This window comes from Eublepharis macularius, chromosome 9, assembly GCF_028583425.1.
Source record: "Eublepharis macularius isolate TG4126 chromosome 9, MPM_Emac_v1.0, whole genome shotgun sequence".
NCBI lineage: Eukaryota > Metazoa > Chordata > Lepidosauria > Squamata > Eublepharidae > Eublepharis > Eublepharis macularius.
Window position 1 is genome coordinate 48,851,085 of NC_072798.1, and position 120,455 is coordinate 48,971,539.

Consider the following 120,455-nt stretch of genomic DNA (forward strand, 5'->3'; position numbering starts at 1 on the left):
CATACCTGGCTGGTAGTGGGGAAAAGATGGGGAAATGGAAGACTTACTTGCTGCCAGATGCACTAGCATCACTTCCCTTGCACCCGGAAATGAAACCAGGATTTTGCTGAGTGTAGCCTTACTATTTAAGCAAAAACAATAGAGTTTATTGAGACTGGTTGCAGCAAGGCTAGTGACGTGATGTCATTGCTTCCATAAGTGAAGTCAATGTGTTGCTGGTGACATCATTTTGTCACTGGTGAGTACACCCAGCAGCCAGTGAATTCTGTCCCCTTGTCCCTGCCATTGCCAAGGGTGGAACTGGCTACCCCAACCCCCAGCTTCCCATCCGGCAAGACTTGCAGGCCTTGCAATCCTTTCCCCTTCCATCAAGTCCCATCTTTGGGGCTGTATTCTGGCCCCTGCCTGTTGCCTATTCTAGGCAGGGCTGACAGTCACCAGTCACCAGTCAGGTCTAACAGCAGAGTGCTGCCTGTCTTGCCAGACCAGCACACATCCCTGACGTCGCTGAAGCTGGCCCTGGTGGGAATGAGAGCTGAGTGGTGTGGGGAGTCATCTGAGGAGATGCTGCGGTAAGCTGCAGCCCCCCTTGAGATGGTGAGTCCTGGTGTGTATGTGGACTCTTGGAGCTGAGGGAGGCCCTAACCTCCAGAGTTGGGAGGGGGGAGTCTGGAGCTAGAAAAATTTCTGGCTTCCAGACAATTTTTCCCCTTGTCTTTCAGCAGAACTCTTGCTTAGGTCCCCGTGTGCCAAGCTCTTACTAAAGAACTATATTTATAGTCTACCTTATAGTCATAGTGTGTTAACTGATAACAGCCCATATGAAAAGGTATCTAATAAACACAGGATAGGTCAATACAATCAATATTTGGAGACATCAAATGAGCAATGTATTAGGACTAGCATATTGGGAATAATACATAGTTTGGGTATAATGAAGAAAAAGTGTATTTCATTAGTAGAAAATAATGAAACAAAAACAGGGGCAGACTGGGAGGCAAAGATGACCCTGGAAATGTCCCTTCCCCTAGTGGAGGGGGGAAGGGAGGAAGAAAAGAGCCTGTTGGCTGCTAAAGTGGCTTGTTCTCTTGCCTGGTGGTGGTTAATGAGTCCACTCCTTGCCTATATGAAGCTGCTCCATGCAGGGTTGAGGGGGCAGTGAAAGGACACCTGAGATCCCAGTGGAAGCTACTCCAGGCTGAGGCAGTTCTGAACATCCACCCTTTCTTCCCACGCTGAATAGGATCCAGAGCAGATGAGTTATCCAAAATGACTTGGTCTACTACTGGTTACTCAATCACCTTGTTCAGGAAAGGCAGATTAGAGACTGGACAATAATTAGCTACATTTTTTTTTGTAGAGATGGTGTTACCAGAACTGCTCTTTATTATAATGGGGAATTAGCTGTAGCAGTCTGTAACTATTAATATTAAGCGAGGATCATAACCTATGTATACGGAGGTCCCGATCCCAGACACTCTAGTGAAAAAGAGGCAGACAAGGAGTAAGGTCCAAACACGTGTATTGAGTGTAGCGTAAGCCTAGCTTGCACAATCATACAGAGAACATACAAGGTCTAAGAAATATAGCGTAGGAAATACAGAGACGTTCGCATTAGCTGGTTCCCAACGATGATAGGGGGAATACTCACTTATCCTGGAGCGAAGCAGAGACACGGCAGCGAGGGTGGCCCAATGCCAGCACTGGGACCACAGACGGACAGCAAGGAGGTCTGGATAGGGAATGGCCGAGGCACCGAGTGGTCTGAGAGACCAGCTTAAATACCCCAAAACGTACCCTGGGGCTGGTGCTGTACTTGGTGGTTCTCACAGATTAAAACAAAGGGTCTAATGGGCTACTGAATGGCTTGGATGGGCCACTTTGGTAATCAGATTGTGATAAGTGACACCTCAGGAAGAGGGGACAAAAGAGGGAGGGGGAAATCCAAGTGGGCTGAAAGGATGTTCCAGCGGACAGGGCTTGTCCTGATGTCATCAGCTTTGGAATGCGGAGGTTTCTTTGAGATGCATTCTTTAAGTGCTTGGGATGGTCGGCACTTAGTTCCTTCTCCGGGGCGGCTCCTAAGATATGCAGAGCGGGGCGAGGGGCTCTCGCTGCGGACGTGGTGTGCCCGCTTCGCCGAAATGGCTTCTCAAAGCAGTCTTCTTCCCAGGGTCTTCTGGGTGCCTGAGAACATGGATGCCGGCGGGGCATAGCTGAGGCTGGTTTGCAGGCTGCCCGGTAGCGAGGGCAAGCTCGGCGACCGGCCCGCGGGAGGCTCCAGGCGGGAACTGACCAGGGAGCGCCTAGCCAGGCTCGCTGGAGGTTTCCCCGGCAGGCGCCCGGCTGCTAGCAGCGGCTTGGGCCCATATGAGGCAGGCTTCCATGGAGGCAGCGGGAACAACACTTTAAAACACAGTCCAAGGCAGGGGACAGGCACGGTCCGTGGCAGATGGCAGTGCAGGCACGGGGCACACTAGTAACACAGTCCAAACACACACTGGGAAGTCCAGATACAGGTCAGGGCAGGGCTGCCCAGAAAAAGAGTCCTTTTGTGCAGTTACCCAAACATGGAGTCAGTAACTACACAGTCTATAGCAGCAGCAAGGCAATTGACATGCAGGCAGGAAACTGACACGTGTATCAGAGCACACACGTGCAAAGCAGTCTTTGGTGTAGCGGTAAAACAGCAACGCAGGAGACTCTAACACAGTTCATAGCAGGCTTCAAAGCAGGGGAGGGGGCCTACTTGGCAACAATTCCCCCCCTCGGAGACCCCGTGACGTCAGGCGCGCGGGTCTCCGAACTTGACTTCAAAGGCGAGGTGGTTGGCAATGTCCGGTGGTCGAGCTTCGAGCGAAGAAGGAGTGGGAAGGGAAGGGGGAGGAGGCGTCACTCAAAAATTTAGTTTGGAGAACCACCTAACCGAATAAGTGCAATTTAGATCAGCCAATGGGCTGCAGGTCTCTGGGTTCACACCAGGGGGTGTGCTAAGTGCAATTGTCAGAATAAATAGTAATAATTCATATCAATAGTAATTCATAGTAATAGGCAGCACTGATCAATTCATGCATATAAATAGCAATAATTCATATTTGTGTACATTGATTAATTCATGATTGAAGGTAATTCATACGGAATTCATGATGGGTTAAAAGCACTAAAAACCAGGAGCAATTAATATACATGGATCAATTCATGGATAGTTAAAATCATAAATAGATACATAGGATTAAAAGCAGGGACAATTAAAAGCAATTCATACAGGGTAAAGTGAAATGTGCAAGCATGGCATAATTCATTGAGGGTAGGCTAATTCATAAATGGTTAAAATCATAAATACATATATGTGATTAAAAGCAACAGTTCATGAAGTTGAAAGCAGCAAGGATAAAAGCAAGTGCGTGGAAACAATTCATGAGGGGTAGGCGGCGGAAGGGCTCATGGGGGCAGAAAAATACACTCTGCAATTAAAAACCAAATCAATATGGCTGGATTAAAATCAAATTCATAGACTAGAACTGCCTCGGCGGAGGGAGTCAGGTTAAAAAGGCAATTCAAAAGGTTAAAATCAAATTCATAGGGATAAAGTTCATGGGCGCACTTGCAGTAGATAGAGGGAGGGACTAGTTCGGGGCTAAATTCATGGGAGTAAAATTCATAAAAGCAATGGAAAGAAATTCATAAAACCATAGAGCAACAAAGATCACAGACGGCTCAGTCCGCAGTACAGCTGCTGGACTGGGTTGCATATTTACAAGAACAAGCAAACGTAGTCCATGTGTTCCAAAACACACTTCCACCCCCCCTTGCTGTCTGCGTCAATCCGCAGAGCAGGGTCGGCAGGCGGCGAGAAGGGCTTCAGGCACACAGTTCTAGTCCTCATGGAAGTGGCGCTGCTGGCGGTCATTCGTAGGCAGGCCGTGGGCTGGGAGGCAGAGAAACACGTCCCCCCCTAGTCCACAAGAGGGCCTCGGAGCGGAGTCCGGCAGCAGAGCGTCCATGGGGCCGGTGCAGGATCCGTACACATAATAAAACATGGTCATAGTTCATAACAACATAAGCAACTACACAAGGGTTAAAGGAGGGCGCCAAGAACAACCCTTAAGGCAAGAGGAGGTCTGGATTGTAATGATCCAAACGGTGGGACAGTTGGAGTTGCTGGAGCTGTCGGCGGCTCCAACAGCCCAAATAAAGTAATGAGGCACATAATAAAACTTGAAAGGCCAAAATCACAACGATCGGGTGCAACGCCAAATTGTAAATTCCAGTGGCAGTGGGGCTCCAGCCAAAGAGGGTTTCCCACCACGAATGCTCGCCGGTGGTCTTAATCCGCTGGACAAGATCCAAAATCTCCTTTCCGTTGTGGGACACAACCAAAGCAGTGGTGTCCCCGTCCCTCTGGATGCTCTGGAGGGTGCGGTGGAGCTGCGGGTGGGCCAGGAGCTCGTGGATTAGCTCCAGACCGATGCCAAGGGGAATGGGCTTCACATGTCGATAGAGGGAGGGTGCCACCAGGATCTCTTCTTGGGTCCAGACCGGTACCGTGTAGGTGAAGTCGCAGGCTGCCACCGAAGACAGGTTGCAAAAGCAGCGATTGACTCCCGGGATCACGGGCTTGAGCTGGAACGAGTTCAGGATCACAAAGTCGCAGGCCGTTCGCACGCAGGCGCATCCTTTCCCAATGTAGACCACAGCGGAGCTGTTTTCCCGGACGACCTCAAAAGGGCATTCGTTGAGGGCGTCGACTTGCGGGGCTACACAGGGGTGATGAGGTGCAAAGGCTTGGTCCTGGCAAATGAAGCCGGTCTGGTCTCGATGCTGGCACCCTTGGAGGCTGACGAGCTGCCATCCGGTCGGGGTGAAGCGGGCCCAATGGTCAGGGTGTCTGGCGTAGAGGACTTCGGTGTCGCTGACTTGGAGTCCCAGAGGCACAACTGGATACACGTAGAATGACTCGTGCGCACTGGCCGTTAGTAAAAATAGTTTAAGCTCCTGGGTGGTCGGTGAGAATGAGGAATTTACAAGGGACCACCAGGATTCAAGCTCCAGTTCAATGGGTGACAATTTGGGCGTAATCAATCTTTTAATTTCCAGGGGCAAGTGCCCGTCCGTGGCTTGCCGAATTAGCCCCATGGCCACAGCCTGGTTTAATTGTTGGGCTTGCATACATGCCATGGCTATTGACATGTTGCGTTCCAAAGACTGTGTCCCTTTGAGCAGCAGAGAAAAATCTCTTTCAATTTGACTCTCCCAGTTAACTAAAATGGAGCTGATCTCGTGTTGCCCATTCGAAATGGAATTTAGGGACTGCACCACCGGTTTACCTAAGTCGGAGATGCTAGTCGTGACATGGGCAAACTTGTTAGCGAGAGTCTCAATATTGACCGAATCCATGATTGCTAAGCCTCCGGCTGCAGGAGCAGTCCAGTCTGCAATGCTTCATCTGGCACGCGAGAGAGAGGGGGAGGGATCGATCCACAGTTGTAGCCATGCATTCCAACCCTTGCTACCGGCCTCCAGATAGGGAGCGCACTGCGGCAGCCTCTGGGTTATATTTAGCTCAGCTAAGTCGATGCGGATCTCTTTTAAAGACATTTGCGGGCGGACTAGAACTCTCTCTCGAATGTCAGTTTTCAAAACATGGGAGCCCACTATATGCGTGCCGCCTTGGCTTAATTGCTCATTGCTAACAATCAAAGGGTCAATTTGGATGGTGTGGGTCTCCTGGGTCCGGATCAGCAGGGAATAATTGCCTGGTTCGTGAGTCAAATTCACAAAGAGCAGCCCAAGCCGGTGAAATTTCTCTACTAGGGGCTTGGTTTGGCATTCGGGCGTCTGTTGAACCAGTATCCAATCAGGTGGGCCATGTTTGGCTAGGTCTTCCTCCTTTACAATCCAGGTCAGGTTCTCCCAGTGCTCTATAGCGAAGGAGAGAACTGCGCCTGAAGGGGGCGTGATAGTGACTGATGCAGACTCAGTGGTAGTAGTGCCTAGTAGGATGGTCATTCTAAAGGGGTCTCCTGCCTTCCATACTGCGGCCGACACTAGAATAACTTCACAGTATGGTCCGAAGGCCTCAGTGACAAACGGCGAGGTTTCGAAATTGGCAGGGGTGGTATATTTGTCTACCACCGGGACTGCGGTGGGGGCTGGCCTGATACGGGGAAGAAACATACAAGGAATCGGAGCAAGGGGTGAAACTGTATCAGTAGGCGAGTAACATACTAATTCTTGAGACAGAGTTTTTACTCCCACACATAAAATAACAAGCTCTGGGGGTCGGATCCACTGCTCTTCACAACTGCGGAAGTTTGTGCGATCCGTGGGGGTGGTCATATTGCTCTGCTGCACAACCTTGCAGACCATCATTTCGTTCCCTGCCAGGGTATTGATGCATCTCCAGTGGGGGTAGGGCATTAATTTGGACGGGCGTCCCTCTATTAGAGTGCCTGTCAGCACGAGCAAACACAGAGTAGCCAGGTGCCTCATCTCCTGGCCTTCCTTTCCTTTCTGTAGTGAAAATATCCTGGGGAGACCTGCGGATATAAGTACAGGTTCCCTGAGTTTATTGCAGCAAAAATAAATGAAGTAAAGCGGGGAAAAAGGAGGGCGTATTTCTGCCAGCACTGTCTATTAGGTGGGGTTCGAACGAGAAGTCCCGGAGCACTAAGCGAGCCTTCCAGCTTGTTGCTCTGGGGAACTCCTGTGCGGAGGTTTCTTTCTAAAGCTTGTATATTTCAGGGGGAACGTCTTTACGTCGAGCTAGGGTCGGCTGTGCGTTAGGCGGGATTATGCAAACTCGCCCCAGGGGTCCCTGGGTGCCTAGGCTATGTGGCCTTCAGGTGCCCCTTGCTCGGTGGCGGGCTGTTTTTATTTTGCGGGCTGAGAGCTATCGGTCCGGCTCGGCCTGGCCTTGCCGTTCTAAAAAGAAAAAAACTAGAGAGCGGTTTCCAGCAACTATACGGGTTGCTGCAAAAGGAGACCTTCGTTCTATTTTTCTAAAATAATTTTTAAGTAGGGGTGGTTAGGGTTAAAGGTATGTTTTATGATGGTTTGCTTTTGCTTTGCCTTTTTCCCTCTGCTTTTTTGCAGGACCTCATGTATGTATTTCGGCGGACCATATTTTTTTCCTAGGATCAATTTTTGGAGGGACTCCCTCGGGGGGCCCCAATTTCATGTTAAAAGAAAGAAACACACAAAGCAAAAGCACACGGGTGTGGGGTACTTTCGGGTTGCCCTCACCTGGAAGGCCTGGCAGGGCTTCATTATAACTTCAATATGTCTCCCCCCCTTCTTTTCCCTTGTACGGTACGGGCAAGGGAAAAGATTTCCGTACGTGGGGCGAGCGGCTGCTGGCGGAAAGGGCCGAAGTGGAGCCGAGGGCGCTCGGCGGCGTTTATCGAAAAGCGGCGGAGGCGGCCGAGATCTGCCGGCGCCACTGGGTCTGGGTTGTTCGGGGGTCATCTTGGCGCGGGGGATCCTGGCTATGTAAATGAGGCACGCTGCCCCTTGTGCGTAGCGAACGCACCTCAATAACACATTCCAGAGGTAACATATTTACAGAATACTGGCGGGTCTTTTATCTTTGCACTAAAGCGTACTGGCTGGTGGCGCCGTATAGCAACTCACCGTGACGGATATGAACATTAGTAAAAGAGAGGTGTTGGGCGATCTGGGGGTCCTTTTCCAGGGGAGGCACGGCCCTCAAAGCCAAAGCCGACCATCATGCGAAAGCGTGGGTCTGGCAGGTGAGACCCCGAATCTACGTAGATGCGGGATCTTCACCAGCACGGCGGGTGAAATGTTTTCAAATACAGAGATCACCTTCATTGGTGTGTCTCCAATATTGGAAATGCATTTACTCTTGGGCTAAAGCCTCTCCAAACACTTTCACACACAGCAAATCTCTTTTGCCTGTGCAATTTTTTCCCGAACATGCGGCTTACAATCCAATTAAGAATCACTCTCGGTGGTGGTCCTATTTGGCTTTGGTTGCCGTGTCTTCCCCAAGGGTCCCAACTGTGGGGCCCGCCTAACGAAGTTAAAGAATAGAATTGGAAAAACTTTGGACATTCACACCTATATCTACATATTCTACTGTTTCTTTTATACTAAGGCTACAAAGGTCTGGTCTAAGGGAACACAGGGTATCTCTGGCCCAGGGTGAAGGGATATCTGGCGAATCACTGGGCAGAGGGGGGCTGGGCTGGTGGCGGCTCCCCCAGGGTCATACACAGGAGGGGCAGTTTGCAGCGGCTTCCCTTTCCATTCTTTTAACTGAGAGGCGTGAAAGTATTTTAACCAAGTGCCTCCTGTCTTTCTCTGGATAGCTACCTGATAGATGGCTGGGGAGACTCTTTTCGTGATGGGGACTGGGCCCTGCCATTTGGCTGCTAATGAATGCGCCTTTTGCGAGAACTTCCTGTACAGAACGAGCTGTCCTTCCTCCCACTGCCTGGGATTCCTGACCCATCCTAATTTGCGGTCCATATCCTTCTGAGCGGTGCCCAACTTCTGGGCCACTTGCATGTGGACAGCGTGTATGGATGAGAGCAGATCCTGGACCCAGGCGTCATTAATCACTACGGGCTGCATATCAGAAGGGAGCTGCGTATCTAGCCAGAAGGCTTCCGGGAGCTGCATTCTTCGCCCTGTCATTACCATATGGGGTGTGAGCCCGTGAACTGCGGTAGTGCCTCTGATGGCCATTAGGATTATGGGGAGTTTTTCATCCCAGTCTCTCCCGGAGGAGCGAACCATTTTGCGGAGAGCCTCCTTGAGGGTCCGGTTGGTTCTTTCTATGGCGCCCGAGGCTTGAGGGTGGCCGGCTATGTGGAAGCGCTGCTGGATGCCTAGCGCCTTGCAAAGCTCCTGGGTGACTTCTCCGATGAAGTGTGAGCCTAAATCGGAGTCCATGACCCTCACAATGCCCCATCGCGAAAAGACATTGTTGAACAATAGTTTGGCTGTGGTGGCTGCATTGTTGCGCTTGCACGGAAACGCTTCGACCCATTTGCTAAAGGGGTCTATGACAGTGAGACAGTAGCGATTGCCGCGTGGAGTGGGGGGAAGGGGGCCGATAAAGTCAATCTGTATGCGAGCCCAGGGTCCGTTAATTCTCTGATGCTGGAGGGGAGCTCTAGGTCCGGTGGGGTCTGCATTGACCATAGCGCAGGACAGACAGTTGTCCACCCATTGCGCTACTTCGGTGCGCATGCCAGGCCACCATCCAACCTCTTTTACCCTTTCCAGAGTCAGGTCCTTGCCTCGGTGTCCCTGCTCGTGGACAAACTGAATCAGGTCGGCCCTGACTTCCAGTGGCACTACCCAGTGGCGTTCGCCGGCTGCATCTACTGCCCAAACTATGCCTTCTTCTTCTCTGATCATGAGTCTCCCTGTCTGATCTCTTCCTGCGGCTAGGAGGTCGGCTATTTCTGGGTCAGATAGCTGCAGTTGTGCTAGGTCTAGTGTTCCTGCGGTTCCCTGAGCTTGGCTGCGGGCTTGTGCTCGGGTAGTGACAGGGCGGAGGGGACAATCGGTGGCTGGTTCCGGTAGGGGAGCATTTTCAGTGGCGGCTGCCTTGGCTGCGAGGTCCGCCTGGTCATTCCAATAAGCGGTCTCTGAGTTTGTCTTCTGGTGTCCCTTGACATGGGTAACCTGCGTTGGGCCTGAGCGGGACTGAAGGAGTGCTGCTACTTGCTGCCATAGCTGTAGGTGGGCTACGGGTTTCCCATCACTAGCTCTCCATCCCTGATTCTGCCACACCGGGAGCCAGACCGTGGCGGCTTTGGCCGTCCAATCCGAGTCTGTGTAAATGGCAAGTGGGCTTTCTGGGGGCTCAAACTCAAGCACTGCCAGAAGCGCTTGCACCTCAGCCGCTTGGCTGGAATGGGGGCGGGCTGGACCTTTGAGAGTATGGGCGTCACTCACTCGCACGGCGCCGTAGCCTGTCCGAGGAGAGCCTCCAACGTGAAAGGAGGAGCCGTCACAGAACCAGCATGTGAAGCCGTTCTGTCGGGCTTCCTCTAGCGGGACTCCCCAAGTGACTGGCCAGACAACCTGCGGTGGCGGGTCCAGGGGGCACTCGTGCTCGGTCCCGGTTACCAATAGGCCATAGGGGGCTGGAGGCTCGGTGGTCTCCTTTTTAAATTCCACTCCGCGGTTGACTAGGGCCAGGGTCCACTGCGCTATGCGGGCGTTTGAGACTTGTCCGTCTTGTATTTTTCCCGACAGGATATATTTGAGAGGCGTGTGAGTGGTTTGAACTATTGTACGTGACCCTCCTATGATAAATTCCCAATGGGTCAGACTCCAAACTAGAGCAAGGCAAGTCTTTTCGCATGGGCTGAACTTGGTCTCTACTGAAGTTAGATTGCGAGAGGCATAGGCTACTATTCTAGCGGTTCCCGCTTGCTGCTGGGTGAGCGTGGCTCCTATGCTCTTGTCGGACACGGCTAACTGTATAAAGAACGGCTGGGTAACATCTGGATGGGCTAGGGCCGGGGCTGCGGCCAGACTGCGCTTCAGCTCGGCTAAGGCTGTCTGTTGCTCCGGTCCCCACTCCCAGGGAGTGTTCTTCTTGAGGAGAGCATAAAGGGGGCGAGCCTTGTCTGCAAAGGACTCGATGAAGTCTCGGGAAAAGTTAAAAGTTCCTAGAAGGGCTCTGAGGGAGGGGACATCGGTGGGTGCAGGCAGCTTGGAAATGACCTCCATTCGCTGGGCGTCCGGGGTGCGACCCTCGGGTCCCAGGGTCAGACCCAGGTACTTGACGCTGGTCTGAACCAATTGGGCCTTTTCCCTGCTTGCCTTGAACCCAGTCTCGCGGAGGAGTTCCAGGACTTCCCTGGTGATTTGGCGGGCTAATTCTTCCGTGGGGGCGTGGACCAAAATGTCATCCACGTAGCTCAGTACGTGGGGCCTCGAGGAGGGTTGGAGGCGTTCCCACATCTGGACTACATGGGCATGACAAATACTGGGGCTGGAGTGGAATCCCTGGGGTGTCCGTTTGAATGCGTATTGCTGGCCGCGGAAAGTGAACGCGAACTTGTACCAGCAAGACTCATGCAACCGGATGGAGTGGAAAGCGTTGGCCAGGTCTATGACCGAGTAGAACCGGGACCCAGCGGCAATGGCCGTTAGGATCTCATTGTACTTAGCCACAACCGGGGCAACTGGAGGGGTGGTGGCATTCAGGGCACGGAAGTCGACCGTCATTCTCCAGGTCACTCCATCTGCTTTTAGAACTGGCCACAATGGGGCGTTGCAGATGGACTGCATCGGGAGTATGACGTCCCACTCAAGGAGTCCTTCTATAGTTTTGGCTATCCCTGCCTCAGCTTCCGCTGGGTACTTGTACTGTCGTTGGGGAGGGGGGTCCTTTCCTTCAATCAGGACGCAGGCGCCCTTCACTATTCCACACTCGGCCTTGTCTGTCACCCACACTTCGGGAAAGTCCTGAACCCAGGGGTCTCCTGTGATGGGGGCGAGAGGAAGGGGGGCCTTAAGGGCTGCGCACCGATGGATTGCATTGACGAAGTCTGGGCCTCCTGGGATGCGCCACAGGAGCCCATTTGCTAGGTCAATGGTCAGTCCCTCGGCACGGAAAAATGGCATGCCCAAAAGTCCATCATCTTCTCCCCGGTTTGCGCATGCCGAAATCCTGGTGGCCAGGTTCCCAACGGAGAGGGGGATATCCTGCCAGACCTGGGATTCCTGCATGCCGCCTCCAAAACCGGCGAGCTGCATGGTGGTGGGGGTCTGAGTTCCCTTAGTGACTAAGGTGGGCCGGAGTATATTAAGTGAAGCTCCGGTATCTATGAGGAGAGTGGCAGGCTTCTTCTTTTCCCCGGGAGTCCCGATCCCTGCCTTTACTGTCGGTCTCCCCCATGTGTCCGGCTTTAGTTTGGCAACTATGCCCACGGAGGGAGACTGGGACTCGGGGCAACCCTATTCTGATCCTGCACACTGGTCGGTGGAAGCGGCGCTTCCTCTAAAGGGGTTGTTGGGGCTCGGTCGTTCCCGGACCGCAGCTATCGGGGGACTCGAGAAGGGAGGGTCTGGCGGTAAAGGGGGCGCTGACGGAGGTACTGGGGGCTGTTGCTGGTCTTCCCACTCCATGATCGCTTTCATTAGAACGGACGTGGGCTTTCCATCGAATAGCTCCATGTTCGCTCCAATGTTTTTGAGGCGCATCCATAGTTCCCAACGGAGGGAGTCCCTGGACTGGGGCGTGCTGCCGCGGTCCCGGTAGCCCTCGTGGTCGCCCTGCGATGCTCCCCAAGCGTTAGACTGATCTGGAGGCGGGTAGACCTGATGATTGTACGGGTGTGATGCTCGCGAGTGAGAAGGGGCTAGGGGCGCCTCCTGTAATCGGGGCTCGTGGGGTCCCTGCTGGGAGGAGGAACTGTAACTCGGGGTGGGCGCAAAGGAAACTCCCGGGCGGTAGTCCCTTGGTCCTCTTCCCCGGTTAAAGCTACTGCTCCTTCCCCTCAGGATCCCTCCCCTTGCCTCCGGGTACGGGCTGCGTCCCTGCGGTCGGTATTGAGAGTGGGGGCCATGATTGGCATAGGTGACTGCACTTATCGGCTCGCTCTCCTTTCTACGAGAGGCCGGGGACTTCACATGGCGGATGGCGCCGGTCTCTCGCAACAGGCCAGCAATGCTCCTGATGCGGGATTCCAGCTCTCCCCATGTAATGCTCCCGGGCTCGACTCCTGCTAGGGCTAGGCGAGTGGTGCTGTTGAGTCCATCTATGACTGCCCTCCTGAATTCCAAGTCGTCGAAGTCCGGCATGTCGCTCAAATCTAAATCTACCTCGTCTGCTAGTTCGGCTAGGAGCTGTTTCCTGGCTAAATATGCCTCTGGATCCTCTCCGGGTTTTTGAGACTCTGCAATATACAGGGCCTTTAAACTCTTGGTGGGCCACAGGAAGGCGCACAACTCTTTCATGGCACCATACTGACTGCGAGTGGCTAGTCTCCGGTTAGAAATATATGCGTTGAGGGAGGTGACTATTTCGGGGCTGGCACAATGGCGAGCCAGCTGAGCTACATCGGAGCCACTGGCGGAGGGCTGGGACATGGTCACGTGTGCAAACCATTGTATAGCTGAGTCTCGGTTCAGGGGTCCCATGCGGTCCGCTATGGCTTGGAGCTCATCGGGCCTCCAATTGCGGGTCTCCTTAACTATTCGGTCTGTCTTCCTGCCATCATCGTCTGTGGTGACAATTTCTTTAGTAGCTATTGGATGGAGGGGCTGTGGAGCTTCCTCGGGCTGGGACGAAGGGGGTGACCAACTGTCGGTACTACCTTCGGGGAGGGCCAAGAGGGCTGAGGGGTGCACGGCGGAAATTACGGCCTGTTGCATCCCCAAGTGTCGCTTCAGGGCCTCTAGCTCCCTCTTACAAGCGGAATGGTCCGCGGCTGCGGTTTTAGACTGGTTGTGGTCCGCCATGAACCGGGCGGCATGGGTGAGCTTAGTAATCTCCTGTTGTCCCTCAGTTAATGCGTGCTCAGCCATATCGGCACGAGCGGCGGCCGCTTCAGCCTTGTGCTGGGCGTCCTGGAGGGCGGTAGTTAATCCTTGCTTTTCTAGTATGAAATTGACGCGTTCGGCGCGCCACTCAACTGCCTTTTCCTCATGTTCTTTCTCCTGTTCGGTTAGCTTGGTCCTGAGAGTCTGGATTTCTAGGCGCAAGGCGTCCTGTTCTCGTTTGGACCTATCCTCTAACTCCTCCTGTGCTGTTTGCAACTTGCTAATTAGGGACACACTGTCCTGTAGGGCGGTGAAAAGTGCCCAGGCTCCATATCTGTCCTTTTTGCTAGACCTAGGTTTCTCCTTGTCACAGAAGTCCTGGAAGGCGCTTCTAACTATCTGGAGTGGGTCGGGTCCCTTGAAGGAACCGGCTTCCCAAGGGCAATCTCCCTTCTTCACTAGCCACTTCTCCAGGCGGGGCACGGTGGGGTTTGCCCGGTACATTTTGCTTTCGTTTAAGGCTGATCACGGGGGAGGTTAAAGAGTGGATCAGCGACACCAGGGGTGGGGCGATTAAAGCTGCTCACGGGTTTTAACAACTTCTTCCTCTCTATGTCCCTTTTGGGAGGTTTATCCTTCCCTCAGGTCCTCAAGGGTTTTTACCAGGGGGTTTTAAGGTTCTACTTTTAGGTTCACAAGGGTATTTTCAAGGGTTCTACACTCGGCTCTTCTCCACCGGGGGAGAAGGAAAATTCGTATTCCCGTTTCAAGCTTGCCTACAAGCCACGGGACCAGGAAAAGTTTACTGGCTCAGAGGGTGCTCTCAAGCTCTCTAAGCCCAAGAACCAAAACGCTCAGTGCTTCCAAGCCTCTGCCTAGAAGCCAAAGCTCAGGGGTCTCCCAAGCCTATGTGCTCGGAAAACCAAAGCTCAGGGGTCTCCCAAGCCTATGTGCTCAGAAAACCAAAAAGTGTTCCCAAGCCTCTGCTCGGAAACTGAAGTGCTCCCAAGCCTCTGCTTAGAAGCTGCAATTAAGGGGTCTCCCAAGCCTCTGCTCAGGCAACCAGAAATGCTCCCAAGCCTCTGCTTAGAAGCCAAAATGCTCTCAAGCTCTCTGCCCAAGAACTAAACTCAAAGTGTCCCCAGGCCTCGTGCTCAGAGACAAACGGTTAAACTGTCTCCAAGCCTCGACCAAAAGACTAAATGCGCTCAAGGACTGCCTCTGCAAGTCCCCAAGCGAAAGTGCTCAGGAGTAAAGCTTACTGTACTCCCAAGCGTGGTGCGCTCAAGAGTTCTAACAACTCCCAAGCAGGGTGCGCCCAAGAGTCCCACTGACTCCCAAGCGAGGTGCGCCCACGAGTCTGACTTAAAACTCGCAAGCGGAAAGGCGCCCAAGAGTCTAACTTAAAACTCTTAAGCACAGTGCGGCCGGCTGCCGCGGGGCTTCAGGAACCTGGCTTCAGACTCCCAAAGCTAAACTGACCAAACGGACTAACAATCCCTTCACGTTTCCTCCGGAGCGGGGATTGAAGCCTAAGTGCTGGCAGGAACGGGGTATGGACGGACTTAGGAGAGACAGGGGAGGGTGGAAGAGAGTTCTATATGTGCTGCTTCAGGATGTATATATATGTGTATATATCTAGAGCCTACTTCTGGGATCCCACCCACATAGACGCGTTTAGGCGGCCCGGAAGGTGGCCAGGAACTTCACCAGTTCAGAGGTCCTCACCCACAGTACACCGGTTATAACGGCTGGAGGGCCTCGCGGTGCACCACAAAAGGCAAGTAGTCCAAAGCTGGCTGAAGGAGGAAATGGGGGAAAAGCCAACCCACAAGATAGAAATGCTCACTAGAGCCACACACACTCACACTTTTAATTCCCTGAGCTAAATTGCGCTCTTTACACTGAGGTCTGGAAAATTTTCCTCTAAGTCAGTTCGCTGAAAACACGCGTGTCGACTCACGTGTATTCACACGAACTGGGTTATGCCCGCATTCTCCACCAGTAAACTGTTACCAGAACTGCTCTTTATTATAATGGGGAATTAGCTGTAGCAGTCTGTAACTATTAATATTAAGCGAGGATCATAACCTATGTATACGGAGGTCCCGATCCCAGACACTCTAGTGAAAAAGAGGCAGACAAGGAGTAAGGTCCAAACACGTGTATTGAGTGTAGCGTAAGCCTAGCTTGCACAATCATACAGAGAACATACAAGGTCTAAGAAATATAGCGTAGGAAATACAGAGACGTTCGCATTAGCTGGTTCCCAACGATGATAGGGGGAATACTCACTTATCCTGGAGCGAAGCAGAGACACGGCAGCGAGGGTGGCCCAATGCCAGCACTGGGACCACAGACGGACAGCAAGGAGGTCTGGATAGGGAATGGCCGAGGCACCGAGTGGTCTGAGAGACCAGCTTAAATACCCCAAAACGTACCCTGGGGCTGGTGCTGTACTTGGTGGTTCTCACAGATTAAAACAAAGGGTCTAATGGGCTACTGAATGGCTTGGATGGGCCACTTTGGTAATCAGATTGTGATAAGTGACACCTCAGGAAGAGGGGACAAAAGAGGGAGGGGGAAATCCAAGTGGGCTGAAAGGATGTTCCAGCGGACAGGGCTTGTCCTGATGTCATCAGCTTTGGAATGCGGAGGTTTCTTTGAGATGCATTCTTTAAGTGCTTGGGATGGTCGGCACTTAGTTCCTTCTCCGGGGCGGCTCCTAAGATATGCAGAGCGGGGCGAGGGGCTCTCGCTGCGGACGTGGTGTGCCCGCTTCGCCGAAATGGCTTCTCAAAGCAGTCTTCTTCCCAGGGTCTTCTGGGTGCCTGAGAACATGGATGCCGGCGGGGCATAGCTGAGGCTGGTTTGCAGGCTGCCCGGTAGCGAGGGCAAGCTCGGCGACCGGCCCGCGGGAGGCTCCAGGCGGGAACTGACCAGGGAGCGCCTAGCCAGGCTCGCTGGAGGTTTCCCCGGCAGGCGCCCGGCTGCTAGCAGCGGCTTGGGCCCATATGAGGCAGGCTTCCATGGAGGCAGCGGGAACAACACTTTAAAACACAGTCCAAGGCAGGGGACAGGCACGGTCCGTGGCAGATGGCAGTGCAGGCACGGGGCACACTAGTAACACAGTCCAAACACACACTGGGAAGTCCAGATACAGGTCAGGGCAGGGCTGCCCAGAAAAAGAGTCCTTTTGTGCAGTTACCCAAACATGGAGTCAGTAACTACACAGTCTATAGCAGCAGCAAGGCAATTGACATGCAGGCAGGAAACTGACACGTGTATCAGAGCACACACGTGCAAAGCAGTCTTTGGTGTAGCGGTAAAACAGCAACGCAGGAGACTCTAACACAGTTCATAGCAGGCTTCAAAGCAGGGGAGGGGGCCTACTTGGCAACAATGGCTTTTTAAGTAGTGGCAGACAACCACCTTTTTGAGTTTCCAAGGGAAGATACTCTAAGTAAGTTATTGATTTATGATGGACACCAAAGGTCTGTTGACACCAAGGCCCATCCTTACATGACTTCAGCAGCCAGGATGGGAAGAGATCCAGAGCACAAGTGGTAGCATTCATTGAGCCCGGGATCCTGTTGACATCCATCACAGTGAGTCGAAATGGTCCATAGGGGTGTTCGACATACCTTTTCTCTCAGGTATGTTACTACCAGTGTCCCACTCAGAATGTATTTGAGAGATTTTATTAGCAAAAAGTTTTGCAGTAGTATTACAACTGATTTCTTGTTCCTGAGACAACAGAGGCTCAGATGTAGGAGTTGGCAGATGCTGAGATGTCTTAAACAGTTGGGAGGGGCATGAACTAGTTGATACAATGATGGCAGACAAATAACTTTTCTTTGCTGCAATCACTGCTGTTTCATAGATCTTTCAGAGCCAAGGTTTATTCAAATTATATTTTGTTAATATGTAGAAAGATAACCGCTTTTGTAGGTACGTGTTCATGCAGCTTTTCAAAAAGAAAAAAAAGTACAAGGTTTCATGACATAAAAACCTTAGGAACTGGAAGTCTATAAGCTATGAGTAAAGCAACTGTAGTTGCACTTCAAACAAACCTCTATTTTAAATATTATTTTACATTTTATCTTCTTTTAATATGGCAATTAAAAGCTCTCAAGCTTAGCCCACAATATAAAACCATGGGAATTTTCATTAGAGATTCCCCTTGACCTCAGCTAATCAGTTTCATCTAGAGTCAGTTTCCTTGAGATGGAGTTCACGGGGTGCAGACCCTAGGCCCAGCCTACAAACTCAGAGTGTCAGTCATACATAATCTGCATGTTCTCTCTTCCTGCTCGAGCAGTTGTCTCTTAGACTATGCTACATGTGCAGAGGGAGCTTCAGCCCCACTCCTCCTGCACTGTAAACCCCAAACAGCAACAGGAGGAAATATTTGGAACGTTGTGGAAAAGCATGTAGCCATATGTTAAACATGTTAAAGGAATTAATAATGGATTGGAGGTAATAAACTGACACTCAGTCCAGACAAGATGGAAGTGTAATCAGTAAGGAATCTGTTAAGCAAGGATGGTGGTATTTCCCTAGTCCAGATAGTTTAGCAGTTCCTCTTAAGGATCAAGTAGCATGTGGGTAGTCACAGATGTAGCTTTGTGTTTGGATGCTCAAGTAGCAAATGTTTTGTGGAGTGCCTTCAGCAGACTTGGATGGTGCACCAGCTGTGGCCCCAACTGGATAGAGCTGATATTGCTAGTGTTATCCTTGTACTGGTGGCAACTTGGAGGTTTAATCAGTGTAATTCTTTCTGTGTGGAATTTGCTTCTCAAGAGTTTTACCAAGAGTTAGGAGAGAAACTAGTTTTTACTAGTTCCATCATGCACAGTAACTCCCTATGCCGTGAAGGTCCCTTGACTCAGAGCCAAACTACAAGTGACGCCTGACACAGGTTGGACACTTGTCAGCTTCCCTCAAGTTTTGATGGGAAATGTAGGCATCCTGGTTTTACAGCTTGGCTCTCCATTACAGCTGCAAGACCAGGATGCCTACATTTCCCATCAAAATTTGAGGGAAGCTGACAAGTGTCCAACCTATGTCAGGCGTCACTTGTAGCTTGGCTCTCAGCTGTGGTTGGGCGAGGGGAGCACAGGAAACTTCTGGGAAAAAGAGATGCTATAAAAATAGCTTCTGTGAACTGACTCTGTTTATGGAGTATTGGCCCCAACCCACAGTTATCAAGGGATCAGATTATCACATCTTAGCTTGCCTGCCAAAGGTGCGATTGTACTCATATTATTACATTTCTCTTTTTGGGAAGCTGATCAGAAATGACATTTTACACAATATGGCTTTTATTAGTTTACTACTTAAAATATTTCTGGAATATCATTCCAAGACAACATGCTTAAGGAAGATTTCAACAACAGAAAAGCATGATAAGGTTATCACTTATTATAATGCCAATTGATTTTTGCAAATTCAACTTGGTTTCCTCCTTCTGCTAATTCAGTTTACACTTTCAGCTGATAATATCTTCAGCACAATCTGAAATGTTTATGTGAAGCCTGGCTACTTTTTAAAAGGTTTGATATGAGGAGAAACAAAAGTGAGGCTTAATCGCTTACTTCACTTATTAACAATTTGTATTGAACATTACAAAAGCAGTAATTAGGCACTACACATTTTAATTTAGGTCAAAATCTTTGAGCAGATGACTCAGAACAATTATACCCTACCATTGTACAGATTAGCATGCAGTGTTTCATGATTAATTCAGCTCATATTACATTCAATTAAACATAAAAGATTTTAGCTAAATGTATTCTAAAACTGAAAATTCAAATTACGAATCCTGTTTCCAATTGGACAAGAATGTATGTATGCAACATCCCTAAAATCTTCTATGTAGACTCTGACGTTAACTCTTCCCTCCCACTGTTACCCACTTAACAAGCCAAACCATATTCGGAGTGAAGGTCTGGTCTAAAATTACTTGGCCACTATATACATGGCTATTCACCACAGTAATAGCACCAGGGCTTTTTTTCAGGGGGAACGCGGGGGAACAGAGTTCCGGCACCTCTTGAAAATACTCAGCAATAGTGCCTGAAAATAATATTATTTCAAAGAATCCCAAGTGTTTCTTCCTCATTTCCCTCTTGAGAGTTCTGCCACCTCTTTTCCCAGAAAAAACCCCTGAGTAGCACAATTGCGGGGGGTGGGGGTGGGGAGGTTAGGATAGTGTTTAGAGAACTAACTAGCTGCTACACTGACATATCTCTGAGATATGTCACCATAAACAGGAATTGCACTCTGGTGCAACCACATTGATCCTGGCCACTGGTGCTGCCCTGCCATGGTAATCTTCTGGTGGACTGTCAGCGTAAAAACCTGGGAATGCCCCCTTTGGAGTGGTGGAAAGCTACATCATCAGGCACCCCAAGAAAAGCCAAATGCTCCCCCAATAGATGGAGACCCGCCCACCCACCCCCTACAGAGCACAGGATGCTGACTACAGCTGCAACCAATCACCCCCCTCCCCAGCCACCTCCCCGGCATCCAATCAGTGCCATTCCAGCACTAAATAAACCCCAGCCAGGATGCCCTACAAATCATAGAGTAAAGCACATAGCATGGGACTCTAGCTCAGAGCTCTCTGCCATATGGACTTAGAGTGTATAGCACTGCACTTTAGTGGTAGGAGTGGACACTGAGCACTCAGACCCAAGCGGAAGAGCAGAGTCCTTACTGTGTGGCTTACACATCTCATTGCAGAACCATAACAGGTTCCCCATCTCCAGAGCCTCAAGCTGAAGGGGTGACTGCACACTGACAGGTAAGCAGGGGCAGGAATCCAGCCACCCTAGCTCGGGAGTCTGCACATGCCTCTCTCATTCTGTTTGCACGAGGCAAGGCGCCACCTCAAGAATGCTGGCTTACACACCCTAGGTTAGCATTGTGTGTGTATGAAGGTAACCCAGCAATATGCAATGAGGAGCATGGCTAGGGAAGCATCTCTGGGGAAGGCTGCCTATGATGGGGGGGGGGGGCAGGGATGCTTGCAACCCCACACTGGGCAATTAGGATAGAGCTGAAGGGTTTGAGGATGGGTCAGCTGCTCCACTGTAATCTGTGGATCAGTTGGCCATGCATCCCTGAGACCCATTGCCTTGCAGATCGGGGCTCCGTGCAGTAACAGCAGTGCTGGATCAATCAGGTGCAGTAGCAGAGCACTTTCTTAATGGATTTGGAAAGTGTCATTTGGATGGCAGCAGCATGAGGTCTCCTAAGGGTGGGACTACGGACCCTGCCTGAGTACCACAGGCATGGCTGTGACTGGCACAGTGTCTGTGCTGTTTGCCATCACTGCACATGTTTCTGTTTTGTTTCTGTGCAGGTAGTGATTCAACAAGCGGACCTGGGAGCACCATCCTTGCCCAGTCTCCAGTTCAACACCACCTCCTGGAGCATCTTGCTGTGGGCAGCTTTTTGACCTGAGAGTCCAACTCACTCAATTGCATGCTGTGCATAGGATGGCTCATCCCATTTCCCCATGGTTCAGAGAGCAGCTTGCAAAGGCACCAATGTTATACTGGACAGAGAGAGTTGGCAACCTGAATCATTGGACCCTGTCATGATTTTCAGTTCGAGTCTGAGGTGTTCTACAACTCTGTCCCTGAGCAGATGAGATTAGCTCCATGCCCTTCCCTGCCCCCTGTTCCCCCTTCTGTGACTTTTCCTAAGGGCTGGTCCTTACACATTCAAGAATGTGGGCTCTGACTCATAGATGTCCATTGCTGGGATGGCTGTGGTTGGTCTTTCAGGTGCCACTGGCCTTATGTTTGTTCAGCTGCAAAACATAGTGTCCAGAGTCTGAGGCTCAGCCTCTGGACTTACCAGGAAGAGGGAATGGGAGACAGTTGGGGGACAACTACCCAGCCACCCCAATGGACACCCAGGGCCAGCACGGACCAACAATAGAAGGGGGGAAAGAGGTACCCCAGCCACAGGAGGACAGAGCAGTTCCTAAGCCCCAGAGGGTCAGGTGGGGCAGGTGGAAGCCAGCTAGCCCCACCCTCCGGTGGGAGACCAGGGGGCCGGGCAGGGAGAGTGAGGAGAACAGTCAGGAGGGAAATAGACCTGAGAGAGAAGGCACAGGGAGCAGGGGCAGCCAGCCAACAAGCCAGCCAGTAAACTTACTGGCAGGGGAGGAAAAGCAGCAGCAAAGACAGCTCAGGACCACACCCCAGCCTCCAGGCAAGCTAGAGGGGATTAGCTAGGACCAGGAAAAGCTGGAAGCAAAGCCATGCCAGGTCTGGCAATCTGAGGCACTCAGCAGGGAAAGCTTGGCAGCCTGCCAGGAAAACACAACTGTAGCTGATCAGGGCAGCCAGCAGAGAAAACCCAGGTGTGGCTGCCTGAGACATCAAGGGCTGTGGCTAGAGTGCAGAGGGATGTGTGGCTGACAGGTGGAGCTGGGAATAGGGGAAAGGATATAAGGAGAATCCACCCACAGGCAGAGGTGAAGTGGAAGAGAAGGAGTAAGACTGACAACTGGATGGTGGCAGCTGTTGTGGAAGGCAGCTGGGACTATGTCAGGTTGAAGGGACCTGCGGGTGGACTCAGTGGGTGCAAGGGTGAGGTATACCCACCTCCTTCTACAGAGTGGGGTCTCACATATTCCCTGAAGGTCCTTTAAGGCTGAAGTCAGGCATGTTGGTGTCTCACAGGGCAGTGCCTATGGCAGAACCTGACACATAGCAGGGGTCCAGTGGCACCTTGATGGCTGGCCCCGCACTTAAGCCCCTCCATCACTCTGCTGTGTGCAACATGCATGGAGAATAAGCTGGTATGAGTATGTGTGACTGCTCTGGGAAAGCAGGGGTCTTTGTCCCTCAGTATTGCTGGCATCTGATACGATGCACAGCTTTGGGGTGCAGGGGTGGGGAACCCATGTTAAATGTGAAGGAGCTGCTGCTATGAGTTCAGCAGAGAGTGGGGGGTGGTTGTGACAGTGTCCCAGCGAAACATGGATCTTGGGGCCCATCAGCTAGGTCATCTTTTCCACCCCCTTTGAGGAAGCAAAATATCAGCTCTGGAACTTTTTGCCTTTCTCTCATCTCTCCCCATGTGGGGATTGAACCAAGAGCCCTGGCCATGCTATCCCAGTGCCTTCCCACTGAGCTGCGCCTCCCTGTGTAGTATTCTCTGTGACTGGTGGTGATGTTGGGGCTTACTGGGGTGTCTGGTACCTGCTGGCATGCTCCCTTTGAACCTCTTCTCTTGGCCCACTGGTTAGGATGCTGGTCTTGGGTGAGGGAGTGCTGAGGGTTCAAGGCTAGCCTCTATCTTTTAAAAATGTTCCAAGTTTTACATGGGGGTGGGGAGGGTGTGTGTGGCTCAGAGCTGGGATGTTTGCCTGAGGGCAGCATTTTTGCTGCCAGTCAGGCCCTTGCAGGGGAAGGGGTGGGCATCCTGTTTGCCTCATGGGTGCCTTTCCCCTATGGGCTGGGGAGAGGGCCTCTTGGCCCATGTGCCTCTGTTGGGATTGCACTGTTGCTGTGTCTTTCATCCCTGCCTGCTGTCTGTCTGAGGGGAGTGGGTGGTGTTGAGGGGCACTGGCCAGATTGTTGATTAGCTGCGCTTGTGTGCGCTACTCACAGAGGTGTCATTGGCTGCCATTGTCTGATTGGTGGATGTTGCTGGGGTTCCTATGGTCTCCAGCATGCTTGCTATGCCACCTGTGCCAAACCAAGGGGCATGCATGGTTGTTTCCCCCTGGGGAATGTTCATTGGGAATGGACCAGTGCTGCTGCTTCTGCATCCGTGGCCAGCTGCCTCTGTCTCAGGTTTTCACTGCAAGTCTCTCATATAGTTATAGCTTTAATTATGTTCTGAAATTACTGATGAGATTGGAAGTCTCTTTTTGCAATATTAATGATCTCAGTTTTACATTTGATTTTGAAAAATTCACATATTATAGAGCAGCTGTATAAAAGACTATGCAAACTATACTATAATTTTTTCTTCGTCCTCTCCTTTCTTAATGTCCTGAGTAGATCCTGTCAGATCCATGAAAATTAAGTATTTGCCTGACTGCTCATTGCTCTGCTTCTTTCAAGGATCCAAGCCTAGAAGTGACAATTTCCCAGAATATAATTCTTGTAGATGCATCTATTCATATCTCTTCTAAGCTATCTAGCATTCTTAGTGGAGAATTCAGCAAAATTGAGTGCTGGGCAGACAGTGTTATTGATCCAAACAATAGTCTCCAATAATTGTCATTGCCAAAACTTATGCTCTCACTTTTACTTTTCCCTCAAGGTGGGAGTGGGGAAAAAAGACAGGAAAACTGTGTGAGAAAACAAATGCAAATCTGAGAGAAAAAACAATGGAACGGAAAGAGGGATGGATATGGTTTTTCATCATATTGAATTGATTGTGTTAGTCTCTTTCAATTGGAGGCCTTAGTTCATGTTGGGATATGATGCTGTTCTGGCCTGCAGCGCCTCCTTCAGGTAAGGTGCCCTTTTATTAATTTGTGAGGAATGACACAAATTTGCTAGTCAATAAGAACAAAAGTACATCTCTTCACAGAGACAACTATTAGCAGCAACTTTTGAAAAATATTTTGCACCAACTTTTCCTTCAACTTTGTATCATAATACGTCAGACAAGCTATGCTCGCCACTTGGCAGCAACTCCTGTGGTTGACACACATGGCAGATTTCTGGCTTCATCGTGAAGACATCTAGTACTACATATAATTATAGATACAGTGTCCTTTTCCACAATCCACTTTGTCCTCTGACGCCTGCATTGGCCAAGTCCTCACGTGCTTTAAAATCTAGTTCTTAGATGCATTTGTCTTCGCCATTAAATAATCTATTCTGTGATCTCATCTCTTCCCGAGTTTCTGTTATCTCAAGTCATCCCTTTCCCCTCTATCTCTGCATCTTTTCTATTGTTTCCTGACACTGAGCTACTTTTCAAAAACTGTTCCCACCTGTCCATTTTTATCAATATCAGTATGTCTAATTCTCAATGTGGCCAAAACTGTAGACACTTAAATCTGGAGGACAGAACCAACAGATATTTGTACAAACATGAGAAAAGCTCTTGATTTGTAGAAAAATATGAAATCTAAAAAAACAAAGCAAAACACTGGGGATTCCATTAAAAAAATAGAAACAGTTGAAGAGAGCTTTAATAAATAAATGCTGTCTGCAGCTGGCACCACACAAATGGGCTCAGCCTGGCAGCAGGCACTATGCAACTAGACCTGGCTCAGCTCAGCTCAGCAAGAATCACAAAAGTCAGGGAAACAATCAAAAAGTGATGACTTTTATTTCACATAAGCAACTAACAACAGAAATTGCTTTAAGTATTGCTCCCCATAGACCAGTCATATTTATTCAGTCTGGCAGTGGTTGTTCCAGGTGTTCCAGCACAGACATTTTTAGGCTGGTTTACTCTGATTCTTTTTTAACTGGACATGACAAAGGATGAACTTTCTGCAGTATCTTGTACTGCTGAACTATAACCTCTACTACAAGGTCACCTGGATTTTACCATCTTAATTCAATCAGAGGGTCAAAATGGTAAATGCAGCAATGATGGGAAAGGGGAGGAGGATGTAGCTATTGAAGAGTGGATGAATGTGAATAAAACCAGTGATGCAAAAGTTGGCTACACTTTGGTTGGAAAACTGCATGAAGCATTGATATTTGAAGAGAGATTTGACTATCAGCAGGCTCACAGAGAGGATTTAAGATTACAAGGGAGAACAACAGAATGGATTGGAAGAGCAGGGGACTGGGTAGGTTTGCTAACTTCCAGGTGAGGACTAACAACAATGGCTGTTCCCGTAATCAATTGACACAAATACAAGGAGGGAAACTCCCACGGGTAACTAAAGCGTGAAGGAGGGCTTGTCTTAATGCCTGCACATCCTCATCCATCTTGTTGGAGGAATTGATACACTGAAGGAGTGGCATAAATTGAGAGAACGTATGAGAGATATATCAAAAAGAACTTACTTACCTTCAGAGTCCTTTGTTGCACCCGGCAGATTTTGTAATAGCTGTACCTATTATGACCGTAGAGTTTAATTGATTGTAAATTTTGATATTTATGCAGTTGTATGTGAATGAATTGTATATTGTGTATTGAATGGTTACAGTAGCACTTGCACTTTAAAAATTTTCACTTTATTATAAGTTCCGCGCTGGACTGTGAGTAGTTACCCGTGGGAGTTTCCCTCCTTGTATTTGTGTCAACTTCCAGGTGAGGCTGGAGATCTTCTGGAATTACAACGGATTTCCAGATGATAATGATCAACTGTGGGAAAACGGCACATCCCACTGTATTTTGCTGTTTTGGGACCATTTTGGCTGGGAAAGATTTAATAAACTCGTAATATTGTTTGTGGTATTAGTATTTGTTTAGTGCTCGTTCTGGCCCATTCTATGCTGTTCTAGGAACATGTTGGCTGGGAATGTTGGCAGAGTTCAAATAAAGCAGAGAAGTTACGCTGTGCTGATTAAAGAAGCTAAAAAGTTTATTTAAGAAATACATACTTGAGAGTGAAGAAGAGAGAGAGAGATAGGGTCCTTGCTATCTTACTACATCTTGCAGAGAGAGTGAATAAGGCAGGAGAGAGAAGAAGCAGGATATTGCCCTGTTTAGCCCAATAGGAGTCAAGACAAGGAAATGACCCCCAGGAAACAAGAGAGGTGCTGCCCTCACTGATCCTTGCTGCTCCCTGCATAGAAGGCTCTCCTTTCCTTCTTGCTTCTGCAGTACACCAGACATTGCAATTTCCAACAGGGAAAAGGTTAATAAACTCATGATATTTTGGTGCTTTAATTTCTAAAATATTATTCTCCAATGTTTTTACTGCATCCCACTGTTTTTTGTGGTTCCAGTATTCATTTAGTGTCCACTCTGCGGTGTTCTGGATGCATTTTGGCTTGGAAAGGGTTAATAGTCTCATGCTGTTTCAGTATTTTGATTTCTAAAATATTGTTCTCCAGTGCCTTTAATGCAGCACACTTTTTTTTGGTGGTTCTAGTATTTATTTATTTAGCCATTCCATCCTGTACCAAATTTTACCCTGTTCCGATGGAAACTTTTAAAGACTAGATTGGATGTGGATAATCAGCAGGGTACAGTGTGACCTTTGCACATGCTCAGAGGAAACCACTGCCCAGGTTTCTGAAAACACAGTGCCCTCATTGCAACTGAGCCAAGTGTTTTGCATCAAACCCCCCATAGGTCACAAACTGTACTTTGTGGGGCAGCTGAATTTGAGCTGAGAGAAAGCAGGAATAGAGCCTCTGTGTATGTACAGAGTGCAGGAAAAAGGGGGAAAATGAATCTGCACAGATTGTTATGCATCTTATGTTTGTTTTTTAAACAGAACATCCCGACATCTAACATGAAATCACATATCATAGCCAAATCTACAGACAAAATCATACAAAACATGGATCCAGCACTTTGTGATGCTGCAGTAGTTCAAAAACTTGGATCTAAGGCATGGATCCTCATGAATTCATAATTTTTTACTGAAACTAAACCAAACTACTATTAAGTAATGTGATTAACAGCTCAAACAACTTTATTGAAGAGTAGAAGCAGACAGACTGGAATCAGGCTCAACAGGAGTCAATTTATACATAAGAAAACCACACCCCTTTTTAGCAACAACCAATATAATGCAAGTAGTTAGAATCCTTCATTTTCATAAACCATATACATAGTAACTTATTTCCAGTATGGTGATTGGTCTTTATTATACAGTTCTGATTGGCTGCTGCCAGCATGAAACAATCAGTAGTAACAAAGGCTTCAGGAACCTTCGCTCAGTCTGAAGCTAAACCAATACATCATAACTACCATGATTCTGTAGCTCATATTGTGGTCACTAGGAAACACCAAGAAAATTACTGATCCACCCACTTTGTGCCTCACCATGGCATAAAAACATGGATCTAAGGTTCATATCCTCAAGGATCCTTAGGATTTTTACATGGGGTCACCCAAAACTCACCATCAAATCACATACATATCCACAGGTTATACCACAAAAATCACGCATCCACCCCTTTGTGGCAATGCCATGGCAAACAAACAAAAAAGTAGTTTCAAAGCATGGATCCTTATGTCACGATTTTTACAAGAGCCCCCCAAAACTCATCATCCGATCACATATGATATCCATAGCCAGACTGCACCACAAAAATCACCCATCTACCCCTTCACAGCACTGCCACGGCAAACCCCCCCCCCCCGCCCCCAAATGTGGTTCTAACACATGGATCTTCATGAAACCCCAGGAGTTTTACAAGAGTTCCCCAAAACTCATTATCAAATCACATATCATGTGCATATCCACAGCTTGCACCTCAAAAATCACATATCCAGCTCTTCTTGGTACTGCCGTGGCAAAAAACATGGTTCCAAAGCATGGATTCCAGTGGGGTCCCTGCATGGAATGCCGGAGGTGAGTCACAATGCCCAAGAAAGTTCTACTGTGAGATCACCATAGGAATGGCAGTTGAAGAAACCCTGTTATCCATTGTCTTCAACAATGGAGGAGGTCAGGATCATTGGCTCAAGCTCTGGCAAAGACTGGGCCATGGTGAGGGGTGAGCTGAGTCACCTCCCCGCCCCCCCCCCCCCCGGAAGGATCTGAAAAATAAATGTAGATAACATGCTTAGGGTTGGGGATGGAAATAAAGATGGGTTTAAAGCAGGAGCAAAAGAAGTATGATTTGGGGGCTACCCACAGGCTCCTTCTCCTTTGGCTCCCCCATTCTCACTGTTCAGAGCCCCCCTGCACCTTATTCTTTCTTATTCCTGGAGTTTTGCCTCAGCCTGAGTCGCAGCACATGGCCCTCTTTCCCACAAGGAGACTCCTGTCACACTGTTGTGTTGTTGATCTTAGCAGGCCTGTTCAGAGGAGAGGGTGACTCAGCTGGAGCTGGTAGTCCCCACTTAATTTGGGGCAGCTGGGGAGAGAACATGGCCTCATCCTGGCTCAACCCACCACATTCTTTTCAATGTGGCTCTCAGAACAAAATGGTGGGATGTCCCCTAAGTTGCAGGTTCATGGGGGAATGTTTCCTAGATCGGGCCCTCAGAGAAAGCTCAGGTCAAGCTCTAGAACACAGCAAAGAGGTAGGTGCATCTTCATGGGAGTGCAGTGGGTAGAAAAAAAATCCATTCCCTGTATTATTGAGGGATGGCTTTTCCTGTGCCAAATGTAAATGCTGCAGCTATGGTGGGCATTTGCTAGTTGTGGGGACCCTGGCAAAGAGCCTTTAAAATGAACCTTAATTGTACCATATTTTCCCCAGTGCCTGATGGCTGTGCCATGCAATTCTGAAAGTGATGCTGTGCCTCTGCTCTGAAATCCTACAGGGAGGTAAGAAGAGGCTGTCTTGATGGTGGAGATTGATGGAACTGAAGACCAACGAAGTAGTAGGTTTGTGGGCTGGGACATGCTGGGCATTTCATCTTGCTAGCACTCGGAGCCCTTCATTTTCTGGGGATTGATTTAAGCAACTAACAGTGCAATCCTATGGAGAGTTACTCTAGTCTAAGCCCATAGACTTCAATGGGCTTAGACTGGAGTAACTCTCCATAGGATTGCTCTGTAAGAGTCTCTATCTGTACAAGACTTCTGACACATGTGTTATTCTCATGTCAGGAGACGCAATGTTAGCTGAGAAGCATAGTTTTAAATGACAGAGCCTGCGAAGATTGCTCCGGAGAGGATGGATTCTCTCACAGCTCTTCACCGCCTGGAGCCTTTGCCCTGCCAAGGCTTGGTTAATTCAAAGCTTTGAATTAACTGAGCCTTAGCAGGGCAAAGGCTCCAGAAGGGGAGATGGTCTGGCACGCCAGAGGCGGTGGAGGGCTGTGAGAGAATCTGTTCCTTCTGGAGCAATCTCCGCCCCCTTTGTTTTTTAAAACTATGCTTCCCGGCTACATTGCATCTCCTGGCATTTGACGAACATGTGCCCAGGTGTCTCATGTAGAAAGACTCCAAGTTCATAAGCTGTTGAATCCAGATTCCAAGATCACTGATGGCCTTTACTTTGTATTTAAATTTAAGATTCTTTTCTATTTTCCCTCTTTATCTGGTGAATTAAAATATTTCAAAATGTTTTTCATCAATAAAAACACACAAGTAAAACAGTAAAAACAGTAAAACACAAGTAAAACGGTAAAAACAGTTGTGAACAGTTCTCTTTGTCAGATGCATGGAAAGGCTGAGCAGTCAGGACTACCCTCCATGCATCTGATGAAGAGTTCTGTGGTTCTAGGAACCTTATGCCCCGCTAAGAGTTGGCTAGTCTTACCAATGCCATATGACTTTTTGGATGCAACAAACACCAACCCCCCCCCCAGTGATACATCAAGATCTCTGTATTGAGAACGTGCTGGCTCTGTGTGTGCTCCCTTCCTCCACTGGGACTTCTTTTTGTGTGAAAAAACAAGAACTAGGTATTCAGTGGTCACCCAATCCCACCCCAGCACCAAAACTGTGCACTGTGTGGACCTCTCCACACACCCCACCCCTAAAACACAGATGGTGCCCCGGATTGCATATCCTGAGGACTGTTGCACTCCACGGGTATGCAGAGCTAACCATACCAGTTGAAGGTACGCTCCAGACCATGAATCAAACGGTGCCACTTCCATGTGCATGCCACCAAGGAAGCAGAGAAAGGGCCACTCATTTCTAGAAGGAACAGCAATGTACTGCATGTGGATGATTGACTAAAACATATGAGAGGATCCAAATATGTTCCAATTGCAGGAGACAGCTCAGGAGCAAGTGCGGCAGAGAAGGTGACATCTGAAAGAGAAAATGTACCACCATCCCCTCAAAGGGAACACCAAGGTGAGGCATGGCATCACTGCTTTTTCAATATTTGTTTGAAATTTGTACATTACTATTAGAGATTCAGAACATTAGGCGCCCAAGAAAGGTTGTCCAGTGATGAGAACCCAAATCTATGAATGTGTTTCACCTAACTGGTCATCCGCAACAGTGACAGCACATCGTATATGTTTTTTTTACTGTGTCTGAAACAGGAGACTTCAATGCCTTTGATGTAGGGTGACCTGGTGCCAGCAGAATTTAATGCCCTTCCTCCACCTTTCAAATCTTTTTACACAGGAATCCTGAATGAGGACTGGATTGCTATGATCATCATTGAAAGGCTTTGCTGTTACACGTTTAGACTTGCATGAGTGTTTTTTCCCCTTTTTTGATTTTCTGTCTAATGGTATCTATACCACTTCAGAGAAGAGCCTATGTGAATGTTGAAGGGCATGTGCTAAGTGGTTTAGAAAACATGTTTTGCAATTTTTTCCTGTTCCTCACATTTTCCATAGGGACACCTGAAAAGACAACAGCTTAATTATCACCAGGAACCCATCTTAACAATGCAAAGATTAGAAAGAGGAGGGTTGCTGGTCTGTATAACGTTGCCGGTAAGATGATAGCTCAGTCATCAGAGGAGCATGATGTGGAGATGGAAATGAGAAAAAAACCAGCAGGTGGAGGCCAGGGAATGGCATCGGGAGGTCATTCAGGAAGAGAACCGCAGGCACAATGAGTTTCTCATTGAGGCAAGAATTGAAAGACTGTTTTTCCAGGAAGTGTGGCAGCAAAACTTGGAGCTTATGCACAACGCAGTAGACAGCCTCAGATCAATGAGGGGCTACATATGCAGCAGTGGCAGCATAAACCCACCCGTGACAGAAAAGCGGGTGGCAGTAGGGACGCCAGTGTTCCTGATGAAAAGGAGTGCCCACCCAAACAGTCCTGTGTTGGACGTTCCAGGGCAAGACTCACCCTGTAGAACACTGCACCATCCCCCTGACCCCTAGGGAGATGCTATCACATAGATTAGAGTTAGATGTTGCATTTCAGATGTTCAAGGTTTCCACACTGTTTAAAGTTTAATTTGAACAGTTATTAATATAAACAATTTTAAAATTTTTAGTATTTAGTAGTATAGTATAGTGGTTTAATTGTATATGGCCAAAGGCCGTCACAATACAAAGTTAAAAACAGTAAAAATAGAAATCTATCTTACGTACTTACACATTAAGTGTCTCATTAAACATGAGGGTGCAGGAAGTCATGGGTCCTGAACTGGACGGGTGGCTTGTGCTCTTTCCCTCTCTTTTCTTTCCAGGGTCCTCACTCAGCGCGAGACAGAGGAAACCTTGGCCTCAATTCCGGTGAGCATGGACTGGAACCTTGCCACTGTGGAGGAAAAGGCTGATTTGTACCTGATACACCCCCCAAAAATAGGGCCGAGGGAGGAGTAAACCTACTTGAGGTCATGATGTTATGCTCCATCCGCTCCATCCCACTGCAGAGGTCCTCAAATGAGCAGGTGGGCCGCTGTGGAGCACCTCTGCTTGTGAAAGGAGTGGGATCCTTCCCTCCAGATGGCTCTGTCAGGTCAGATGGAGGACCAGTCCCCCCTCCGCCTCCGGCCTCCAAAATCCCTGAACAGAACAGGACCGCACAGTTATAGTCAATGTCCTGATTTGTTGAGGAAGAATACTTGACACCTTCTAACCTGCACCAGGTGTTCTCCAACCTCAATTGGAGGATCATATTACTGGAGTCTCTGTCATGCCTAAACCCTTTCTGTTTCTTGTTTGTAAATGCTGGGAACAGAAGTGCAAACATTTAATTATTATAATAATAATAATAATATTTGATTCATATATTGCCCTTAAGGACAACTTTATGCCTGCTCAGAGTGGTTTACAGAGTATGTTATTGTTATCCCCACCGCAAAACACCCTGTGAGGTGGGTGGGGCTGAGAGAGCTCCAGAGAACTGTGAGTAGCCCAAGGTCACCCAGCTGGCTTCAAGTGGAGGAGTGGGGAATCAAACCCGGCTCTCCAGATTAGAGTCCTGCGCTCTTAACCACTACCCCAAAGCAGCTCTCCAAACTGGTGCACCCAAGATACTTTGAAAGTCATAGTCCAGCTTTAATTGTTTTTTTTTAAGTCTGTGTCTGTATGTGAAGTTTGCCGGAACTTTTCTGACAGCCTTTCCCTCATCCCGATGGTTGGTGTCACTCACGCACTGAAATTGTAGGGGGATCTGGCAAATCTCTGAGAATAATGTGCCCACATTCCTCGCATATGTTGTGTAGTATCACATAGGCACTCACAACAGCAACCACATTTTCCTCACGCACCATGAGACGCATGGCCAAAGATCTCCATCTGCTTTTCAGACATCCAAAAGCGTGTTCCACCACATATCTGGCGCAGCGAAGGGCACAGTCAAAGTGCCGATGTCTGTTGGAGTTGGCAGTCTGTCCATACTGCTTCATTAACCATCTCCGCATAGGATAGGCACCATCAGCAAACATTACTGCGGGCACCTGGACTCCCTCCAAAGTCAGAGTGGGGGTTCCTGGGACAAAGGAGCCAGAGTCCATTGTGACACAGATGGCAGAGTTCAAAAAGACCAAAGCATCATGATTTTTGCCACTCCATCCTATCTCGACATCAATAAAGCGGCCAGTGTGATCTACCGTCCCTTGCAGGAGGATGGAGGAGTAGTGCTTGTGGTTGGCATGCGGTTCAGGAGAACAGATGGGGATATGGGTTCTGTCAATTGCTCCAGTGCAGTGTGGCATTCCAAGTGCTCCAAATCTGTCCATGATCTATTTAGGGGTAGAAAAAGGCATGCGAATAAAAGTCTCAGGAACATTGACAGACAAGAGGAGTTAGCTGTGTTAGTCTGCAGTATCAAAATAGTAAAGAGCGAATCTACAGAGAAACCTGCCACGTGGAGGAGTCCTGTTGCTGCTGCACTGTATCAGAAGCTGCAGCAGCAACAGGGAAACAGCACAAGTCTGTCCCTATGTGGAAAAACCTTGGAAAGCTACTGGCCAGTATCAAATATGCTGGTTTTGATCATGGGTTTGCAGAAAGGGGAGGTCATGCAGCTCCAGCCATTTCCTGAGGAAACTGATAAGGACAATCCAGTTTAGTCTGATTGTTGCCCATGTCATAGCAGAAAAACATCATTAGTTGCCATGTTGAATGCTCTGTTAGTCCTCTGATTGGGAGACTGCATCCAGTGTTCTCCAATGTCTAATGCATCCCTCTATTTTTTATGGTTCTAGCATTTATTTAGTGCCTCTCCAGTACTATTCTGTGATGCTTCAGATCCATTTTGTCTAGGAAAGGATTAATAAAAGTGTGAGATTTCTGCATTTTCATTTCTAAAATATAGCTCCCAGCATCTTTAACACATCCCACTGTATTTTGCGGTGCTGTTATTTAATTAGTGTCTATTCTGGCCCATTCTGTGGTTTTCTGGATGCATTTTGTTTGGGAAAATGTTAACTTGTGATAGTTCAATGCTTTAATTTTTTTTAAAAAAAATTTCTAGCGTCTTTTCTCATTCTTTTTTTTTGGTACTAGTATTTGTTTATTGCCTTCTGTGTTGTTCTGGGAGGGTTTTGGTTGGGGAAAGTTTAATAAACTCATGATATTACACTGATTTCATTTCTAAAAGGTTGTTCTCCAGCGTCTTTAGCACATCCCATTGTATCATGTGGTTCTAGCATTTATTTAGTGCTCTTTCTGGTTTGTTCTGTTGTAGATACATTTTATCTGGGAAAGAGTTGAGTAACAGCGTGAGATTTCCATGTTTCCATTTCTAAAGTATAGTTCTCCAGTCTTTAACACATCTCACTGTTTTTGTGGCAGTATTATTTAGTTAATGCCCATGTCCATACCTTAAACTGTGTACGTTTAAGATGGAAAACGTTAAATGAGAAGAATCCTTTGACAAATACCCCCCCCCCCACCGCTGTTCATCTAAAGCCGTAGTGTACCCTCATACTACCAGCACATCTTATTCTGACCAGCAGCAGCTTCTCGAGATCTTTCTGGAAGTCTTTCAGAATGCTGCTAAGCCAAAAGCTGGAAAGGGCGGCGCCCCCGCGCTCAAGCACTAAGCTCCTTCTCCAGCACAGCCCAAGCCTGAATCCTCATTTCCCGCGACTGTCGCTTGCGGCTGGCGGGTGAAGCCGTTGCTGCCGCTGAGGGATGAAAGGCGGCGCACGAAACAAGGGCCCCCTTCCTCCCCGTCGGTCAGGACCGAACAGCAGCGCCGCCAGAAGCGACATCCCCTCGTCATGGCGACGCCCCTCCCGTAGCCATCCCCACGTTCAGGTTGCCAACCCACGCCGTCGTCGTCCTCCCCGTCGCATCCGTCACGGCCCTCCCGGAGGCGAGTCGGCCTTCCCCCGCCCCTGTCGCAGTCAGTCAGCGCAGAGGGCGGTCTCCGCCGCCGCCGCCGCCGCCCCGCCTCTCGCTGCCTCCGCTGTCAGGGAGCGACGGAACGAGTTGGGCCGGGCCGGAGCGGCGCTGTGCTTAGCTATGGCCTTCCGGAGCCCGCGCTGAGCCTTCACTCTGGCAGGGACGCGACCTCTGCCGCGATGTTTAGGAGGATTTTACAGAGGGTAAGGAGAGGAGCGAGGACGCCCGCTGTGCCTCAGCGGCAGAGGCGGCGGCGTGAGGCGATGGCTGCGCTTCCCGGGGCCGGCCCAGCGGCGGCGAGGGGCGAGCGACCCTGCGCTTGAGCGGGCTGACGGAGACAGCAGTGGAGGCCTCGCGGCATGCTTGCTCCCTGGGCCGGGTCCTCCCCCCATTTTGGGTATTAACCCCGCGAGCAGCCGCCTGGCTCCTCTCTCCCCACGCCGCGGAGAGGCCCCGCCCTGCCCCGAAGGAAGCGTGGAAGTGGCCCGAGGAACCGGCGAGCGACGCGGGGGGCTCTGCTGCAGCTGTGCCGCGACAGCCGGCTGCGTTTGGTTTCTGATTCTGGGCTGGTCGCGTCGGGGAAGGAAGGAGTTGTGCGTTCTTTCCCACTCAGCCCGGGGCGCAGGGGAAGAACCGGCAGGCAGGCAGGCAGGCAGGCGGAGGGAGCCTTTCTCTTGTATCCCTCCCCAGTCCTGCGATGCTAAGGCGGCTCCGAGCGGGCTGCGGCGCCTGTGAGGGTGACTCTCGCGGTCGTCGCAGCCTGGCGCTGGAGGCCTCATCGCCCGGCAGGGTTAATCAGGGCTGTCTTCTGCCGCTGCCAGGGAGGTGTCTCTGTTGAAGGCGGAAGGTATTACTCACTGGCCTGTGTTGTCAAACACAACAACCGATAAAGCTCTCTGGGTGAAGTTGCGGCAGTTGTTACACATTCACTTGGATGTTCGCTTTAGACCGATAGGCAGAGTATAGCACAGTAGTAAGGATAACGCAGTTACTGACGAATGGCCGTGCCTGCACGTTTTGCTGCTGTCACGCTGTATGGGAGGATAGGCAGAAGGCCTAGTTTCTTCAGCTGGATGCTAGTGCTCCATACTGAGTGCTTTGTTAAGGACAGAGGGCTGAGCCTGGTGACCTGCCATCTGGCTCATGTGGAAAGGGAGCCCTCCCAGCACAGGGGTTCTTTGCCTCACGGGAAAGGCTGGAATTGTACTTCCCCTCTTCCCAAGGGCTGGAGCTTATACAGCTGCTGCCACCTGCTGTCGCCTTACTTCCAGATCATCTCACAGCCCTACCCATAAAATGTGCTAATTGATTGCTAGGAACTTATAGCTCAGCCCTAGGAGCTCTAATTTTTACAGTCGTCATGCAGTTATACTTGTCGACAGTAGCCAATGACCATTGGTGCCAAAAGCCAAAGGATGAGTGCCAGAAATTCAAGTTTAGTGTCATATGGGCCTTTTCCTATTTCTATGAGAGCACTTGTGAAAGTTCTTCCAGGCTCCTTCCTACCTCTCTTTACCTTGCCTGTACCTAGAAGTTGTTAACCAATTATTTTTTTGCAGAGAGATTGATTAGTACTTGGGTCAGAGCCTCCTAAGTTGTGCCCTGGGTTGAAGTTTTGCCCTGGGTTGAATCGAGACTTAGGCTTCCTGTCTCATTACCAATGAAGATTTCTCCACACGCACCACCCTCTGCATACCTCACCCTATCCAATCATGCCTGCTATTGTCATTCACCGGCTTTTGTCATTTACCTGCTATTGTCATTTGGCATCTGAAATCACTCCACTCACCAAGATATAAGGACAGATGGATTCACATTCTAGCTGAAGAAGTGAGCTGTGACTCACAGAAGTTTATACCCTACCACAAATTTTATTAGTCTTATAGGTGCTACTGGACTCTTGTTCTTTTCTACCCCTGTAGGATCAGTTGCCCTGTGTTATGTAACCATATATGTCATGGACAGGCAATAAACACGTTTTTCGTAAGCTTCTACTGTTTTGCTGATAAGGGTCTCATTGTTTTGAGAATGCAATAAAGTGGAAGCCTCCACAAGGCATACGAAACTTGCTTCATGACCTTTGAAAATGGGATGCATAGTGTGAGCTGGCAAGGGAGAAAAGGAGGGCTTGGCAGTCTGCAAAACTTTTAGTGTGGAATGGGAGTCATTGGGCGTAAAGGCAAGGAACATTGGAAGATTAGAGGTAGGCCTAACATTGCCTATGACTGTGGCTAATTAGTCATAAGTAGTGCACAGAATGGATGCAAAATCCATCTCTTACCATCTGTCATGGTGGTGGTGAAGTACTACTGGAGTTAGAATAATATAAAAGTCTACCTACTTCCTGTGGCAGTGGAGATGGTGTGGTATGTAGATTACATTAATGTGGAGATCCGTAATATGGAACTTCACAGGGTTCTTATAATCTTTAATCTAGATTCTGTGCAATCTTCTTTTCCTTCTTACTTCATCCATTTGCCATGTACCTTAACACTGTTTTGATTGTATACATGGGAGCTGGAATGTGGCCTAAAAAGCATAAAATAGTGGTGTATCAACTTAAAATATGATGGAAACTTTCAGAATCATATCCATAGTAATCTTGGGTAGTGTTTCTTTTATTGGACTAAACCCTCAAGATAGATAAATTAATATTCTGGTACTAAGAAGATGTCAATACCTGCCTAGTCAATACATTTCATACAATTACTTTCTGTAATTTTCCCCATGCTAAATTCTTTCTATGATATCACCTGTCACTTTGTTTATGCTACAAGGTGAGCTTGAAGAGAGACTGTAATTTATGATTCATGTGTATGAAGGTTCAAATCTGACATCTCCAGTTAAAAGGACTGAGTTCCAAACTCTATCTTATATCTCCATGGAGATTTACAGCCACATGCCTGTTGTGAGTTCAGTGTGGGAAATCAATTTAGAAGTGCTGCAGGGGGTTGATTAGGATTGGTACTGTGGCCTGAGGGAACAAAGCCCCTGTGTCTTTCTCCTACACTGTTTTCCCAATATAAAACAGTCTGAGTGTTTGTTGGATTGAGAAAATGGAACCAAGGGGGAGGGGAACCCCATTCTTTCCTGTTGTGGTTCTGATCCAGGTCACTTCTGAATTGAGTTCCTATGGGCAATGTGCACCTAGTGTCCTACTGCAAGTCTCTGGTGATCACCTGGTAGATGCAATGTGTAGTTTTGCCCTTAGGTGGCAGGTTTGGGAAACTTTGTGCCTAAGAACTTGGAATGGTGCTGAATTTAGGGGTAAAAAGAAAGGACCGAGCTCTGCTATTGTGCTTTTGGTGGCAGAAAAGGGAGCCAACAAAATGCATATGATCATACAGAGCTTTCTCTTAGATATGGAGGATAGATCATTCAAAGAGAATTGCTGCCTCCTCTGAGCATTCAGATATAGACAGTTCAGGATAGAGTTGCGCCATTCATCTCAAGAGAGAGCTCCAATTTCTGAATAGCTTTCTTATAATATCAGTGTTAAGAAAAACTTAAATCATGTGGTGAAAATTGCATCCTTGGCATCTGATTCCTGCTGAGAAAGGAGCCTGAAAGTTTTTCATTTGGTTTGGTAATTACTTAGTTTGGTTGTGTCTGGTGAAATAATATTTTTTGTAACAATGAGAAAAACGTTTTGTCTGTGGCTTGGAAAGATCCCAAGAAGTGTTGCTGCCTCAGTGTTGCTGTTTTTGACGAGGTCATTACATTTGTACTTGTATCTAGGATTAATTTTTTACAGCAAATTGTTTTCTCTTGTGGCTTCCCAGTTAGTTTCTAAAATATAGATAAAAAGTTAAATAAAAACAAAATGTCTGCTTTGTAGTATTAGGCAATGCAGTATGCCATATTTTAATGCAAAAATGATCATATTAATTATTCATATGTGTCTGTGTTCAGTGGCAACTGCCATTTTTCCTCAGGTGCTTTTAAAATAGCACATAGTGTTAGGTATGAGTAAATAAGTGCTATGTCATTTTTTACTTAATGGTGTTAACTCAAGTGTTGTGATAGGAACAGTAACTCTAGAGAAGTATAGGTCTGTGCATTCAGTAAAGCTTTAAAGAGATGATCAAGCTGTTTAGAAGTCTTTCTTTTTCTTTTTTTTTACAAGTACTTCCAAGTGTTCAGTCCTGAGCATATGTTCAGAGTAGTTGACTAAAGTCCCAGTCAATACTTCAAAAAAAAAAAAGAATTTATATCCTTCCTTTTGCATCAAGCATGCTGAGTCAAGGCAGTTTTAGTTTATTAGCATATTTAAGGGCAACCACTCTGTATGTGGAATAGCTGTGCGTGAACACTGCTGTTCTTCTGACCAGCTCCCAAAGTGAGGTGTACTGGTCAAAGGATTAGGTCTGAAGACGCAGGCTCAAATCCCCACTCTTTCATGATCTCACTGAGTCATCTCAGACTGGTCATTTTCTCTGAGCATAACCTGTCTCACAGGGTGGGTATGAGGATAAAAAAGAGGAATAGAAAACCATGTATACTGCTCTAAGCACTGTATAGAAAGGGCAAGACAAATATGTAAGGTGTGGACTTTGTACACATGTAAACACTTGTGCATATACATCAGATAACCCAACCCATTATTTGTTATGAATATTTTGCTATTGCAAATTCTATTAAAATGAATGTCTGTATTTTATAATCAGAACCCCCCCCCGTATATTTTGCCTTATTTTCTGCTTCAAGCAGGAGTTTCTTATTTAATCTTTTTTTTTGTTGTATTATATGTCCACTCCTTATTCTTATATGTAATATTGTATGTTATGTATGTGGTCTAGATGGTGGCTTTTTGATGTTGTTGTGTTTGAAAAATTAATAAAATATTTTTTTAAAAAGGCAGGAGTTAGCAGAAGATAAATTGTGGTCTGCTGGTGAACCACTGGCCAATTTCTGGCAGACCACTTAGTGCCAACTGATTGTTATGATTATTACAAAAGTGGTCAAGGCTGATACATAAGGGAGATTTTTAATAATAATCCTTAAAGAAAATGAATTACTGATTTGTTACTATCTAGTCCCCTAATACAAATGTAATTCAGTATTTTGAAGAGATTTCTAGTATACCATACAAGTTTGCCGAAGGAGAAATTACAATTAAAGGTGATTTTAATGGTAAAATGGATCCAAACATTTGTCATATCTATTTATGTAAAACATTTTAATGCTGCCCTTCCATCTAGTTCAGGGTCCCCAAGATGGCCAACAGTCAAAACATTAAAACAAATTTTAAAGTCTGTCTGTCTAGATTATACAAACAGAGGAGAATAAAAACATTCAACAAAATGCAAACACATGAAGGAGGCTCAGTGAGGGTCGCTGAGGGAAGCCAAACAAAGTAGAAAAGACTTTACCCACCGGGAGAAGACAGTGATGGGGGCAAGCAGATCTTCCAAGGGAGGGAATTCCATAATTTTGGTGCCACCGTTGTTTTTGGGTTGTCTAAACTCACATGATCGAGGCACCAAAGGAGGGCCTCTGAAGATAACCATACTGGTTGGGTAAGTTCATATAGGAATCGGTGGTTCTTAACGTGTACTGGCCCCGAGTTTTATAGGGCTTTAAAAGTCAATCCCAGCTCCTTGAACTGGGCCTGAAAGCTAATAGGGAGCTGGTGTAATGAAACAAGACTGGAATGATGCGGATTCTAAATAAATACATTTATTTTATGGAAATTATTTTTAAAGAAATTTAAAATGTAATTTTGTATACATGAGTCATTTCTCATTCCATTTTAACAAAGAGTATGTATTTCTTTTTCAGACTCCAGGCAGAGTTGGGTCTCAGAGCTCTGACTTGGAATCATCTGCAATCTCTGGAAATGCAGTGGATGTCAACAATGAAGGCTCTTCAGAGGTACTGTATTGCAATAGTATGTTATTTTTTTTTCAAACCTTGGATCTGGCCCACCTCTTTAAGAGCATTGCTTTGGGGTGCTTACCCCATCTTTTTTCCACTGGTATAGTTTCAGTGATGTTGTTAACCTCCTGCAACACTGTGCAGAACTGTAGTTTGTGATGTATTTGCTATTTTTGAAAAAATCCAAACTCAGTATTTATCTGGTGGTACAACAGATCTGAGGAGTGGGGTGTAAGCTAACCAAACAAAATACTCATTAATGTTTGTCCTTATGCAGTTTTTCAGAAATTAGCATACTTTTAGTATCATTAATGTGTGTGCACCTTTGGAACTGAATTGTTTAGCATAAGGGTGGAGATGACAGAACGGAATACCAATATTTATAGGTGCACCTTGGAATTTAGTTTCCTTAGTAATATATGAAACTTGGAAATGGAGACATCCAGTATTTTATGGAACAGTTTTGTTCTGCGAAAGGGATACCAAAAATTAAGGAATCTAACATTAGTGTTGATTTCAGCCTTGCAAATCTGTGCATGAGGCTTACTAGGCCTTATGCATTTTATTTGCTTGCTTGTTTTCTTGCTCACAACATCTGTGTTAAACATTGGTGTACAAGGAGAACAAACTTTCATTTTACAAAAGCTTCTCTTCAGGGCTGCTTGTTGGTAATTGCTTGTCATAGGCAATAAAGTGAGTAGCTGTTTTCTAAATATGTTTGTAATGTAAGCTATTGAAATACTTAAGAAAATTTTGATGTATAGTCTTATATATTTCATTAATTTTGTATGATGTGTTCTTTAGCATGTTGGAAAATGTCAACTTCCATGTTGCTGGTTTAAGATATAAATTATAGTCATAATTTTACATTGGGATAGTAACAAGTCTTGTGAAGAATAGGCATATGTTCATTTGATTTGACTACAACAAGCTTCATCTTAGTTTTCTCAGATTTCAGCAATGGATCTCACAGTAGAAAATAGCTTAGGCCTAATGGAGATGTTTATTTGATTTGATACATGGTTAGGTATTCTTCTATGTAAAATTCTGTTCAGTCATCTTCATTTAAGATAACCATTTGATAAACATGAGTTTCATATCAGTGGGGAATTTTGTCTAGGCTAGGCATATTGAAACTGATGGGTTGCATATATGTATTTCTGTTTGGTTTGCATTTTATAGTATACCAGTGGGTTGTGCTATATAAAGTTGTGGAATTGAGAGGCTGTCTAGCCTTTTTTAATGCTCAAGAGTGGGATTTATGTATCCTGTATTGATTCACCATTTGCTACTTGGTATGCACATCATGCTTTTAATGCCTAATGAAACTAAAATGAATCCTTCTGTTAATTGTTCTAGCAATATACAGCCGCATATAAAAAGGTATCCATTCAAATATCTGGTTTTAAAAGTATGTGTCTTTGCTATGCCAAGTAACTACCAATGCAGGTCTTGTTCAACAGAAGAGAAAAATGAAAGATAAATAGATAAAAAATAAACTGAGTCACTCCCAGACAAGATGGAAATTACTGTATAGAAGTACTTCTTTAGTATATAAATAAGACTTTTAAAATTAATTGAAAGAGAAATATCCTCAGCCTGTTAAGGGTTGCTCCATATTTCGCGAAAAGTTTTGAAGCAGTTAAGAATGTATTAAGATGTGCTGAATAGGATATTGGAGGGTGGTGATATGGGAATGAGAGATGGAACTATCCAAATTCCATTTCTCCTTGCAATTTTCTCTGTGTGAACATGTATCTTGTTAGATATGGTTCAGTATTGCTAAACTGAATTGGGGATTCGGCCAACTTTACCCTTGATTTACAACAACAGAGGCCATCCCTGCCTAATGCACACTGCTGCTTTGGAATTCAGAGCTTGCCAGGACTGCATCATCTTGGCTGCTGTGTTTCCTTATAATGCTGTGGAGGTGCATGAGGAAACAGAGACTTGTGAGAAAAACACATGCAGGTTGCTGGAAATGGGATGGGGAACAAATAGGCTGTTGGATAGGCGCGCTTCTGTTGTCTGTGGGCCCACAGATCTATGTAGTTCTGCAAGAGAATACTCAGTTCTCTAAGTTCATATAAATATTATTTTAATGAACGTATGTTTAACCATTTCAACGGGATATATAGAAGTATTATATTAATGGGACATCTGACATTATATCAGAAGGAAGTGTTAACTGACAGCTATGATCTTGACTGAATGATAGTAGTTTTATTGTTAACTGTTTTTATTACTGTTCAGTGGTTTCTTGGTCTTTGAAAAAATTGTGCTGACCATTGCCCTTTAATAATTTTCTTACTTTATAGACTTATCTAATGAAGTAGAAGTTCTAAGATCAGGGGTGCTGTACTAGTTTTTTCAATCTTACTATATGAACTCCCTTTCTTCCAGCTCTTAATGGCACTGTCTTTGCCTTCATATTAATAGCTTAATGACTAAAAAAAAATTCTGTAAAAAATGATAAAGCATTTCTCAGGTATTATATTGGTTAAAAGCTTTTTTCCTACTTATTTGACATTCAGTTTGATTACAGTACTGCTTTAAAAAGTACATGCCTAAAAGCAACTGTTTCACAGGGCTTCATCTGTCCACTGTGTATGAAAATGTGCGTTACTGCCACTGATCTGTCTGAACATTACCAGAATGAGCACACTGAGATGGAAACAAGAAGACTGGAGCTTCGTGAACTGCCTGCTGTTACTGTGGGTCTTGTTTATTTGGCTTCAGTGGCTTGGTTATGGGATGCTTGCAAAATCGAATGGTTTTCCTTTCTGGTTGCTGTGGTGTGGGCCTCTCCAGCTTTTCTGGAAACTACTCTGGGGATAAATGAGATTATATTTTTGCATACTTAACAGAAGGCAAGAACCTAAATATGGATGTCCTAAGAGGCATCATGTTTTCTTCTTTCTGGTTTGCAGCTGTCTTTTGTGGGATGACTGAAGACTTGCATTTACCGGAACATATTTTGCATTGTGTTTTTCTTATGTATATATTTAATCATCTTAATATAGTGCTTTGCTTTTGCATCTGTCAGATTGAACCTGGAGAAGAAGAAATAATTTTCATATTTTAAATATTTCAGAGTCGTTGACTGATTTGTCCATTAGAAATTCTGTATATCAGTTCTCTGGATATAGATAGGTGTGAGCATCATGGTGAATGCTATGAGCCATAATGGTATTTCCCCCCCCCCCCCCCCCAGTGTTTCAAAACTGTCTGTAATCATTCAAAACTCTATGTAATAATTAGAAATAGAAATATTTAAAGATGGTATGTTTTGCTATCTCTCCTATCAACTGTTAACTGCTCTGATTTATAGTTATTACAGTAAAGATTTATAGTTAATGGCATGTATCCTACCACTTCACTGAGCAAAGTGTAAAGCCTTCGTCCTGTTTAAGTGGCTCTTCCTCCAATGGAAGAACTACTTAGGCCTTAGGGTGGAGGATCTTCTTTAAGCCTAAAGCTGAATATATGCCAATAGTTTTTTCTCTTCTCATTGACACAAAGTGTGTGATCCAAATGGAAAGGCACTTTGGGTTTACAAATAGAAAACAGTGTGGTTTAATAAATAGGTGACCTGTTTATTTGATTAAGTAACCAGAACACTATCTAAGATGCATAGCATCTGTAGATGTGAATAATAAGTACCTTCTTATACATGAGTAAACTAATAGTAATGTGTAGTTTGTAAATTTTTTAAAGATGCATGGTAATTACATCCTGTTACAATCTGCTGGAAGTATTTCTGTGTAATCCCCTTTTATCTTCCCCTTCTATATGAATGCTTTTACAGCATTTACATGTTATGCACTCATACTGCTCTGGCACCACCCTTCCCCACCTCTTTCCTGCTCATTGTGTCTGTGCAGAAGCACCAGTCTGATTACAGTCTTGCCAGCCCGCCTGCAGCCCAGCAACCTCCCCTCCCAACAACAGGGCATTCACTGCTGAGGTTTTTTTTAACACACCCTGTTAAAGGGATAAAGGTGGGGGGGGCATCAGAGCTGAGTTAGTCTCTGTAAGCTCCTCAGCCTCCTACAAGCAGAGTTTTCACATGGAGGCTATGCCTGTGGCTGGTGCAAAGTTTCCCCTTTAAGTCTTGGCAAAGAAAGTTTTTCTTTGCTCTGGCTTAAAAGGAGAAGTCTTGAGAGCCCTACAAATCATGCTTAGAAAGAGTATGCCATCTTTATGCGGGAGCTTCCAGATAAGGTGAGGGCATGCTGTGTGCCTCCTGGGGAAAAGAGCCATGTGGAATCAGCCATGGAGATGATACTCTGTATAGTTGTCACGGCTACAACAAAGACAGGGGCATTCACAGCAGCAACAGGCATCCCCAGAGAAGTTTCCCCCACTCTTTGCCTCAGCCATCTGAGGTTACTATTGCCGACACCAGTTTTTCATTTAAAAAATCTGTAATAGTTGTGTCTCTGTAATCTATTGCACATTGTTGCAATAGATCATTATAATGATCTATTGCAACAATGTGCTAGTTCCTAGCTTTCATTTATTAAAAAAGTATCTATATTCCTTTTAGTTGTAAAGTATCAGGAGAAATGTACAGCCAGTACATTTCTCCATATAACACTGTAGTGAAAACAGACACATACTTAAAAAAATGAAAGCTGGGAATTAGTACATTGTTATAATGCTATAATACTACAACTTTGAAGCAATATAGCTTTTACCAATTTGAAAAAGTCCTTTGTGATGGGTGTGTGTGTGAGATGGTGGTGGAATGAACACCACAGGGACTGATGTAAGGAAAACAATATCAGTGTGGGCAGGACCTGAAAAAATGTTTATCTTTCCTTCTATGTGATGTCCAAGGATGCTTTAATTGCATTCTTCAAAAAGATCAAATCAAGCCTGGTTAGGGAATGATCACAACAAAGTAGGAGAAAACATGGAAGCAGAATGAATACAGGACAGCATTATGTGGATGCTTACTTGAAAGGAGTGCTGCAGGAAGGAAACAAAGGCAGAGCAAAGCATCATTGTGGAAACAGCTCAACATAAATATTTAAAACAAATCTGTTTAATAATTCCCACATTAGGAAATTCAGTATCTATGCTAGCTGTATTTATGCTTAAGCGCAGTATACAATGAGCTTCATATTGAATATACTTGAAAATGGATTATGTCATGGGGTAGACATGGCCTGCCTATTTTTAGTATAAAAGAAACTGGTATACAACAGTGTTGCATGCAGTAACAGGCATTTCATAATACAATGGGGATTACCAAGATAAACCCTCCCTGTCTCCCTTATAACAAAGGCTTGTCCTGAAATGTGGTACTTTTGTAGTGCATTTGCCTTGTTAAGCTTCTGCTGTAAGAGACAGAATAGATTATTTTCAATCTATTCTGTTCAAGCCTCATGTGATTACACTATTCAAGTCTTTTGGTAATAGTTTTTTAAAAATGTCTTTGTTAGTACACTCGACTATCAAGATAGTGTTTCATATACTGAATAAAGGATGGAGTATACTGCTCTGTGGATATTGTTGAAGCCTCATAAATACATATAAAAACAGAAATTTGACAAGGCCGTCTCTGTGACTAGAGTAACACCAGGATTGCCCAGGTCCTCCCAAGTCAAAGATGGAGGGGTGTGTGACTTGTGTACACATGTCAGCGTACCCTAGTAATTATGTCATTTCTGGCATGACCTGTTGCTTCTGAGTAATGCCTGAAATGAAATAATCACTGGGGGTGGGCGGGCACATGTGCCCATTTTGCTTGTGTGCCTGCTGCTTCCCCTCTTTTCTGATGTCTCTCCCCACCAGCCAGGTGGTGAGATGGGGCAGCTTGAGGCAGGAGATCCATTGCCCTAGTGGGGGGCTGGCAACCTTTGGTAATGCTGTAGAGGCATTCTAAGCAGGTCTGTTCAATCAGGTTTACTCCCAGGAAAGTATTCTTAGGGTTGCATTGCTTGTGTGCATGTCCCTTTATAGTGAATCTAGGAATCCTAAGTGTTAATAGTGTGTGCTTTTATGGCCTGATTTATATGCTGCCCTTCTAGAAAGTGCTTCTGTATAGAATTAATCTGAGATACTGTGTATGCTGCATGTAGCAACATGTGACAGCTGCACATGTGTGTTTTTCATATAGTCCTGTTGGGAAGTTGCAGCTAGTTGTGTTTTTCAGCATGTATACATGGAGCAAAATATATATATGAGCTATGCCGTCGGCGACTTTCAGTTTGTGAGTTTCACAAATCTGCATTTCGGTATAGAAATAGTTTGTTTTATGAAGAGGTGCATTTAATACACGAAAATGGTGAGGAATCCTTATGCAGGTGAATAATAGTATTTTGGGGCTGAGGAGAAACAAGTTAGCCTATCTAAGGACTTTAGTGTTATATTGAATCACATCTACCTTTGCCAGTAGTCGTTATCACTAACTTCTAATGGATTTTTGGCTTCCAGTACAGTGATTGTCTAGATGGTCAGATATAAAGGTGAATGGTTTTGATCTCTAATAAATGGTTCTGGGATATCTTTTTTGAGGACATTCATTATAAAATCAGGGTGTTTAACTGAAGCATCACTAACAACATGTGCTGTATCAGCAGCAACTGTTGACATGGAAGCATTGGGTTGGATTCTGACTAATTTTTCTAATTATGGACACTTCCTCCCCCCCCCCCCCCGCAGCCCACTAATCTCCATGAAATGCTGCTCATGGGGGATAAAGGAACTGAGAAATGACGTGAAGGGTGTCTGCAGTAAGAAGAGAGAATAGTTGGAAATTGCTATTTATTCTGAATCCTACCCTTAATTGAAACAGCTCTATGGAGCCAGCATGAGGGGACGAAGGCAAGGGTGGAGGCAACAAAGACACAGAGGCCACAACTTTATTGTTTACAGCTTAGAGGAGCCTTGGCACTGCATCACCATGAGATGACAGTATGTTAGACACTACCTGGGTGTATACCTCTGTGTGGTTCCTCTGTTACTTTGGAGCAAGCATGCCTTGATGGCCCGGGAACTGGGCTTGTCACTGCCCTGCATTGCCCCCAAGATCATTTAAAGGGCCTGCCATCTATGGAGAACCAATGCATGCAGGCCATGTTTCCCCCAAAAGGGTTCTGTGCTGAATGCCAAACCACCACAAGAGCCACAAAATGGCTCCTGCCAAAGCTCCTAAAGCTGAAACCACCCAAGCAGCCTGTCCCGGATATCCTTTAACCAAAGGTCCTGACCCCAGCTGGACTGGTGTACCCCATCAGGATGGTACAAGGCTTCCAGCTGGAAGGAAATGTCTGGATGGTGGATAAAGCCCCCCTCTGCTTCCACAAAGTGTGTCACAGCCTTTGCCACCCTTCGTCCAGCCAAGTCCACCTTCCCAGGTGACGCACTGCCCAGCCAAGACTGTCTCTCAAGTAAATCTGACTATAGCAACTACACCCTGGGAAAATGCCAACACACAACCCCCAAGTCCTTGATGATGGCATGCAATAAGTCCAAGCCCAGCTGTGAGCCCAAATCATTCTCTCCCTTCTGGATCACCAAGGCATCCAGAGTCCAGAATCCTGTGCATTTCAAAACACCGTGGGGAGGTACTTGCATGCTGATACACCTCACAACGATGGCTTCCTGGAGTCCCAGTTGCTCCTCCCAACCAGATTCTGCCATGTAGCAACTGGCCCAGTAGACAGTGCTGTGCCTACAGATTCACACCGACCGCTGTCACTCTGTGGAAACTACAAAACACAAGGAATGAGGAAGAGATCGAGGCATATGTAGACTTTGTATACCGCCGACTTCCACCTACCCACCACCTGAATACATAATGGTGGAAAGCCCAGGTCCGCAGCCTCCGTGGCCGCTCCAAAGCTAATACTCCCTGCATTATAATGTGATGCCAAGCCTGCACAGGTCTTCTGGGAAGGGATCTGAGTTCCGGGAAGCCTCCGGGGCAAGGGTGAAGAATCTCTCTGTCTGGAAGCAAGACAATGTGTCCACATTCCTGTTACTAGTCCCTGCTACATAACAAACTGAAAATGATATGTGTCAGGCTTTGGCATGGGCGCGGCTGTGCAGAGCGCCGGTGAGCCTGAACTACAGCTCCCAGACGCAGACAGGGACAGCACTGGTTTCAGCTCTATGGAAGGAGGGGAGGTATACATCACCCTTGCTCCCTCTCTATCACTTGCAGGCCTGCTCAGCGTGTCAAGCTCCCTTCCACCTCTGCTTCTTGCCTCCAGTCCTCGTCTTCGTCCCTCTCCCTCTCCCTCTCCCTCTCCCTTCCCCTCTCTTCACTCGCATACTCTCCTAAACCCTCCACTCCTTCGCCACTCTCCATCTCTTTCACCACTCCTACACAACCCACCCTGAGCTCCCTACTGAGCCTGCCTTTATAGGGCTTCTCCCAACTTCCCCCTCCTTTCCTCCCATGCTCTGCCCTATCCCTAATGCCCCCCAGCTGGGTATGCCCTCAGGTGTTTCCTCTCTCATCCCAGTCTCTCCCTGTGCTCCTGTTCTTTGTTGCAGGGTGGGGCTAGGTGTAACTCATCTGGTGGCACCCTCAGGTGTTCCTCATCTCATTCCTCCCTGTCCCCTTATCCTTTCCTGCAGGATGGGGCTGGCAGGGCCTTTCCAGGCAATGTGGCTTGGCTCCTCTGCTCATGAGGAGCCACCCTGGCCTCCTGGGTTCTGGCCAGTTCCCCAGGGTAAACTTTGCTGCTGGTTCCCCCTAGGACTTGGGTAGGGGTGTCTAGCCTGTTTGTCTTGGTGTCGGCATCCCAGGTAGGTGTGCATGCCTGTTGCCCTTTAAGGCTTGGCTGGGCAGCACGCGCCTGGCTGTCTTCTCCAGCTGTCTTCTTTCCCCCCTTCCTCCATTGGCTGGAGCTGCGTCAACTCCTCTGAGCTCTCTGTGCCTGCTGCTGGGGTGCTGTCAGTTTGCAAGTAAGGGGTCTGTGGCAAGTCCAGGGTGTTTGGGGTTCTCCCCCCTGGACAATATGTTAGCAGACAGGCAAGCCAGCACCAGGTTGAGCACTAGGCACATGACCTGCTCAGAGCTTGAGGACTACCTGTTCAGATCCTGGACCACTGCCTGGTTGGAACATCAGAATTATTCTTGAGTCATTCCCTGCCCCCCCCCCCCCCGGTGACCACAACCAGGATAAGGAAGAGCTTGAGGAAAGTGAGGCTGCATCAAAGATCAGACCGGGCCCAGGCCTCTTCTGACCATCCCTGAGCACACCACCGCCCCTGAAGAAAAATGCCGATGCCTGTACTCCCGGCCATGTCAGAGTGCATCTGCAGCTCTGCTCCCAGCTCCCAAACCTCCTGACAGGGAGAGACCCCATTGTAAGCATCCAGGAATGAGAGCCAGATCTTGAGGTCAGCCCTATTGCCCTTATGTGATGGTGGGGGGCAGAGGCTCTGGCTGTAGCCCTGGTGAGGCAAGTGCAGAACACTTGCCCCAGAGCCACCACCCAGCTGGTGAAATTAAGGTGTCTGGGCAGCTCCTGCTTAAAAGCCTGCTCAGTAGACCCGAGAAAAGACTAAGATTGCCTTGGTCCGCCAGCCAGGGACACCCCCAAGCCTGGCACACAGCCCCTTTATTGGTCAGCTGAGCAATTTGAAATTAGGATCCTGCGTCACTGTATAGGGCCAGACAGAGCAACCTGGGGCATGGATACCATGGCCTCTATAGTCTGCAGACCAGACTCCAGGTAAGTTGTAGGGATGTGGGGCAAAGTGTGAATGAATAAATACTATGCTGCAATAACACAGGTTTCCGAGTTGAGAGTTCTAGAGACAGGAAGCAATGTTATGTTCATAAGCAAGAAAAAGAAAAATACATCATTCCAATTTAAATACAAAAGCTTTATCTGTGCTATTGATTTAAAGAGTGCCTCTGATAATGGGATAGAAAAAGCACAGCCTGGCACAACTTAGACATAATTTCAAATCATGGTTTGTGTTTACAGTAGTTGAGAACCAAACTATGATTTGAAATACCAAAGGTAAACTATTTTAGATTCCTGTATGGTTTCATTTTCTGTTTCTATGCTGCTTCTCTTTCTATTGCGCAGCTTTCTCCTGAGGTGGTTATAACTGTAACTATGATGTGTCAATTCAGTTATGTTATCAACCTGTATTTGGTACAGACCATGGTTGCAAGTGTGCTTCAAGGCATGGTTTGGGGATTTTGGCTTGCTGGCTGATTGCAAACCGTGGTTTGTCTGTTCAAGAAGTATTTTCAAACCACATATAAACTTGCCATGTTTCAGGGTGATACTGGAATTGAGCTAGCTTCTAGAATAGACAATGTTATAGAGTCAGTGACAGAGACAGAATTTGATTCTCATTTGGAACAGGTGATTTATTTACAAAGGCAGACCTAAGTCTGTGAATCAGCTGCATACATGTAGTGTGTGGCAGTGTAGAAAAATGCAAAAATGGAACATGAGAGGGAGGAGTTAAGGAGAGCTCCTCTGTCATAGTATTTTGGCCACTGAGTTTAAAACCAAGGCTGGTTTTTGTTACTGTTGCAAGTTCAAACTAGAATTTCATCTCTAACTACTGTGTTTTCTTTACTTACATTCATGATTGAGTTCTGAAAGAAGAACAGTTTTATATTCAAACATGAAAACTGCTATTCGAACTGTCCTTTCTTAGCCACTGTAGGTGCTAAAGTCTTTAATATAACTAAGAAGACACTGATATTACTGATTACAACAGCTGTGAATGGTCACTGAGCTTATTTTGTATACTCCTGAGTTGAGCATAGAAATGTCTCTTGTATTTTATGTAAACTTCACCACGGTATGCAAGTCTCTCTCTGCTCTGATTTCACTTCATGCATCTGATAGAGTGAATGCTTATGCTGCTCCGATTCATCTGTTAGTTTTGCCGCGAGACTCCTTTTGTTGTTGAAACAATAGTGTATCCCGTTTTTTGTCATACTTTTTTCTTGCCTCAAGTTATAATATTGCGTGGTTACATGAAATAAAGAAAATCCTTTTGCAAATATAGGTGAGTTTAGTGAGCACTACAAAAAGGAAGATAACGAAAAGCTGAAAGACTATTATTTAATTTATTTTTTTTTTGCTTCATGTTATAGGGATTTATTTGCCCTCTTTGTATGAAATCCCATGGATCAGCGGAAGAACTTTTTAAACACTATGAAGCAGTTCATGATTCTGGTATTGATTCAAGTCATGGAGGAGAATCTAACATGTCTCCGAAAAGGTATGGAGCAGTATTGATTTCTTCATTTTATTGATCTTTGCCATGATTACCTGATGACTAGAAACTAATGCAATGAAATATAATCTAGAATTGATGAATGGTTCATTTGAAAGAATGAAAGTTTCTATTGTTTGAAGTTTTCAAAGGATTTTTTCTGCAATAATACAGAATCCAAATGACAGTACTAAAATAATATATTGGCACTGAATTCAATTGCTCCCATTTTTGGAATTCCCCTAAAATGGATACTCAGCAGATCCATACTCTTCCCCCGTTCAGAACGACAATAAAATCCTTTTTGCTTTTTCAATTCTTGGAATTGTTTAGTATCTTATTTCTGTATTTTCTTCTGGTGGTTTTTATGCATTGTTATGGTTCGGGCTAGGACTGTGCATGGGTGGGGAGATTCGGTATTCCCGGTTCGGGTTTACCCAAAGTGGGAAATCGATTTAGGATATCCCTAAATCCGAAGTGGCAAGCCGCTTCAGATTCGGGTTTCGGGAATTGCTTCGGTATGCTCCATGAAGATTTGGAGCATACTGAAGCGAAGGGGGGGGGAAATCTCCTCACCGCCACCCCCCCACCCTCCCTGGGGCAACCCCTCTACCCCCCACCCTGCTGTGGAGACCCCTCCACCTCCTACCCAACCCTGAGGAGACCCCTCCAACTCCTACCCACTTACCTGGCAGCGGGAGGGTTTCAGCTGGGTGGTGGGCTGCCGCCACTGCTGCTGTGGCGGCGGCGGCAACACAAGGCAGCGTGGCCTGGAGCCAGCTGGCTCCGGCACAGCTATTCGGGGTTCGCTTCGGGTAAAGTTATCCAAAGCGGACCTGATTCTGCAAGCCTCGGCATTTCCTAAGTGGGGCCAGCATGCTGGCCCCGCTTCGGGAATGCCGAAGCTAAGCTTACCAAAGCAATTTGGGTTGCTTTGGTAATCTTTGGGGCTTGTTTAAAGGGCCCCACTGCTGCATGCAAGCAGCGGCGGGTCACTTTAAACATCAAACTCCCCCCTCCCCCCACATACTTTGTGGTGGCTCCGGGACGGCTCCTCCCCTCCGGCCCTTCCTGCCCCTCAAATGGCCGTGGTGCGGCAGTGGTGCAGCGGCCATTTGAGGGGCAGGAAGGGCCAGAGGAGGTGGAAAAAGCCCTTCCTGCCCCTCAAATGGCCGCCGCAGTGCTGCCGCACCACGGCCATTTTAGGACAGGAAGGGCCAGAGGAGGTGGCTCCGGCCTTCGGCACCACCCTGCAGGCTCGGGTGCCAGTGTGGCGGCAGAGGAGCTGGCTGGCTCCAGGCTGTGCTGCCTTGTGCTGTTGCCGCCACCGCAGCGGCAGTGGCAGCGGCCCGCTGCCCAGCTGATAACCCTCCTGCTGCCAGTTAAGTGGGTGGGGGTTGGAGGAGTCTCCTCAGGGTTGGGTGGGGGGTGGAGGGGTCTCCCCAGCGGGGTTGGGGGGTAGAGGGGTTGCCCCAGGGAGGGTGGGGCAACCATGCACAGCCCTGGTTATGGTACATAGAGGGTTTATTCCTTTAGGGCTTAATAGATGATTAGTGGTATATGGAGATTGAATGCATTAAGATTTAATACCTCTATTCATCTATGCGTATCGTTATTATGGTTTTAAATACAGTTTTTTCAAAATCTTCTAATGACTGTAACCAGAATTCCTACAGATTTCATTTGCTTGAATAATTTAACAACCAGATTTCTTTGTATTCAGCAATATAGCTATCACCTTGAAATAAGTATCCCTGTTTGCCTTAGCTGCAAAAAAGATTAGGGCCAAGATTGTTCCCTCAGAAACGTAACTTCTCTCATAACTATCTGGTATTTATTAAGGTCCTATTTTAATTGTATTTTATTTTTATTATTTTAATTACTGTATTTTATGCTTGTAAGATAGATTTCTATTTTTACTGTTTTTAACTCTCTGTTGTGATGGCCTTTGGCCATATACAATTAAACCTGCTACCCTACCTATCTTGAAATAAGTGCTATGTAATGTGATTTTTTTAAAAATTATAGTCCTAAGGACCTTGACTGGGAAAAGTTTGTTTAAAAAAGAATTAAAGAGTGCTTGATTCGACAACATTATTGACTGACTCTTTTAGTGTTAGCCATTTTAGTTAGCCAGTCCCTTTTTAGTTAGCCATTCAGCCCGGTCATTTGATTGGCTCTGCAGTGTGGCTAGATGCTTTTCAGCTCACAGTGAGCTAATGCATTACAAAATGAAAGCTAACAGAGCAGTAAAACTATCACAAGGTTCAGCTATAATATGTAATGAGTTTTGACTATTCCTTGTCATCCAGATTTCCAGTTACAAACTACAAAAGTTGAACAAAGATATTTATGTTGTCATTGGAAAGATATGGTTTTCCCTTCACATACATTTTTTGTCATAGCTGTGATAAATGTGTTCATTTCATTATTTATTTTATATTTTATTACTTTTATTCCATATATACTTCCTTCTTTAAAAATAAATTCATGTGCTTTGTATATAGAAAAATCTGTGTACGTAAAAATATGATTAAGGCTTCAGTTCTAAACATACTTACTGGAGGAGTAAATCCTACTGAACTTGGTGTGACTTACTTCTGCATGAGATTGGGCTGAACATCAAGCCCTTTAGTAGGAAGGTATGAAAGGTAATTAATGGAACTCTGACTATTGTTTGTTTTAAGTGAGTTGTTTTAATAGAAAACAGTGATTATTGTAGTTAAATGTTTTTTGTCTTCTTCTCTTTAACATGGGATGTATTCAGAGATGACACAACACTGCTCCGGCAAGAAGTTCAAGACTTGCAAGCTTCACTTAAGGTTGGAAGCATACTTCACTTGTTATGCAGTTTTCAAATTGTCATGTGACAGAAAACAACCAAACTTATAAACTCATAAAATGCTTTTTAACTTTTTTTATTCAGGAGGAACGATGGTACTCTGAAGAACTGAAGAAAGAATTAGAAAAAGTACAGGGGCAGAGGCAGCAAGTAATTGCTTTAAAAATACTTGAAGCGTGTTTGCAACAAGCAGTTTGTTATCAACCTTGACATGGAAGATTAATACCCTTTTAGTAAGGCACGTGGCCTGATTCAGTTAGTTTCATAACTTGTTTATTGAAGTAATTTAAAAGTGTTATTTTCATATATTCACAACGCAAAGCCATGGACAACCTATACAGTAACAGTACCGACAGTTTTGACCTTAGGATATGAAGTTTCCCTTTCTGTTGTTTCCTGCTTGTCTTTTAGCACCTGCTGGGCAATTCACTTCAATTTCTCTGTTTAACTAAGATTTTATAACACAGGACTCTTCTTTTTATCTTTCCTCCATTTTGTTGTGTCTCCTTTATCAGATTTCCTATTCCTCCTTCATCTTAACATATAATCCTTTCTTCTGCTAAGTCTCTCTTTCCTTTCTGTCTCTTCTAATGTAGTGCATATGATTGCAGGCTAAGGAGGAATTGCTTAATGTGCTTTAAAACTAAAATGACATTAGATCTAATTTGTATAATTCAGAGTTGAAAGAAAAAATCTTGGAACTTTGAGTTTTTTCTCCATTTCCCCCCTATATTTATTGGTTACAACAAGCAAGTGAAATTGAATCTGCCAAGTGCAATCTCTATAAAATTTTTCATTCACTGAATAAATTTCAAAAATATAAATGGAAGTTGCATAATAGTAGAATGTAGTAGATTGGGCCCTTAGTGGATGTTAGATATAGATGCTTGCATATACTTTTGATGTGTAATACTGTACTTGTTAATCCTGGCAACTTATTCCAGTACATAATTATTTTCAGTCATGTAAGCATATTTATTATCTTGGCATTTTCTAATGGTAACTGCCCAAATAAGAATTGCTTTGTAATATAACTACAAAGTGTACCTTTGCATCTTCCAGAAGTAGAAGTCTCTTAAATACATGTGAAAATATTTTAGCTGCCTCCAATGTTTTGGTTTAAGCATTTACTCAAGTTTCTTCTTTTTAAGGAGTCTAAACCTGATGGACCATCAACTGTGGCATCTACAGGTAACTTTTAAAAAAGCAGTTCCACTTCAGTACTTTGAGTGAGAAAAATAAGATCTGTGAAACTTAGTTTTGTTGACCATATTATTGCATGAACTCCGTATCTCTTAAACACATTTTTGCTAAGGATGTATAACTATATCTTTTGTTTTTGTGTTCATACCTTGCTGTAATGAGCCTTCTTGTTGCACCTATTTTATTGCTGGTGTTTCTGGATTGTTTAATTTGCTTGTAACACTATTTTTATACTATTGACACACAAATAGGTATAAATTTGAATGGTGGTAAATGAGAGCTGCTGTAGCATAGTGGTTAAGTGGCTGGGCTGTGAATCAGCACTGTTCATTTGACTCCCACCACTGCCATGAACTCTGCAGGTGGCCTTGGGTAAGCCACTTCTCTCAGCCTCAGCTGTACTGTTGTGATGATAATAACACTGACTTTATTCACTATTCTGAGTGTGACACTAATCTGTCCAGAAAGGCTGTATAAAAACACACTGTTATTATTAATTCTAGCAAATTCTGTTAGCATGATTGGGAAAGAACATAACAAAGTACACTGGAGTGTTTTCCTTAATTATCCTAATGAACTAAAAGGATGCACAGTACAAAGTACTTTGTACTTTGTTTTTTGGCTGCCTAGAACATTTCATTTCAAGTTACTTCCTCTATAGTATCCTGCTGTTATTAACTTGAAACATTTATAACAGCCTGAATACAACATCTGTGTGTTTGGAAAGCAGCATTCCTTACGTTTCTCTTCTCATGCTTTTACATGCAATCAAATGGTTCTGAAAGCAAAGATGATTCATTATATGACATCATGGGGACCGTACAGTGGTCCTGGAGCATCTGCATACTTCTGTTTTAGTTTTGTCTCATGGACTAGGCATGTGGTATTTCAGGCTGTTTGGTTTAACTTCTGGGCAACAGCATTCTTTGTGTTAGTGCGGCAAAAGCAATTGCATAGGATAAGAAACTTGGGTTTAGATTTTTTTCTGTTCTAGATTTTTCTGTACTTACAGAACAATGCTTTGCTCATTTGTATACATAGACACTGGTTATTTTAATTGAATGTCAGATTATAACTGCAAGGGTTTTAGAAATTTTGCAGTTTGTGATTGATAGGTTAACCGGTTCACATTAATAGTAAAGTACTTAAGCATATGTTCATCAGCACAGCAAGATCCTAATAAAGTTAAAAAGGATAAGTATTCATTTGATGAAATTTTATCATTATAGATATTTAGAAAACAATACTCCAGTATAATGATTATACCTTCTTTCTAGAATTAGAATCATTACAAAGGCAGCTAGAAGAGAGTCAAGTTGAAAGCTTCAATGTTAAGCAGATGAAAGACTTGTTTGAACAGAAAGCAGCCCAACTCGCCACTGAAATTGTGGGTAAGTATCCATAATCGTTATGATATAGGCCTTGTCTCTATTTAAGTAGAATGACTGACCTTTTGTGTGAACTTTCTCTTAATCAGATCTTAAAGCCAAATATGATGAAGAAACCAGTCTGCGAGCAGCAGCAGAACAGAAAGTGACAAATTTGACAAACGAACTAAAAAAAGAGAGAGAAATATGTGAAGATTTGAAAACTGAGCTGGTAATTTAAATGACTTAGGTTTTATCATGCTTTTTGTGAATTATAAGGGAATGTTTTTCAGCGGTTCATTCTGTCCACTACATACTTTATTTTTTAAAGGTTATCATTCATCACAGTAATGTTTTGCCATAGAAAGTTTGTGTTTTATTTCTGCTAAGAGTGATTGATTTATGGTAGAAAACAAAGGCATGCATTTTTAAATTAATCTACAGTGTACTGCTGGTATCTTGTCCTAAACCCATAATGTTCTATTTTATTTATATATATTTTTCCCTGTATACAGGCTGTTTTGTACTTGCATGTATTTTTTTCTGGTAATGCTTGTAATTTATGCATGCCTATACATATTGTAAATCCTGGGTAAATTTGATTTGTCCAGTGCAAAAGTAATTATGTAACAGTTCATAGCTATAGCAGTTGGAGATTTTAACTTTCGTCTGAGCAGTTTCTATGTATCCAGTTGCAAATTAGTATAATGTTTAGACATCCATCAAGGTTAACTTTTTGAAGAAATTACTTGGAATGGATTTTCTAGAAAATATTCAAGCAGTGTACAGAATTATTAGTATGCCCCCCAATCCAAGATACAATGGTGCAGTAAAGCTAAAGCATGTTTTCAGTCTGATCTCTGTAATACTAATTGATACTGCTTTTGTAAAGCTTCAGAGGCCTGGTGTGGAAGATGTTGCGGTTCTGAAGAAGGAGTTAGTCCAAGTTCAAACATTAATGGACAAGATGACATTGGAGCGTGAAAAAGAATCAGAGAAACTGAAAGATGAGTGCAAGAATTTGAGAGCAGAGTATACAACCTCAGAGGTAATCCTATTCAAAAATATAGCTGCAGCTGAGCCAAAGCTGTACAATAGAAAAAGAAACACCATAGAAACAGAAAATGAAACTATACAGGCATCTAAACAATAGTTTGCCCTTGGTATTTCAAGTCCTACTTTGGTTCTTAACTACTGTATACACAAACCATGATTTGAAAATTATGCCTAAGTTGCGCCAGGCTGTGCTTTTTCTATCCTGTTATCAGAGGCGTTTTTTAAATCAATAGCACAGATAAAGCTTTTGTATTTAAATTGGAACAAAGTATTTTTCTTTTTGCTGAGCTAAAGTCACATGAACATAAATGTTTACTGTTTAACAGTGAAAAGAAGTACTTACATTAATAACTTTAATTTATGGTACCATCCATCTTTATGAGCTCATATCACTGTTGGAAGTTTGCCTGCATTAATGATCCCAGTTTTATTAAAATATTTATAGCCCCACCTTCCCTTTGTGGCTCAAGGCAGCTTACAAATCAAGATTTAAAAATACTATAAAACGCCAGATAGCGCCCTCATGCCTGTAGCCTACACCCCATTAAAAATGAATAGAATAGCCTTGCAGCATCTCCTGTATAAACCTCTAGAGATGGTGGCATCCTCGCCTCTTTAGGGAATCTGGTCCAGAGAGTGAGATCTGTAGAAAAAGAATGGGCTCTGGTTGATGCCAGGCAGGCTACCTTAAGCAGAGAACAGCCAGCTGGTGATAACTTGATGACTCTTGTTGGTGCACAGTGAAATGCGGGGAGAGACAGTTCTGGAACAGGTTAATTTATTTTACGTCATTTATATTCTGCTTCTGTCCTCACTGGGGACACAAAGGCATCTTTATTCTCTTCTCCTCTATTGTATTCTCACAACAAACCTGTGAGTTAACTTAGGCTGAGTCTGTGTGACTGGCTCAAGTCAACCAGCAAGCTTCCCTGGCAGAAGAGGGCTTTGAACCTAGGTTTCCAAGGTTGTAGTCTGACACTATACTGCAGTGACTGTCTAAAGGTTGTCACCTCCTTGCTCAACCTAGTTTGAACATTTATCCAAAGGGGCTGAGCCATTGGTCATATGGTTGTCTTTAATCACTAAATAGTCATTAAGTACCATGATTTCAGGTGCTTACTTTCAATTTGTTTGCTCACATAATTTTCAAAGATAAAAATTATCAGCATCTATTTACTAGAAAAATGGGGCATAAATTCCAAACATTTCTTTTGCTCCTTTTCAGCATAATAGAGTGTTAAATTTGAAGGCATTTGCAATACTTAAAAACTAATTATGCTAGCTACTTTGCTGTCTATTTTAATTTTCACTAAGCAAACTGCTAAATTTTGTATATTATACAGATTTACCTACAGATCCTGGCAAATTTTAAAAAAATGTAAAAAAGGAATTTCCCTGTAATTAACTTTATCAGGGTGTCTTAAAGTTAAAAGATTAGTTCAGGCATTGTTAAGTGATTGATAGTGCAATCCTATGCAGAGTTACTCCAGTTTAAGCCCATTGAAATAAATTAGTTTAAGTTGGTATAACTGTTCATATGGTTGCACTGTGAGGTTTACTCAGAAGCAGTCCACTTAATTCAGGTACACAATAGGGAACAAGTCCCATTGAGCTCATTGGATCTATTTTCTGAATAAACATGCTTAGCTATCCTGTTAAGTTACATTCAGATTTACAGAAGTGTTTTGTCTGTCTATGACTGTCAGCTCTCTGCTTCCCATCACTGTGTTAACTCAAGTTTTGTTACATATTTTTCTATGTTATTGATAGGTGCTCCATCCTCTTCTTTGATTCTAGATATTGAACATCACACATAACTGTATTATATAGGAGAAATATTGAAAGATAGTGCTTATTTATAGACACTGAGCTTTAATTAGTGGCGCTTTGCTGTATATATTTCATAAAGATGAATGTTTGTTGGGCAGAGGTTGAATCTGAAATGTTTAAAAATATTGGTTTAAACTCTGAACTTTAGGGAAAGGATATACGTTATGGGACAAAAAGTTCTCTATTCTAAGGTTAAATCTTGTAATCAATCTATATGTTTTTTTAAAACGTATGTTTAGTGTAGCATTGCATTTGTCATTGCTTCCTTTCACCGTTTATCCATAATTTATTTATTTATTGCTGCTTTCTAATGGAGGTCTTTAAACTTGAGGTAATATTTCACAAACCTATATCTGCTTTGTTGCTTCACTTTCCAGAGCTGATTTCAAGAACTTCTTTAAAAAAGATAGGCACTTATTTTGTTTATGGATATATACGTGAGACATTGTAAAATTTATTTTATTAATTATGCAAAATGTATGTTTATAGATATTAATGTTACTTCAAAATCTGACCACAGAAGTGGGGAAGCCAAAATCATGATCCAAATGCAGCTTGTTGGATCATTAATAGTATGATCTTGTGCAGAATTTTTGCAGTCTAAGCCCGTTGAAATCAGTGGGCATAGACTGGTGTTACTCAGCATAGGTTGCACTGTAAGTGATTTATAATTTAATGCCTCTCAGTTAGAATTGTGAATTGCCTCCATTGAAAAGTGCTTTGAGCTGTGCTTTCTTATGTGCATGTCATCACTCGATGTTGTGATCAGAATAATGACCAGGTATGTGTAAACTCAGGAACTGCCTCATGAATTTTTAAATTGAGAGTGAGGGCTATAAACAAATAATAGTAGTTTGCCCTCAGGGCCAAACTAAATGAGATACTGGGAAATCCATGAATAGATCTCTCTGATAATTTTTTGGGGAATCAACCACGAAGGCCTAGGTTTTTTCAACATCAAACTCATCCCTACAGCTACTGTTTACTCCATCTAGAGGAAACCTACAGATTACTTACATGGTGTCTGTTTTCCCCAACAAAGCTATACCAGCTGTATTTGAGTTCTGGGAAAGATTAACCTTCTCTTTTCTCTGTTTCAACTCTGATACAAATCAGAGCTCTCTCGGCTTCAGATCCGTTTACCAGTCTGGTGTCGCTTCTAGTTTGACTCAGTGTCTTTTAAGGAAAGTCTCATCAGTTCTATTGTGTTTGACAAAGCATTCCAAAATACTTCCTTTTTAGTGATCTAAACATAGTAATAAATTTACCTGGTTACTGCTGGGCATTGATGATTTAATTTATACTAAGAAACAAACTCATTTAATTTGTTTCATTTAAAAGACTTCACATTAACAGATGGTTTTCCTTGATAAGCAGTATGCTACTTTTACTTGGTTCACCAGTGACTTTCCTTTTTAAAGGCATTTTGAAAACTAACATAGAAAATGCCTTTAAGTATGGAGGGTATTGCTTTTAATTGCTTACTTTATATAAAATGTTTAAAACCTGCTGTCAAAGCTCAAGGTGACATAACACAATTCAAAGGTAAAACACTTACTGCAACAATAAAATTAAAAACATTAGAAATGATTAATACATCAAAACATAAAATAAAAATAACATTAATTTTATTTATTGAAGTTTTGCTCCACCCTTTCCTGAAAGGATTCAGAATAGTGTACATGGTTTTCCCCTCCTCTGTTTTAACTCAGCAATCCTACAAAGATGACAAGATCAGCAGTCATAAGCTTCTGAAATAGTTAGATTTTATAACCTGTGTCAAGGCCGAGAGAGAGGACCATTCTCAAGCCTTGAGACTATTGGAGGAAAAGGCTTGTTCCTTGCAGAATATGTTCTTACCTACTGAACTAAAGGCACTTTTGAGGCAGGGTTCAATTTACAGAATACAGCTGTTAAAGAGAGATGGCCTTGAAGTTGAATTCAGCCTGAAAGCCAGTGCACCATTATTTTTATTTATTTAATTGGATTTCTAAACTGCCCTCCCCCTTAATTGGGCTCAGAGCGGTATACAACATTCTAATACAATTCTGACAGCACAAACATGAGATTATGAGATAGGGAACTATGTTATGAGATAGGGAACTACATTTTTAGCCAATTGTAGCTTTTGGTTTGTCTTAATGGACAGTGCCATGCAAAGTGCATGTATAGTACAGAACTCAGTCTCAGAGGTTAATAAAACATGAATGTAGTATGTAGAGATCTATCCTCTCAAATGTCAGAGCTTATGCAATAAGTGCAGTTTGTAAAATGATTCTCTGGCTGCTTCTGCTACTTGTTTCTTCTGGAACACTATTGGTTTTGCACCTGTACAAATGGAGAAAGTTATTCCATTTATCACAGGAAAGCTAACACCTCTGGAACATAGCATGTTAATGTGATGCAGTAATAGGAAACTGAATATGCTTTCTGATCAGTAGAATACACACAAATGTGTATAAGGAAATGTGAGAAAACAGTATAAGTGTGAGAACTGCAAAAATGTTTAAAACCACTTTTGAAAACAGCCAGTACTGGTGAACAGCAGGATTTGAGTCCAGTGGCACCTTAGAGACCAACAGGATTTTCATGGTAAAAACTTTCAAGAGTCAAATCTCCCTTATAGGAATGTTCGATTCGGGTTTCTGATTAGGGAAAAATACCCAAATCGGATACGATTGGCAAAGATTCGGGATTTCCGATTCGGCCCCAGTGTCCTGGGTCCATTTTGGAAACTTCGAATCAAAGATTCCCGAAGCAATTTGTATTGCTTCGGGAAGCTTTGAGTCAAGGGGTTTAAATGCATGGAAAGGTGCATTTTAACCTCCACATCAGCTGCTCGGCAGGGAGATCAACAGGAGAAGGGGCGTTGTCAGCTGCAGATGCCCTTGCCCTGGTTTCACTTGATGCACATTGGGTAAAGCCTGGCGCCAGGTATTTCAGCGCTCCTTCTGCTCGTGAGTGACAGGGGAAGGAATGCTGTCACCTGCAGTTGCCCCTGTCCTGGTTTCACCTGATGCACATCGGGTAAAGCCGGGCGTTTCAGCGCTCCTTCTCCTGCCACTTGTGAGCGACAGGAGAAGAAATACTGTCAGTTGCAGATGCCCCCTGCCTCAGCTTCACCAGATGCACATCAGGTGAAGCCCAACAGGAAAGTTGTTGAAAACTAAGGAACAATGAAACACTGTAACATAAATTTAAATAGATTGTATAAATAATTCCAGTGTCATGTGCTTATTTTTGAAAATTACATTTCATACATAAATTGCCTTCAATATATTTATAAACGCAATACTTCCACCTCAAGGAATGTACATAAAGTGCTAGTGCATACATTCATATCAATTCCTATGAACTAGATACATAAAGTCATTAAAGAAGGTGCAATTCAAGGCAAGATGTGGCGTATTCAGCAGCAAACCAAAACGCTGAGTTCATAGGATGTAATTGACACATACAGATCAAAGAGGGTAAGGTGGAAGAAAAAAACCATCTGATGGGCAGACTGGTTCACTTTCTTGGTCTCATTTCTGTTCTTTATCAAAGATGGTAGCTGAACTGATGTCAATTTCATATCACTCAAAGCCTTTGTAATAACCATATAAAGTAATGATAATAATTACAACTATTAGTAAATAACTCATATAGTTTAAATGGCGAATACATCCATTCTATTCAAGTAATAATAACACGGACGTCAGGTAGTGCTCCTAAGGAAGGCTGTGTGCAAACAAACCGTCTGATAGTCATTTAGACAAATCACTTCCAGCTGGCAATCATATGTGAGATCAGCTGAAGCCAGCCATTTGAAGCAGCGCCATGGCCATTTGAGGGGCAGGAAAGTCCAGAGGAGGCGGCTTCAGCCTTCCCACCACCCCGCTGGCTCGGGCAGCGGCGCGGTGGCGGCGGCGGCATGGTGGCAGAGGAGCTGGCCCGGAGCCACCGCAAGATAGGTGGGGGGGAGGTGGGGGGTTGATGTTTAAAGGGCTCTGCCGCTGCTTGCAAGCAGCGGAGGGGCCCTTTAAACAAGCCCTGAAGCTTTCCGAAGCACTTCCAAATGCTTCGGAAAGCTTTGCTTCGGTATTCCGAAGCTTTCCGGATTGGGTCCACTTCGAGTATCTTTACCTGAAGCAAAACCTGAATTGTACAGCCCTAATCTCCCCTTGAAGTTTTTCTGTTTGTGGACAGACACTTTTAAGTCAGCAGTGAAATGTCCTGGAAGATTAAAATGTTTTCCCACTGGTTTTTGTGTGTTATGATCTTGTTGGTTTCTATGGTGTCACGACTCAAATCCTGCTGTTTTACTGCAGACCAACACAGCTACCCACCTAAATCAATGCCAGTACTGGTGTGACAGTGAAACATATTGCTGTTTATTTTAGTTTATAGATCGAGTGATCCTAGATAGGTCGCAGAAAATGTAATTAGATGGCATCTCTGTGTCACACACACAGTATTTTTGTTTTAAAAAGACAAGGGACCAATTATCTGAAATTAGTTTTGCTTTCACTGATCATTTGCACCTATATGCTAACAAAAGGTATGTATGTACTTGTAAAAGAGAAAACTTTCTCTTTTACTTTTGTTCTGTTAACTGTGTATTCTCAGTATTTTTGTATTATTTTGTAAAGCACATTTTCTTAAAAAAAAAATTAAGGCTAAAAAGACCTCTGAGCTTGTGAATGTCATATTCATCCATATCCTAGAACAGTTTCTGAAGATATTTGTGTAAATTTCTATATAATTGTTTCCATCTTTCCATGGAAAATTTTAAAAAATGATGCTGTTGTAAAGATGAGTATTCTAGAAAATGCTGCTTTTGAGATAATTTTCTTACTTGTAAATATAACCTACTGAGATTTACATTCAATAGATTTCTCTAAACTAAGATGCAGTTGACAATCTGAGATTTTTTGTGTCTGTCTCTTAAGGCTACCATCAATCAGTTAAAAGCTGAACTTGCTAAAGGACCACAGGAAGTTGCTGTATATGTTCAGGAACTTCAAAAATGTCGAACTTCAGTTAATGAATTAACACAGAAAAATCAGGTAAGAATTATATTTATTGGCACTGCCTTACCTAAAAACAACATTTAACAGTAGAGACCATATGCTGCAGGTATTTAGCTACAGACAAGCAACTTGTTCTTGTCACTTCAAAAATATAAAGAACTTGTTGATAAACCTGAGTTCTGTAGAGTTGGTAGAATCATTTTAGCTGTGGCAAGACTATTTTGTGGTGTTTGTGTTGTTAAAAAAACCCAACTAAATGCAGTACCTGCATTCATCATAGTCCCCCTCCCCCGCAAGTGGCTTAAAAATCAGTGGGAGCTGCCATGAATACAACTTTTTTTTTTAACTTGGCGCACCCTCTCTAAGTGAAAGCTATCATCTTAGAGGTGGGCAGTGAAGAGTTTCCTCTGACACCTCTGGTGACCCAGAAATATCTGCACATTGCTGTTAACCCCCCCCCCCCCCCCATTTATTGTATTCTTGTGGGACCCCTCAATTGTAGTAATATTTTTTTAGTTTTAGTATATAATATCTATTGTTGTTTTTAATTCTGTAAACCACTTTGGACCTCGTTCAAGGGAGAGGTGGTATAAAAGACAAAAGACAAATAAATAAAGTTTTGCATGCAACCCACAAAGTGCTGGCTGAAAAAAACCACACACAATCGGAACATTTGCATAAGCCTCCCCCACTGACTAATTTGTCAAAGGTGGTGCTATCACATGTTCTTAAGTAGACATGGAATTCTTGCTTATCTTAAGCAAGGAGTCAGAGTATTCCATCTTGATAATGTTGCATCCTATCTTAAGTAAGGGCTTTTTGCACTAGTGCTTCAGGTTTTCATACCAGATTGTAAAACTTGGAAGTGGATCAGATGAGGCTTCAGATGCATCTTAATGTAATGGGGAGATTAGAATTAGTAAAGGCTTTATTTCATCAGGCATTCCTTCTTCATCAGGATTCCTCCTTCCTGCCCTGGTGTTGTTTTTTTGTTTCTGTATGTGCATTTTTCTTGATTTTAATTGTATTAATGGTGTGTTTTTGGTTTTAATGGTTTTAAAGATCTTTTCATTATTTATGTTTTTAGTCCATTAGCTGCATTGGTGGCCTTGAAGAGGGCAGAATGATGGGGTATAAATTTTGTAAATAAACAACTGTGCTTAATTCATTAAAATTCCATTTTGAAATTTTGACAGCTGTTAGAGCAAAAGTATTGTCTCATCACTGCTAAAAATATTATTTATTTAATGCATTTTAAACCATTTTTATACTCATAGACTCAAGCTGGGTTACAATGTTGTTTTAAAAAACTATCAAATCCACAATTCTGAATTATAAATAGATTAAAAATCAGTTCGTACACTCAGAGATTATACATTTTAGCCATAAAAACTACTCATTTAGAATGGGTCTTCTCAATCCACCTTGCAGTAGCATGCCAGTGTAGAAAATACTCTGTTTTGGGCAGACAATGGGTATATCTATGTATAGGTGGCATGAGAAGCAGACCTTGATTTGAGGAATGGAGCAGTGTACCAGAGTATATTGGAAGAGGAGGTCTTGCAGGTTTGAGGATCCTAGGCTGTGAAGAGCCTTAACACATAGTAATCAGCACCTTGATTTGCGCCTGGAAACAAATAGGCAGCCATTACTGTGCTCTTAAAACTGGGGCAATATGCACAAATCATCTATAGCATCTGTACCCACTGAAGTTTCCATGTTGTCTTCAAAGACAGCCCTGTGTAGAGCACATTACTGCGGTTCAGTCTTGAGGTTTCTGTGGTCCTGATCAGTGTGATTTGACTGGCTCAGTCCAAATAGCGGAATGTGCCAGATGAAGATAATATTTATTTAGAAAAATTCTATGCCATCTTTCTAGGGAAACCCACTCTTGGCCACATTAATTCTATTTCTCTATCAGGAGCGCTAGATGTAATATCACACCTAGATTATTAATGAATTAAAACAAAGATGATTTTTGTCCCACTGCAAGTAGGGAACATTATACTGTCCAAGATTACAGCCATACTGGTTAATGAAAGAGTTGCACAATTTTCAAAGTTTACACTTTATAGATGTTTCAGTCATGTATTATAGCAAATGAAACAATGATGTTTACATCTTAGCACTGATTTGTATCTTGAATTATAATAAACTACCATTTCATTTCAATTAATTTGATACTGTGTAGAGTCTGACTGAAAAGTTGAAAAAGAGGGAGCTGGATTATACTCAGTTAGAAGAGAAGCAAAATGAAGAATCATTAAGTAAGAAGAATCTGCAAGCAACTCTTAATCAAAAGGACTTGGACTGTCAACAACTTCAGGCAAGGTTGTGTGCATCTGAAGACTCATTAAAGAGGTTGCAGAAAGAATTGGATGAAAGGGGAGAAGCGGGTCAGAAACTTAAGGAGGAATTGTTGGAAGCTGAGACAAAGTACCAGCATCTTAAGGCAGAGTTCAAACAGTTACAGCAACAAAGGGAAGAAAAAGAGCAGCATAGTTTGCAACTTCAGAATGAGCTAAATCAGGTGAGTTTGTATTTCATGGAAGAGTTACAATTATGTCCCTAATCACCTTCCACTGTAAGATCAAAAACAGTTAATAAGTGGGAGGATGAAGCAGAAGATAGTCGGCACAGCAATGTATTTCATCGCCTGGCTTACTTACACAGGTGAATGGCAAACTGCTATTCCTGTCTGCTATTGCTTTACAAGTATCTGTTGATATTTCCAACCAGCCACTTTTAGAAGACGTTGTCATGCTGTCCCTGTTTTAGTTCTGTAGATCTCTTGTGGGTTGACAGAAATCTATCAATTAATTACAGAAGATTCTACCAACCTGTTTGGAATTATGATTGGAGCCCTTCCATTTGCTTCCCTAGCAACTGAGACAGATCATTCTAGAATCACATATAACAGACAGAATTCAGCTGGAAATTGGTTTCATGGTCAAAAGGTCTGTTGCAAATTAATAGACTTTGAAGGAAAGGATTTTCTTTGAGATAAGTATTGGATTGACTAATAAGTTTCTAGAAAAGGAAGTACCACTAAATGGAATTTCCATATGATACCATCACAGAGTGATTCATTCCATCCAGACTATTTTCTTTTGGAGAATATATTTGAATTATTCAGGTCTACCACAAAATACCCAACAAACTTAAAAAGAAATACCATTCAAAACTCTCCAGTACTTTTGTAGACCTGGCCTCTAAAGCCCAGGTCAAATATAGTGCTTCTGTGGGATGCTTGAGTTCAGTAAGCCCCTGAAAATACATGTCAGTAATGATTAAGATGGAAATAATTTTGTCAAGATAAACGTTTCAGGTTTGTATTAGAGATGTGATGGGATATGGTGGGGAAGAAACAATCTGTTAAAGTACACTATGTAGCACTTTTAGCATTGTTTTTGTAAGATGTTTTTATACTACTAAACTCATTCATTGCTCATAGAACTTTAACCTGTAAGCTCTTATCTTTGAATTGCTCCTGGAAAGCAGTATAAAAGCTAGTATATTTTCTGATAAACAAGTGTAATGTTCTCTGAAAGGCTGGCCCTTATTAATAAGCAGTCTGTCTGGTTCTGTGTATGTGCCATTTTATCAGAATTATCCCAATAGATACTGGGCCCATGTTCAAAAAGGCTCTGTTCTCTGATCTAGAAGTGTTTTGATTGAGATTGTGTCATATAAGATAAACAAAGCCTAATCTTGAACAAATCTGTTGCCTCAGCTATTTTTGATAGAAGAGTCATATTTATTTAATCTATTTAAATTTGGCTTTTTTGTTGCTGAGATTCAAGGTGGATTACACAGTGTAAAACAATACATGAGTCATCCACCAAACAGTGTAATTGGATTAGCATTAAAAAATTAGAAACAATGCAAACCCTGCCCCCCCCCCCATATCAGACATGGTATGTCATATACAATGCAAAAAAGCAGAATTACAAAAGTAGAAAACAGTGCTTTAAGAGGAGGATAATACATACAGTGAACAGTGGAGTTCCTTTTATACAACCACTCTCCGTTCCATGATGTGTTATGTGCTGTCAAGTTACTTCTATTATTTTCTTTGTAGAATTGCCATTATGATACAGCCTTATTCCTTTTATACAAACTTAGACAGGATATCTGGCCTACTTCCTTATCTACTTGACTGGAATTTAAGATAGGCTGATTTGTTTTCTGGTTTTTTGAGATATTTCCTATAGAATTATTCTTAAGTTGTGTAACTTCATTTGACTTGGTGACACAACTGACAAATTATAACTATGGTATGCCATTTTTATTTGTTGGTAATAATATCCATGTGTAAGTCATATGTGCATATTTGAATGGTGTATGTCTCACTGAAAATTTAGCCTCAGTGCAGACAACCAGATCAATATTGAATGTATTTTTATTCTATATATTTTTAGAATATCAAAAATGAACAAGGGAAGTAAAAATGGAATAGGATTGATATCCTTCATTTGGCCACTTGAAAATGGATTAATATTTTCTGCAGTGATGGGTCTTTCAGATAAAGTATTCAATGTTATTGTCAGAAGTTTGTGCAGTGGCAAGTCATTTCACAATTTAACTAGTTGGTTGATTGTTCATTTTTATCTTAGTTCTAGCAGCAGCACAGCAGCACAGCAACCTTTATTGGCATAAATAATACAGACGGAACAGAAGAAATGTTGTAGAATAAGTTCATAGGGCAGCACAATCGTGTCCCCAGACAGCAAAATTATCTCAAGATACAGCACAGTCGTAGGGGGCTTATCTTAGTTGATACACTGCAAAAACTTTTGACACCTCTCTAAAGATATGTCTCACCTGCCCATGGAAGCCTTCAACCAGATGTATGCCATAGGGAACTGTGCTCACGTATACCTGCTGGTACATAATTGCTATTTAGATAGGCAGAGGCAGCCAGTTTTTTGAAAGGTGGGACTGAACAAGTGATTTTCTTAGTCATTGTTAATTTATCTGATTTAAGTATGCTTCTCCACTGAGTAATGTGAACCATGGACAAAGTACTTACTGTTAGATGTGATACCATACAAATGGCATTGTTTCTCAGTAAAAGATAAAGCATTAAGAGTCTGCTTCAACATTTTTTTGGGATAAACAAGACAGTTTTCCTCTCCAGTTACACAATAAACTTCTGGAGACAGAGCGTCAACTTGGGGAAGCACATGGGCGACTAAAAGAGCAGAGACAATTATCTAGTGAAAAGTTGATGGACAAGGAACAGCAGGTGGCTGATCTTCAGTTAAAACTTTCACGTTCTGAGGAGCAGGTAAGAATTATATGCAACTTTGCAATATCAAATTCCTTTATATTTTGTCACTGTAATATCCTTTTCATACTGTTTAAAGGAGCGTTGTACAGGTACTCAGTAAATGTAAAATTTGCCTCAACAAATTTTTCCAGAAAAGATTTTAAAGGTTGAAGGAAATTCAGAGATAACTGGATTATAGGATAAATCGACTGTTATTCATCAGAACCAAAATAGGAATGTTGGCTGTCACACATAGAACTGGTTGTTGCCAAACCAGTTGGATAGATGGGCGCAGACAGAACCTCTTCACAGGGCTTTGTGAAGGTACTTGCCTGGGTTTTGTGAAATGGTCTATGGCTTCTCTTTTTCTTGAACTGAGGCCAGTAGACCATTGTGCATATGCTGTATACAATCTTCCCTTGCTCTTCTTCCAGTGCTTATTTGGGACCTCCTTCATTCTTCAGTTGCATATTCTTTCAACTTTGGAAAATTGTCAGAATGTTGAACCATGCTAAAAATTATACCTTCCAAAATTCCTTCTGTCCCCTTTCTTTCCTTCCCACTATGAAGACTTACAAAGTAGGTAATATGATTCCTTTTAATAGATCAGTGTTTTGGTCTCCATTAGCTTTGCTGGCATTTAACGTTTATTTTTCCAAAGTTTTTCTTGGGGTTAAGCTGTGATCTCTCTTTAGTTTTAGCTAAAACAGCGCTGTAATTAAGATTAATGTTACTGTTACCTAAAACAACATCTAAACAATCTATTTCTTTGAAAGTCCTTATTGATAAGAAAGCAGCACGATATCATCTCAAAAGTGTACATACTGTTGTTATACTTTGGCCTCTGTCATCTTAAAAAAATATTTATCGATTGAAAATTGATTCTACTTTGTTAAGGAGAAACATAAAACATGGCTTCAAATTTATAGTAAGTGGTCTTTATAATAAAGTGCTTCAGTATTAGAGCAAATGATAAACACTATTAAACTACTACATTGTGCTTATCAGTTTTCAGTCAACAGTCTGTGACTATTTTTCTAAGCTAAAGGAGAAAGCAGCAAATGCAACTGAATTGCAACATCAGTTAGATAAAATGAAACAGCAGCACCAGGAGCAACAGAATCTTCAGCAAAGTACCACAGCAAAGCTGCGAGAAGCCCAGGTAAGTGAATTTATCCTTCTAAGGAAAACAAAAACATGTTTTCCAGGTACTCTCATGTAATGTTTCATATTTAACTGTGCTATCATTTTTTCCATGTACCTCCAAGAATGATTTGGAGCAAGTACTACGTCAGATTGGTGATAAAGATCAAAAAATCCAAAATCTTGAAGCTCTGCTGCAAAAGAGTAAAGATAATATTTCCTTGCTAGAAAAGGAAAGGGAGGACTTGTATGCTAAAATTCAAGCTGGTGAAGGAGAAACAGCAGTTCTTAACCAGCTGCAGGAAAAGAACCATACATTGCAGGAACAGGTAAGTTTAAAAAAAAAATTACACCTTAAAATGGGTGCATTTTAGTATTTTATAAGGCAAGTGTTCAATGAACAATATCTGGACTCTGTAAAATATCTGTTTTATTGAATCCTTTTTGAAAAGGCAATACAAACAGGAAAAACAAGTATAGTAATGTCCAAAACCTAGAAGGAGATTTCCAAACAGGCACACCCCAAACAGCTCAGGAACTACAGAACCTAAAGCAAACACACACACACACACTCTTTCTGCTTTGCCTCTCACACCAATTCAAAGCACAACTCTCTTAGAAGCTGTGTTTGAAAGCATTGGATGGAAGCCCTGGGATGGAAGCCAAGCTACCAGGAAGCCTGTGAGTTTAAGTTCATCCATGAATTTTGGATCATCCCAAACCCACAATTCTGCATTGTGTATGATTTGAGCAATATTATTGCTTACAAAATAATTGTAGGGACTGTTAAGTTTCCTACCCTGTCCTAAAAGAAATTCAGAATAGCTTGAACTGACTGGAAGTGGCAAATTTATTTTTAGAATGGATTACATCTTGTGCTTGATAGTTGTAATTTTATAGGCTACCGAAACATGAATGGTTGACCAGATTATATTCATCATCCTTTGCATCCTGTCCCTTCCCAAATGCCTGGATGAGACTGGGAGTGGGTCTGGAGCTCCTAGGTTTCTTTGCCTTCCCCTTCAGCATCTCTCTGAAACACAGAATTCCCAACATAGGCACTGTGTTCTACATTTTGGAGGAGTCCAGGGAGGAAGCAAGTGAACTGCTACTAGTCTTGAATGTGTAAAGCGTTAAGTATTGGCCAAACAGGTTCACTGTATATCAATTGTCATCTTTGTAAATGTCTTACCTGTGGATGTGAGTTAACTGCCTCTTTATTTTCCTTGTAGGTAACTCAACTGACAGAAAAACTGAGGAACCAATCAGAAAGTCATAAACAGGCCCAGGAGAACTTGCACGAGCAGGTGCAGGAGCAAAAGGCACATCTGAGAGCCTCTCAGGACCGTGTCCTTTCCTTGGAAGCAACTATAAGTGAGCTAAATAGTCAGATAAGTGAAAACAAAGAAAAAGTGATACAACTTGATTTGCAGGTAATGTAATTTGTGTTGGGGACTACAAATTGTCACTATGGTTGTTTACAATTATTTGAAAACAATCTCTGTTGATTGAGAAAAATAGCATGCCAAAGACATGATGCTATGTCCCAATAAAACACATATTCACAACTTGGTTTGCAAGGATGTTAGTGTTAGATGGGCCCTGCCTGTGATACCTTTGAAAGGTGAACCTTGTCTTTCAAAAGCAAGTGTGTAAGGTTTGGGAATCAAATACACATGCCAAGTCTGAGTTTCTCATTTCTGCAAATAGTGTTCCTGTGCCTTTAAGCACCCTTACAGTTTTTCTGTTCTGGCCTAGTAAGTTTTGACTACAGGCCTGGTTGTTCTCCAGTTCTACCTAATCTTTTGGTCACAATTAAGACCTCATGTTATTTTGTGTGTGGCCAATATTTAATAGGGCTTAATAAATATTAGCACTTTTATTTTTTCCCATTGTTTTTGTCTAGCGCTGCTGAATTGTTGTAAATTGTAGTTTAATGCAATCAGTTTTTGAGGATATACTTGACCATCTCTAGCTGTCTGCCTTGGTTACTTGGCTGTTCCTACATATCTCAACTCTTCTGTCAACTCCTTCTCACCTCTTCCCTTGTTGCTATTGTCCCAACTTCTCTGTTCTGTGGCTACTGGAGCAACACTTCCGTTCTTTCAGGAAAAAATGGAGAACTATCCTGTTGTGGTGCTCTGAATACATATATGTATTCTTGTCTGAGGGGCTGAAGAAGTCAGAGTCTGTTTAAAAACAGTAAATTTTTACGTTCTTTGACAATGTGCTTCATCAGAATATCAGAGAGTAAGCATGATGAAGTTACAGTATTGTAAGGTTTGCTAAAACCATCGTAAGGTTTGCTAAAACCTACTTTCCTAGAGTAAAGCAAACTTAGATATACATTCATAATGAACTCCAGAACCCCCCCCCCCCCCCTTAGCCATACTATGGCTACAATGTTACTGTTAGTTGCCACTGTTGAGTTTTCTCTTTTTTCAGTGTTTAAATCTTGGAAACTATTTATTTACTTCATTTATATCCTGTCTTTCTCACCCATGGAGATGCAGAGTAGTTTATATCATCTGTCTCTCCTCCTTTTTATCCTCACAACCCTGTGAGGCAGATTAGGCTGAGTGTATGTGACTGGTTTAATCTTCCATGGCGAAACGGGGATTTGACCTTGGGTCTCACTGATCCTAGTCTGACACTCCAACCACTACACGACTACACTGGCTGTGAAAACCACTGAGTATTTATGTTGTTCTTATCAAATGAAAGGGTATGCTTGTCCTTGATTTCCAAAAAAACAGGATGGGACTCTTAGAGGGAGGAAATACCTACATCTGTAAATCCCTAAATACAGACATCGTTTCATGTTGATGATTAACTTCTATTTGAACTTTGAGTTCTGATGGTTCAGTGTACATTTTGTAAGAATGAAAGTAGTCTACCAGTTGCTTTCTCTGAGAATCCTGAAATGGTCCTATAAGTGTCAGTGGATTGACAGTGAAATTGCCATAGAGATAAATAAATGGCTTCTAAATTGCAGTCAGATGTCCCAATCCAGCGATTGTTTTCATATATAGAGTTTTCATGTATGGCAAAGTGCAAATGTCCTACAGTATAAATATGACATTAAAAAGAAATGTAAATCTTTTTTAAACATAAGGGTTTCTTTTTGAAGCTGTTCTTTTTAAAAAAATCTCTCAAAACATTGTTCTAATTTGGGCTATTAGTGTTATAATAAATAATCCAGTCCTGTTATGTTCAGTGACACAAAGTTCTGTGTGAACAACCAAACTATTTTTGAATCCCACAGTACATTTGTGTACAGTGTTCTTTTATGATGATAATCAAGACTTTTCCTAACTTGATTAATTTTTTCAGTGAATTTTGGTTCAATAGCATTTTTTATAAGAATGAATTTCTTGGTAGCATACAGTTCACTGTCCGTCTTCTGTGCAGCCCCACATGGGGACTGCGCCTGCGTAGGCCTGCTGACCGGATTTTTCTTTTCTAGCCAACGTCCACTAGGGGGCGCATGTACGCACCAATGCGCATGCGTGGCTTTTCCCGCCCGAGCGACATTGGGCGACGTCGCCCCCTTCCCCTCAGTTTCTTCTTTGCTGCCGACTGGTGAAGATCTAGCTGTCCGCTGCGAGAAGAAACGCCATTTTGTGAGAGAGATTGTTCATTTTTTCTGTCAAGTATGTCTGAGAAGTCGCTGTTTAAGCGCTGTTCGACCTGTTCAATGAAAATGACGAGAACGGATGGTCATTCCGTTTGCCTCGAGTGCTTGGGTGAAGGACACATCGTTGAGAGATGTGAGCATTGTCAACGGTTCACGCCTAAGGCCAGGGCTGAGAGGGCGAACAGGTTGAATGCCTTGCTTTGGAGGAGGGCTATGCGGGCGTCGGGAACCCCTGATACCCCTGGGGGGGCCACCGCCAATTAGTGGGACAGCCAAAACCCCTTCAGTGGTCGGACAATCCGTTCGTAGCTCCGCTTCCACCTCTCGCTCCCGCTCGCCAGATCGGATCCGACCAGCCCCGACTCCGACCTCGGATCCGAAGGATGCTTTGGGCTCCGCTTCGGATCGTAAGCATCAGACCCCAAAGTCGGATCCATCTCGGAAGCGGCGACACCGCTCCAAGTCCCCGACGAGGTCGGAACCGCCCTCCACACTGGCGCCGAAGGTGCAGAGAACTTCATCGGATCCAAACATCCCGGCCAGATCGGCTCCTGAACCGTCGGATCCGACGCCGGCGGAACCAACATCATCGGTTCCGAAGCATACGGAGCCGACTCGCCTCAGCCTCGTTCCAAAGCCTAGTGCCAGGTCAGAACGGAAGGCTTCGGATCCGTTGCCTGCTTTGACACCGCCGGATCCGATGGACCGGAGTCGGAGCGCCGATCAGGGCTTAGCCTCTAAGGGCGAGAAGAAGGCCAAAAAGAAGTCGAAGCACAGACAGTCGACTTCCGTCCAAACTGATGAGGTGCTCTGGGAGAAGCCCACGACTCCTTCACCGCACCTGTCGTCTCCGTCATACCATTCCTTGGATGGTGACAATGACCTGCCCGATGCTCCACCTCGTGTGGCCCGTAAGCGGTCTTCTGGTGACTACGCTGGTAGAGAGGATCTACCTTATCGATGGCCTAGAAGTGGATATGACAGGGAGGGCTCCCTTTATGTGAGGTCTCACGGATCCTATTCTCCATCCTTTGGCAGAGAATATTGGGGTGACACTCGGAGTGAGTTCTCCCACTATGGTTCTCCCAGGCATGCTTCACCCTACCGGCAGCCTGAGCCTTACCAAGGTCCAAGCCCTAGCCCTCCGTCTGACCCGTCACCTGATGACATCATTATTGGGACTGGTCGTATTTTGCCTTCAGAAGATTACTGGCTCTATACTGAGCAGATGATCCGAATAGCCCGTTCTTTGGACATTGAGATTTCGGCTGTAGACCCGAAACCAAAGGATAAGATCCTGCAGTATGTCCAGTCTGGGAATCCTCCAACCATTGGATTCCCGTTTACTGAAGGTTTGGTGGAAATCATTACCGCAATCTGCGACAAACCGGCTTCCGTTTACCCAACATCTCGTAAATTAGAAGCTCTGTATAAGACAAGGGATGACGTCTGTACGTATCTCTTTGCACATCCACTGCCTTCTTCCCTCATCACTGAGGAGATGCAGACCCGTCAACGCCAGGGGTCCTATGCTGTACCCATCAACAAAGAGAGCAGAAAGCTCGATTCGGTGGGCAAGAAATTATATTCCTCTGCTGCCCTAACACTCAAGATCTCTAACTACTCGGCCATCATGGGTGCCTATCAGATTTTCCTATGGAATCGCATGGCGGTCTTCATGGAAAAGCTTCCGGCAGACCAGAGGGTGTTGGCTAAGGTGGTGCTGGATGAGGCCCTACGACTATTGCAACAACAGGTAAATGCTGGCCGCGACACGGTTGACACTTCTGTGAGAGCATTGGCATCATCCATCGTGCTCCGCAGACACTCGTGGCTCCGCACAACTGCACTGCCTGTCGAGACACGAAACAAAGTGGAAAATCTGCCCTTTGAGGGTCAGTCTCTGTTTTCATCAAAAACGGATGAATACCTGTTGCAGAAATGTAAAGATCGGCTGACAGCCCGTTCCTACGGTATTCTCCCAACCAGGCCATTCACCGAGAATCGATTCCATTATCGTTCCTCGCAGGGCTATCGTGGTCGACAGCAGAGATATCAACCGTATCCACGTTATGGGTCCTACAGGCAGTTCCAGCCGCCTGCGAGCTCCTTTCAGCGTCGCCGGCCTAGCTACCGACCATGTCGTGGTCAACAAGCCCACGATGCCAAAGAGTCAGCAACTCAGCCTAAACAGTTCTGACTAGAATTTGAACAATCTGTCATGTTCGGTAACAGATTGTCTCAGTTTGCCTCAGCATGGGCAGAGATTACCACTGATAGTTGGGTGCTTAAAATTGTTACAGTTGGTTATAAAATTCAGTTTGATGTTTACCCAATGTTGTCTCTTCCTGACCACTCAGCACAATCCTCTTCTGATAAGTTACAGGCTGTGGTTGTAGCACTGCTGGAGAAGGGAGCCATACAGGAAGTGCTCCCTCAGGACCCCCCTCTTGGGTTTTTACTCTAGGATGTTCCTTGTAGACAAGAAGGATGGAGGTGTACGACCCATTTTAGACCTGAGAGAATTGAATAAATTCGTTCTCGTAAAGCAGTTCAAAATGCTGACCTTGAATACAGCCCTCCAGTTAATGCCTGAGGACATGTGGTTCTCTGTCCTGGATCTCAGGGACGCATACTTCCACATTGCCATCCACCCTAGTCATAGGAAATACCTTAGGTTCCTTTGTAACAGTAAGGCCTACCATTATCAGGTACTCCCTTTTGGGTTGTCAACAGCCCCTCGGGTTTTTTCTAAATGTATGGCTGTTGTAGTGGCATACTTGAGGGAACAAGGTTGTACCATCTATCCCTATCTTGACGATTGGCTTTTGGCAGCACCCTCTGCTGATGCACTCCTGGCCCAAATTAATAAGGTAATGCTTACCTGCTCCCGGTTAGGACTTTTGGTTAACCTCAAAAAATCTAACCTTTCCCTGTCCAAGAGAATACTGTTTATCGGTATGGAACTGGATGGCAATGTAAATAAAGGTTTTCTGCCCAGGGAACGTGCACTAAAGATTGGCAAGATGGTGGATCTCTTTTCGAGATGTAGGTTCCAGTCGGTAACAGCTATCCAGAGACTGCTAGGCATTATGGCCTCTTCTATGGCAGTTACCCCTATGGCCCAGCTGCACATGCGGCCTCTCCAGCTGTGGTTCCTATCTGTTCATGATTTTGAACACGAATCCCAGAACAAGCGGTACCCCATCCCTAGAGGGGTTCTCCGTAGCTTACGATGGTGGCTTAATGAGACTAACCTCCTTGGGGGTATTGCGTTTGGGGCCATCCAAACCGAGATCACAATCTCGACTGATGCCTCCACGATAGGATGGGGAGCCCAGTGTGGAACCCTTAGGGCACATGGGGCTTGGTCAGAGCAGGAAAGGGAAGATCACATTAACCTGCTAGAATTGAGAGCGGTCCGTTATGCCCTTATCGCATTCGCAGACACGCTGCAGCAGAAATCCGTTCAGGTACTCACGGACAATTGCACCACCATGTTCTACCTGAACAAGCAAGGGGGCACTACCTCCAAGGCCCTCTGCGACGAGGCCGTTCGGATTTGGGAATGGGCCATGGACAGAGGCGTGTTCATTCATGCGGTCCATATTCCTGGCACCACCAATGTCATCGTGGACAAAGTGAGTCGTACAGCTACGAATGGACCATAGCAGACGGCTGCCTGAACACCATCTTTTTGGACTGGGGGTTCCCAGACATAGACCTCTTTGCATCGGAGGACAACAAGAAGGCCCCACGATTTTGCTTCAGGGGAGATCTAGGTCACCACTCCCTCGGGGACGCATTCCAGATACGCTGGACAGGGCACCTGTTTTATGCCTTCCTTCCGTTCCCACTGTTGTCTTGAATCATCAGCAAAATTCAGAAGGATGGGCCTCACATGATTCTAGTGACACCCTTTTGGCCCAGACAAGCTTGGTTCCAACATGTCATGCAGCTTTCACAGGGGTCATTTTATCGGTTCCCTCTGAACCCAGACCTTCTGTCCGACAAAGGGGTTTGGTATCACGACCTACCCAAACTGAGCCTCACTGTTTGGCACATTCTGGGTCGGAAGGTATGTCTGACAGAGTAGCTGAGGTTTTGCTGAATGCACGTAGGGACACTACTCGCAGATCATACTCTGCTAAATGGAAGCGTTTTGAAGCCTGGGCTAATAACAGAGGGCTGAATGTTTGGGATTGCCATCTGTCATCTGTTTTTGAGTTCCTTCTGTCTCTAAAGGATGGAGGACTCTCTAATTCCTCTATTAAAGTTTATTTGGCGACTATTTCAGCCTTCCACCCTAAGATAGATGGGAAAACGGTTTTCTCCCACAGTTTGTCGAAGTCTTTTTTAAAAGGGTTGTATAACATGTTTCCACAGGTCAAGGAAATTGTTCCCCAATGGTCACTGCAAGTAGTATTGGCGGGGCTTATGAAATCGCCCTTCGAACCGCTGGCTACTTGTGAATTAAAATGGTTGTTCTGGAAAGTGGCTTTCTTGATCACCATTACATCTGCCCGCAGAGTTAGCGAGTTGGCGGCCCTAAGGTGGGATCCTCCCTTTTTGAAGGTCCATCAAAATAAAGTAGTTCTGAGACCTGACCTTCGTTTTAGACCCAAAGTCTCCACTCAATTTCATACCTCACAAGACATTGTCCTGCCTATCTTTTTTCCTGACCCTTCTGATAACTCTGAAAGGGCATTACATTCCTTGGATGTGAGAAGGGCTATTTTATTTTACCTTCAACATACTTCACAGTTTAGACGTGCCAAACAACTGTTTGTGTGTTGTCAAAGGCTTTCACGGCCGGAGAACGATTGTTGTTGTGGGTTTTCCAGGCTGTATTGCCGTGGTCTTGGCATTGTAGTTCCTGACGTTTCGCCAGCAGCTGTGGCTGGCATCTTCAGAGGTGTAGCACCAAAAGACAGAGATCTCTCAGTGTCACAGTGAGAGATCTCTGTCTTTTGGTGCTACACCTCTGAAGATGCCAGCCACAGCTGCTGGCGAAACGTCAGGAACTACAATGCCAAGACCACGGCAATACAGCCCGGAAAACCCACAACAACCAACTGTTTGTGTGCTATTATGGGCCCAGGAAGGGAAAAGCTGCTACAGCTCAATCAATTCCTCACTGGGTTACTCAGACTGTTAGGGCTTGCTACTTGCATGCTAAGTTACCTTGCCCTTTGGAAGTAAAAGCTCATTCCACCAGAGCGCAAGCTGCCTCTGCGGCCTTCCTTGGTCAAGCAGTGCTTCAGTCTCTTTTTCAATGAGAACACATGCCCGCCTCCTGGGTAAGTGGCTTGTGAGTCTCCCATGTGGGGCTGCACAGAAGACGGACAGTGAAAACAGAGTTGCGCTTACCATAACTACTGTTCATTGACGTCTTCTGTGCAGACACACAACCCTCGCTCCTACCCCGCTGTGTTCTTCCAGATAATGTGAAGACATTCGGCGGCAAAGGAGAAACTGAGGGGAAGGGGGCAACGTCGCCCAATGTTGCTTGGGCGGGGAAAAGCCACGCATGCGCATTGGTGCGTACATGCGCCCCCTAGTGGACGTTGGCTAGAAAAGAAAAATCCGGTCAGCAGGCCTGTACAGGCGCAGTCCCCATGTGTGTCTGCACAGAAGACGTCGATGAACAGTACTTACGGTAAGCGCAACTCTGTTTTGCTGAACTTTTCATCCAGGGGAAGGAAAACTTGTTTAAAGAATTTGTAACTAAGAAATATTTATTATCAACACAAACACTTTTTTGGTTCTCTTGTCAGATAAAAGCAAAAACTGAATTGCTGCTATCAGCAGAAGCTGCAAAAGCTGCTCAAAGAGCTGATCTTCAGAATCACCTGGATACTGCCCATAATGCATTACAAGATAAACAACAGGTAAATAATAAAAGCAAAATTATATAAAATCCTTCATGATTAAATGAACTGGTTTGATTGCTTAAACTGGAATTGCTGTGGTGGAAGCTGCTTTCTATAGTTTACATTTACAAAATACTGAAACAATATAGTTAAGAATTTTATTTAAACAAAAATGACTTTATACAATGAAAATATGAAGTAAGAGATGTTTGCATACTTGTATTATAATGAAAAATTATACATTAAGGTGGCAGAATAAAATGAATAAAAAAGTACTGGACTAGTGTAAACCCTTAGTGTTGCTTAAAAGTAGCCTTTTAGATGCCGCTCCATATTTTTCATTGGCTAATGAATTTCCTCTTTGCGTATTGTATGGAGATTTTTTGCATTCCCTGTAAAATGGGGCCCAATTTATTGTCTTGACACATCGAGAGATCTGTATAGTGTTGGATGATGTGTGTGTATGGGCTGTGAATGGAGTTTTTTTTATGGATATAGTAGCCTCAGGGTGTCCAATTTTTGTGTTATTATTTTAGCACAATGATTCTAAATTATTTCCGTTATATTTTAGCTTTATAAAAAGATCAGCAATAGTATTGCTTTTTAATGCATTGAGTTCGCTTAGCAAATATGGCTTTTTCCAAGTTAAAATCCATTCTTTGTCAAAGATATATGATAAGGGGTTTTGTATAAAAATGAATTTAAAGGTTTTTATAGTTACCCTTTTCAAACTATTAATAGGAGCTAAATAAGGTCACTACACAGTTGGAACAGGTTACTGCTAAGCTTCATGACAAACAGGAATATTGCACTCAGCTGGAAGCCAATCTTAAAGAATACAAAGAAAAGCATCTTCATTTAGAGCAGAAAACTGAGGAGCTGGAAGGTCAGCAAAAGGTTTGTGTTGAGGAACTTTCTTTCATTTTGCATACTGTGTATATGATTGGTGAAGTATCAGGCCAGGATGAGGACTGGGTGCTGTGCAGGTGGTGGATTTTGCACAATTTGGGATCAGTTGTTCTGCCTCCTCAGAATTGTCGACAAATGTGAAAACTGGGAGGGTGTAGAACAAGAAAGGAAAAACAAACAAGCTACCCAGATTATAAAAAAAAAGGGGGGGGGAAATGAAGGTGTCCTGAAAATGCTAACAAAAAGATGTCAACAAAATTAAATAATAAATGTTATACTGAAAAACTTGTACTCAGTATTCTCCTTAATTGTTCACTTCCATGTTGGCTGATAGGAGTGTGGAGAGAGGTACACAAGCCTTAGGCCCAGCCCTACCTTCTCATGTATAGGTGGTTTGAAGAAAATATCAGCTGAGTGGCCCTTAGCACCATGAGTACTGGTGTTGCTTATGATCTGTGGATAGCCTGGTTTCAATACATTTTCCTATTTTGCAGAGATATTTAGTATTTTCCTTTTCAGCTGAGGAAATAGTTCAAGTGATCAGAACACTAAAGCTTTTTTTTAAGTGAGGAATTCTTGGTGAACTTAAGTGAGGAATTTTGGTGAATTCTTTAAGAATAATTTTTTTAAAGATACACTTTTAAATAAGATGATTGATTGATTGCTAAACATCACATTCTTATGTTGTTACCGTATTTTATTGGGAGAAGTTATTTGGAAAATGAGATGGAAGTTTTGATCAGAATTATACCTATGCTGTATAATGTAGGTTGAAACAGGATATATTCTTTCTAGGGGTGTGCACTGGAAAAAATTTGGTTGATTTGGTTCGGTAATACTGAACTAATTTTTTTTTTTTTTAGTATTCTTCAAATGCCAAATTCATTCTCCAGTTTGGTCTGGTAATACAGAGCAAATTTAGTAAAGTTCGGCCATTGTTTCCTATGGGAAACTCAATTTGGGGATATTCAGTGGCTTGGGGGGCATTTTTGAACCAAATGTCACCAAATTTGTATGGGACCTACTCCTATCTGTCCTCTAACAAACCCTCAAGTTTCATGAAGATTGGACCCCGGGGTGCCATTTTATGCCCCCCCCCGCCAAACGTCCCCCAGCCACCTCTAATCTCCATTATTCTCTATGGAGAAAACTACAGGGGTATTCACTGAATTTGGTTTGTCTGCCTATAGTTGCCCCTCATTTAGTGAGAGAAACAACTACCACTTGTAATATGTTGTGGTTGATCTCTGTGAACATGTTGGATTACAGCCTGGCCATATGTTCACATTTGCCAAGCATTTTAAGGTGTATATAAAGTTCATGCTGACTGTATTTGATTGCACTTTAGCCAAAGAGAAGACAATGTACTTCATAGCTGGTAGCAAGAGGCATGTTTTCACCTATCAAACTCCCACACTCTTAAGCGTACAGTTAAGTTTGCCTGCCTAGAATTGAGTACTTGGTCTGTACTACATAGGCACATGCGAGGGCAGAATGTAGGAGGCAGACACAGGAAATGCTATTTGTTTTCTTTGGTTGTAGTAAAAGCCTCTTGGCTACACTGTTACTACACTGTTTGTTCCTGATGAAGAAGAGGTGTGCCCTTGTCTGGTAGTTCTGGTCTGGCTGGTCAGTGTGCTCTTCTTCCCAGTCAGAGACTTCCTACCAATTATAGTTTTGTATGGGGGAGAGGTACTGTCCCAGGTCTAGATACATCTCCCTGTACATCGAGGAGGAGTATACAGTAAAAAAAAATCCTTTCTGTTTTGTAGTAGTTAATTTTTATAGTAATTGTTGCATTTCCAAAATCTTCCATTGCAGAAACTAGAAGCTGACATTCTTGAAGTTATTGGGGTTAAAGAAAAAGTGCTTCAGGAACTTCAGCAGCAAAGGCAACAGTGCACGGAGTTAAGCCTCAGAGCTGCAGAACTGACCAAACAAGTGGATGCAGAAAGAGAAATGTATTTTATATTTCCTATATCTTCTATTTTACAACTCTGGATACTAAGTGTTCCTAGGGATTTTTTTCCCATGGGTCACTCAGCCCTCCTGAAGGATAGCATTGTCATGCATTCTATGCAGCAAACTGGAAAGGGCATAACATGGTTTTGCTCCTGTATATTCATCCAGCATTTTAGCAGGAACAAATCTCCTTACTACTGCAAAGAAATACTAGCGCACACAATAATGTGTTTAGCTTGTCCGACTATGATCCATTGTGGTGGGTCTGTCATCCACTCCTCTATTGCACAGCTACTTATATGTGATGCGCACTGCTTCTTTTCCTTACATGTCTTTATAGTGTTTTTTTAAAAAAAAATTACACCCCACTTTTCTCCCTGATTGGGGGCCTAAAGTGGCTTTTCACATTGTTCCTCCTGTCTTTCACTTAATCCCCACAACAACCTTGTGAATGACTTAATATTGAAAGACTTTCACTTTATATTCTGTCTCCACAGAGTATCTAATACCAGATCAGACCTACAAAAGAAATGTGATGCTCTAGAAAAAGCAAACCAGCAGATATCAAAAGAAGAGGAAGAAAATACAAGACTCAATTTGGAATTAGAGAAAATACATGAAGATACTAACAGACAAGGCAAGGAACTAAATGAAAAACTGCAAGTAGTAACAGAAGATTTGCTAAAAATGAAGTTGGAAAAAGACACTCTATTAAAGGAGTTTGAAGTCATCCGAAACAAACTGTCAAAGAGCACTGAATCTGTGAAAGAAGCAAAAGATGAATTGGAAAAGGAAAAACAAAAGGGGAAGGTGGCAGTGGCAGAAATGGTGAGTTGTGAATTTTAAACAGATCTTCTCTGTAGACTCATTTGCATATCTATACATATGATAATGCACTTTTGTTACTTACTGTGAAAATTTAGTGTGACTTGCCAGCCATTATAGAATAGGTGATGAGAAATAAGAAATTAAGAATACCAAATTGTGTTTTTTGGAAATTAATAGTACTTTTACTTTTTGCGTGTATTTACTTGTGGATATTTTCAGATGCTAAGCACTGGCTTAGATCAGATAACAAACTTCTGATAATTTTTTGTAGGGGTGTGCACCCATGCAAAATCTGGGAAATCCGGATCCAGGTTTCAGGGATCCCCTCCAAAAATATAGGATTCCTGAAATCCAGGAAAGATTCTCTGATCCAGTTAAGACAGATCAGAGAATCATGAATTATTTGGCAATTATTCCCAATAGGGAATAATTCCCAATAGGGAATATCTGGGGGGGGGGGGTATCTGGGGCCTGGAAGTGGCATTTTCAAGCAAATGCCACCAAAATTTCAGGGAACCCGCTCCTGACTGTCCTCTAAAGACTAACCAAGTTTCAGGAAAATTGGACTTCAGGGTCCAAATCTATGGGCCCCTGAAAAAGGTGCCCACAGCCACTTTTCATTGTTTCATATGGGGGAAACATTTCCAAGCAAACTCTCAGGCAGAAACATTCAGGGACAAGACTGCCAGTGGCCAGAGGCACACTCTCAAATGCAACCTCAACCCAGAGAAAGCCCAACAGAACCAAAATGAAGTCCCCCCAAAGCCCAAGTGCCCCTAGACAAGCTGCCCAGCTACTCCATCGTTTCCTATGGAGGAAACATTTCCAAGGAAGTTCTCAGGCAGAACATACAGGAGCAAGGCTGTCAGTGGCCAACACATTCCCAAATGCTAGAGGAAGCCTAACAGAACCAAAGTGAATCAAGAGAACCAACATCAAATCAGATAATCATGTCAAAACAAAGAATTCCAACCAAACCAAATGGAGGCAAGGGACACTGTTGCAACTTAACCCAACTGAACCAATGTTACTCACAGAAGCCAGGCAGATAAGGAGAGCTCCTGCACAGAATGGCCACTCACTCCCCCACCCCGCCCCGCCCCGCCTCCCTCCCTCCCCCTCTCCTCCATCCTGCCTCTTTCCTCCTCCCCTACCCTCTTGGGAAAAAAGTGGGAGAAGCCCAGGAAGGAGCCAGCCAGAGACTGAAGTCATGTTTAACGGATTTAGCTGGGAGTCTGGATTTGGATTTTCAGATCGGATCCTGGATTCTCTGATTTTATTCAGGAAAGATGGATTTAGCTGGATTAGCAAAAATCCAGCTTCTTTCTGAATATCAGATCCAGATTTCACACTTCTAAATTTTTAAGCAGTGCTGGGAAGAACTGAGCTGAGTAATTAATCTTTCTTAAAATTTGAATTTTGTAAGAAACATTGAACTGTACTACTGAAAAGCTCATTAATTTTCCAAAATGTGAAAATAAACTGTTAAGAGAATTAAAACATAAGTCTGTAATTGCCAAATTTTTCTACAAATGCTTACATGTGCAAGATAAATATAAATGCTTGTCATTACACTATTGCTCTCTTTTAGAAGGAGCAGCAAGTCTAGTGACATGATGATCATGAGGGTTCAAGCAATACTGGTTGGGCATCTGCCTATATATTAAATGCTTATTTTTTAAAAAAAGCTATGATTTCAGACTTCTTGGTAGTTATCAGTCTGAATTCATGTAGGTAGTAGAAGTTGTAGAAAATCAGGTCGTCACTGGTGAAGCATGAAGGAAGTGACTCTTCTTTGTAATCTCTATTTTGAAGGGTGTTAAAATCCACCAATTCTATTACCAGTCCCAAAACTAATGTAGTCCAACTGTAGAACAAAGCAGTAACTATTGGATGAGATTTCAGTGTTCTGTGCTATTTAGCATGGGCACATTTTCTTTTATTTCTGTTATCTCTAAAGCTTGTTTTAATTCGTGTTTCAAAAACTTCAGATCTGGTCCAATCTGCTGCTGTTAGAACAAAATATAAGCTTGGCAGTGCACAAGCAGTAACATAAATGGACTTGGCCACAGTCCTGCTTGCCCAAGACCTTTTGCAACACCTAGCATATTCTTCCCTTTTTAGCGCTCAGAAACTGTTTTCAGAAAATCTTGTGCAAGTGGAAATGCAAGTGAGAATATAATGAGGGACTTAAGGCAAGTGGTTTTTTCTTGCATTTCTGCTTGCACAGTAGCTCTAGCATAAGCAGAAATTTTGCACTGGATCCAACCTATGGAGGTGTAATTTTAAAACACAAAGGTTTTTTTTAGTATAAACTGTTCATTATTTATTTCCTAAAGTTCTGCCCAACATGTAAAAGAATAAAACAATTATGTCCTGGTTTGGTCACTGTCAATTATGATCAATGTAATCTGTTGTTGTAATCAGTGAAGATTTGTTTATTTTTGAAAAGGTAACATTTCTCATGAATTAATAGCTTTTTAAAATACATAGTTTGTTTCTTGTTTAGAAATATTGTGGTACCAGATGCAGTATTGCATTGACTTTAAAGACTTGAATAGGATTGGGCACGTCTGATACTTATTAACCAGTCACTGAATTGAAATTAAAAAGATGTCATAATTCATTGATACTTTGTAACTCTTTTGCAATTTTTGTTGCCATTCATTGTGAAGAAAGATGAAATGCAAACAAGGTATTCTTTTTTTTTCCACAGGAGAAGTCTTGTCAAGAAGTTAAACATCAGCTTCAAGTCCAGTCAGAATCTATTGCTAAAGAACAAAATGAATTGAAAAACTTATTGGAAAAGCAGGAAGGGGTAATGTTGACTATATGGCTACAGGCATGAGAAACATGGAATAGTGTTTTTTCCCCCGTCTGAATACTTTTGCTAGAGTCAGACTTTGTAGAAAGTAAGCAGAACTATTTTATTGAGTTTCACATACAAACAGGCCTCATTCAAGATGGCAATGAATTGTTTAGCCCTAGATTAAATCTCAGTTTATCTGCATGTTTGTATATTTAACAACAGAAATACAGCTTGTGCTTAAGGTAGGGTGTGCACAAGTTTGGGTCCAGAATTAAGGGGGGGGAAGCCAGATTTTTGCTTTGGGTGTTCCTTTGCTGTTTCCCAGCAAAGAAGCAGTTCTTCCCTGTTTTGCAGAGCGGGGAGGGTCATTTTTCAACCAAATTCCACCAAATTTGCAGGAAACCTACTCCTAACTGTCCTTTAAAGACCCTCCCCCCCCAAGTTTCATGAAGATTGGATCCAGGGTCCAATTCTGTGCCTCCCCCAAAGGTGCCCCCTGCCACTCCATTGTTTCCTATGGGGAAAAAGTAAAAGCTGACACCCACTGCAAAAAAAATGGGGTAAGGCTGGCATGGCCAAGGCACACTCCCAGATGCAAGTGGAGATCATCCCAGAGAAAGCTCAACAGAACATACTGAAGCATGGGAATGGAATGCTCCCCAGAACCAAAATAGAACAAGGGGACCAACATCACACGCCCATTCCACCTGAACTAAACTGAAGCAAGGGGCACTGCTGCAAGTTAGCCCAACAGAAGCAAACTGAAGCAAGGGAAGGCCTTGTGGTTGTGGCTGGGTACTGCATGGTTCTGTTCTGTGCTGTTTCCTCACTGGCTGAAGCAAGGGCCTGAGTGCTGTGAATGACACTGGTTCTGTTGGGCTAAGTTGCAACACTGTCCCTTGGTTTGGTTTGGGTGGAATGGGTGTGGTGTGATGTTGGTCCCCTTGCTTCACTTTGGTTCTTGGGGGAGATTCCATTCCCATGCTTCAGTTGAGTTCTGTTGGGCTTTCTCTGGAATGTTCTCAGCTTGCATTTGGGAGTGTGCCATGGCCATGACAGCCTTATCCCAGCATTTTTCTGCAGTAGGAGTCAGCTTTGACTTTAGTTTAAGAAGCTTGCAGTGTTTTTTACACCTTTTTCCAACACGGATTTAAAACACATAGATTAGATTGTAGAAAATATTGTATCACCTTAAAAGACTTTGGGCATAATGTAAAAGTAGCAGTTAATATCTATTATTAGTGCAGGGGGTTGGACTAGATGACCCTAGATGTCCCTTCCAACCCTATGAGTCTATGATTCTAAGGTAGTTGTAGCATATAGTGCTTACATTTCCATATGTAGATATCCAAGCAACTGGCAACAGACCTTGATTTGACACGTGCACAAGTACTGCAGATGCAAGGTGTTCTAAAGGAAAAAGAAAAGAATGAGCAGCAGCTGCAGCTGAAGTTGAGAGAACTGAAGGAATCTTTTGATCAGAAGAAAAAACAAAATGAAACACAGCAAGCTGAATTAAAAACAGCTCTCTTAGAAAAGGTAAGAGCCCCTGCTTTTTGTGTTCATATTAGACATAGGTGAAAGAACTGCTAGTTAATCGTCGTTCTTCTGTGCAGTCCCACATGGGACTGCGCATGTGTGCAGGCCAGCCACTCGGAAAGAATTTTAAAGCTTTTAAAATGCTCCTGTAGAGGCCGCGTCTCCAAAGTCACGTAGAGACCCATTATCCCACCAAAATGGGCACGTGATAAAGGAGGAGCGACCCCTTTTCCCCCCAGTTCTCTCTAAGTGGCTGCGAGGAGAGGATCTTTGCTTAATTGCTCTGTTCATTCTTGCTCTTCTGTTTGACTGATCTTCAGCTTTTTGCAATTTTGGACCATTTTTGGCTTCTCTTTGGATTTTGGACTTGACTTACGTGAGTTTAACAATTTCTTGACCTTGGACCAACCTGACCTTCCCTTCGGATTATGGACTTGATTTTATGACCCTGGCCCTTTTTGAGCCCTTAGCCAGGCTACTATGGTGGAGGCAAAGGCTCTATTTACAAAGTGCGTGAAATATGGCACAAAAATAACCCATTCAGATCAGCATGATCTCTGTCTTCTCTGCCTGGGCGAGGGTCACAAAGTGGGAGTGTGCTCCATTTGCCGCCATTTCACTCCTAAGGCGCACAATGAGAAAGCGGTCTGCCTCAAGGGTGTGTTGTGGGAGAAGGTGTTTGCTGCCAAGACATCAGTCCCAAGAGATCAGGCACCCTTGATAATAATTCAGGGATCGAGGCCTTCTTCAACCCCTGACCACTGTTCCAGAGTGAGATCTATTGCCTCCATTAAGTCGGTAGAAAGATCAGAGCTGACAGCGTCAAAATCCGCTCCAAGATCTGCATTGGAGGACCCGACCTGACCCTCAGAACTGCCCTTAAAAAGGCTGAAGAAAACTAAGCACACTTCCCAATCTGACTGCAGGACCACGTTTAAACAAGGGTCCCATTTGGAGTCAAAGTCTCGCTCGGAATCGAGCAGGTCAGAGTTGAGGTCCCATACTAAGTTGCAAAGAAGACAACTCCGTCAACTTCAGTGTTGGATCCAGAGCTGAGACATCTGCCTTGGCCGCAATCTGCTAGTGATGTTAAAGATGTCATCTTGATTTCTCCCAGGACACCTTCACTACACCTCCAGTCACTGGAGAGATCATTGTCGGAGGGAGAGTTTCAAGACTCCCAGCCTATCAGTACCCTAAGACTACATTTGAGGGAACCAACAGCCCAACCAGCACTCAGGCCATCTGGCTCTGATTCCCTGATTCTACCTGATTGGAGCCGATACAGATCCAAGAGGCACCCGAGAATATCAACAGCAGAGAGGCATTGTCATGCCTGTTGCATCCCGCTGCGTTACTAGTGCTACTGGACCGAAGCTCCATAATTCTTGGATCCAAGACCGTTGACATTGATGGGAAGGTCTTGGCTGACCCCTCCGTCTCCAGCTCAGTAGCAACCCGCTTACTACTCTGATGATGATGAGGAACCGATAAGAGCCTTGTCGGAGGTCGGATCTGTTGGGAGTTGGCAAGATCTAAATTCAGTCACTATTGGGTTAATAAATCTGTTTTGATCCCATGAGACCTAACCTGGAAGGGTAACCTTGGCTTAGAGTCAATCCTGGTTAGAAGCCACAAAATGGTTAATGACCAGCAGGTGTGCGTGAGACTCTGGGTGAGAAGCTGAAGCAGATGCAGACGGACAGCCCTGCTACTGTGTAGCCTCGTTACCTTATCTATTATTGATTCCACACACGTTGGATAATGCCCTTGCAATCCTCTTTATAGATTATTTGGAACAGGTTTTTTTGTGTGTGGAACAAAAAATCCTCCTCAAACGATTGATAAAGTGCATTATCCAACGTGTGCGGAATCAGCCTATTAGCTAGCTTTCTGTATGTATGACTTGACTGTTTATTGAATTAACTGATACTATATAAAGACTATTTTCTCACAAATGAACGGCTGAACTTTCCATGCCTCGACCTTTTATCCCACAAATTTGGTGGCAGAATTTTGGTTGTTTTGAGCCAATTTGTTTTTGGGTAGAGGCATTGAGGGCTGGCAAATATTTTGGAATTTTTATTTTCTCCTCAAGGCAAAGCAGAGTGTTCTTTTTGTAAATGTTCCTATCATTTTTAAATTGGGGAACGTGTTGCATTTACCTCTGGCTGCAGCTGAAATAAAAGGAGCTGATTTTTGAAACACAAAAGCTTTTTTTTTCCTCTTTGCCCTTTGAAGCTGTGTTTGAAGAGACACAGAAGCATTTTAACAGCCAGTAAGTCCTTAATGATTTGCATAGTTTGGAATGCGGAGCTGAGAAAAGCTAAGAAAAGGGGGGAAAGAATTTAACTCTCTCCACACTGAGAAAGGCAAGCTGCACAGAGATGTCTGTAACTTCAACTGCTAGTACTGCTACAGCCACCCAGCAAATTTGACAGGGTTTGAGTAATAACAATGGCATATTTGCAATTCCAAAGTTAAACAAGAATAACTTTCAAATGTGGGATGCCAGATTAAAAGTTTCCCTCCAGGACAAGAAAATGATGATAGAACTGCTCCAGACCGAGGCTATCGGGCTGTCTAAGCAGCAAATGAGTGTTGGGAGACACTCTAGGGAGACATCTGCCAAGGGCATGGGTGGCGCTGTTCTCATTCGCCAGTACTTTTGGCTTTGCTCAACTGGGTTGCCACCTGAGACCAAGAACAAGGTGGAAGAGATCCCCTTTGAAGCGACCTCCCTATTTGCATCTACGAACAATGAGATTCTTTCACAGAAAAAGAAGAATCGACAAACTGCTAAATCCTTAGGAATCCTGCCCACTGACCAACAATATAAGCCCAGGAACTTCCTTTGACACTAGTACTAATGCTTTCAGCTCTAAGACAGACCCTATAGACAGGGATTGTGCAGGTGGGGAATACTAATCCCTCCCCGGGGTTTTTCTCTAAGTTTTTCCTAGTCTCCAAGAAGGATGGAGGCCTTAGGCCTGTTCTTGAACTGAGAGGTCTTGGTATCTGAAGACAGAAAAATTAAAATGGTCACACTAGTGGCAGTCTTAGCCCTATTGAACCCTGGTGAGTGGTTTGCAGTCCTTGATCTTAAGGATGCCTATTTCCTTCTGGCTATCAGAAAGGACCACAGGAAGTATCTCTCTTTTAAATACTTGAATAGAGTCTACCAATACACAGTATTACCATTTGGGTTATCCATTGCACCTCGGGTATTTACAAAGTGTGTTGCACCGGTTGTAACCTACCTTAAAGATCAGGGTTCCTCTATCTTCCCATACCTTGATGATTGGCTCATTTCAGCATTATCAAGGGAGGAACTGCAACTAGATGTTTCCCTGGTAGTGGATATTTGTTCACGATTGAGGTTGTATATTTGTATATATATTTATTTATTTATATTCCACCTTTCTCACTGAGATCCAAGGTGGCTAACAACAGTGCAAGTGGCAATGCAATATAATCAACAGCTAGGACATTGACTGAGCAAAGTACCGTAATGAACAACAGTTAGGACATTTAGGGAAACAGATATAATAGGGAAAAGTAGCAGAAAATTTTTTCAACAAGCATAAAGCCAAGCATCATGATGAAATCTATCTGAAACAAAGAATAACCAATTCTCATGGCATGTTTAGCTTTGTGGAAACTTGCCAGTAGGCACATATCCACACCAGCAGACAACAGTGAAGTGTTCAGACCTCATTCCTACCAAGGCATCTCTCTGAGTCGTTTCCTATGACACAGCCCTGTAATCTGGGTAGAAAGCCCTCCTGAATAATTCAGTTTTGCATAGTTTGTGGAAAGCCAGGAGAGTAGGGGCTTTCCTGACCACCTCAGGCAGGCCATTTCACAAGGTGGGGAGTACCACAGAGAAAGCACATGTGTGAGTAGCTGTTGATTTTGCCCAACTGTAGAGAAGATCCTGTTCAGATGAGCAAAGCTGCTGTGGAAGAACATAGGGGGAGAAGCCTTCGCACGAATATGAGGGGCAAGGGGCATGAAGAACTTTGAATGTGATAGTCATGACCTTGAATTGCGCCTGGTAACTGATGGGAAGCCAGTGGAGTGACTGCAGAATGGAAGTGGTATACATGCTCCATCTAGCTTCTGAGAGCAAACAAGTTGCAGCGTTCTGCACCAACTGAAGTCTTCAAGTTAACTTTGAGGGGAGACCAATGTAGAGTGCATTACAGTAGTCTAGTCTCGATGTCACTGTGCTGTGGATCCAGATTGGCCACATCAAGGTGACAGTAGGAATTTTCAAAATGTTTTACAATCCTTATCTCACTTGCATTGACAAGTAAAGCAAGCTAGGAGACCCATCTTGGCCTAAGTGAAATCATTTGTAATTCCTGGATGTGCAAGGAATCCATATTTCTGTTCTTTATTTGTTGCTTGTCTTGATTGTCTTGTAAAATTTATTTTTCTCTGTGTTAGGCAGAGCTAGAGAATAAACTGCAGCAGCAGATAACATTGTCAACACAGGAGCTTACAGCAGAGAGAGAAAAAATTACAGAACTTCAGAAGACACACAAAAAAACACAAGAAAATATGGAAAAAATTCAGCTGGATATTTATGGTAAAGAATCAGAGCTCTTGGCTATACGGCAAGACCTAAAGGTACATTAAATTTCTTCAGTAGATCTTTTTCAGCAATGTACAGTGCTGGAGCTCTTCATTGTAACTTGTTTTTTATCTGCACCAGCGTCCATAAATTGCATTGCAAGTTCTTACTGGTTATTTTGTCTCTTGATGTTCCTCTCCTGCTCTCCATGAATTTTTAGCACGGATATAGTTTTGGGTTATGGACAATTTTATGCTTGTTGTTTCTGTGAAATGGTGCTAAGTACTTATTATTCTATGGAAATCAGTAACTATGTTGGGATGGATTGAAAAGTCCTTGATATGAGTCTGTGAGGCTGGAACATAGTCCCTGGATTGATAGATGAAAGAAAGAAAGGCTTATATTAGATAGGGATTTGTTAAATAATTAAGCAACCCCCTAGATACCCTAGAATGTTTCCATAGGCGGAAGGATTTCTGTCTGAGTAGTGGAACTTTTTCACTTCCTCATGCTGCAGCCCAAAATGTATGTGGAAGTGGTCTGGTGGATCCAAGTCTCAGCATTTTGGGGGAGAAAATGTTCCGCTAATGAAGGCTTAAGGGGCAGTAACTAACAAAACATTGTGAAACCATTTGTTCAGACAGATGAAGGAGTATCATGATAAAGTTATCACTAGGGATGTACGTTTCGGCATTCAGAATGCCGAAAGAATGCCGAAACAAAAGTGTTTCGGCTTCTTTCGGGGAATGCCGAAACGTTTCGGGGAATGCCGAAACGTTTCGGGTAGCCGAAAGAAAAAAGCCGAAACGTTTCGGGATTCTTTCGGCTTTCTTTCGGCTTTTCTATGGGAAAATGCCTCCGTCTTCCAGGACGTCTGGAGGAGGCATTTTCCCACCGAATAAGCCCAAAATTGGTGGGGACCTTCCTCTAACCCTTCTCTAACAACCACCCAAGTTTCAGACAGATTGGACTTTGGGGGGCCATGTTATGGCCCCCCAAAGCAGGTCCCCCCATCCTCCCATAAGAAAGCGAAGGAGCAGCATATTGTTAGCATGCTGCTGCTGATCTTTCTTCATTATTTCCTATGGGGAAAAAATGAAGAGGCAGGCTTCCTTTGCCAGGGGTGGCATTTTGCATGCAAAATGCCCCCCAGCCCTCAGGGGCCCTTCTCCCACCCCTCCTCCCACCCCCCACCAAGGCTCAGCCTGCTCCCACTTGGGGGGGCCATTTCATGGCCTCCCCAAGTAGGTGCTCTAATCTCTACCACTGACAGCTGGGGGAGGCTTGTGTTGCCAGGGGTGGCATTTTGCATGCAAAATGCCCCCCAACCCTCTGGGGCCCTTCTCCCACCCCTCCTCCCACCCCCCACCAAGGCTCAGCCTGCTCCCACTTGGGGGGGCATTTCATGGCCTCCCCAAGTAGGTGCTCTGCTCTCATCTCTACCACTGACAGCTGGGGGAGGCTTGTGTTGCCAGGGGTGGCATTTTGCATGCAAAATGCCCCCCAGCCCTCTGGGGCCCTTCTCCCACCCTTCCTCCCACCCCCCACCAAGGCTCAGACTGCTCCCACTTGGGGGGGCCATTTCATGGCCTCCCCAAGTAGGTCCTCTCAGCCCCTAAAGTCCACCCCTTACAGCCCCACACAAACCCAATTCCCCCCCAGCTGCCACACACAGACCCAAATCCCCACATTAGCCCCTCACAGACCCAAATCCACCCCCACCTGCCCCACACCCATAACCCCAGGAACAGGCTGGCAAAGGCCAGCCCTCTCCCTTTGTTCCCTATGCTGGGAACTTCTAAACTCTCTTTCCCTAGGCAATTCTGCACAGCCCAGGGGTGCCACAATGGTGGGCACACTTCTGAGTGCCAGCTGGTCCCTGTGAAAGAGCACCTGAACCACAGACACCCTCCCTCAAATTCCCCCACCACCTACAGAGATGGCTGGCCAGCCAGCCCCATTGTTCCCTATGATGGGAACCAACTGCACAACAAAGAATAAAACAAGAACAACACAAAATAAAGTTTTAAAAAAATTATATTCTCCCTTCCAAAGTACAAGTAGGCAAAGCATTATGACACATTACACCAGCAGTCCCCCACACAGAAAAATTAAAACAAAACTCACTTAACATCAGAGAATCACAAAGCATGATTCCTGTCAAAAACACTTTATTTCTTGAACAGCTTTAGGTTACACAGCAGGGGGGAACACCAAAGGGCATGGCAGCACTATCTTACACAAAAATAACACAACTCACTTAACATCAGAGAATCACAAAAACACAATTCCTGGCAAAAACACTTTATTTCTTGAACAGCTTTAGGTTACACAGTAGGAGGGCACAACAGGGCATGATAGCAATGTACTGCAAAAAATAATACAACCCACTTCACCGTTTTTGACAGCAATTGTGTTTGTGTGATTCTCTGATGTGAAGTGAGTTGTGTTATTTTTGTGTAGTACACTGCTTTCCTGCTCTGTGGTGCCTTCCTAAAGCAGTTACAGAAATAAAGTGCTTTTGACAGCAATTTTTTGGGGTGATTCTTTAATGTGAAGCGAGTTGTGTTATTTTTGTGTAAGATAGTGCTGCCATGCCCTTTGGTGTTCCCCCCTGCTGTGTAACCTAAAGCTGTTCAAGAAATAAAGTGTTTTTGACAGGAATCATGCTTTGTGATTCTCTGATGTTAAGTGAGTTTTGTTTTAATTTTTCTGTGTGGGGGACTGCTGGTGTAATGTGTCATAATGCTTTGCCTACTTGTACTTTGGAAGGGAGAATATAATTTTTTTAAAACTTTATTTTGTGTTGTTCTTGTTTTATTCTTTGTTGTGCAGTTGGTTCCCATCATAGGGAACAATGGGGCTGGCTGGCCAGCCATCTCTGTAGGTGGTGGGGGAATTTGAGGGAGGGTGTCTGTGGTTCAGGTGCTCTTTCACAGGGACCAGCTGGCACTCAGAAGTGTGCCCACCATTGTGGCACCCCTGGGCTGTGCAGAATTGTCCAGGGAAAGAGAGTTTAGAAGTTCCCAGCATAGGGAACAAAGGGAGAGGGCTGGCCTTTGCCAGCCTGTTCCTGGGGTTATGGGTGTAGGGCAGGTGGGGGTGGATTTGGGTCTGTGAGGGGCTAATGTGGGGATTTGGGTCTGTGTGTGGCAGCTGGGGGGGGGAATTGGGTTTGTGTGGGGCTGTAAGGGGTGGACTTTAGGGGCTGAGAGGACCTACTTGGGGAGGCCATGAAATGGCCCCCCCAAGTGGGAGCAGTCTGAGCCTTGGTGGGGGGTGGGAGGAAGGGTGGGAGAAGGGCCCCAGAGGGCTGGGGGGCATTTTGCATGCAAAATGCCACCCCTGGCAACACAAGCCTCCCCCAGCTGTCAGTGGTAGAGATGAGAGCAGAGCATCTACTTGGGGAGGCCATGAAATGCCCCCCCAAGTGGGAGCAGGCTGAGCCTTGGTGGGGGGTGGGAGGAGGGGTGGGAGAAGGGCCCCAGAGGGTTGGGGGGCATTTTGCATGCAAAATGCCACCCCTGGCAACACAAGCCTCCCCCAGCTGTCAGTGGTAGAGATTAGAGCACCTACTTGGGGAGGCCATGAAATGGCCCCCCCCAAGTGGGAGCAGGCTGAGCCTTGGTGGGGGGTGGGAGGAGGGGTGGGAGAAGGGCCCCTGAGGGCTGGGGGGCATTTTGCATGCAAAATGCCACCCCTGGCAAAGGAAGCCTGCCTCTTCATTTTTTCCCCATAGGAAATAATGAAGAAAGATCAGCAGCAGCATGCTAACAATATGCTGCTCCTTCGCTTTCTTATGGGAGGATGGGGGGACCTGCTTTGGGGGGCCATAACATGGCCCCCCAAAGTCCAATCTGTCTGAAACTTGGGTGGTTGTTAGAGAAGGGTTAGAGGAAGGTCCCCACCAATTTTGGGCTTATTAGGTGGGAAAATGCCTCCTCCAGGCGTCCTGAAAGACGGAGGCATTTTCCCAAAAAAAAAACCCGAAAGAATGCCGAAAGAATGCCGAAAGAATCCCGAATCCCGAATCCCGAAAGAGATTCTTGTTTCGGCTTTCGGCTTTAACGGTAGAGAATCTTGTTTCGGGTAATCCCGAAACAAGAAAGCCGAAAGTTTTTTCCTTGCACACCCCTAGTTATCACCTGATGAATGAAGCATTTACTTTGAGATTAATATATCTGCAAGGTAGAGTTCTTATCACCAGACTGCTGTTGAGACATTATGGTGACACCATCTGCTAGAATATTTGTGAAAAATAATCATTTAATGTATTTTCCTCATTTTCTTACCTAAGGCTGTCCTATGAATTGATTTCCTGGGCTGAATTCATTGGCTGGGACTAGAAAATCTCATGTCACTTCTGTGCCTTTTAAGGGTCATCTTCTGGGATTGGCCAAGGTTTTTAACTAAATAAACGAATGAACAGATTGATAATTTAGGCTCAGTCCATAGCTGTGTTGTACTACTAAGCGTTATCAGGAGCTGACATTGTGATTATAATGGTAGGGGGTTTTTTGTAATTAGATTTCTCCTTAAATTAGTCTACAGAGGAGAAGCTTGCTTTAGCTCAAGAGGAACTGATTTCTAACAGAAATCAAATTAGTAATCACAATCAGCTGATCAAAGAACTTAAGACCATAAGAGCTACTCTGGAGCAAGATGCATCAAAAAAAGAACAACAGTTGATGGAGCAAGAAAAATTGTTACAGGAAATACAGAAAGATAAGGTAATTTTCATCCTTCCTCACTTCTGCTGGTTTGAGTTGGGGTTCTAGTAATTGATACTTCTTTTTTTGAATACATGGTTGAATTTTTCAAAGTATTTTTGACAGCTCTTTTGGCAGAGAACCTGGAACAGCTCCTTTTGTGTGCTGCTTCTGGTACTTGGTCTGCCATGCAAATAGAAGTGCTTTCAGAATGGACTCGGTCTTGGACTCAGTATATCCTATGAAACATAATATGTACATTTGGGCTCTTAGTTTATTTATTTGTTTCATTTATAGCCCATCGGTCTCACTGACACTCAAGGCAGATTAAAAAAATACAGAAAACAATGCAGTCAGATAGCAAAGATATCCAATAAACAATGCAACACGATTAGTATTGCCAAATTGGAAAACAAATAAAAAAACCCTGTCTAATAAATATGATTACGATTGCAGAGAGTGGGTTACAAAATGGAAGACAAGGTAGTACAAGCAAGGTGATAATATATATTAAAGCAATCTTTGACATGTATAATCTCTTAATTTGTATGGTGGCATTTTGTGACAGGTTAAAATTAATTCTATTAAATAGTTTTTTCTGTAGGGAAGAAACACATGCTGAGGAGTATTAAAAGGCACCTCCCTTACTGAAAGTGCTTCTATAATAGTCTGAATCAATTGAAAGAAGTCTCTTAAGCATATCTGTGGGCTTTTTCCTTTCAAGGCTTTAAAAGAAAAAGACTTGGCTAATGAAAAATCCAAAACAAATGAGCTCCAGAATATAAACAACAAATTGGAAAAAGAAAATGCCAAACTGAAGGAAGAGGGTAGGGTCTTCAAACAAGAATTTGAAAAGGTATGGTGACGTGGGAGATTTGTGTGGTCATGAACTTGTATTATGCATACCTTTGAAAGATGGGAATTACTGTTGCTGCGAGATGGTGAGTTCTTTTAATGAAGTCAAGAGAGCAGGAGTGGATTGGACTGTGACATCAAGGTCTAAGTCAGGGACTGGCAATTTTGTTCAGCTGTCATGATTTTATTTGAAATATATCAGGTACTGGTCAGCCAAATTTGTTTTGGTTTCAGTGCAGAGCTTAGATTCAAAAATTTCTGGAACTAGGTTTTAGATGTGAAACTCCTCTCTCCTCACAGACATATTCTTGACTAAATGCATGAAGGGGAGAAGCTTCATTTTCCCATTCAGTTATATTTTGTCTATCAGAGTATTTGGAAAATTGTCTTCAGACACTCCCTCTTAGCAAGCTCGTTTTCTCATTCCTCCTTTCCCCATAATTTATAGGCAATTTTCTTTCTTTCTCTTCTCTCCAACTTTCCTGTCTTTATTTTCTCTTTGGTTTGTCTTTTTATGGTGCCCATATGTCTTTGGTGCAGAGGAAAATCTTTAAAACGTGTTGGCAGTGTGTGGGGAGTTGTCTTTGACTGATAACCACAACTGAGGTCTCTTGTGCCTTGGGGAAGAGCAGACAGTAGAGATCTATATTTGGTATCTGAAATTTATCAAACACGCAAAGCATAGCCAATCCACAAGGCTCTGAGACACCTTTGGGAGTGGGCTCTCTTAGCTTCTGAGGAGATGGCTGATGAATTACTGTCAAATTTCAAGAACACATCTGCTTGAAATAAGAGCTACCAATTCACCAGAGCCATTGGTTTCTGCTCCCTTGGTATAATCACAGCAGCAACATTCTATTAAGACAGAAGTGTCTGGCCCAATTACTATTGGAACTGAAGAAGATACATGAAAAGAAATATGAGGCTAAGGTAACTTGCGATACAGAGCTCTTGCCTCTCACATGGATGTGTCCTGGCATGTATCTACAACTCTGGTACCAGTGGCATCAGAACTGATCTTGGAGATGGTTCAAGAGGTCGTCCTGAGAATTTCTTTAATGGACTGGAATCAGTCTCCAGACATCTGTCTCCAGGAATCCTTTTCTAAAGGGTAATTGGAAGATCCCCTCAAGTGAGATTCCAACCACCTCTCCACTACTGGGGTCCCCTAGGGTTCTGCTGATATTACTATGGTTCCTCCAGCCATTTATCAACAGTCTCCTGTTGATAAAGACTCACGGGATAACCCAACTTCAGCACCTTTCAAATCCAAGATTCTAGAGAGGCTGGTGATGCTTTTCTCTTAGACATGCACAGTTCAGATTCTGCCTTAAAACAGAAATGATTTTTGTGCCTAAAAGCTTGCTGTGGAAGTTTCTGACAGAGTTCTGTGAGGCGAAAATGTACAGATGACCACGTGAGGTTACATTTACGCCTCACAGAACTTCAAGTCATAAACTTCCACAGCACCTGGTGTACAGTTACAGGTAAGCAAACTTTACACAGCCCCTCTGCCTCTTGGGTGTGTTGTTCATCTTTTGTGCCTCTGAACTTTATTATGCCTCAGTTTTCCAAACATCATCCCCACTCAATTAACCACCTTTCCTTTATGTACAGAGTTTTTCCTGTTCATGTGCTTTTGAGATTTTCCCCCCAAGCAAGCTGAACTTTACTCTGATATAGAAACATTATGGTGCTGAATTTACACTTCCTGAATTGTTCAGAGGAGTTCTTGGAATAGGAGATAAAATGTTTTTACTTTAATAGTAATTACATACCTTTCTGTTGTTGTTTTGTGGTGCTGAGAAATCTTCTGGCTAGTTTAGCGCTGAAGACTCTAAAACTGTTTTGGTGCAATTGAAATTAATTTTCACATATTAACTTTTTATTTTGTTATATTGTGTGTGTTTTAATAGGAGGTTACAAATTTGAAAGATGCCAAGCAGCTGTTGATTCAGCAGAAACTAGAGCTTCAGGGGAAAGTAGATAACATTAATACAGCTCTTGAACAAGAGAAAAAGAATCGAGAAATTATAAAAGATCAGTTGAAAAAGAGAGAAGAAGACTTGAAGAAGAAATATTCTGAACTTGAAGCAAAACTGGTCAGTATACATAATATGAAGAGTAGGGGTGTGCACTGGGGAAATATTAGGTTTTCCCACTTTGGGTTTACCCGAAGCGGGAAAAAGACTCGGAATAACCCAAAACGTGAAGCAGCAAGCCACTTCGGGTTTGGGTTATCAGAATCGCTTCGGTATGCTTCGTAATGATTCAGAGCATACTGAAGTGAGACCCCCACCGCCCCTCTTCTCCCAACCCCAACCCCACTTACCTTTCCCAAAGGCTGGAGCAGGCGCCTCTGCTGCCACAGTGGTCAGCAGGGTGGCAGGGAAGGCCGCAGCTGGCGCCTGCACTGCCACTTCGGCTGCTGTGGTGGCTGGCAGGGTGGCAGGGAAGGCTGCAGCCGGCGCCTCTGCTGCCCACGCTGCTGCCTCCGCCTCTGCCAGGATGTCCTAGGTAAGTGGGGTGTTGGTGGGAGGGAGCCCTTTAAAAAGGCCCCGAAGCGACCTGAATCACTTTGGGAAGCTTTGATTCAGCATTTCCGAATCGGGGCCATCATATTGGCCCCGTTTTGGAAATACCAAATCTTTACGAAATCTTTTGAACTCATGGCTGAGGCTTATTTCAGAATGCATCAGAAATCAAGTAACTTAAATTCAATTTATATTTAAATATATATTCATAAACATAATTAATACTTTCATAATATATGGGGTTCTGTGGGATGCATATAGTCCCACCCCATTTTTCCATAATTCCTGTTTGAGAACTTGCCTTATGCAAAGTGTGGTTGTGTAAGTTGATCATATTTCAAGAAAACAATATCACAGATATTTGGGCGACCTTTGTTCTGCTACAACTAACTTGTTTAAATAATGCCATCCCTGCTTTTTTGAAATTTCCTTATGGTAAAGACTGCTTATCAGTTGGTGCACAGCACAGGTTCTTCTGATGCATTTGTTCATTTCTCCCTGTAAGTGACTCGAAGGGAAAATGTGAGTCTGCTGTCCATCTCTCCTAAGTACAATCCCAGGGAAAATAGACTTCCTTACTTATCCAGATATCTTTGCCTGTTGGGAGACAGGTACTTTACGGAATGTTCAAGTAGACAATGGTAGTGAGGTCTGTTGTCAGAGAAAGCTTGGCCTTATTTATGTATGTTAGAGGGTATATGCTTTCTAGCTTTGAACGTTATCTCCCAGTTATGAGAGTCTAGGCACTGATAGCTTTGGTAGCAGAAAGTTTGATGATGGCTACCTAAGAACACCCTAGGCAGGCACATCCTCTGGGAAAGTTTCTCCTGACAGTATTATGACACTGTTTAGGAGAGCTTAATACTGGGGTGTTTGGGGGAAGCTCTCCCCCAGCTTCCACATTTTCCTACTTTTCCCCCAAATCAAGGCCTATTTGATTTTCTTAGTTCTCTTTTTGTTGGGGGTGGGGGTGGGTATAGCAAAGTGACTCATCAGAAGGGCACAACAGAGTAGGGGTGTGCATTTGGATATTTCTGATGCAAATCAGTGTCCAAAATTCTCTGCTTTGTTTTTTGGATTGGAAATTTCCAAAACAAAGCTATGCATTTACAAAATTTAGAAATCTGGACTAGTCTACTTCCATTATTTTCAAAAGGCAGTCAACTTGATGTCTGGACTCTAGATGATACATACACATGGGCAGTAGAAAACAGTAGAAGAAACAGGAGGCCAGGTTTACTGATACCTGTTATTCCTGAACCACATTTGTCTGAAATACCCATGAAATTTCAGGAAAACAATAATTATGCACTTTTTGAAATAATGGAATTAAATTTAAATGACATTTTTGGAAGTGCAAACCCCTACAGCAGAGCATAATTTCAAAGGCTATCTTTTCAAATCCTGATAGCTCTTCACTGCGTCTGTGCATTTGTCTATCCTTATGGATGCTTTACTCTATAAGAGAAAGTAAAAATTCAGTGGTCTGCTGCCTTGTCCATCACTTACAGTTTTCCTACAATACTTTTTCACATCTGTGTTACTTTATGGGTTCAAAAGACTGAAGGTCTTCTCCGCTTCTCCTCTCAGAAGAGGGTTGCCTGTCCTCCTATTAATTGAACTATTCAGTTCAGTATTCCCTCTGAGAGCTAAGCTACAAGCGACAAATTACACAAGGAGGAGCATGTGTTGCAGTGTTAGCTGGGAAGCTGAGTTTTAAGAGAGATCGGAAGGCTTTGTCAATTTCCCCTCTCTACAAATGCTGCTCAGAAGGTTTGTTTATTTCCTCTTTGCCTGAAACTGATAGAGCCTTCCAGTCAAAGAGGAAATTAACAAATCCTCTGAGCAGCATCTCCTGGGCTCTGTAGAGAGGGGAAATTAATAAAGCCTTCCAATCTCTTTTAAAACTCTGCTTCCCAGCTAACATTGTGACTCCACGGGCTCCTCCTAGTGTAATTCGTCTCTTGTAGGTTGGCTCTGAGACTGGAAAAAAGATGTTATTTTTGAGTGCTCCTTACTTATTAAGGAGGACAGATAGAAAAGCCTATTTTAGGTCCAAGTCATATAATTTTGTGAATTGCAGTCTTTATAGTTGTGCTTGACTGTCTTATTCACACATATCTCTACCCTTCCTGCAGAAAGTCTTTCTGCTGTTGGGGGTGTATACTGCTAGTGGTAGAATTCCAACACCTTGGGTGTTTATAAAATGCACAACAACTAGGGTGTCTCACTTGAGGCTGCAATATAGTTTTTTCCTCTGGTCTGTTGATGGTTGGTTACAAACCTTTTGCAGGACAAGCTTTTTTTTGTCCTAGTAGATGAAAAAGAGTTTCCTTTGCCTTATTACTCTTACTTGATCCACATTTTACTAAAATTTTTCAGTTTCACAATTGCAGTTCTGTGTTCTTATATACTTGTGTGTGTCACCTTGTCAGAATGTGGTCTTCAGTTTAAGTTTCACACTTCATGGGACAGAGCATATGTGCACCATTCTCATGCTTTCAGTACTATGTTCTTCCAAGGGCACTGGCATGATGCTGTGACTCTGAAATGTAGTGCTATCTCAGGGGCTGCCTCTGTGGTGTGGGAGTCCTACTATGAGGATGTGCCTCCAGATGGGTCCTGGTCTTCTGCAAAATGACTTTGTCATACTGCTACTACTTTCACCAAGAATGCTAGATATACCTTACCTTTCTTTTCTTTTGTTTTACTGCAAATGCTCCATGTCACTGCAATGCATTGCAGTAATATTTCCTCAACTAATTAGCATTAACTCCTAGATATTCTGATTGGAGGCATGGGCTATTTGACTTTGTGACACACTGTGATGGTCCATGGCCTGCCCTTTTGTTTGCTCCTTTGCTGGCAGAGACCCCCATCATTGGGGAATGCCCTTGCTAATCCACTGGCAAAGTAATCTGTTTTTATGTTTTATCTCCTGGATCTTTCTTGCTATGCAGATTGTTCTGCTAACAGTACAAGGTTCATTGATGGTGCATACCGTCTGTCTTTTCTTTGGTCCCATCACACCTGCTTCCCTGTTTCCATTATTCTGGTATGGATCTGCTATATTTTCACTCCCGCTGATGGCTTTGGCAGTTTTGGTCAGCTCCTTTTCCTGCACTATAGCAGTAGTCTCAGGTTTTTTTTTTAGTGTACAGCATTTCCACCTGTGGAATGAGACCACTGTGGGTTTCTAACCTATGCCCCCCCCATTCATAGATTTTCACAATGTTAATATGTTCAGTGACCAGCCACGATTCCCTACCAGAGGCTCTGGAGAGGAATTGGGAAGCGCCTCTTAGTCCAGCCTTGGCCAGTTCTTCTTTAAAGACCTCTAGTGGATGGTGAGAAGAGCACTGATCATCTATTCTTCTGTCAGTCAAACAAAAAGGGAGAATTCCTTAGGTAAGCAAGTTTTCTGCTCTGACCTGTTGACACGTTGTTTATTTTGTCTTAGCAAGTGGAGATCAAGGAAAAAGATGAACAATGTAAAAGTCATGAGGAGTTGGAGGGGAAACTCAATATGCAGATCACAGCATTGAATGAAAACCTGGGTACAGTCAAGAAAGAGTGGCAAAGCAGCCAAAGAAGAATTGGTGAGCTAGAGAAACAAACAGATGATCTGCGTGGAGAAATTGCAGTACTAGAAGCCACAGTACAAAATAATCAGGATGAGAGGAGGGTGTTATTAGAAAGGTAAGCCAGTGAATGAGGGCCAGGTTGTTGTTGCAGTTTTTTTTTTTTTTAAAGTTCAAGTATTTGTTGCTAGTGGAACATAAAATTGACATGGAGTACTTTTAAAATTTGTTTACTAAATATAAGCCAAAGCCCCCAGCATTGCTGTTTAAGGGATTACTGCCTTTGAACGTGGAGGTTCCGTTTAGACATCCTGGCTGTAATAGCGGTTGATGGGCCTATCCTCCATGATACTGTCTAATCCCCTTTTAAGGCCAGCTAAGCTAGTAGCCGTTTCCACAGCCTGTGGTAGTGAATCCAACAGCCCAGTCATTCTTTAACTGAAGAAATACTTCCTTTTGTCTGTCCTGCCTCTACTGCACATCAGTTTTCTTCGATACCTGCTAGTTCTATTATTATGGGAAAGGAAGAAAAAAATCTGTTGCCATATTCTTCTACTGCATGCATAATTTCATAAATCTGTCATGTCCTTTTCTGCACTTTCCATTTCCTTTTTGAGATACAGTAAGCAGAACTGTATGCAGCCATCTCATAGATCTAGGCAAGTCAGTATGATATTGGCTGTTTTATTTTCAGTTCTTCAGACTCTGAACTTTATTTGCCCACTGTTGTCGCTTGTTGAGATTTTTGGATCTATCTCACCTGAACATTTATGGTGTCATCTGCTAACGCGGTCACTTCACTGCTTATCTGGATCAAATCGTCACAGTACCAGTTACTAAACCCTCAGAAACCCTTTACTTACTTCTGTTGTAAGTTCTGTCTGCTTAGTTATTGCTTCTTTGCTCCCTGTTGTTGAATCACTTTCTAATTCACTTTCTGATTCACTAGATAATTTGTCCTGTTTTCCCATAACTACAAGGCTACTCAGGAGCCTTTGGTGAGATACTGTCCAAAGCATTTTTGATGTCCTCTTACATAGTGGCTACTACATGTTTGTTAACCTTCTCAGAGAACTTCAAAAGATTGGTGATGAAACTTCACAGAAGCCACGTTGATGCATCCTCAGTAGGGCTTGTTCCTCAGTAGGGAGCTGCTGTGGTACAGTGGTTAAGTGGCTGGGATGCAAATCAGCACTCTGTTGGTTTGACTGCTACTATTGCCAGGAACCCTACAGATGGCCTTGGGTAAGCCACTCAGCCCCAGCTCTCTACCTGTATTGTGAGGATAGTGATACTAACTTTATTCACCACTCTGAGTGGGCACTAACCTGTCCAGAAGGGTGGTATATAAACTCACTGTTGTTATTATTAGCTTAATAAATCTGTCTTTGATAACTCTTACCGACGGTTTACCTGGAACAGATGTTTGGTTAACTGATCTTTAATTTCATGGATCTCTTCTGGATCCCTTTAAAAAAGTGTTGAGTTTGCTACTTTCCAGACGTCTGGAAGGGAAGCTGATTAAGCTTCACATTTGGATTTGTTTGTGTCAGATGTGTGCCATTTAAATCCAGTAACTTGCTCGTTTTTTAATTGGTTAGCTAGCCCTAGAACTTCATATCTTGTCTTTTTCTATTTTACGTTTTTTTTTTACTTCATTTCTACTCCACTTTTCTCCCAATAGGGCTTCCATCATGCTTCTGTCCTCCATTTTATCCACACAGGAACCTGATGAAATAGGTTAGGCTAAAAGGGTGTGACTGGCCCAGGGTCACCCAGTGAGCTTCCATGACAGAGTGGGGCTTTGAACCTGGTCTCCCAGATCCTAGTATGACTCTCTAACCTCTCATACACTTGGAAAAACTGAGTACTTCCTGAATACAGCAGTTCTGGCATGCCCCACTTTTTGACATTGAAAACTGGTGCAAATCGTTCCATTTTTATTCAGTCTTCCTGTCTTTCTTTAGCAGTCCTTTCAACACTCTGTCATCCAAGGGCCACACTGCCTCTCTGCTTCTGATGTATTTAGAAACATAGAGCTGGAAGAGACCCCCAAGGGTTATCTAGTCCAATCCCCTGCACAATGCTGGAAACTCACAGCTACCTCCCCCTCACTCCCAGTGTCCACTGCTTTATGTCCAGAGGAAGGCAAAAAACCCTTGAGGATCCCTGGCTGCCGGTCTGGCCCAGAGGAAAATTCCTTCCTGACTCCAAAATGGCAATCAGCACGAGGGCCACAAGAGCCTAGCACTGGCTCATCCCTTCCTGCCCTCATTATCTGCCTGAGTTCATTCCGAGTCATAGAATTAGCATTGCTGTCAGGTGGCCATCTAGCCTCTTCTTTAAAACTTCCAAGAAAGGAGAGCCCACCACCTCCTGAGGAAACCTGTTCCACCGAGGAACCACTGTAACTGTCAGGAAGTTCTTCCTAATGATTAGGTGAAAATTCTTGTGATTTTAACCTGTTGGGTCTGATCTGACCTTCTGGGGCAATAGAAAAGAACTTCGCTCCTTTTAGCTTCCTTTTGACTTTAGCTTTCTACTGTTACTGTAGCCAATCTGGAATAGTGATTTATACCTTTTGAAATGTATCTTTCATATCACAAAATCTTGGGTATTTGTCACTGATAGGAAATTAAAAAGCTTAGTATTCTAATTTTTTTGGTTGCTTCGATTATGTGGACAGTCATACCCACCACTGAAGAAACATTCCTTCTGTCATTTACTTCATATATTTTATCCTTTCTCCTCTGCCCTTTTATGGTGGCGTTAAACAGAGAAGCAAAAACAGTTTAGGGTAGGTTAATTATATTTATTTATATGGTAGTTATTTTATTGATCTTATGTTTTCATATTTAGAGCTTTGAAAGACTGTTGTAATAAGATTTTGATAAAATAGGAGATTGTTTACCATTTTCTTTTTTAGGTGCCTTAAGAGTGAAGGAGAAATCGAAAAGCTTCAAAGCAAATTGATGGATGCGCGAAGAAAACTGGATGATACTACTGCAGCAATGCAAGAGCTTGGCAGAGAAAACCAATCACTGCAGGTATTTCATTTTGTTAACTAAACATGAAGTCAAATATTAAACCATTCAGGTAACATGGCTGTAACCAGGACTTTTGATGGTAGTAGATATAGATGAAACAAATGTGGAGGACCTAGTCTTGGTTGTAAACATGTAGTTATTCTAGGTGCAACAGATGTTAGCTTTTTTAATAGGTCTGAATCCCTGCGTTTGGAGCTATATGTGTCCCAGGCCACAGCTGTTGTGCAGCCGGATTTGATTTGGCTGAAGTGTCCGCCCTATTTAACTTCCTTTCCTCTAGCTCTAATCCCTTCTGAGATAGAGCTGATCTGTGTTCCATAATCTCTTCCATGCAGCCTTTAAAGGTTCTAACCAGAAGTGGAGCATGGCTGGTGGCCTCCTTGTATCCAGAAGCCGTATGGGAGTATGGCCAAACGTGAAAGGGACCAAATGCACCTACTGAGCAATCGTTGCTATTTCTCTTCTTCCCTGCCTCCAGGGTGGAGTTTCCAGACAGCTGATTGACAGGTGGCTGGCTGACAAAGCACCAGCTGTCAGTAACAGACTGACTTGTAAAGGGCAAGCCACCACTGATCAGCTGGCTGGTTTGTGGACCTTTACAGGATGAGTTCCTGGCTCCCCTGTGCCTGGTAGATGCTGTGCTTGGCAATGTGGGGTGCCAAGAAGGACAGGTGTGTGTGTGTCCAGGCATTGTCCCTGCTGCCCCTTGATACCAACATTACTGTTACATTTTCATTCATGGCTTTACTATCTTTTGAACTTTTGAAGATTAACTGAAATCTACTTTTAAAATTTTGTATAGATCAAACACACACAAGCCCTAAACAGGAAATGGGCAGAAGACAATGAGGTCCAGAATTGCATGGCCTGTGGGAAAAGCTTTTCTGTAACAATAAGAAGGGTATGTGTATCTGAATAATATGTTCTGTATTTTTTTCTTTTTGAAGCAGCTTCTTTTAAGGAAATGATTGTAGAAGGTGATCAGATTAAAATGTTGACGTGTTGCAGGGTTATTAAAGGAAACATTTTCTTTCCTTAAACCAGACGTTTTGAGGCTTAAGATACCCACAGTACAGTCATTGCTGAATTATATTATCACATCTGTTCATTAATAATAATAACAACAACATTTGATTTATATACCACCTTTCAGGACAACTTAACATGCACTCAGAGCAGTTTACAAAGTGTGTTATTATTATCCCCATAGCAATCAGCCTGCAAGGTGGGTGGGGCTGAGAGAAGCTGTGACTGACCCAGGGTCACCCAGCTGGTTTCAAGTGGAGGAGCGGGGAATCAAACCCAGTTCTCCAGATTAGTGTCCCATTACTCTTAACCACTACACCAAAGTGGCTGATGATACAACCTGCTCAACTAGACATCAACTTCTTTTGTAATCTGAAAGGTTGTATGCAACACTATACGATTTTACAATTGTGAATGCTTTATCTTTATTCCAGTAGTGCCAGTGTTAGCAGTCAGACTCCTCCTCCAGCTGAGGGGCAGTTTATACGTATGGAATAAAAAAATGCCCGTCCTTATATAGCATAAGTGCAAGACATTGCCTGGCCTGAAATAAAACAAAATCGATGTCAGCCAGATAGGAGCCTGGAAAATGTTTTAGAAGGAGAATCAGAGCAGCTGGCTGACAAAAGACCCCCTGTACGCCCCGGAGTGATGCATAACTTAGGACAATGAGATCTCCCAAGAAACTCTTACCTAATCTCATCCATACGCTGCCTAACTTACTCACCCAAGCTTAACTTGGTTAAGCTACCAAGTTCACCAAACTTGGTAGCTTAACCCGTCTGGTACTCAAAGGGTCATCAAGCACCATTTACACTGATAGTCCACCTCAGGTAGACCCATTAAGCTTCTTCCACCTCCAGAAAACCCATTAAGTCATTGTTTCGGGGGCAAAAATGTTAGCTTGCCCCAGGAAGCAGTTTGCCCTATATCTGGATTCCTTAGCCACTAGTGAATGTGTGTGTGTCTTTGGATCCATCCATACACCCCCAAATCTCTTTGGGCTTCACTTCTTCTCTGTGAAACTCTGCTCAGTTCACTACTACTTCCATGGACCTCCTCTTTGAGACTGGTAATTATCGCCTTCCTGAAATTGTTTTCTCCCCTTTTCCTCCCTGATTTTCTTAGTTAGTCTGTGCGTGATGTTTGTACGTTTGCCCCTTTATTTCTCTTTCAATAAAAAACCCTTTCTGAATGAAATGAAGCTGGTTCGTTTCAAGAGTTCTCTTAAGGGAATAATCCCCATAAACATAGGTGGAGAATCCCAGTTACCCTCTCTCATTTGTCTCTAAGCTAATTCCCTCAACTAATTAGGAGACCATCTATTTGGGTAACACAAACTGATTTCCAGTGTTGACCTGCTTGGCACAACAAAATAATTCTGTAGCAGTTTTGATAGGCCCCTGTGCTGTGCATTTCAGACAGTCTGAGCATTTATTGTTCACAAGATTTAAATTTGAAAGTTCTTAGGCTCATATGTAACTTTCCTTTCCTTCTTACCTTTGCATGCAGTTGGGAATTGAAGATTTCCTGGATCTCAGCAAATCATTGTTTGGTTTGTGTCTGAATCAGTAACTAAAAGTGTTTCTATTTCTTCCTATAAACGAGGATTAAGCCATATTTTATTCCTTCCTCAAAGGCAAAAAATGAATTGTAGTTTGTGATGATGGTTTGTTGTAAACCAGGAAGTGTTCAGGTTCAGAGACCCATGTGAAGGGAGTTGGAGAAAAGGTGTTATGCTTGTCTGAGGACTTCCAAGACTAGATCTTCTCATGACAGAACATTGTTTGCCATTACATTTTAATGCTCATTTGATTCCATTTCATCCTAATTACTAGGAATATTTTTGGCATATAACTCACTGAACTGTGTTGTCACCCTTAACCTCAATACTTCTAGAAGTGTTGTATTAATTGTTTTATTTTATAACATTCCACTGATAATTCTGTATTTAAAAACCTATGAACGCATGTGTTGGTATAGGATATATGTGTATAATAAATATTTTCTCTCTATTTTACAGCATCACTGCAGACAGTGTGGAAATATCTTCTGTGCTGAGTGTTCATCAAAAAATGCCTTAACTCCTTCTTCAAAGAAACCTGTTCGTGTCTGTAATACTTGTTTCATTGACCTGCAAGGATAACTACTCTCAACTCTTACATGTTGTGGTAGAATAAAAGTTTCTGTCATGCACTTCGTACAACTCTCAGACTACTGTTTGGTTTGGGCAATGATTGTAACAATTGGAAAAATTCTAGTAGCGTTTAAAATATACATTACTGATTTAAAAAGTCAAATTGTACTACTTGTGAGGCTGACGTTATCTATGGCTTATTTGGTTTTCACCTACAAGAGCTTTTGTGTCTAGTTTAAAAATCCCCAGTAGCCTGTAAATAAAGTTTAAGCGGAAAAGCAACACTGTATTTTTTAAATTCTGATTTCTTTGTTCAAAAGTAACACCTTTTAAGTAAATGTATTTGTATGGATTTTGTGTATCAAATATAGCTGCTGAAATGGCATAGTTACATTTTAATGGCTGCACTGGAATGTTTAAGATAAGAGTCTGAAGCAGTTTTTGCCCCCCACCTCCTTTTCCCCTGGAATTCCACTTCTGTTATGTGTACCCACAGTTAATGGAAAACTGCCTTGAGCTTTTAAAATTTTGGGCTTGTTCACTATGGCATCACTATGTTCTTCACTGAAAATGAAAAGCAATGTCAAATGTTTGACATATCTTCTGAGAATACTCTACATAATATCAAAAGTATTTATCAAAAGTATTTATGTGGATTACATCCACATTAATATGCAAGTTCCTGTACCTTTGAGATAGGGCTGTGTTTAATCCTCTCCCTCCCTCCTGCAAGCTTTTATGCTAGCTTGTATTTTAAGGGTACCACTAAAATATTTCCCCAGGTAAGTAACTATTACCTTAGTATGCCAGCATTTTCAGCATATAATTTTGTCATCTTTTTCATAGTTCTTGCTAGAGGTTTGCTTAGTCAGCCCACAGAAATGGAGTTAAATACCCAGCTCTGTTAATGAGGGATGGCTTTTAAGATTTTTTTGGAAAATGAAGATTCCACCACCAGTATCTATCTTGCCTTACCTGAACTTGTTTAATGAGATGTATGTCTGTCATGGGCATAGTACAATGGTGCCATATTTTATTCAGCTGAAATTGCTATTAATAAGTTAAACATTTAGATCTAGGCGGCAGATAATTTCATATTGCTAAATATCTTTTTTTTGGCAGAGAAAGGCATAATACAATATGCACAGTCTACAGTGTTAAATGATGTTCTTGTAAAATTTAGGATTATTGAAATACAAGATGGCATTTAAAATGTAAAGCTTAGTTTTTTGAACTATTTAAAATGCCATTTAGGTTTTTTTATAAACTTGTTTAGGAAAGAAATGAACACAGCAAGCACAGATGCTACATTCTCATTTTCTTAATATCATTGTTTTGTGGCTTGTGAATAATGTATCCTTAAGGGACACTTTGAATGTTATTTTCTCTAAAGATGATAGCTAGGAAGAGAGAGGCAAGCAACAGAACACAGAAATTCTTGAAATCTCCAAACGGTCAAATTCAAATATGATGCATGAATTTTGCAGAACTCACAAATCAGGTATGCGAGTTCTGTATGCCAGATTTACAGCAACAGTTTTGTTCCCCTTGGTCTTAAAACTGGGGCAGAGAAAAGAGATGTCCAAAGCAGCCAGTGGAGAATGGGAAATTGGTAGAGCTGTCACACGATAAAAAAAAAACGTTTTGAAACAAAAAATATTTTATTTTTAGTTGATGGTTATGTAGTAGGCACCATCTTGGAACAGCATTCACTCCAAAGTGAGTGAGTATGTTCAGTGCCTCTTTTATACCCATAGTTACCCATCTGCCACCCATGGTGTTGTAAATACTTATATTCAAATAACGTATTTTACAAGTCCAATTAATCAGGACTATGTCAATTGATTAACCAATTAATTGACTTCAAACGGAAACCCTTGAAATTACTTATATTTGGGGACAGAACTGAACATTTATATTACTCTGCAGAAGAGCATAAGGTCTCTCCAACAGTGGTACTGTTTGGAAATTTGAGTCACTTCGAGTGGAAAACCAAGGAAGCCTCAGGAAGGGTAAGAAATAGCATTGTCATGCACTATGCACTTTTTCTTTCTAGTGTATAATGAACATAATATGCAAGAAATGAAATGACTATTTTGCAAGAACCGATGTAGTAATTGGTACACAGATGTGTGCTTAGATAAATGCTGATTGAAATTCATAGTAGTTTTATTTGGTGCTTAGGAATATTATGTCTATAATTCCTATGCATTCCCGCAGACACATAGATCACAAAAGGATCTGCATATTCTTAATGACCATTGTTTAATATTTTGTTAAAAAAATTAAAATATGGACTTCGCAACTTTGCACATTTATATTGTTAGTTGAACAGTTTTCATGTTCATTTTGGGCTTTTGTTTTTTTATCATTAAATTATACTAGAATTTACTGTTTTCCAGATCATAGCAATAAGTACATTGGAAAAAACCCTACCTATGAGCCTATATTGTTTGTTTTACCTTACATTGTGAATGACTTCCAGCTTGAAAGAAATACACCCTTCAAACAATTATAGTTGCCACTTAGGAGCTACTAGTCCTCTTTATTGACAGTTTTCTATCTAAAACACAATAGTCTATGCAGTCATTTTACAACAGGTACACAAGAAATATAACATGTTTGATGTTAGGAAATGAATATTTTGTGTGCTGATTAAAGAGGCACTACATTCAATGACAGTTTCCCATTGTTATCCCCGCACAGATAAGTTTTAGTACTGGTCTTCTTCCAAGTTTAACACTTTTTAAATAGGTTCATCGTTCATACATCAACAGACAGGTGTGGTAGGTCCAGATCTCTTGTGGCCTCTTATGAAAGGTACATTGTATCATGTTGTTACATCCTAGTTTACAGCACCAAAGGGGTAAGTGAAGAATGTCATATTGGGTTTGCAAACACAAACTTTTTATAATAGAAATCTGTCCAAAATGCTGCTTGTATAGGATTTGTCACTTTTGTAAGAAAATAGTTTTTAAAAAACACAAAAAATATCCAATCTGAGACTTGATGACAATATAAGATTTCATTTAACTACCTCTTGATATGAAACTCAACTATAGTCCATTTTAATAGGGTTTCCGTTCTCAGAATAATGTTAATTTGTGGTGACTGCCAAATTTGCAAGTGTTTTGTCTTACCAAAAATTTAATATTTGGATATGTATGTGTATTAAGTAATTTCAAATTATAATTGATGCACTTCAATTCTTAGTTCTTTTTAAAAAATCTGTGGCAGTTGGACAGGAATTAAATTATCAACACAAACTGTCCCAGCTATGGTCTGTTGGACTATATCAGCTGTATACGTCATGTTGGCAACTGGTTACCATTAACATTTATGTGCCATTAAGTTAGCCCCTTTTTTGGGAACTGTAGACAAGGTTGATAAATGCTATTATACTATAATGATTGTGTGCCACAAGTTGTACTGTCCTGTTGGCCTCTTTCTAATGATTGGTTTATTATAGTTACAGATGTGAATATTGTGCATAATATTTACTGATTTTTCTGTATAATTGTATAAATTAGAATTGGATAATTTCTGTGCTTACCTTTATATTTACAGGAAATGTGTTAAGGTAGGCTTACATAAATTACACTGCACTTCTTTTTACGTATGATCTGTAGATAGTCTTGCATGACCATTTTTATGAGTTGGATTCTCTTAAGTCCTCCTTTCAGTGGTGTGTTTATGACTTGTCATGTAGTTGTGCCTTACATTGTGGAAGGGTTTAGTTCAGTATGCACTGTAATTCCTAAACTCTACATTTGGAACGTAATGAAAGCTGAGGGCAAGATAAATTGCACCATGCATTAGTTAATTCTGTATGAAACACATGGTGGATAATTGTGAAAATGTTACTTTTGTATTCTGACCTGTTACTGGGCTGAAAATAAAATCAGACATTTCTATTAGACAATTTGCAATGATTAATTTGCAGCGCTCTTGCCAGTATAGAAGGCTATCACTTTATTCTTGGAAAATTCAGGTTGCAGTTACACAAACTTGCGCATCATCCTCCTCGTCTCCGATCTTGAACAAAATTGTGGTAAAGATGTGTATTACTCTTGATTGTGAAAATGGTTGTTAGCTCAAAGGAGATGCTAACGGAAGACACAACACAGATTCTGACAAGTATGTGAAGTTGTCCCTGAAAAGTGTGTGTGGCTGCAGTAACACAGTCTACTTCCCATGTTTTTATCCAGCTTATGTGCCGAGGATCCAGTGCCAGATCTGCCGGAACTGTCATGGTGCAGCGACAATGTGGGTGCTTCTCATATGATGCAACAAAACCATGTGGAAGCTAATTGTTGGTCCAGCTTCCAGAGTTGCAACAAGACATGGAGAAACAGTTTTCAACACCAACCGTCCTATTGTTGTGTTTCTAACAGCCTCTCTTCATTTCTCCATTCAGCCAGAATCTACTTTTGGTTGCTTTTAGTTTTAGCTGTCAGGGTCAACTTTTAGTAGCAAAGACCAAACACACAAAAATTGAGCAGGACTTTGTCAACTAATAGGAGTTGTGGGCTAGGGGAAGCCAAGAATCAATTGAATTTTGACAGTTGGGCTTTTGACAGTTGTAAGAGTAGAGTAGAGGTGGGCGCGAATCAGAATATGACTCAAAATTCAGCACAAACCGGGCTGATCCGTGGTTTGTGAAAATGAGGTTCATGGGGCCGTGTTTTCCACAAACTCCATGACTTTTTGGCCTGGTTCGTTAGAGTCGTGAGCAGTTTGTGAAGCCAGACAGGCTGGCGCCGATCAATTGATTCCCTAGCAACGTAGGCCTGGGATGTCTGCAGACCTTTTGTTGCCATTCAAAACCTCAATCTTAGCCCACCTAACCTTGATAGGTAGGTCTCCCAACCATGGAGCTCCCATTCTGTTATATGGGAGCCAAGAGCTGGGGGGAGATGGGCCTTCTGTAGCCATGGGAACACCAATCTCATTCCTCCAAATGCTGTTAGGCGGGTCTGAATGCCAACCACAGACCTCCTGTTCTGCTCTATGTGAGCGTTTGTTATATAAGGCACAGCTCTCTGCCTCATGCTTTCAGTTTCAGCAGACAGTGGGAGAGTGAGGAGCTGTTGCTGGGATTTGAATGAAAGAGAGGGAGAGTAGAATTGAGCTTGGCTGCTGCTGGTTTAAAAGGAGACTGAAAAGCCTCTTCAGCATTAGTCTTGGCATTGCTGGGAAGGGTGACTTCTTTCCTCCACCCCAGTCCCAGGGCCACTGCCTGGCTCCGGGCTGGGTCCTAGCTTGACTGAGGCCTACCGTTTTTTCCCCTTTGAATTTTCTTTGTTTCTCCTTATTCCTTCTGGGTTTAATTATAATCTATTTTGTGCACCTGTCCTGCCTGCTCAAGCTAAGTGGGCACCTCGGTCAAGGGCTCACATTGTTCTTTCTTTTTGATTTGATTACTGTCTCTTTGTTTTGTGCACCTGTCCTGCCTGCTCAGGTCAGGTGTCTGTGTGTAGTGGCGTAGGCCTCCCCCCCCCCCCCCGTCTCAGGGTTGGACTAGATGGTCTGTAAGGCTCCTTCCAACTCTGTGATTCTATGAAAATGGAGGGAGGGGAACCATAAGTGGGCTACAGAGCTCCCAGTTCATCTGCTACTTTCCTTCATAGGGCTACAAATAAGAGGATGCTTTGTGCGGGGGAATTATGAACGTATGAGTGGGGGCACAGTGTTGCTTTGCCCTGATACAGACATGTGGGGAAACAACAAAGGGCGGCCCCGGTACCAAATTATAGCGAAACAACAAACCGGGACTCCACAGCATTATAAGCCAAAATGTAATCTAATTTCCTGTATTTATAAAGTGCAAAGGTGCTATAAATATAGACAAAAATACAGAACACGTTATACAAAATCGTCTAGAAGTGCAACAATACAGACTCCAAACATTTACAATTGTATCACAATACTTTTGCTGTCCGGAATAATCAAGAAATTTTTAAAGTGCCAGTTGCCAATATTTTCATAGAGCCGGTAGGTAGGGAGTTGTGCACAGTGCTATTTATTCACAGTCCATAAAGTTGGATGTAGTTAGACGAACGCCGACTGATAGTCCTGATTCACAGCCACGGACACCACTTATAATGTGCCAGTGTTGCCTAATAATCGATGTTATTTTGGGGGCCAAAGTAGTGTATTCAAGACCCCATTTGATTCTGATCGGGCCGATTTACTGACACCCAGGCCTAGAAGAGTGGACAGTAGAATCAAATGGGGTCTTGAATACACTACTTTGGCCCCAAAAATAACATCGATTATTAGGCAACACTGGCACATTATAAGTGGTGTCCGTGGCTGTGAATCAGGACTATCAGTCGGCTATAGATGCACGCGGTCAATTGGGGATATAGTGATGAGATCAGAATTTTCAAATAATCCACCCCGCGTCAATCTGCTGAAGGGCCACTTTACATGTGGCTCATGTAGTGTATGTAGCCTTATGGTTAAAGTACAACAAATAATACCTGATCACTCTTCCCGTGGATACTCGAACTGCAAGTCTGAAAATGTGATATATGTCATTCAGTGTCAGTGCTCCTTGCTGTACATAGGGAGCACGACTAGCCCTTTAAGGACTAGGATCCAGGAACATCAATCTAGGATCAGGAATCAGATTTGGGAGGCGCCTCTTGTTAATCATTTTCATCTGCAGAAACACCCATATAATGATTTCAGGGTTTCTGTAATTGAACAACTTGATCGCCCCTTTGCTACGGATCAGGCTAAATTGCTGCTGCAATTAGAATCCAAATGGATTTTTCAGTTAAACTCGCTGTCACCTCATGGTTTGAACTCAGAAATAAACTTCTCCTGTTCTTATAATCTCCCCACCTAAAATGGGCCCCTCCTCTTTTTGATCATTTTAACCGGTAGTCCGTTTCACTTGTTACATGTCCGTGAATTACGACCCCGTGGAGCGGTAGGAGAGTATGCCTTTGTGCTTGTAACATACTGTGAGTTTTTTGGCTTCTTTATCTTATGCTATAGAAGTTTTTGCTAGATGCTTACAGTTAATTTTCTTTCGCAGTATGATCAGTCCGAATTGCTTCACGCCCAGGAGGAAGTGAGTCATGTTACTCACGAAACGGGTTAATGATATTTGCCTGCAAACCCCCGTCGGCGTTCGTCTAACTACATCCAACTTTATGGACTGTGAATAAATAGCACTGTGCACAACTCCCTACCTACCGGCTCTATGAAAATATTGGCAACTGGCACTTTAAAAATTCCTTGATTATTCCGGACAGCAAAAGTATTGTGATACAATTGTAAATGTTTGGACTCTGTATTGTTGCACTTCTAGACGATTTTGTATAACATGTTCTGTATTTTTGTCTATATTTATAGCACCTTTGCACTTTATAAATACAGGAAATTAGATTACATTTTGGCTTATAATACTGTGGAGTCCCGGTTTGTTGTTTCGTCGCCCTGATACATACATGTAGCAAAGCCCTCGCCAAAAGTGGGGGACAAACAAACCCCCACTCTGTTATCCTTTTAGAATTCTTAGCTTAGAACATGGTGGTTGTTCCTTCAACAAAGCAATGAAGTTTCCTTTGAATCAACAGTTGTTAATCTAGGGATAATATACCTTTAATTTGGGAGAAAAAGGAACTGTGAACCAATTCCAGTGAAATTAAACTTCCTTATTTATAGAGAGTAACATGGTTCAGCTCAGGCTGTGACATGACTAGGTTCTACAAATGATCTAGCTCACATTCAGTCATTTAATAGTCAACTCATATAACTACCTGGAGGTTGCGATGAAGAGTTAAAGTAATTACTTGCAGAATGGCCCTAATGTTTGTTTAAATCACTGTTCAAAGTATCATGGCTTAGCCAGGTTCAAAACACCACTTTCTTGGCACCTGATTAAAGCTGCTCTGAGCTCCTCCATCCTCGTTGGTACTGGCTGGTATACCATAACTCTCAAGAGTCGGGCTGGAGGTTAAGAAATTACTTTGCTCTCTCTGCTCTTCAAATTTTATGGGCAGACAGGTGTGTAATTAAGTGTCTTCTTCAAAACCGGCAGCGCTGAGACTTGTGTGGATGGTCAGAAAACCATACAGAAAAGTAAATGTGTGCTAAGACTAAGATGAAGATGAAGAGTACCTCAGTCCTCAACATTCAGACGTGGTGGCCACAGACATAGGGCATATGTGCCTGAAATGCTGCTCTAAGACATACAGCCGAATTCCTTTGCCTCATCCTTTGCTTGTGACAGTAGACAACAATTCCTTGCAGCAGTGTTTCAGCAAATTGTGGATTATTATATAGCCTGCTTCCTAAGGCCTTTGTAAATTTTATCAGAGTCTTCCTACTGTTACCCCCCTCCCCTTCCCCACTATACCATAACTACCAAGAGAGAAAAATCGTGTTATAATCTCTGGTGAGGCATTTCTTTTCTGATAAAAATCACAATGCAGTCACCATGTGGAAATTCAGTGTATTCAATTGAAAAAAAAGGGAAGGAAAAGCCAAGCACAACTGCACATCCAATTCACAGCACAAATTATCACACAACTGCAAATCAGACTCTTATGTCACCTGATTCCTTAGAACCTCAGGTTCCATCTCCGTGTCCTGAGACAACCAGAAAAACTTGGCAGACACTTGTTCAGATACATAAAGATGGCCAATTCCCATAAAGCACACAAATATAAAATGAAAGACTAATTTTTTGCTGTGTCAAAGTACTAACTGCACAATAAGTAATAACTCATTGTAAAATATGTGCTTCTATGGGCAACTAAAATAGTTCATTAAAGTATGGAGTACTGTACTACTAGCTGGTAACGTGAAAAAACATGC

General features: G+C 43.4%; 1 protein-coding gene across 2 annotated transcripts; it reads left to right on the top strand.

Moving 5' to 3' along the window:
- Positions 1-34,866: 34,866 nt before the first annotated feature.
- Positions 34,867-112,011, top strand: EEA1 (early endosome antigen 1). 2 transcript variants are annotated; one of them, XM_054988351.1, is made up of 30 exons: positions 34,867-34,982; positions 40,561-40,653; positions 43,245-43,370; positions 51,749-51,876; positions 54,638-54,692; positions 54,797-54,862; positions 55,864-55,903; positions 57,193-57,306; positions 57,393-57,514; positions 58,175-58,330; positions 65,100-65,216; positions 67,372-67,710; positions 70,321-70,470; positions 71,495-71,614; positions 71,721-71,924; positions 72,828-73,028; positions 81,010-81,123; positions 81,847-82,002; positions 83,836-83,975; positions 84,474-84,804; positions 87,521-87,622; positions 88,958-89,152; positions 93,605-93,787; positions 98,276-98,461; positions 99,165-99,296; positions 101,212-101,397; positions 105,290-105,528; positions 108,337-108,457; positions 109,260-109,358; positions 111,507-112,011. In XM_054988351.1, the coding sequence occupies exons 1-30, from the start codon at positions 34,959-34,961 to the stop codon at positions 111,627-111,629; spliced, it is 4,362 nt and encodes a 1,453-aa protein (XP_054844326.1). In that variant the 5' UTR covers positions 34,867-34,958; the 3' UTR covers positions 111,630-112,011. The 2 variants fall into 2 exon arrangements, with proteins under 2 accessions (XP_054844326.1, XP_054844327.1); XM_054988352.1 differs by lacking the exon at positions 43,245-43,370.
- The last annotated feature ends 8,444 nt before the right edge of the window (positions 112,012-120,455 follow it).

Coding starts and splice junctions, on each gene's coding strand:
- EEA1 (XM_054988351.1), top strand. CDS start 34,959: ATGTTTAGGAGGATTTTACAGAGG. Junction 54,693..54,796: donor ACTTGCAAGCTTCACTTAAG/GTTGGAAGCATA, acceptor TTTTTTATTCAG/GAGGAACGATGGTACTCTGA. Junction 84,805..87,520: donor AGGTGGCAGTGGCAGAAATG/GTGAGTTGTGAA, acceptor TTTTTTCCACAG/GAGAAGTCTTGTCAAGAAGT.